The sequence below is a fragment of the Symphodus melops genome (genome assembly GCF_947650265.1).
Source record: "Symphodus melops genome assembly, chromosome: 5".
Taxonomy (NCBI): Eukaryota; Metazoa; Chordata; class Actinopteri; order Labriformes; family Labridae; genus Symphodus; species Symphodus melops.
The window spans coordinates 25943427-26087605 of record NC_136695.1 but is presented as its reverse complement, the minus strand read 5'-3'; the positions used below and the strand labels follow the sequence as shown (position 1 = coordinate 26087605).

Below are 144179 nucleotides of genomic sequence, written 5' to 3'. Positions count from 1 at the left end.
CTGTCACCATTCGGAGAGTATGTGTGGAAGTGTGGCCTTGTTTGTGTGTGTGTGTGTGTGTGTGTGTGTGTGTGTGTGTGTGCGTGTGTATAGGTGCTCAGCAGGATAAGGAGAGAAAGAAAGATGAGGGAAAAGGAAGAGGGCAGAGTAGAGGGCAGGAAACTTGGCAGAGACTGAAAAGGTAGACACAGAACTTGCAGGTTTCAGGATGGCAGACTGAAAATGAAAAAAAGAAAAGGGAACATTCGGCTTCCCAACGGGAAAGAAGAACATGAAAATACGGTATGATTCAAGTGAAGCAATTATGTGAATACCTTATTACTGATATGTACCCACATCATGTAATTTCTCATACAGCATCGTTAAAAAAAATCTCTGCACACCTGAATGTGTGATAGGATGTCAGAGGAGGGTAAAGCTAAAGACACTGAGAAAAGCACTTTAAGACTGTCTTAGCTTGATGATGACATATTTATTTAATCACATAACGTTACGGTCTAATCGACCTCCATCAGGTATAATGGCAGTAACAAAACATTTCCATGTAAATATACAACCGAAGAGGCTGCAACAATTTTCAGTCATCCAATCAGAGAGCCTCCGAGATTGATGATCACTCAAAGCAACTGAGTCGACAGCCTGGGAAGAGCTCAAGAAATCATGATGAAGCACAATAACTGTTAAATATTTATGTAACCTAATACCCCACAATGTTGAAAAGTGAGTTTCATCATCTATCATTATAATAACCACACTGTAATAGATATATATCCCCACACACAAGGCCATGAATAGTTAGAAGACATGAATGTTTAAAAATCACAAGTCAAAGATACGCACCATCATTCAATAAAGACGCGAGACAGTGTGCTTTTGTCATTGTCTTTAAAGGCTGGGTTGCTAATTTTTGAAAGCTAGCATGATAGTTAAAGCAGCATTCCTTCAGTGCCCCGTCTGCACCCACCCCCTCCCCTCTGTGCTCCCTCAAAAGCCACGCCCTTCACTTACATACAAGCCCTTGTGATTGGATGTTTTTATAAAGACAGAAGTGCAACAGATGACGGAGTCTCTTCGTTCCTTTTTCAGAGGACATGAGTTATCATCAGGACCTAAACACACTTTCAACCAAAATCATAAAAAGTTAATCTAGAGGAAATGACCAAACCTTCCTTGAAATCCCACAGCATCATCCAATAATAAAATACATAGGTAGATTTAAACAGAATATTCAGCCTTTCAAGGTTGTAAATTCTCCCTCTCCCGTTCACTGCGTCTTTGACCCCCTTTGGAAATAAATCTTTGGGAGGTATTAAATGGTATTAAAACGGTTTTGGTTTTTTTTTTGGTTTTTTTCTGAATATACAGCTCCCCTTAAATATCCTGTCTGCTTAACAAACTCTTGAGAAAGCATTTAGAAAAGCTATGATTACTGGAAGCACCTGCACAATAAAGCATCTGTGATCAATTTTGTAATAATAACAATGGATTAAATGACTATGAGTAATTCATTACAATTCCCACAGCTCTATTGAGCTTAAATGTTTCCTTCACCTCATTTAGCTCACATTAATAAACAGACAGACACAACAGCAGATTACAAAGTGAAACATTTTGCAGCTATTGAAAATAACATTTTCACAAGTAGTTGGTTGAGACCAAACACAGAGCTGTAAGGCAAGTGAATGTAACTTAGACTTAGATGCAGAAGATCGTGTGCTGATATATACGCTCTAACTATAAGAGGCTGTGAATATAAGTTATTGCAGGTTTGAAATAAAGTCAAGTGATAATTTACATTTATTCCAAAGTATCAGGTAAAAGGATAAAAAAAGAAAGTGTGCAGATTCTTAAAGAAAACAGAATTGTCAATCATTAAAACATTTAGTATTTATTCGACTACAAAAGCTGAAATTCAAAGTTTTACAATGTTGGTCACAAAGCTGACACATTCAGTTTTCATTATTTGGTTGATATAACTATATGTTTAGGGCAGCAGCAGACAGTATGTACTCTAATGCCAAATTATGGCATTTTGAGGAACACAAACAGTTGACAGACAAAAAAGTTCCGTGTTTGGGGAAAACAAGGAGGAAAAGCCAACAGCTGAAGAGATTTATATTTCCTGCAGGAGTTTGTGGAAACACGAAAACTGTGAGTGAAGCATACCTGGGTCGACAACAGATGGCTTAACATGGCTCAAAACAATAATCATGTTGTTCCATGCCTGCACTCAGTATACACTGTATATACGTAAACACAAAACGGTCCAATCAGTTAACACCTCGAAAACACAATAGTTCAGATTTCCCCCACATATTTAAGGGGTAGCAACACCTTTGCCTGCCTCAGTGGTCTTTAAAAAGCCATCCAACCCAAATCTGCATTATTCTGTCGTCAGCAAAAGTGTCCTTTCAGGATGTGAAGTAAAGCTGGGAGATAAAAAAGAAACAGAGTATTCAGCAGATCAAGAAATCCCACACTCTCGAGCACAGAGATTCTAAGCCGTATCACTCAAGTAATGTAACAATTTCCTGTTTTATTTGTCCTTTTCTTTGCTTTTATGATGACAAGCTGCAGGGTTCTGAAATGACACACAGTCGTTTTCAGCCTGCAGCACCTTATGAACTCCACCAGTTCCAATTTATTATCCAGCAGAAGAATGAACAGTCATTTAACAACTTCCAACCTATGATGATTCCTTTATCCCTTCTGTCTTCAATTAAAAAAGCGTAAGGCTCATCAATATGTTATTCAAACCATTCCAAGCTGAGTATTTGCCCAAAATACAAAAACATGAAATGTGCCATCTGTGCTGTGGGTGTATCCATGTGTGCTTTTATAGGCGGTCTCAAGAATGAAAAGCATCTGAGGATGTTTGTTTTCTATTGTAACACAATTTTATGGAGTTAATTTACAAAGTCATTTCTAATTAACTTCAGAAACATCAAAACAAAGGGAGTGACTTTAAATGTGTGACCAGCCATTTCCAACCTTGTGAATAAAGTTGTAGACCAGCAGTTAGGTTGGAAAACCAAAACAATCACAAAAAAGAACAGTATATATGAAGCATGTCCGTAGTGTCGGATAAAAGTCGCCTATCTTATCCTTTTCCTAAATGTTGTGAAAAGAAATCTGACTCCTTTAAATAATTACCTCGGATTTCTCCGCGCATTTATTTGATGGGCTGAGAAGAATGACGATGAGACGTCTCTTTCAGGTAAACAGAGTTTATTAAGCTGATGAATCAAGGATACAAAAAAAGGTCTCTGGGTTCACTACGTGTCCCTGATGACAGACAAATGCTGGATCAGTTCACGAAGTCTGAACCCCTGCTATTTTTCCCTGAACCCTTTTATACCCTAGACAGGGATTATCTAACCAAATTATGCATCCTCGGATGTGTGGTTCTCCTTCTCTCGTTGGTGCATCCTTTCTCCAATCTGTAGGGGAAGAAACTTTCTACCTGTTTCTCATCAAGAACCCGACATCTGGTAAACAATTCCTTTTAAGGAGATGATCATTATAGTGATTAACTGTCAATGCTCTCACTGAACCTATATGTTGAAATGTGTGAGTGATTTCTGCAAGTTTTCTTAACACAAAAAAAAGAACCAAACATTCTTCATACTGTGGATATCAAACCATTCCTTTGTACTGGGCGATCAAACCTTCTGATCTGATTTATCCAGCAATAAAATCACACTTTAATATAAGTAGAAAAGGCCTATTATTCTGACAGTAGTCTCTGTGACATCACTCCCATGAGGTGTGTGGATCCTTCCACAACAACACATGTTGTCACTTGCAAAGAACAAAAGAACTGTTACGAGACAGTTTTTTTTTTCTGTTTCTCTCCTTGCGTTGATTATAAAAACCCATCTGGGGTTTTACGTCCTTTTACGTGAAATGTATTCTCAGCCTGCTTAACAAGAACTGCTTTGTCTGACTGGTTTCTGTGCTTCTAGATTGACCATCATTGTTTTACATTGAATGAAAACATCTGCCTTTTGTTACAATCCTACATTGTTGGTTTCTCATAACGATGCCTTTCCCCTCTGTTTTTGATCATTTAATATTGATTCCTTTTTTAAGAGCTACTTTTGCAATTTAGTCTCTCTCTTTGTTTCACATGACTTGATATATGTTGCTGATTATTCGTATTTGACAGAGGGCACGAAGATCAAACAATAGCTTTAAGCTATAGCACAACAGATAACTGAAGATGTTAACGTTTTTAGGAACATCAGTCTTTTATTTAATGATTAATTATGACATAGAACTGCAGTATCTTTGATAGAGAATACAAAAGAGGAACTATTGCATCCTCCCCTTCCTAAAGTTGTAATTAAAACTTTCCACATTGCCAACAACAAGGACCTGTATTATGAAGCGTTTGGGGTTAGCGAGGTAATTTTAGGGCTAGCCCATGGGTTTTCACTCCTACGAAGGTCGTCCACTTCTTACCTGGGGTATATCGCCATGGTAACTTGTACTTCACACCCATGGCCGCAGGAAGTGGGGGTGCTGGGGGTGCTGCATCACCCCCTAGTGGCGAGGGGGAGCTTTTTTTTAATTAAAAAAAAAAAATTATATATATATATATATATATATATATATATATAAAATATTTTTGCACAATTTTCCAAATTCCAATTTATAAATTACATTTTCCCATTCCTTTATGAATCTTGATTTTGATTTAATTATTTTTAGGCATAATCAACACAAGTTCACGGAAGTTACGTTGTCAACGTAAGGCCGGCTCGTGGTTACAGACACCGAGTAAAGTGAAAAGGTTCCCTGCCCGCTCCATGCTCGGTCTACGAGTGGCACAGCTCAAGATGTAGAATCGTGTTGGACTAAGCTCCAGTAACAAACAAGAGCCACGTTTTCAGAAACAGAAACATTGATTGAGTTACGTCTGTGCCTTCACGTCTCTGTGGCCTCATCTGAGCGCACGTTCTCAGCCTTGCGTCTTTTGAAGACACGCAGCACCATGATGACCCAGAAAAGACTCACAAAACATGAATTGATGTATGCCAACACAGACATCATGAACTCTCTGGACATTCGTCCCCTCATTAGAGACTTTATTTCCACGACCCCAGAGCGCACCTGGACATTTGGACACCTGTAACCAGGGCACCCTGTCTGCAGCTCAAAGTAAGATCATGGTGCCGCCGCGCACTTTCATATATGCAGTTTAATGTCACACTACAGTATTTTTGCAAGGTGGTGGGGATTGAGAGTGTTACTTTGATCGTGTGTTCTGTGCGTAATGGATTTGGAGAACTGTTTAATAACGTGTAAATGGTTTGGATTGTTTCTTTGTGGCTTGCGTAAAAAGGTTGGAGATGGAGAAAAAAGAGTGATTTTGTGCGTATGTTTGCATAATGAATGTGGAGAGCTATTCAATAATGTGCTTAGATTGTCTGAGATTATTTCTTTGCGCTGTGCGTAAAATGATTTAGGAGCTGATAGAGTCGTGCGTGACATAAATGTAGGTGCAGTGACTCAGGTTGATGCAAGCTGATCAAACCTATTGCATTGTTAAAGTGTTATTGTGTAGTTTAAGTAATTGTGAATATGTTCCTCTGAGAACTGATGATGTCTGTGTGTGGCCCTGACTGTGTTCACTGAACTGTATAAAACAAAACAAAAGATTTTTTTTACAGCACCCCTGTTCCATCGGCCCTGTTCACACCTAACCTGCTCTGGAGCAATTTATGTTCCTTTGAAAATGTCCACCCAATCAGATCTTTTGATGATTCATGTGTCCATTCATGACTTCACATTATAGTCCATAAAGTGAATGATTATTTTTTTTAAATGATATCATCCTTCATCATTGACTAAAGAAAAGCTACCAATATCCTACTTACAGCTTGATATTATATTTTCACATTAATGTTTAGTGTCTCTGTGCTGTATTAGTGTCGGCCACAGGTGAAGCAATGGGCATTCATGTGTGTGCGTTCATGAGAGCAAAATCCTCATCCAGAAAGTTTAAGATGATTCGAAATCAAAGCAAATCATAAACAAGTTAACACATACTTCAGTTATGCTAGATGGAAAACATGTATTGATCCACTAAAGTTGATGAGCTGATGGACATGCATCAAAGGAATAACTTCTGATAAAGGAGTTTGACTGCTGCAGAAGTGAGTGACGCTCGTTCACAAGTCCATGAAGTCGCTTTTAAACCACAGTATGTAACCGCTCAGGGACTTTGGTCCATCAGCGATGCTATTAAACATGTCTCCCTCTCAGTTTTGCGCAGACCTCTCTTCACCTTCCTCACCACGCTTTCAAACATTTTGTTCACACTACGGAGGCGTCTGCTTCCCGTGTCCGTCTGCCCATATTTCATCTTTTCATTTGACTGCTTTACTTCTCTTCCGCCGTGAGGCACAGTCTGTCATCGTGCAGAGCAGGTTTCGCTGACAGCGTGTGACGTTCATACGAGAATGCACAATGGCCTTGCAGGTCACTTCTATTCATTATCAAACGGCGATCACGGCAAAAATATTCTGCACAGGTGTCAATGTGTGTCACCTGCATTGTCACTGTCGAGCTTTAGTCAAATCTCTGGAGCTTAAGATAAAACGGTCTGCCAATAGACAGATGAGCTGATCGCTTATTTCAAAATTACTTCCTCTGCTTTCCACCTTCCCCAGAGTTCTACTGTTGAGCTTTGAAATTATCTCAGCACATGTTGTTATGCTGCTTCCAGAGATAATCTAACAATAGGGAGAAATATTAAATTGCTTTTGCTTTGGACTTGTGGCAGTGGTCACTAATCATAAAATCTCTTTCTTTGTGTCTGAAAGTCAAACAGAAATTGATGCAGAGAGAAGAGGCGCTCATCTCATGGTGTTTCTTGACTTTTAAATGTGTTTCATCCTAAATGTAATTCCCCATTGAATGTTGTCTTATTGTTGTGCTTCGACTGTGCCCTATGAACTGCTGTTATCCAGGGTTGACACTACCAATGGATCCAAGTATCACGTCATATCCAGCCAGCAGAAACACAAGCAGAAGTTTTTATTGGATAATCTTTGATTTAAAAATTCCTTACATCACTAAGTTACAGGACCACTTGTTTCTGTGAGTCATGTGACCCATCTCACATCTGGATAACTTGCTTTCACTCTCCAAGTATCCTGCTTACTTTGATCGTTTTCACTTCAAGTATATAATCCTGAACATTTGATTGAATTTAACAGCATAGTGTTCCCTCCAAAAATTAACGTCAAATGTCTGAGTAAAAAGGCCTCTTAATGCTCGGCAACTGATTTGAGGGGTGTGTTTTATTGCTTTTGTTTGACTTCTCTTCAAATCCTGCAGCAGATCAGTTAATCAAAGAGAATACACCTAATATCTGTTGAATGGGGCCTTCATAGTCACTCCACCCTCATGTCTTTTTGCCCAATAAAGGCAGATACATGTAGTTTAGGTAGTTTGAGGCAGTGCTTATTCATATGTGTGGGGAGAATGACTTTGACATTTTTCTGGTTGAATATGTTGAGCATATTCTCACTATTTTTACAATTTTTTTTTTTTTCAAAGTTTCCTATCCAGCTTTAACGTTTTATATAAGCAGCACTAGGTGGGCTTAATGTAAAAGCAAAAAAAAAATCTACCTCCTTAGGCAGCACAGTCAGAAGTGCACGACTTAATTTAAACAGTGTGTCACAAAACTGATTTAACATATAACTGACAGCCGAATAAAATATAATAATATGAACATTGGATGACTCACCAGCTATCACTGAGCACATGTGGCCACACACTCTCCATGAAAGGGAGTCAGAATTACCAGGGAGCTGAGCAAAGCAGAGAAATGCATCCTACTTGGATGGAAGACCAGCAGTGCATCTTGAAGCTAAGCTTTTGGAAGCAGCCACCCAGAAGATGTGCCTGGAGCTAGAATTATACCGCTCCACTCTCACAATCAATCTTTACTGTGTGGAAATGGGCACTTGGCTTCCTTTAAGCAGGCTCGAAAATCCCACACCTGCCGCAGTCCTGGGTTACAGGTGTATGTTGTCCATTCAGGGCATTAGTTAGCAGTTCAGACTATCCTCCAAGGGAGAGGCAGGAGAGAAGCAAAGGGATGTCAAGAGTTATCTGATGGACTGGGGGAAGTGGAGGACACGTGTTTGGAGATTAGTGGTTGTCAGGAATCGATTTTGATACCAACACAATCAAAAAGGTATTATTCGTTTCAGTTTTGCACTGTTATTTTTTCTTCAATCAGACACTAGAATTACCATCATATAAACACTTCTCAACGATTGTGTGACAAAAAATTTTTCTTGTGTCTTTGTCTTGATATTGTTTTTGATAAGACGCCTGAAGAGACAGAAAACACTGGGGTATACATGCTTAAATTAATTTATTTTAACCACTTAAAAAATAACAACACATACATACAAACAAAGAGCAATTACTCTCCTGGTCTTGGAAAGACATAGTCAAAGATGTTGTCTTGTTTGAAGGTTTAAAGGATAGTTACACAGTTTGCAGAGCTTTACCTGGAGACGGGTCTTTAAGGTAACTATAGGTGACACCAGGAGGGGTAAAGCTCCTTCAACACATGCACTTGTCTCCTGAATACATCAATCTGTTGCTGTGGGAACACAGCAACACTGATGTCTGTCTGCTCCCTCTCTGGCCCGCTCGGTCCAGGTGCTTCCCCATCCCCATACTGAGTGTGCTTTCCCCAGTAGTCACAATGCAGCCAAAATGGATGATCTCACAATGTGAGGGACATGTGTGAAAAGACAGCTGAAAATATCAGGACCTCAGTCTCTGTAATATTGAGCTGTAATGGTCCTGACTTCCAGTCTGGAGTTTTTTTAAGAGCAGCTAGATGTTTTGATTTCCATGCAGTGAAGAAGAGTGATGATCGCATTGTGACACTTGGTAAACTTGTTGGGAGAATGAGGGTGAAACTGTTGTGAAAAAATGACTTCCTTATTAACTGGAAGTATATATATATATATATATATATATATATATGAAACATTTCAGTCTTGAAGTTTCTGTCACACTGATATAAGCAGACGAGCACTGGGATAACTCCATTCCTTTAAATACAAACGCAACAGCAGAAGCTTGAGATGTTTTTAGAGGAAGCTTTTCTGTGGCCTGCTTTTACAGTGAGGAGCTTTTCACAGCGAGCGTTAAGTGCTTGGGACTGAACATGAGGGCCATCATTCACTGACGCCTTCTGCCAGAGCCATCCTCTTTTGGGTACCGAGTCAAAGTCTAAGCAGTGTTTTTGGAGTGTCAAGACCCTGTGTCATGTTGCTTCAAAGACAAAGGCCCAGACGAGTCCTGGAGAAGTCAGATTCTCCGCTATTATCCAGTCACTAAGAAGACAGTGCTGCTGAGCTGTTCTGCTGTGGCAGGAGTTTTGCAGAAAGCACTGCTGGGGGAAAAAGGGCAGAGAAAAAGATCAGTGATCAGCTTCTACTTTCCAAGGGAGGAGTTTTCCAAAGGTCACAGTGCCCATTCACTCTACAATTTACATTGATCAGCACTCTCCCCAGTTGTTTATGCACCAGGAGTTTTGCCCAGGAAGCCCATCATCAATCAGCCGCAGACTGAATCCAACATCAAGAAAAATCTCAAAGCCCTGATTCGTATTTATGCAGCGGCAACAATAGCTGCTGTAGAAACTTTTCACCGATATCTCTTTGAGCTGTTAGATAATGTTTGGTTATTCCCTCCCCATGTTTAGTTAGCATTTGATGTAGATCAAAGCAAAGCACATTTCACAAAGAATCTGACTGTGATTCCCAGCGGTCACTTGAAAGCACTGACAAACTCAATAAATAAAGAGGGAAGATTAATTCTACTTGACATGTATTCAGTCAGTCTGTCTCTGTGTTGTGGAGCTATTTGTCTAATTAATATATCAATGCTCAAGTTTAGCAGGGGCTACAGTGAATAATTACTGTAATGGCTCAATCAGGTTTTACCCACTGTCTCCCTCGGGGAGGCACCTTTAAGTTGTCATTTTTTCCCTCTTGTTTTTTCCTCAAGATGATGAATATTAGACTTTCATGTGCGCCACAGTCAGCTGAATAAATACATAACACAGTCTACGCCCATGAATATGGTAATTTTACAAAACAGGTGGTGAGTGACTGCTATAAAGTTAGAAATTTGTACAAGACATGTAAAGAAAATCTGTCAGCGCTATCTCTGTGCCATCACCAGATCCTGCAAAATATAATCTGTGATGGCACACACCTCTTGTCCACATATTCATAAAGAGATCAAACTGTAAAATAGACTAAGCCTGTTTCTCATGTTGCTAAAGCTTAATAAATCTTATTCTTTAACCATAAAGCAAGCATTATCCAAAACCACCTCAAACCTCCTTGACTAATGAAAAACCACATGTGATATAACATTCCCTTAGATGTTGAACAGTAGTTTAAATTCAATTTAATTTTTCAATTCAATTAAGAAAAAAAGGGGTTTTTTTGTCCTCGGGGGCAATTCAAGAAATTCTGAAAACAGTCCACAACAAAAGCCCTTTTCTTTTGACATAATGTTTGCTACGTAGGCTAAAAGTCTACAGCAGCGCTAGTTGCTTTGAGGTGGTGTAGTTGGGTACAGTTGGGCTTTCAGCTAAATGCTAATGTCTGAATGCTAACAGGTTTACCTGTGTGTCCATCGAACATTTTTTCTTGGCTGAAATGCGCTGGCTGTGCGCTCGGGAGCTCTTCTATGATGCATTTGTGCACGGAGAAGAAAAGCGTTACATTCTTCTACTTTCGATACATTTTTAAAAGTTGGCAACTTCACTTGAAATGAATGCAATATGGGCTAAGATATGGAGTGCCACAGACTGGATGGGAATTAGTTGAAGGTGGGGAGAGACGGCAATTTTTCTCCATTGAGGGAAAACATCAAAAATGTAATAATAAGACCCCTGTTGTATTTTTTACAGAGTCATTTTACCAAGAAAAAAACAACAAAAACATGGTTTCAAGGGAAGGTGGCTGTTTCCTCTTTGAAGGTGCCACACTGTCACGGTACTGATGCCAAAGTAGATTACTTAAAAGGTGATGCAAGTTTGCAAATACATGATAATGAGATTCACACTGAGTTGCAAATCTGTTTGCTTCAGTAATGTCAGTGAACTGTGTGCTACAGCAGCTGCCGACCTGTCGTGACGACTCTATCATACGAGACAAAGCATGCAGTCTCAGCATGCATTTCTGCTCCAAGCTGGTCGCCACCCTTTGAGCGATGATGTTACAGTTTAAAAAGTGCAACGTGGAACTAGAGCTCTGGTTCAAAATGATCAATGTGCAACGAGCAGAGAGATAATGACGATATCAGCTAAGTGATTGAAATGCAGAGCAACAACGATGGACAAGTTGAGAAGACACGACATTGATTGGCACTCTTACAGAGCCGGGACAGATTCCACATCAGCACAGCGGAGTTCGATTCAAAATTGATGAATGTTCCCTCGTGCTTGGGGAAGGATGTGTTTAATTAAAGGGCAAAATAAGCTGTACACTGTATGCTAAGAAGATTAAATGAGGACAGGGTAGAGGGGACTGGCAAAATTGTGACTCTTTCACACGAACTGTCAAGAAGCCAGGCGGTGTTTACGATCAATACATTAATTGGGGTAGTGTGTGATAATCACAACCATGTAGATGACAGTCCCACTTTGATAGATGATTTTCCCGGGAATCAGTCCAAGCACAAAGCAAATGCTCCACAACCGTGGCATTAACAGCATATCCGGTGTACGGCTCTGTAAATGTGTATTGATGGACGCTGGTAAGTGGGTTAAGAGACAGCCAGCGAAAATGAATGGCAGCGCCGTAAACAATCAAACATTTAATTGTACATTCCATTCCACTTAGCAACTCGGCTGGCTGAAAATAATCAATTTTAAAAGCCACTGAGTTCACTCTCAGGAGTGCAGGGTCTGTTTTTGTGGATATATTTAATACGCTGTAGACTTATCACCACCATGTTGAAACCCTTAATACTTCAACTGTGCAAAGAAATGATTGCATTTCTGAACCTCCCCATCTGTATCTTCCTTCACCTCTCAGTTTCATCTCTTAGTTTCCTCTAATCCTTTTTCTCGCAGCATTACAAACACAGCAGAAACCTTATGAGGAAATACAGCATGGCACAGATTGATTACAGGTCTGTGCTTATACATCGGAGACGGCCACATTGTATGGCTGTAGTCATGCGTTCAGGGGAAATAGATAAATCTACCAGTATAAGCTTGTCTGATTGCACTGCACAAACAGCTGACTGTAGCTTCTTTCTCTGCAGCACTATTGTACAAAATGTGAATCAAATAATGATTTTTCTCATTGAATCTACAGTGTGAACTGACAAGGTGTTTATACCTGATTATGACTGTATATGTTTTGGTATACATGAATGGCTGACGAAACCTAAAAGCTGCTTATCAGTTCTCTTTCATTTCCCCATCAATCAAACATCCAGCACTGCAGCACTTCTTCAGGGGCAAAATGTTTCCAAGCAACCGCTGCCACGGCTTACTGAGAGACAAGTATCAAAGAGACGCAATGAAATCACAACTCATTCATGTGCACAGCCGTTTAGCTTCTTCACAAACAGAGTTTTAGGGTTAACTTTCGAGGAATCAATATCTGCCCTCTCCCGTACTTGTATCTGTGTTTGTTATACAATGAAGCGGCAATGAAGTTAATGGTTTAAAACAAGTGAGTGCGTGTTGGGCATGCCTTTGGAGTGCTGAGAGCCTGATTCATCATTCATGGGATGCTTGCAGATTGGAGGTTGAGGTGTGTAAGCATTTTGTAGTGGTAAAAATCATCTCTTTAGTTGATTAAACACAGCCAGGGGACGTTTTTTAAAAATCCTTTCATGATCTTGTACAGTCGCCTCGGAGGTAGATGCTTCTGTTCCAATATTGTAAACCTGTATTTGTACATAAAGAGAGCCTCTTTTTCAGTAAACAAAGAACAGAAGTCAATACTGTACTTGTCAGATAAACAGTAGTCCTACTATAACGTCCTCAGTTTGTTGCTGTTAAACACTTGGCAGAGCATTGGATTAATCTTTCTGTCCACTCATGCATCCTTTATCCTGATGTTCAAGGCTTATACCAATCTCTTCTTAATCTTCAGCCTTGTTATTACATTTAATCTGAAACAATTACTGAAGAATCCATGATCACATATAGAAACCTTTACAGATAAAAAACCTGATTGAGAGTTTTATTTAAACTCTCTCTCTCTCTCTCTCTCTCTCTCTCTCTCTCTCTATATATATATATATATATATATATATATATATATATATATATATATACTCAACAAAAATATAAACGCAACACTTTTGTTTTTGCTCCCATTTGTCATGAGATGGACTCAAAGATCTAAAATTCATTCCAGATACACAATATTACCATTTCTCTCAAACATTGTTCATAAATCTGTCTAAATGTGTGATAGTGAGCACTTTTGCTTTGCTGAGACAATCCATCCCACCTCACAGGTGTGCCACATCAAGATGCTCATCAGACACCATGATTAGTGCACAGGTGTACCTTATACTGCCCACAATAAAAGGCCACTCTGAAATGTGCAGTTTTGTCTCACAGCAAAATGCCACAGATGGCGCAAGCATTGAGGGAGCGTGCAATTGGCATGCTGACAGCAGGAATGTCAACCAGATCTGTTGCTCGGGCATTGAATGTTCATTTCTCCACCATAAGCCGTCTCCAAAGGCGTTTCAGAGAATATGGCAGTACATCCAACCGGCCTCACAACCGCAGACCACGTGTAACCACACCAGCCCAGGACCTCCACATCCAGCAGGTTCACCTCCAAGATCGTCTGAGACCAGCTACTCAGACAGCTGCTGAAACAATTGGTTTGCATAACCAAAGAATTTCTGCACAAACTGTCAGAAACCGTCTCAGGGAAGCTCAACTGCATGCTCGTCGTCCTCATCGGGGTCTTAACCTGACTCCAGATCGTCGCCGTAACAGACTTGAGTGGGCAAATGCTCACATTCGATGGCGTCTGGCACGTTGGAGAGGTGTTCTCTTCACGGATGAATCTCGGTTTACATTGTTCAGGGCAGATGGCAGACAGCGTGTGTGGCGTCGTGTGGGTGAGCGCTTTGCTGATGTCAATGTTGTGGATCGAGTGGCCCATGGTGGTGGTGGGGTTATGGTATGGGCAGGCATCTGTTATGGACGAAGAACACAGGTGCATTTTATTGATGGCATTTTGAATGCACAGAGATACCGTGATGAGATCCTGAGGCCCATTGTTGTGCCATACATCCATGAACATCACCTCATGTTTCAGCAAGATAATGCACGGCCCCATGTTGCAAGGATCTGTACACAATTCTTGGAAGCTGAAAATGTCCCAGTTCTTGCATGGCCAGCATACTCACCGGACATGTCACCCATTGAGCATGTTTGGGATGTGCTTGACCGGCGTATACGACAGCGCGTACCAGTTCCCACTAATATCCAGCAACTTCGCACAGCCATTGAAGAGGAGTGGACCAACATTCCACAGGCCACAATTGACAATCTGATAAACTCTATGCGAAGAAGATGTGTTGCACTGCATGAGGCAAATGGTGGTCACACCAGATACTGACTGGTTCTGAGTCCCCAGACCCTCAATAAAGCAAAAACTGCACATTTCAGGGTGGCCTTTTATTGTGGACAGTCTAAGGTACACCTATGCACTAATCATGGTGTCTGATGAGCATCTTGATGTGGCACACCTGTGAGGTGGGATGGATTGTCTCAGCAAAGCAAAAGTGCTCACTATCACACATTTAGACAGATTTATGAACAATGTTTGAGAGAAATGGTAATATTGTGTATCTGGAATGAATTTTAGATCTTTGAGTCCATCTCATGACAAATGGGAGCAAAAACAAAAGTGTTGCGTTTATATTTTTGTTGAGTGTATATAGCATCAAAGCTGAGAGTATAATAGAGGATCTGCAAAAATAAGCTCAGGACAGGGTTTTTGCACACTCTTTAAAATCCAATTTTAAGACTTTTTAAGACATTTTATAACCCACACAAATAACTTTGTCTGTTTCGCATTTCAAATGGGACTCTGAATGGCTTTTATTTACAGTGTCCCATGTTTAATTGCTTTGAATATCTTGCAAGTAGCCTCCTTGCCAACCATTGTCACCACTGTATTGAAAGCGGAACTTGAATTAGTATGTGTATGTATATTACGCTGCTCGATCTGCTGCTAGAGGATGTAACAAGCAAACACAACACATAATAACACTATTTGCAATGGTGCAGACTGGCTAAAGTATTCAACCATTAGTCAAGGTGCCATATAAAATGTCAGACTTTTCACATGTAAAACATTTTATTATCTTCCATTTGAAAAGTCTACTTTACAACTTTTGTTTTGGATCCACAGGAACACAGATAGAAAAAAAAAAAGCTCATTTGCTGTTCCATCCATTTGTCAAGACTCTCCGAACTTGGCAGATCACATTTTCATTGACCTCCCCCCAGCTCGGCACACAGCAATGGTGCATGAGATGATTATTGTAGTGCAGCATTTAACAGTTCATTTGAGTCCTTTGAGCTGGAATGAAAGGAGGTTAAAATAAAAAACCCGGCCATCTGAAATAGTGTGTTACAGCTCATGATAGTGTGTCCATATCAGAGCTGGCAGTTAGCACAGAGGTTAGCTGAGATGACCCTTGTTAGTAAAGCTTCTATATGAATGTGGTGCCAATTGATGACTCACTGTCATTAGTTAGCATTATTTTTAATATTTTTATTTTAATAAGACTGTTAATAACTAAATCTGATATATATATATATATATATATATATATATATATATATATATATATATATATATATATATATATATGATTGCTGTGGAGTTAGTTTTCAGATTTCTGTGTTGTTTTTACCCCAGGGTGGAAAACAGACTTGATGTAAATTCTTACATGTTGTTTATACCTTGATAGGTGTTGCTGGTGTCATTCTGTCACCAGACACAGAAAACAATGCTGGGCAGAATATGACACCCAGGATTACAAATCATTATATAACCAGGGCTGCCCAGTTTCACTAAAGGTTTGCAAATGAGACTTTGGCAGCTGGTGAACAAATGACTCCATTCCAGTAATATCTCATTTTATATTAATATGATGGATTACACTGTTTTGAAGTCATTGTTTGATTTTTAACCATCATTATTTGGTCATTTCCTGACTCAGCTCCATGCCAGCTCCCCCTGCCCAGTTGGCCTCATGGTATTCACTCCCTCTCTGTCTTTACTCTGAATATATCAGTGAACACACAAGAAACATTATCATTGACGAGAAAGAACATTCATACAGATAGTCTATATTAAGCTTGGACTTTTGTGATGACACATTTCTTGTCTTACTGTCTTACTGGGTCATTATTCAGATGTCCCCTTTCTCCAGCACAATTATTTTTGCGACATGAAAAAACAGTTTCCCGAGACTTTTTATTTTGTTCATAGTGGACCAGCTCAAGTAGAAATTAAAACTATTGTAAATTCTGTATTTTAATATTTTTTTAATAATTTTTAAATATATACAAATGGATGTTAAAAATGCTATTGTGTTTTGAAGGCATGACCTCATAGTTATTTAAGTCATGTCCTGTAAATCCCCAAGCTCATAGTATCAATTAGTTCACTAGCAAATGAGTTATTTTGGTTTCCTTTTGGCCCAGTATGACCCTCTCTAGACTCTATAAATCACAGCTGTTTGTAGTTGAACCCACCACATTCAGAGACCTGTCCTTTTGCTATGTCACCACTGTTCATCAGCCTGTGTCACATTAATTTACTCCGGCTTCTACTTCAGTTAAAAGAGGCTCGCAGCATTATTTAGTTTACAGTGTCTTATTAATAGTTAGATAGCCTGTCGTGCCCTACTCTGCCGCTGAATAGTTGGTATGGTTGGCTTTTCATTTGGCGGTTAGATTTATGCATGAGGAATTAATTGGTTAGGGTTAATATCTGGGCAAGCCAATAAGAAGCAAGCAGCAAGTAAGGAAATGTATTAAAAGAGGGGAAATCAAAGCTGTAATTCATTATTCTCACTTATGGAGGATTAGCCTGTTACAGTGTGAAGATGCTCACTTGTGTGACTCTCACAGTCAACGGGTGAGACTTGGCAACTTTGTTTCTTTCAATGCCAGTTTTCATTTTGATGACTCCACACTGCTAATATGGTGCCATTAGGGTTAAGGAAAGTTTGTTCTTAAGGCACATAGAACATGGTCAAAGTAGCAATTGCTTTAAGTTATCTTTAAAAGGTCTATGTGGATATCACAGGGTAATGGCTATGGAATAAAGGGTCGTTGATTGATTCTCCATTTAGCATCACTTTACTTTTGCTATTCTGTCTTCCCGGTAGGAACTCCCAGGAAATTATGGCATGATTTACGGTATTGGGGTTGTGAGGTAGTGGAGTAATCAAACATAAACTTTGAATACTCTAAGTGGTAACAGAAAATGAGACCTTTCTTTGGGGAGTCAAGGAAAGCAGACGAAACGCTAATAATGAGGAAAAACAGAGTGAAGATAATATGAGAAATACTTTGCCTTCGTCACCAGTTCAAATTAGTATCTGTGGGTTTTGTGCTTTGGGAAGAGTTGAAAAGAGATTATCTTGATTGTCCTTGTGACTGCAGAGCAAAGATTTGTATTGTTTTAATATCTACTCTTGCTCAGAAATATGGAAAATAGTAAAAAGAAAACTAAAAACATTCTATGGTGTGCCCTAAACACAGTTTACAGTAGCTATATTAATATAACATAGTTTACTGTAATACAGATAATACTGTTTCTGTTGTGGGTCCAAACTTTTAACTGGCATTTGTACAGTTTACACAGTGTTATCTTGTGCATGGCCTATGATAAAAAAATACTTTACTTTTAAAGGCCAATTACTCTTCAATAATTCAGTTATATTTCTTAAATTATTTGTTAAATTTAACAAAGTTTGCATCATTTAAAAACATAGAAAAAAAACATAATCCTGACATAAAAATATGTCAGAATATCAAAAATGATGACAACCTTATTGAAGAGTTAGTTTAGTTCTTGTTATCCTTACAGTTTTTGTTTAGATTAAATAGCTGACATTCTTCCAAACATCTTTCTGCGAGAGTGTATGTGACTACTAAAAGGCACATACACTCTCACACCAACAGCCAATCAAAAACCCAGAAGGACGCAGGTCTTACACATCACGTACTATAGGCAATGTACTCACAGCTTGTTCTTCACTCTAGCTGTCCAAAATTGAATGTTTGACATCTGATGACCCTGTGATAGGCCAGTATGGCTACAAATGCAAGCTCAATCATATGCTGACTGATTAATTTACAACTGGTTAAACAGTGGAGGCCAGTGCTGTAGAGTTTGGAAATAACCAATTATAAGACATGCAACAGTTTCTCTCTCTCTCCAAATGTCAGGTAATTAAATATTCAAAAGTAAAAAACAAATTGCTCTTGGAGTGTCTTTTAAAACTTTTTTCTGGAACAAATGGCTCAGGATATAGTCATCAAAGTTTCACAGTTGTCTCTTTTTGTGCCATGGTTTTTTGGGAATAAATCTCTCTGGGCCTTGGAGCATCACACAAATTGCACTTGCACCTTGTTATTATGCCCACTCTGCCAAAATCACCACAGTTCAGCTGTGTCCCCGAGGGCACAGCTCTTTGGCTCTGCCCGGTCGACAAATGTGATTATTCTGCTACTCTGTCTCTGAGACTGTTTGTATGAGTAACATTATAATCTGCAGTAAATGTAAGCCTCCTTTACACATTTTAAGTATGCAGAGAGAGTCCGTAAATATTGTTGCTGCTTACAACAAATGTAAGTGACTTCAAACTATGGAACAGCATCTGTTTAAATCTAAGGTATTCAAATGTAAACTTTTGTCATAGATGTGAAAGCTGAGATTTGTAGACATTACATGGAAACAGTCATCCTGTGACAATGATTGGGAATCTATTTGCACAGCACTGTATATAACTGAGTCCCTGGTGATGATACACTGCTGGCTGCCAACATAATATCTTATGCATGGCACCAATTCTGCAGCACCAAGCGCTTAGCAATGCCAGCCACATCCAATCAAGACATTGTTCCACAAGTCTGCGGAGGTTACCGAGTAAGAGGAAGGAGAAGAGGAGGCTGTTTGTAATGAGCCGCAGAGGAATGCAGAGCCGGATAGATAGAGAGCGAGATAGAGGAGGAGAGAAAGAGGGGAAGATGGAGGACAATATAGGACTGAGTAGTCGGAGCAGGTGTGCAGGATTGCGTCAACAATCGTAGCTGGAGAAATGAATTCTGCACCAAATAAGGAGGATTGATTGAGGAGTAAAACAAAGACAATAACGAGGGCAGGTATGTGAGGAAAGAGGGAGTGAGAAGGAGGAACGATGGAAAAATGACAGAAACATTCAGATCACTTATTAATGACTAGAAACTACAGGAAGGAGTGACAGACCATCACAAAGAGAAAAAGAGCACAATATGCAGAGCACTGTCTGTGCAGATATTTCATGTGTCAATCAAAGGGCATTAAACTAATATTTCTTTCACAATTTTCCAACATTAACTTTTCATTCTTCTTGGGAATTAGTTTGGGTGAAGTTTATTGTATCGCCGTTGATGGAATTCATTCTTAAAGACGGGAAGAGCTTCCATCATTTATTCTGCTAATTTATTCAATATTGTTATTTTCTGTCTAGTTTTCTTCAATCTTACTCAGTAACTCAGTCTGCCCCCAGAGATTTAACCACATTAATGGTAAAAAGAAGAAGCAGCATCGTTCACTCACCTCTTCTTGGCAGAGCTGCAGAGTTGTGTGGGCTGCTTTGTGTTTGACACTGTGCGTCCTTGTTTAATATTTAATTTTCATATGCTTAATAACCTTGGAAAGGCAATTAATGGGCTCATTCTGAACATCCCAGATGGCTAAATAGTTTATCAAGTTTAAATAATAAACACACTAATTAATAAAACAATATGATTGCATATAATAACACTTGATTTCTTTTTATTATTAATTTTTTTTTAATAAGCTGTTGACGCACATGTTAATAGTAAAAAGAAATAAAAGAAGAAGTAGAACTCAATCCAACCGCGGTACTTTTTGACCTCGGCTGACGGTCACACTGTCAGACAGGAGCGCTTTTGTGCATCAGCTAAATTTATTATCACAAGCGTGCGTACTGACTGTCTGTTTGTCCGTCCATCTTCCTGGCCCTTGCTCTTTCTCCTCCTCACTCATCCATTTACTCTCTTTTTACACCTCAGGCAGAAAAGCGAGGTTGCTATCCTCATTAACCTCCTTGCCTCTCTCCATCTCACCCCAGGCCAGCCCCACCTTAAGCTGCACTCATTACTGCTGAATCAAGCTGCGGAGACGGAAATTGAGGCTGGGAAGCCAAGAAAGTAAGAAGGGGGTAGAGGAAAAGGGAAACTGCCTTAATGGGTGACGGAACTGGTAATGAAAAGAGGAAAGGGAGGATAACTGGACACGGTAAAAAAAAAGGAGAGTGATTCACTTTAGTGAGGTTACATAAGAAATGGAGTAAAGAGACTGACGACAGGGGCAGGGAATCCATTAGGGAGCTTGGGAGTGGCTAAGATGATGTGTGAGCCAGTCATAAGTAGTCCTGCTCAGAGCTTCAAACTTTGGCACACTGTTGGCATGGTTATCAATGATAGATATCAACCTTCACATCAAAGTTATTCATCAACGCTCGACTGAAGGTGGCTGCCAGACTACCAATTCAGACTCACAGAAAAAAAGAAAAAAAAACGTTGTGGCCTCATTGATCATTTTTTCAGAAGTTTGACTACGAACGGTATAAAAGAAGAGGATGTGGCAACTGTGACATCATCCGAGGGCTTGAGTCTGGCGATTTGGCCGTTGCCATGTTTTGGATTTTTTGGAACTAAAAATGTTTGAAAGACTGGATGGATCTGAATTATAAGGTCTCTATGGACAGGCTGCCATTGTAGCTACGGTACTTCATAATCACTGGTAGCCACATCTTAATACATATCTTGCTTTTATTCTGTATTACTTTAAATCAGACAATTATTTTCAAAAAAATGCAAAACCGGATTAAATAAAGTCAAATAAAGCATTATCTAATCTTAAATTTGTCAACCTCTTTTCTTTAAGCATCTCGTTTCACATTTCAGCCATGGCCTTATTGTCAGTGACCATATTTGGACGGGTTGCATTATTATGTCTCTATCCTGGGCAAAAGGCAACAGACAATTAAAGTTAAGGACGCAGCCATAGACTGGCGTTAACCCCGGCTAATTGGCCTTGTCCTCTCCTGCCTGGACGTACGCACTAAACGGATGGCATCTCATGGGAGCAGTGCGTGCAGCAGTATTGTGATTTTGTAAATTGTGATAAATTGTGTGTGTAGGCTGTGTCAGGTTAAGCTAGAGTATCATCCAGAAAAATGCACAACCACTTTTAGCACAGGCGCATGTGTACATGGAGCTGCGAGAAGGACTGAAGACCTATGTTGCTAGCACTGCTAACATACAAGGAATAAACCAAATTACTTGTTTTACCTGCTGACAATTTTCAATGAATTGTGCTAAATTTTGACCATTTTGAGTTCTTTCTTATGTTCAAACTAGTTAGTTTAATATAAATGAACATTTGAGAAACATCTCGGAAATTAGTCGGATAAGAACATCCCTAGGAGCAACATAGAATACCCTGCTTTATTTCCTCTCATACCCCTAAATATGACCGTCTTTGCATAAACAAACATGCTGAAGAGGACCTAAAATTAGCATTTGTGACCTTAATGAAACTGTTAACTAAGCTAATAATTCAAATATAAAGTAGGGTATTTTTCCCTGATGAGTCAAAGAAGTAGTTGTATTTTAGTACAGCCAACTCCTGGGTCATTAGAAAGAAGGTATCTTTAAGGCCCTATAAAGGCACCTGCTAAGTCCACCTCTTAAAAACAATCAATAATTTGGACTTTTTTTTTTTTTTAACACCAAACAGCTTTCTTGAACCCTCTGCTGCAACAGTTTTATGCCGGAGTCTGAGTTCAATAATCCCTGCTAACATATCGTTGATTTATGAGCTTCTGCTTGAATTGCAACAGTTATAGATACAAATGAATGCAGAAGTACTCTTGATGATAATGAAGCATGCTATTTTTTTTCTTCCCACTGCTGAAAATTCACGGAGGGGTGCAGCCCCTTTGTTTCAAAATCTATGGAATATGTGGATGATTAATGGCAGAAGGAATTCTCTCGAAGCACTATCATTAAGATTTGTTTAATTAGTAGGGGATGGTTGGCTGAGTGAGACGCAGCACAGAGAAAATGACAGAGCTCAGCAGCAAAGGCCTTCTCGAGGCCCTGAAGGCAACCAGTGGACACTAACTAAGGCACTGATGTGACATGAAACAAGACAGGCTGATACTACATAAGTCTGTGCTAATAAAGTAATGACACCTTTGTGTGTGTGTGTGTGTGTGTGTGTGTGTGTGTGCGCGCTCGTATATGTGTGTGTGTGTATATGTCAGTAACTTGCATCGAGGATGTCAGAGAGTTGCAGTGGTGGAAAGAGCAAATTAACATAAACGAAAAATGGCAGTTTGAAAGCCCTAAAACAGAGACAAAGCAGGAGAGTGAGGGAGACAGAGACAGAGACAGAGACAGAGAGAGAGAGAGAGAGAGAGAGAGAGAGGCAGAGAGAGAGTGTGTTAAGCAGAAGACATGATTAAATTCCATCATCTATTACAGCTCGGCTCGTGGCTTTGATCTGGCTTCAAGGCCTCACTCTGTGAAGCGCTCAGGCTCCATTCGCTTCTTAAAAGGTGACTCTCCATGCTCTGTGTTTCATCATTCATTTACTATCCATCATTCTCAGCCTATGGGGAAACACACTCATGTACATATGCCCGAATACACCCACATACACTTATCCACACAATTAGCAGCCTTGACCAAGATGGAGTACAACATCTACATTTTGACCCTGAGAGGCAGAAACCTTCAGCTTGTTTTTTTTTATATATATATATATATATATATAGTTTTAATTTGTCTTCTCCTTCTTTGACTTCTTGTCATTCCTTCCACCTCTTGGCAGCCTCTCTTTCTTTCTTCAGATTCAGATGCAGTGCCTCAATTTCAAGGTATTTTACAAGCGTGGCATGTTGTGGCAGCAGCAATCAGCAGTGAAAACAATTGTGTGCTTAAAGTGGATGTAACAACATCAACTTGTGAGGCGCTGGCAGCAAGGGTTGTATCAGCAGCAGCAATGAACCAATTTAATAAGTTATGGTTAATAAATCAATTTCCCTGAATTAGGAATGTGACGCCTCTTCCTTTCTGACTCTTCTTCTCCGTTTAGGAAGTTTACAGAGCCAGGAAAACAATTCAATTACAACAGGTGGGTTTCTGAGGTTTCTGTCAATCGACCTCTGTCATTTTCTGACCGCCTCTCCCTTCTTTTTTCCTTTTCATCTTCTTCACGTCGATCAAACATCCTAAGCCCCAGCCCCCCCTTCCTTTTCCCCACCGATCCAACTATCAATCTCAATCCATAATCCCCTACATGAATCTTCCATCCAATCTCCTTTCCTTCCATCTGTAGTCCTCCATTTCTCCGGAAGCAAGGGGGCTCACATCACAATTTCCTCTCCAGATCCTTCTCTTCTTGTTCCATATCTTCCTCGCTTTCTTCTCCCTCTCTGTCTTTCTGCTTTCTTGCCCCTCTTGGGATAACATAACTCAGAGGACAAGGCGCTCGCTTGCTCTTCCCTCCGTCCCTCTCCCCTTCAATCCCCTCTCAGTGGGGTTCTCTGAGGGACAGTGATTACAACCGAGTGACTGCCGCCTCTGCCATGCCAATTAATGTTTGGGGCTTAAAGACGGAGCAAGGGGAAAGAGGGGAAAAGTGCCCGTGCCCACATCTCCATACATTACCATACTAAACAGTGTGGTGGGGTGTCTCAGCCCGATTTGCAGCTCTACAGCAGACACTTCAGGGACAGGTTCGTACTCCAAGTCAGACATGTTTGCATTAACCGCCCCAATCTTCAAACAAGCTCAGAGAGGTGTCCTTCTGTTTGTCCTTACAGTCAAGGTGCCAACACCTGACATTATCATACACTTCTGCTTTATACTCGAGTAATTGGATGTGAAATGACCACTGTCGTTTCAACCCAGGCTGAGCGACCCAGAATGGAGGATGAAGGGTACAAACTGTAGTCTAAGACTTACTGGACATTTGATTAGAACTTTATACAAACAAGCATATGCACACATATGATTCAATTTATCTTGCACAGTTTTAAATAGCTGGCTTCAAAATGTGGTTAAGATACAATCCATCAAACTAACCTCTCTGCTCCTCCCCCCTGTTGAGTAATGATGCACTCAGTGGCATTGTGGCCAGTCAATCACACTCTGCTATGCATCATGAACCCATCATACATCAAACAATCCAGTGACTCAGAGATTTCACTTTATCGGAAGCAAAAGGAGTTCAGAAAATCTAATATTTTGCAGTCCCATAACAGGGCAGTAAAGCAAGTTAGTCCAGTACAAGAATTAAAGTAATGGGAAAAAAACAGAGATGTGAGAGTGCAGAAATGATGAAGTACGACAAAATCCCCTTTTTAACAAGGAGGCGTTCTCTAAAAGAGAGATGTAATTACTGCCCATGGTTTTAATAAAAGCATCTAACTAGTCTGTTCTCTGCACCTCCATCACTTTGGTTTGGCTCTGCAACCAAACAGGACAGACGCAGAGTGCTAACCCTGAATCCAACAAGCACTATACTATACTATATACATTATCTAAACATGTTGTTGAGTCAATAATTATCGTGTGTGGCACTTTTAAAAACAAGGATTTACAAAGTGCTTTGACACATGCAAAAGCAAAGATAGCTACAAAGAACCCAAAAAACAAACAAAAGAAAACAGGACAACAGGTGAAACCCACAAGATACACTCCACCAAACAACAACAGAACCCACACATCATAAGAAACGAATACTGAAACCCGACCAACATCCGAACTCAAATATCCTCACAATACAAGCAACAGAATAACTGACAATGACGCAGGCAACCCAGGAACCCAGGCAATGTTATATTTTTGTATGCAGAAAAAGCACAGGCCACAGCACATACCAGGCCAGTGGCCACAAAAAAAACAAAACAGAAAATACAATTATATTAAGAATATTAATTAAGAAAATGTTTGTTTGATTTTTGCTACATTTTTTTAATATTATGACAAAAATCACTGCTGTTGTCTCGGGTTTCTGGTGGCAATAAAGAGAGAAAATTAAAGACCCCCCCCCACCAAAAAAAAAAGGCTACACTGACTGGTAGGTGTGACTGCAAGAGCCTTTATTTGGAGAGAAATGAAGGACCCACGGTAAAATGTGTGAAAATCTACAAAAGGTCAGAGCTGTAAGATGACAACGCTAATTAGTGTTAGCTTCAAGAAGATGAGGTCTACCTCCTCAGGAAAAAGTCTCCTGCTCCTCTTTGAATAAGAAGGCCCCATAAGCACGTTTTTTATCTGGCTTCTGTTGGAGTTTATTATTGTATCATGTCCTTTTTAACACATGATTAGTCTATTACATTATATCCTTTATCCACTTTGCCTTAAGCCCACATTTGATTTAGTAAGCCTTAAAGATGTACCGTATACTTTCCTTCTGTTCATTGTTATGCTTTTCTTCCTTTATTTGCCACATTCAACAATTACTGTCTTCCTCCCACATTCACACTCATGCAGACTCCACCCCACTCATTCATTTTCTAAAAGTCCTATTGAGGAGTATTCACACATGCACTATACTACCTTCCTGCTAACCCCCGAGTAAAACTTTCTGTGTGAAGCTGTTGCGTGATAGCGGGCTAAAGTCAGGGAAATGAAGCGAGGGCGGGGATGATGATATTTTCACCCAACTGGTGTGCGGTCTTTGTGAGTGTAATCTTGTAATGAAGCTGCTTTTTATGCTAGCTGGTATGTTCTTTTCCACTTGCGTGTTGATTCTCATCAGTACGAGGCCAAAAATCTGTCATGATGGTGTCTATGGTGACGTCTTTTTCTCTTTTTAAACTTCATTTCTTGTCTCCTGGATCGACCCCCTCCCCTCCAATGGGGAACACTTCACACTCTAAGGGTGAATAAACAACTCTGGAAGATTTCAGGGGCAAACTGTCCAGCAATTTTCCAAAAACGAATCCGAAGTGCATTCGTGAAAAAAGCTTTAGCAAGTCTCTAAGGATCTTCCAAGTCTCCAGGAGCTCTCGAGTCCAGCTTGATGCTCGCAATTTTTTATTCAACACATGCACATTGATATGATATTGAATAAAAACACTCTTGGTCTTCTTTGCTTCAGAGGTTTCCCTCAGGGACAAAATCAGACAAAGTGCAATATTGCTTTTTCATCAAAACAAATGAGTGGATACAATAAATCAATGAAAAGTTGAGGCATTGCAGCAGATGTAGCTGCCAAGATGTCTCCAGACTGAACAGTCAGATGATATAAGGAGATCATATTTTGGCTCTTGTCCAATCCTGCTTATTTGGCTTCGCTTATATATAGTGGGAGGAAGTGGTGACCCATTGTCTTCATAGACATCTATTATTCAAACCCAGTGTTTTTCCAAACACCCATCAGCACTGTATAAGTGCAGGAAAGAAAAACTTTAAAGGGTGGGCTAGACCTGATGTTAGTTATATAAGACACTTACAGTAATAATATGTACATGTCAGCGTGTTGTGTACATTAGTTTTTACCGCTTGTAATCGGCTGCATTCCCTTACGCTGATGCCTGTCGTGTCTGAGCAAAATGAAGAAAATACTGTACTCCTCTGCCTCAGCCTTCCTCTGCGCTCAGGCTGTCATGCAGCACGATGGGAGCTGATGAGGTCTGGGAGTAATTGGCTTTGTAGACTCTGAGTCAAAATGCAAATTAATATCAACATTTAAGCAGGTGTTTCTACTTTTACTAAACAACTTGGAACATCAGAATACAAACAAATTGGGACAGGTCTATAAATAATGTCTTTGAGTAAGCGGTAACTCGTCTGAATCGCTGACTAAAATCACGAATACCATTTTAAGGAGGCTTCAGAACTGCACAAACTTCATGTTTTGTTTGGGCTTTTAGTGTCATGCAGAAGCACTGCTGCTAGGCTTGTGTCTGTAACTTTCAGCATTACAGTTAGAATACTGCATGTCCAAATGAAGACGAGGAGGCGGACATGCTGATCAAAAGAACAGCATGCTTAATTTCCTTGTTCAGAGCTAACAGCATGTTATGGGTCTTTAAAGTATTCAGATTGTGCTTTCCCTCTGGCTACAGACTATAGCCTCTCCCTTCAGTTACTTGTTTTAAACACGTTTTGCACAGCGTTTGTGCAACTGTTATACCTCAGTGACCGATCAGACTGCAAGTTGCATTGTAGCGGTTTGTCAGCAGGCTTAAAGGCCCACCTCATCTCTTTGAATGTTGTTGACCGACTACTTTGAGAGAATCAGAATCAGAAATCAAACTTTCAGACTCTGATCATTTTTATTTTCGGTCTATCTTCTAAACTTAAATTGACTGTACTCAAAATGTGAGCTCAGCACATTAACAGTCTTTAAATGTTAAGCAGTTATCACAGCCAATCACCTGTGTTTAAAATTGAAAAACTGGAAGAAATAATCAGGATATAAGGATTTAAGGATAAAGTGACCCTTCTTCGATGTCAACTTTATTGAAATCAGGAAATGATGATGATTTCCCCAGATATGTGGATGGAGACAGAAGCAATCAATCTCAGGCTACAGATAAGACCAGCATGCCGATCACAGATCAACTTGGTTGAAGTTTTGTATAATTAACAACTTTTCAAAATGTTGACTCTTTTTATTTGTGAGAGTCCGAGTTTTTCTGCTTTCATTTAAAAATAAAAGGAAGTAAATCAGTCATTAAAGACTGTGAACATGCTTATTATGTATATACATATGCTGGCTATGTGTACCACTGGGCAATGTGTATCAATCTAACTCCCATTTAGAAATCATTAACTTTGCATCAGTTAGCTGAAAATATAAAGTACAGTTGCAAAATAACGGCTTAATGAGCTGCTGGCTAAGATCCCAAAAATGACTGGCTCCTGATTTACTCCAGTGTCAAATCTAATTAATAGTGAATAATATGCATTTACAAACAAGTCCAACACTCAGTAACTAATGCTGGGCTTAGATTAGTGGACTCATTAATCAGTCCTAGCTTATTATGTCCACTTATCTTTCTTCATCTTTTTTTTTTTTTTGAGAGATACAAAATAAGTCCCTCAACTGTAGTAATTGTAATGTTGTCTGAAAAACCATAGAAAAAAGAAGCAGTGCTTTATAAATTGTGCACCTCACAGTAATAAAGTATGAATAGGTTATCATGGAAATGAAGGAATGCTTAAGTGGAAATCGGAATAATTCATCAGCTCAGGCAATAAAACAGTGTTATGGATATACTTTGAGAGCATGTGAGCTACTAATTACATCACAATCCAAGTTATTGATAAATAAAAATGCAAATGGGCAAGATATACAAAAAAAGAGTAAACTAGAATGGTCAGGAAAATACAAACCCCTTTGTACAAAAATAACCAAATTGACAAAATAAATTGGTATTAAAAATTGCTGAACACTCAACTTGTTTTTTTAAAATATCAGTCAGCCGATACCTTCTAGAAATCAGGTTGGACCACTGTAGCATAAGCTTTCCTCAGACAGCATCAAACAACTATAAACATTAGTTCATATTTAGCAATGGAACATTCTTAAGACAGACGCAAATTTCACTCATGAGGGTGACAGAAAAGAGTAAAAAATGTACAAATGTACTTATCGAAAAAAACAAAACCAGTCCTTTATGGTCCAGGTTTGATTTTAATTTCAGGAGTAAACAAAATCACATTTTGCTAAAATACAGAATAAAAAAGGTTTGATGCTCCTCAGCAGCCGATCAAACTTAATCAGATCCGCAGCCATGAGCTACTGCATGTGTTTCTGATATGAAGTCTTTTGATATTATGCAACATGACTGGAATGAGTCACCAAATATTAGGGAGGAATTAATATTTTTGGCAATAATTTGTTCTGGTTGTTACAAAGCTTCCTGTGTAGTAGCTGTAGTCTGCATGTCTGCAGCTCCCCATGAGAACCCTTTTACAGAAAATTAGAGCTTCACTTTATGTGGCTGCTTCTCACTCTTTTAGTAGCAGACGCTGAGCTGAGACTAACATGTTTATAAATTGCTCATTAGTACCTCTGCATAGATACAAAGTGTCTTCCTACATGGGTTTATGTCGCCTGCCATTAAGTCAGCAGACAGATTGAGTCAGATGGTGTTTTCTGCAGTGCTGCTATCTGCTGACGCTCCCAGTTCTCCCAGAACTTCCATCTATGTGGGAAATCTCCACTCTGTCCTTACAGCCTTCTCCTCTTCACGGTCTGACAATTTCCATTCTCAGCAATCGAGTAGCCAAACATCTGCTAATCAGCAATCTAACCTGTCTATCCACCTCGCTCTGTTTTCATTCATCGTCTCCCAAAACCCCGCGTGCACCGGGGCCCATATGGCTCCACCTGCCCCCCATTCACCCTCCCCACCTCTGTCCCTGTAGTTATTATGCCCGTCTGTCCCCTTGTGGACTGTTTTCTCTGAGTACTGCAGCAACACCGAGCTGGCTATAAATCACATTGCATTATCACCGCGCCGTGCTTCGCCACGCGCTCTGCCCGCCCAGCGCGCGCCTGCAATTGGCTGAATGGGCTCCTTGGCCGGCCTCTCAGAGCGGGACATCGGTGCAATCGTAAATCCCGCCTCCTTCCTTAGGGCTGGTGATTGGGGAAAAAGGCTTTCCTTGAACTGCCAATCATGCTTTTTTTTTTTCTTGCGCGCCTCGCATTCAGTGCTGCTCCCTGCGACGCGTGGAGTGCGGAGCGACGAGACGCGCTGCATACCAACAGAGACGTATAGGGAGCAGGCTAAGTAAGGCTCAAGTGGCGATCTGCGACTGTTCTGGACGCACAGACCCCCTCCTGTTCTCTGACAAAAAACATCTTGATGTCAACTCAGTTTGATTTTCTTCTTTTCCTCTGATGCATTTTCTAAAAGATTGCCTTTCTCCTTGAAGACAGTCTGAGACAAACTAAGTGTCTGGGATATTTGTTTTTTTATTCTACGCTGATATTCTTCTGGCTGAGAGACTCCATACAGGTTAAAAAAAACAGCTCATCTCTGTATCTTTCTTTCCGTCTAAAGGAAAAGTCAAGTGGACTAGACTGATGTTTTCGTCCAGTCACGTGTAGAAGAAGCGTTGGGACTATTGCTATTGACATTTATTCACTGGGTCGTTTTTTTAAATACACTGAATCCCTGTAACGGCACCATACGGGAGGAATACCAAGACACGTTTGGCTGCAAAAACAAGCAGAAAATCAATCAGAACTCCATCATGGGCTGCCCCCTCTTGCGGAACGCGTTTGCTGGGTTGATCCTGGTTTTGCTGTCGAAAGGTAAGTTCTTACCAGCTACTTTAGAGATGTGTTCACGGTTCTGTGGTGATGCGCAAGCATCGCCTTTCTTTTTCTGAAATCGGTTGTGGAGGTGAATACTGATGATGAGGAGAAAGGGGGGGGGGGGTGTACCTGCCTGTGAATCACGCGTGTCTGCTGTGCCACTGCGCTCTAGTTTTTCCATTTGCTCACACAGAGATTTACAAACGCAGAGGGGAAGATGCTGCAAGTGTGTGTGTGTGTGTGTGTCTTTGTGCATGCGCGCGCGCGCGTGTGTGTATGTGTGCCAAAGCGCGTGCAAGTGAGCGCAGTGCCAGGTTCATCTCCAAGCCAACCTCGTGGTTCACGGGGAGCAACGAGTGATGCATGCAAAGCTGTTTACTACACAGAAAAAGACGGACTCCTTTCCACCAGTCTTCTGTGAAAATTCCTTTACGTGACGTGAATGGCCCGGGAACCCACGCTCACGACGCAGCACCAGTGCAATGCGAGTGTGGGGGGGTTGTGAGAAGTGGTGGTTAATGGGTTAACGTCAGTACGGGTAGAAGAAATGTAGGGGGACTCAGGAGAGAAAGACAATGTTGTGTTCTCTCACTTCAAATCCAAGGTCGAGAGAAACAGATGGAGATAAATGGTGAAGGATGGACGGATGGGGGGTCTTGGGGGAAGGGGGTGGGGGGTGTCAAACGAGCAGTGTGTTGTCAAGCATAATTTTCTTCTTTTATTGATCATAAAACATATTCCCTACTGCTCAATAAAAGGGACTAACAAATGTAATCCATCAACTCAAAATTTGTGGTATTAAAGCTTTTCCAGATGTGCAGATAAGTTGCACCAGCAGAGTATTCAGATGGCTTTTTAAAACTGCTTCATATTTAAAAACCCAAACAGAAATTGTGATGTTGTTGTTTTTGTCCTCAGGGAATGCTGACCAGGGAATATTTAAAACCCTCTTACATTTTTCATCATTTCATCCTCTAATATTCTCACTGTGCCATGGGATGTCCCGCCATATATTAGCTATGCACGGCATTCTCGACATAATTCCCCCCCCCCCCCCCCGCTGATGTATCACAAACACACACGCTCATACACGCACCTGGCTCAATTAGTGCCTCGCTCTCTCCTATGGGAAATCAGTATATAAATAAATTACTCCGGCCCTTAATAACAATAATTGATGTGTCAGTGCAATAAGATGTGAGGTTAACAGCCTGCAGATGCAGACGGGCTACAGCCTCCTGCTCCGGAGCTCCTCGTGGGCAGGAGAAACCCAGCTGGTCATGGTTGGCTCACCACAGCGAGCCCCCTTCTCCACAGCAGGCAGAGAGCAGACGGACAGCCCTGCAGGACACACACACACCTAACCAACACACTAACACAAAGGGCCTCAGCACCACACCAACCACAATCACACTGAGACTCATTTCAGCTCTCAGAATTTGTAACCTGTTGGGTTGTTCTGGGCAGGGGGGGGAGGGAGGGGGGGGGGATTTGACGGTGTGACCAATCATGTAAGCCACAGTTGAAGAGTGATTGGATATTGATGTGCAGATTTCTGCACATGAAGAATCAGACCCGTCACGTATAGAGGGATCTCAGCCTGCTGCTCTGAGGAGCTGTAGGTCCACAACACGTCCATCTTTAAGCATGCATTATGAAGGAAGAACATGGCTGTTAAAAGGGCACTGTCTGTTTCTTGATGAATCATGCAGCAGTGGAATAATCCCTCTTACCTGCAGCCCTGAACGTCCAGCCAGTGCCAGTGATGCTCACATGCTCAATACGATGAAGCAGAATGTTTGTGAGGTATTATTTCAGATTTAATGATGTATTAGAAACATTCACTGAATACTTGCGCAGTACTTCATTCATCTTCAGACATTTCTTCATCTTGACACTGAGTCAACCTCTTGACGTCATGCACGACAAATATTTATAAAGTCAGAGTGGCATTTGATCTTGCACACCCCCAGAAACAGATATGTGTCTCAGAATGGCACTTAAGCATTTCAACTGCGTTGAAACCCCCCCCCCCCTTTCTTTGCTGCAAACGCAATCCGAGCAGTCAAAGGTTTCTGACTGGCTTGGCGTGTGAAAGCACATATCTATGGATGTTAAGTCCAGCTCTTGGCACGCCATCATGCTTTTTAACATCCTCAGTCACTCTCCCCTTTTCTTCCACTTCAAATATCCAAGAGCCAAACCTCTGGAAAGGTGGATAGCCAAGCACCCACTCATGCATAGATTAAATATCTGTGTATATCTGGAACACAAAGTGTCTGCAATGAATCAAATCCTGTTTCATCTTTGTTACCAGAAACTGTGAGGCTTTGCCGCTTTATGGATGATGATGAAAAACATATATACACACACTCATCCCCTTGAAAAATTGAACAATTAAGTCTCCACTCAAAGGATTTTTGTTATGACAGAAACCTGCAAGATCTGATGATGAGAATAATGCTGTCATTGATTCAGTAAAAAGTGAAGATGAAAAGAGAAATTGCCTCTGCTTACGATGCCACCTGGGTTGCAGCGGGGGGGCGTGTAGGGTTACATTTGAATGCTATATTTAGGCATATGAGTTCATGACTCACAGCCACCCATTAATGCAATTATTGCAATAAATCTGACTGGCAAACTATGCTTTACACCACACATATATGCCCGTCATTTTCCAACAGTCCAACAGATGGGTTTTCCTTGCAACATGCACCGCTGTGATGGAGGGTTTGGTAACAGGAAGTGTGCAGGGCAGGAACACAGGTGAAAGCAGGCGGGGTCACTTTGTTACCCGCCATCCTTCTTGTTTCAGCAACATATGGGGGCCAAGTGGGGTCAATCCTCGTTGCACATGTTAGCGCGTAGCCACCCTTCTTTCTTGCCCCCCCCCCTCACACACACACGCACACACATGCACACACTCGACTGGATCAGCAGCCTTGGCTTGCAGATGAAGAGCAGGGAGATGCCAGCATCAACAGATGCCTTGCGCTCCTATTCTGGAGGGGCCCCTGCTTTTTTTCCCTCCCTTTGAAATCCATGGTTTCTTTGGGCTGTTGTTCTCCATGTTTGGCTTAGAAATGCTCTACCATTTTGGCAGGTTTTATTTTCCTGCAAGTGTTTGAGTGAGAGGGCCAGGATTTGGTCTCGAGAGCCTGCAGGGACAAGGGTTGGAGGTAAAACCAGCCTGGAGTGGGTCTGTGGTCTGAAAGTTTCCCCCTTGGGTTTCACTTTTTCTATGACTCTTGCTGCTCTGTAGTGGCGTGTGATGCTGAGCCTCCTACATCTTCCACTGAATCTCTTCCTCAAACATAGCAGAGCAGAGCTAGTACGCAGAGAAAGACAAAGCTGTGTTTTGCCCTCAGACTTGTAGAGATAGGATCTGTGTTGAAAAATGATTAAAGATGATTTTAGTGTTCATTAAAATACTCCGTTTTGATTAATTTTCAAGAAGTGATTCTGGCTACGGGAATCCTGAATCCACAATAGCCTTAAAACTTTGAAATTAAGTGACTAATGTACAAACGTATAAGAATCTTAAAAGTACAAGAGGTCTTTAAAGTACTTTCTTTAAACTATTTCAGATGTTCGATTTGGAAGTTGGTGCGATGAATCTCAGAAATGTATTACGAGAATTAATCAGTAAGTTCCTACCAATCCTAGAAATTACCAAGTGGCAGTTTGAGGCTGTTTACGCCAAGCCTGACAATATACTGTTAATTATTCATGGCTGCGGGTGTTGAATGTTGACCAGAACCTTTTCTTTCTCCCGCTGCAAGCTGTTAAAGATCTTTTTTTGTTGGCAAGTCTCGATCATCACATGAGGGGGTTTAGTACGTAATTTGGTATGTAATAATAATGTGCTTCTGTGACATGCTACAAAAGCCAACATTGCATTACAGATTTTTTTGTTTTTCATTTGGTTTTGCTTTTTCACATTCAAACACAACAACAAACAGAAACTTACATTACAGCTTTAAGAACATACAGATGTTTCTCTGGTAGCACTGAATGTTGTTTTGCTCGCTGATAACAAAGCATTATGCAGCAGACCAATGAATCATCAAAATGATTTTCTTCAGATGTCAGAACATCTGCTTTCCCCTCTGATTCTGATTTAGAACTTGAACATACGGTTACAAGCTGATTATGTTGTGCAGGTCACAACAGATGTTAAACGAATTGTCATTGACCGCAACTACAACTTCTTCAGAAAAGGTCTGAACGACGAGCTCTTACTTTTAACTAAAGAACATTGTGAATGTTAGATAAGACTCAACTTTAATAACACATTTGCATTTTACTGTTTCAAGGCCAATTCCTCGAGGCTTTAAAGTATGTTTCGATCAAGGCAGAACTCTGAATAAATCATATTGCAGTATAGTGTTGCGAGTGTTGGGCTCTTACAATAATGCCATCAGAGTAAGAATCCATTAGATGCTATCTGTCTAAAGCCACAGAAATGTTTGAAAATGGGCCAGAGGATGTTGAAAAGAGTCAAACACCCACTGATTCTTGAGCAGAAACACTTACAGTACTATGGCTATTTACCAGATTGCAAGTTGTGAAGAACATTTAAGTAAAACCAGCTGAACTTCTGCTCAGTCTTTAATGTCTTTTATTTGGCTTTCCCAGACACAACAAATCAGACCCTTTCTCCTGTAAAACATGAAAAAAAAACCAACTCAATTTAGAAAAAGAGAGGTGGAAGAAAAGTAAAAATCTAAGGGAACTACAAATTCTACAACACTTCCCCAAACCAAACGTATCCAAACATTTAATACCCTGGTTCGAAACCACTGTGTTAATATAGCTATCAGTAATATGGAAAAATACAGAAGCTGCTTTTATTTCACAAGATACATGCCTAGATGAGGAAGGAAAAATTCCATGCAAACACCTGCACGGCGTCTAAATTGCCCAAATACATGGGCCAGATGTTGCCAAGGGAAGCCCAGGGGGACATGCTATTTAGACAGTGTATGTTTGCTTGCAAATAAAAAACAACAAATTAACCTGTTTTGGGAGTCTGGCACTTCAGTGTTTCTGTCCATCCTATTAAAGAAGATATCAATGTGGCTCCATTTTTACATCCACGTTTTGCAGTTTTTGGATTGTGACAACCCTACCCCTGAGATTGGGAATCTGCACGTCTCTGAAGGAAGCAGCTTGACGTCTTGATTCGCATATATCAGTGGAAAGTCCTATTGACCGGAACACAGAAGAATGTTTGGTTATTTTCATTATACTGCCCTCACTATGTGGGTTTAGCAGCATTTCCAATTATAGTGGAGACAGAGATGAATAACCCCTGTGCTGTTGACCCTGTGACCCGCCAGCAGCTGAAGCTGAACTCTGCCTCTCGTAGCTTTAGCAGCTATCTGGCCACAGCAGGGACTGAGAGTTCACAGGTTCAAATCCTTCGGGTATAGTTAACCACAGTGCTGGTGTGGACGAGGTGCACCACATCCCTGCCCTTGAGATTCCTTCTGTCTGTTTTGATAAACACTTCATCGAGCTGCACATATTGGTTCGGGGGGGTTGGCAATTACACATGGTGTCAGTATCATAAATAATGATTACAGCAAGGCTTGTTTGCAATTATAATTACAGTTATAATATATGGAGTTCAGCCTGATGGAAAGGGACCAGTGCCGCTTTCAGCCCAGGACAGGTAGTTTTGCTGTGTTTAATTACTGTTGTAATTCGCTTCGTTACAACCCCCACTTGGTTCTTACCGAGTCCCGGTCCCAGCTTAAAGACCTGCATCGGTTTGGCTGTGAATATTAACATTAAAGCTGTGAGTTCTCACTGTAACAAATGTAAAAGGTCTATGTTTTATTTAGTGCAGGGAAGGATCATTCAAGAGAGAGCAGAGTGGCTTTAGAAGCAGGTAGAAGTAGTGGTTCGTGTACTCACACCAACCACCGCCCACACACACACGCGCGCGCACACACGCACACACACACACACACACACACACACACACACACGGGGTAATAAACGTATGCATGCATGAACTGCGGAATAGCTTTTTCACATGAACCTGTAGGAAGATGAATCTCAGCTATTCCCTTACTAAAACCCTGAGCGGTAAATCAATGTTAAACCATTGGCCATGAGAGAAATAAGGCCACATCTTTATATATTTATATAAATGTATATAACATCAAAGTGGGTATTAATAACTCCCATTGATCTCTGTTCAATGGCCTTCATAAAGAGAGTCTGCGCTCAGTGCAATTTCTTTCCTTTGGTTTGGGCTGCGGATTGAACTGTCTGCAGGGTATAAAGAGACGGAGAGAAAGAGGTGTTTTCATGTTTGGTGATGTGCAGATGTTACACATTTAAGACGAGTGAATACTGTTAGAGGAGGAGAGGGAGGGAGAGAGTGCTGTGTGATTTTCTTCTCTCTATCCTTCCTTCTAGTCTTTTTTTTTTTGTGCCAGAGAGTTAGCATCATTGGAAACACAATTCAGATTAGTGCGGGCGGCTCATCCTAGGGGAGCCGGGAGGGACGAGGGTCCCGCTTCTCTCCCTGTCCTCATTACCAAAAGACAAGGAGCTCGCCGGCAAATCAATGGGAAAGGCTTAGGCGCTAATGCAGGCCATGGCTGGTGATGGGACTTCGCCTTGTGTGTATGTTTCAGTGTACTAGTGTGATATCATTCTCTTGTGTCTGCGCGTGTGTAGTAGTAGCTTAATCATTTGAGCTACAACAGATGGCTGAAGAAAAATGTAAAGTTTTAAATGACTGCTGAATAACTCGCACATGGAGTAACCTCAAAGCTCCCGGTTAATTGTGCTGATGTTTACCGCGGGGACACACGATAGCACGGTAGCCCTTTAATTACGCAGCGATTACGTCAGATGCATCGTGCATCCATTCAGACTGGGGCTATTGCTGTTACTATTGTGGTTTTAATTGCTGAGGGCATTGTTACCATGACTACAACTACTTCAATAGCCGCCAGTTGTGTACAACTTCCTTCATACTGTCAAAAAAAAAGAACAGCGGCTTAGTGTTTCCTGTCAACAACCCCCTGCGGCAGATACTGGCATCAGAATACGCGGAACACTCCGCCTGTCTCACCGCTCAATCTGCTCCGCATTTGATCGAGCTCTGACTGATGCTGCTGCTGTTCTTACCTTCATCCCACACTCTGTTGTTGTTTACACAGGTAAAACTACCGGCTGCAACAAATGCTTAATAATGGTTTCATGTTGTGGATTTTCAGCCCCCACCGTCGCTTCTGACATCTCGTGGCGCCGTAGGTGTTTCTGGGTCTGTGCGGAGAGGAAGACCGGGCATGAGGGAAGAGAGGGAAATAAATAAAACTGAGGAAAACAGATCAATAAATATTTCAGCAGTTGATCCCTTCACAGACTTCTCCTGAAGCCATAAGAGGCTGATAGAGAGAGAGGGAGAGGGATGGATGTAGTGCAAGAATGAGAGAGAGAGAGAGAGAGAGAGAGAGAGAGAGAGACAGAGAGAGAGAGAGAGAGAGAGACAGAGAGAGAGAGAGAGAGAGAGAGACAGAGAGAGAGAGAGAGGGTAATTGTGTTCCAGACTCTCATTCAAAGAGAGAGATGGAGGGAGAAAGAGAGGGACGCAGAATGGGGATAATTGTGTCCCAGACTTTAATAGACAGAGAGAGAGAAGGCATGAGTGAGGGGTGGAGGAGAGGCAGGCAGTGCTAATGAGCACCACATACCAACATTGTCTCCAGTGGGAGCAAAAAAAAAACAAAAAAACGTACAAGAGGCTGGGTCCCTGGACTTTGGTGCGACATCATAGTGACTGTAAGAATGTCTCTCTTCCTGACTTTCTTGTAATTTACATTCCTGTCAGGCGATAGCGTCAGACCGTGTGGGTGTGTAGTTTGTGCAGAGAGCAGTTCTAAATGATAATGAGCCGGTCTGTAGCTGAATTTGGCTAACATGTAGCTGGGAATCAAGTGTGGCCGCTGTGGGTGTCACTGTGTGCCAGTCATTAGCTGATAGGGTTCTCACATTGCAAAGACATTAGCATACACGAATAGCCTTGACATTAAATGTGGGGCTATGTGTAGAGTGATATGTATGTTTAATGTGGATAGGATACTGTGTGTGAAGGGGGGGGGGAGCTTATGAGGGTGGATGGCTGGAGAGATGGAGAAGTTATAAAAAAATGATTGAAGGAGGGCTGCTGGGAGGGAGCGAGTGAAGAGAGACAGATGGTGTGAGGGGAGAAGGGGAGGAGGGATTCAAAGAGCTGCAACAGGCAGGGATCGACAGAGATTGATTTGCAGGCGAATGATTAGGTGATATTAAAAATAGAAAACATGAATACTGTGTTTGAGTAATATTGAGTGGGAGTCGTCTGATTGTTTCAGGGTCACTTGTTGTGTGTGCTACTTTGTCGTTAAGGAACCAGGCTAATGTGATATGCCGCTGGTTAGCGAGTCAATGCAGCGAGGCAGCATATCTCTAATAAGACGCTCATACAGTAGTGTCCATGTCGTAATCAGAGCCAGGTTTAGAGCTTGTCAAGAATCCACAGGTTAGAAAATATATTATATTTAGACGCGCTCTTAGAAATTGTCAGCACGCATGGTAATCAGATTCTATCATTACATATTACCGTCGCAATTTTGCACAAAGTATAATGATGAAAACACACCACACTGATGCCCAGCGGTAGTCAGTACTGGGCAGAGTTGCAGCCGTTTAACTGTGTTTGTGTAACACCGCGATTTAGAGATACTCTACCATGCTGTTGTCACTGAAGGCGAGCTTGTGGCTCCAGCTCCAGCTGTGAAGTCGTCTGTGGGATTTCCTTGTAATAAAACGTCCATTTTAGACCCACATCCTGACAGTAAGACCCAGTTAAGTAGAATTTCACCAAGCGTAAGGCTATGACAGCCCATAAATGGACCTCCAGGAAAACGTTTCACAGTGTTTGAGGAAGATTTTTATCTCCTCAGGGTATCTGTTGTTGAAGCCTACTCCACTTGTTTTGAAGCTAAAGATCACAGGAGTTTCTCTTACAAAAATATCAAATGTACGAGATTGTGGCGCTGTTATGATAATTGGTACGTTAGGTGAGATTTCATCAAGCATTTGTGCTGCAATAGACCATTAATTGGGCTTGGGAGAAGACACTGCTGTGTTATTGTATTATGATATTTCACTAATTAGATGTGGGCCTGGATAACGCTAAAAGCCTGCGCTGCTTTCCCTACTCTTGTAATGCAGAAATTCCATTAGCGTCTGGGGGTGGCTGTGAGCGCATTACTCTACTCAGACATTATTTAAGACATTTCTAGGAGATGGTGTGCTTTTTAAATTGTGCTTCAATCACATTTTATTCATTTATTCATTGGGGGGGACGTGGGCGAAATAGTGCAGTCTAATTTGTTGTGTAATATCATTCCTAGGGTGCCACGGTGACTTCCAAAATTCTGATCAAAAATTGTTTTCTTCAGACATTTCAAGGCCGTAGATCACTTTGAAAACACATGTCAAATACTTTATTTCTTGTCTCTTGTGTTACAGCACCACTAAACATGAAGGAATCTGGCCAAATTGGACTCATTAAAATGAATATCATCCCAGAGATTCAAGTCAAATTTCCAATTAAAATTCCTCTTCAGTCCGTCCTTGTGGTGCTGCTTTTGAATCTCAGTGGCAGCACACGAGCAGAGCAAATGTATCAATATGAATTATTACCAGAAACCAATACTCCCTGTCATCCGCAGTGTCCTGGGTTACTGCTGTTTGATATACGGATCAAATATGTGCTGCTTCAGCGCATAAACATGAAACAGACATTTGAGCAATTCTCCCCTTTAGAAATGAGTCTGTGAAATCATTTTATCTCAGAAGCAAAACAGCACAGCCGCCCCACATCAAGGGAGAGCCGAGTGCATCGACGTGACCTTTATCTGGCCGACAGACCTCAGATTCCATTAAGAAATAATGAAGGTGTCAAAAAAGGGCAATTAGCTGCTTAATGTTGGACAACAGTACTCTAATACAACATTCTTCTGCTGACAAGTCAATATCTGTACCTGACAACAACGTCTATGCTTTGAGAGACAAAAAGAGTTAATGGAAAGGCTGACATGATACACATTTAATGTGTTGATTTTTGTTCCTCTGAGCTTGTTTCAGTGCTGCTTTAAACTCCAACTGTTGGGTTTTTCTGCAGTGTAGAAAAGTCAGAGATAGGTATACTTTTAAATTGTAGTACGGACTGAAATGCCCCGTTCAAGACTGAGTGATGATCTGTTCATAGGCCGTCAATACAAAGTAAAAAGTGTGAAGGTTCAAGATAAAAAAATATTAGAATTCTGCGGAGCAACAGAACGAACAGTCTTTATCAGAAAGATGTCAGAGCAAGACACCAAATATTGAAGATTTAAATCCGCCCGTATCTGATCCATAAAAAATAAACAGCCCAGTTCAAACCTTGTTATTAGGCGTCATGTTGGCAGATTTATCATAAATACCTCCTTTATCAAAGCTGCAGTTACCTTTTGTTTGTTATTTGGGCTTTGACAGCTGTAATCAGAATTGATCTGTATACTGCAGGGAGGCAGCTAAATCAGACATGACAAATGTGGGGCAGACAGTGCAGGTGTTTTCTCAATCAGACCGACGTGAGTGATCCTCCCTTGAATCCATCATGATCAAGCCTTATTGACACTGGGCTTCTATTAAGATTTTCGGACAGGAGATAGAAAAGAGAGACGGCAGCCAAGCGTCTACAGCGCGAAAACTTTCAGCAAATAATTGCATTTCAAATCAGCCTTACAGAGCATTTATTAATCCAACATTGTTGGACAGAATTCGGCTGGTGGTATTGATTCTACTTTAATTAAATTTCTTCCCTTTTTTTACCGCTCTGGTTTAATGTGGTGAATTAATGCGAATGAAGTTATGATGGCAGAAGAAGCCTTGGCTTAAGATTCAATTATTGGAGACACTAAAAGCAGAGATATCATTTGTGTAATGTATAATTTATATAGTTTAAACATGTTTCCTAAAACATGGTAAGAAGACAGCTAAATATGATGCAAATATGTTTGACGTTAGGGGAGGGACTAAATAAAGGCAATATCTGGTCATCCTGACTCATGATGCAATTATATATATTTTGGGGCTAAATATCAATATTTTAAAGGCACAGTAGTGAATTGCACCACCAGGGGGCTCTCAGTCCAAACAATAGCAACAAATGATGACGGGGAATCATGGGAGTGATTCTCCTTGTGACTCTCAGTGAAAACGAACTCCCGAGTTAACGGGAGAAACAGACCTTACCGATGTTGTATCCAAGTACAGTTTACATGACGTTTTTATCACAGCAACGCATACAGCAACAGTATGTCAGCATTCAGTATTATTTCCTGCATCCTTATGTGGCGGTCATTGATGTAACATCTGGTGTTTCCACAGCAACAGTAAAAGTGTCTGTAAATGTGGCTCAAGACAAGTTCTGTGACAACTATAGAATAACAAAATAACAGTCAACTTTTAAGAAATGTAGATATTTTTACATTCAAATTTTACATATTGTACATTTAATTATAATTGTAAAAAATCCCAACACTCGAAACAGATTTCCTTGTAAATGTGCCTGATTTTGTCAGAACTTCATGAGTACACACAATGGTGCTCATGGCATCAATGGCAGTAACATGAGAGGAAGTTAATTGGCCAAAGAAGAAGTTGACAGCAGGATAAAAGAAGAAGAAGAAGACAGCGGGATAATGTTGCACAGCGGTGATAATAAGTTTTCGGATGACGTGTGATAAAAGTAGACAACTCTCTAAGTAATGCTGCTCTGCAGCTTTTTAATGGACTTAATGTATTCCTCAATTGATAAAATATCATCATGATATGATATTCACGAAGTAGATGAATTATCGCAGAATTGAAGTGCTGTAAATGTATTGTCATATTGTGAATGGACTGCATTGTGTTGTCTTGTATTGAGGTCGTCTTATGATTCCAGCTTCAATCTGACATTATGTGCTGAAAAACTTGAGCCAAAGTCTGTCATTTAAGGCCTCGTTTCTGCTCGCTTCATGGCAGAGAAGAGGTTTTAATTCTCCAGTATAGAGATGTCTGTTGTCAGCATTCTGACAGGGCATGGGTTTGATGTAGCACAGCTCTTAAAGCATGGATTTCTAAATGAGCAGAGATTCTCTTTTTACAACAGTGAAAGCAAACACGGCACACCACAAAGTTGTCTCGTCTCATGGTCCGAACGGCTTTGAATTTCTTTGTCTTTGAAACGGCAACATTTCCATTCATGGGACAGCAATTACTCAGCCAAACATGGAGCTGGATGTCATTTACTTTTAAAGTAGAGCTGAATTGATCGTGATATAAAATCCAGGCTGCGTGCGTTCTGTAAGTTTATGCCGTACAGCGCAGGACCAGGATCCCCCTGGCCCCTCTAACTGTGCCCACTCACCCATTCCTTCTTCCTGCTCTGAGCTCACTCATAAAGACACAAGCTCACAACCTAAAGCCATCTGTTTGGTTTTTTTTTTATCTGGGGTAACTTCATGCCTAAAGGGATATGGTCATATGTGATAAAAGGTGCCATCAGAGTTGTCAACCCTCTGTGGCTGCCCTGACCACCTGGGGAACACCACATCTTCTCATCTTGTTATAAAGGCAGTGCTTCTCCTGCTGTGGTGCCCCTTGTAAGGTAGTCCCTCTGAGACCAGTTACAGGACTGTGCCAATCATAAATTACTTATTTCACATCATGTGCACAAAGGATGCCCTATAAAGTTGTCCAAATTATAAATTCCAAGATGACAGGGTGATAACATTTTCTTGATGTTGTTGGTAGAAAATAATGTTTAATAGTGCCACATATTTATATACCTGTCAAGTTGTGGATAAAAAAACGTATATGCAAAACTCAAAAAAATGAAAAGCCCCTCTTATGTTGATGTCTGCTTGGCTGATAAAAAGGATTCTGATGGAAGGTTGTTGTGTTTGTTCTGACGGTAGAAAACGCTTTAAATGTTGATGTTGATGCAAAAAAAGCTATGAATTCTAAATCATGTGATACTTCACACACTTCTGCTTCAACCAGTCCGTTCACAATATCAAGAGGTTTCAAATTGAGCGCTCAAGATCTGTATGTCAGCAACTGAATGTTCAACAATACAAGAAATGCACTTACAAATCCCCTTCACATGACATCACAGTGATTTTGACCTTTGACTGTTTGGATGACATGTGACATTGATAAATGACGTTACGTAATTGTTAAATGAGGAAAGAAAAATCTTGAATCTTGTGGTCCAGCTGGTGATTCTTTGAACCGACATTAAATGTACAACTTGGATCCATCTGTATTGGAGCAGATGCAGCATCTTTACCTCTTTAAGCTAAAAGGCTAGCATGGGAAGTGACAAAAAGCTAAAGAGATCCCCAAAACTAAGTAAACCATCATTTAGATCATTAATGGTAAACTAATGCAACAGGCCTTGACTGCGAATGAACAAAATTTAAACCAACATCCACTGTGATTAAGCTCAGTGGGTAAATCACATATCCCATCCACATAATCTATAGTCCATACAATAAAACATCAATAAAATCAGAACATGCTTTATAAGAAATCAACTAAAAACACTCTGCAGACTTTATCATGATTTTGTATTGATGTTGGGAAAAGACTGTTTTGAAGTGATGTGTGCTGCTGCTGCTCTTGGCCAGGTCACCCTTGTGAAAGAGAAATCTTGATCTCAATGGGTTAATTACCTGGTTAAATTAGATAAAATAAAAAGAAATAGGATAAGGTAGAGACTTGTATCTGTCGCTGCTACATACCAGGGAGTGGATGGCGAGGATAGTTCTGCATTTAAAGCAGCTAATTGGTAGCGCTAGGAAGGCTAAGGAACCTCCTGGGATGGACTTAGCATGAAGGATGGATGTGCCAGATAGAGCTGGTTGAGGCGGAAGTGCACCATATGGGGGGCTTTGTCTGGCTGTGGTTGGTTGTTTTATTTATTAGCTTTGCCAGGTTGGTTGCTACACTCATTTCATGCCTGTGTTACTCCACCTGCATCTTTGGTTGGGGCTGCTAATTTTAAGTGGCTTCGTGTTCGGGGAACATTTGCTTTCCCTCAAAATACAGAAAAACAAATTAATAAAGGAAAACCAATATGGTGTTTACTGTAATTACAAGAGATTTATAGTGGGTTTAATTTGTCCATGTTAGCTTTAAGCTCTTGAGCTTTTTACACATTTGCCTTTTGATCTCATATTACCTTTTAGATATTCTGGGTTGTTTGTTGAATATAAATGTGCTTTGATTAAACTACAAAATCCTGATTTTAGCAGCAGTCACGACTCAATGTGAAAAATCATTTCAGCTGTGCTGCACTGACTAATATTTACTTACATCATGTTCCCCAGCATGTTAGCTGTATTGCTATTTCGCATCAGTTACTCACCATAATGTCAAACACCTCTGAGTCAATGATTGATTCAACGAGAATTTGTTTCAGTGAAAATACAAACACTGAATGTGATAGCCCTCTTTTTCCAGCATGAGACACAAAGACAAAATCCAGTTTAGCTGAATAAAAATGAGATTCACAGCTCGGTTGTGTCACTAGCTCAGAGAGTCAGCCCGTGGTAAATTTGGTACTGATCAAAAGGTGAGATGTTTTTAAATTGCTAGTTAGGAACCAAACTGATGTGTGGAGGAGTCTTGTGACTTGTGAGAGAGAAGAGGGGTAAAGTGAGGAGTCTGACCTCTTGGCCAATCAGCAAGGATCAGTTTGGAGGGAATGAGAGGCTCTCAGCTGCAAGCCTCTTGCCTCATATTGAAAACAAACCCTGAGCAAAGACATAGGCTGAGCCTGGAGCGTCCAAAAAGACGTCATGTCGAAGGATTTGACACAAACATTATATGTGCACCCACAATCTGTTGCCTCTCCTTGAAGGTTTTTCAGAAATATGAGAAAATGCAACAAGTGCGTCTTTGAACCGAAACCTCATTTCGCCTCTTTCCGTGTCTGCACCAGGATGACCTTCCTGTCCAGAAGATTGTCTGAGTCCATGATTCAGGTGCTCAATCCTGGTCTCGTCTCACGGTCTGTCATAACCCGCTGGGGAGACGGCTCTCTTTTTTCTCTCATTCGTTTCCCCTTATCAAACAGACAGCCACTGCTAAAAGATTCATGCGTGTGGACTTTGGGTCATTAAAGAATGATCCTCTGCAAAGCTGTTTTTCACCTTCATAATGAAATCCAATATTCATGAAATAGATTTTCCTCTCTGGTCTCCCACTCATTCGCTCCTCAGCTGTGTGTTTGCTGGCGTATTTAGTCTGTGTTTGCACAGCCTTGTTAGGCTAGCACAGGTTAATGGTATCCTTAAGGCGCATTTTCATGCCACCATGTTAATTAAACCGGGTTGACGGATGACCTTGCCATACATTACCTGTGTAAAGCTACGCAGGGTTAGGCCATAGCTGGGCTTTTCCCAGATTGGGGTCAGAGTAAAGACCAGTTAATCAAACCTTTGTACATGCAAGTATGGTTCTCCATACAAAGGACTTCTAGTTAGTGGTATAGCAAGACAACATCAGATTGGTAATTGTGTATCCAACACCCACAACATGCTAATTTTGACATTTGAATAATATAGTATCAGTACCATTAGTGGTACAGTCAGTCATCTCTCAGCTGTAAGACTTGTGGTTGGACACCAGCGGCAATTTGGTCCACATGTCAAAGTGTTCTTGAGCAAGATACTGAACCCAAAATTGCTCCCGAGTGGGACAACCAGCATTGTGCAAATGCTAAAACTTTGAATTAGTTAATAGTCTTTAATTAGAAAATTGATGCTAATTTAGCATAGCATCATCTCTATGTATGAACGTGGGAATGGGTGAAGATAACATGTTGTGCTAAAGTGCTTTGAATGCTCAGAAGACCAGAAAAGCAATATTTAAATAAGGGTCTGTGGGTAAAACATGTTTATCACAGTACAGTTAATTTCAGAAATGAATGCATTGATTTTTTTTAGTTGCATTAATCATGAGTTATTTTGTCTATTTCGGTGTACTGTAGTCGAGCCACACAGTGCTGTCCTGCTCCCACAGTGATGGAAAATAACGACAGCACTGCGCCTTTAAATGACTCATTTTCTCCTCAGAAAATTTCCAGATGGCTGTGTTGATAATATGCTCCATGAGACATCACACATTGAACTATTTTATGGTTCCCTTGAACTATTTTTCTGTGCTTTTGATTTGTAGTTAAATCCTTTCTTCTGGGGTGAAATAAATGTTGTTAGCTTCGATCTACCAGAAGTTTTAGATTCTTTCAAAATAAAAGCAGTTTTGTGTCCAAACAGATAATAAAGTACCCTGAGCTTAATCTCAAAGATACGATTAATACTATTGAAATTCCGTGATTAATTGCCATTTCATATGATAACATTCAATGTGCAACAATATAGCTGATAAAGACCCAAGCAAAAAAAACCCCATAAACCTTAAATAAAATAGAAAGAAAGATATAATGAATAGATATTTAATTTATGGTAAAGAAAATTAAACATTTTTATCAATTGAAGGTACATTACAGCGGGCAATTTTTATATAGCCGGTATATCATATCTTATAGATATGGTTCCATTTGTTGCTGCTGTATTATCTTTGGGATATAAATCATCCAGCAGAAGCAAACAGAGCCGATGTTGTCTGTATCAGCCCTCTGTCACCTTTACGATTGAGCCCCACTTTTCATATACAGCTAAATTGGATTTCTGTATGTACGGGAATCCAATAATTACATTACAACACCAAGACTTTAACAAACACAGGTTCCCCAACACTCACAACACCTGATATCTACAATCCAGACAACTCAATGTAATAACCCTGCGGTAACACCGAGGGACCAGGGGAAAGATCTTCTTCTAATCAGCCTGAAACGCACTCTGGTACTGGTGTAATTCAAGATGTGATCACTAGGAGGCATTAGCTCAAAAATTTCAACCACTTCTTCGGCTCTTTGGTGAAACATATCCAGACTGAAGTCATAAATGATTTTTTAATTATTCATCTTTATTACCAGTTTCCATTTTCTCGTTCTCACACACCTGTGCTGGCCTTTTATGGATGCCTGAGGCGAGATAGTAGACAGTTCACAAGTGTTGGTGAGAAGGGCTGAGGTGGGACCTTCATCATCTGAAAGGGAGCTAAGAAGCTTAAAGTTAATTAACTTAAAAATAATTTGCCTCTGTAGGTGTACAAATGGCCACGTAGGCCTAATTTAATTTCTAAGGGTTAGCAGTCATACTGGATTTAAAATAAAAGCAAGTGACTGACACCAGTGTTGATACCGCAGGGCAGTATTTGTGTTTGAATATTCATGAATTCATATGTGTTGTGTAAATGCTCGAAAACCCCAAAGGGATCTATTTAATGCAAACCCTCCTCCTTGCTATACTGAACTATGGCAGAATATGTAAAATCTGGAATCTCTGTGATTAAAATTGTGCCAACAAAATACCACTATCATCACAGGCATCAGTAGCAATTTTAATCAAGTCATCTTTTTTTTTTTTTGTCATATCATCAAGACATTATGCTACGTTTGATCCTCAGCACCTTCATTATGATAACCACCAACACTGTTATCATCCACACTGATAATCAGCCCAATCTCTCCTCCCTATCTCCACGCTGTTATCTCCATCTTTATCACGGCCACTAATTCCCAGCATCACACTCAGCTCTCTGCGGCACTATTGTGTTTTGTTGTCACAGCGAGTCATAGTGTGTTTTTTATTCCACCCCCCGCCCCGATTACATACTCCACTGAAGCAAAAGAGGTAATCCTCTCTCTCACTGTTTTTGATTTTATTTCATAGAAGTCATTCCTCAACCAACCACCCCCCACAGCACACCCTGAACCCATTCCTGCACCCTCCTCTGGAATCTGAAGCCAATCCTACATGTGGGTATCTGTTTGGACCGCTTTTCATCTGCTCTCCATCTATAGTGGGGAAACTGTGTTCAAATATGTTCATGTTTCCCTCTCAGTTGTCTTTTGAGGACCTAAGGGCTGCCTCTTAAAAACCTACTTTAGCCGGTTTTAGATTATGCACTCCTGAAATTACCTACATGATTTCAGGAGAAATGATTTCTCCTGACCTGACTGTTCACATAACAGCAACAACAAAACAACAAAAAGGAAAAGAATGAACCAGGAACTCATGACTCTATGTAAAACAAATCAATGTATCGCAGATGCTTTTCTGCAGGGGCTTAAGGTGCAACAACCAAGCTAGCGTTAGCGCACCACCAGCTGACTGTAATTCTCTGTCATACTTGTCTGATTGGATTAGATGATACTTTTGTGATTTGTATGAAGTTGGCTTGAAATACTCTCAACTGTGGCCAACGATTGAAAGTTATGAAGCGCTTTCTAATGAAACGCCAAAGAAAATTCAGAGCATTGGACATACAAGTCTCCCCATTGTTGCCTTTCCATGTTTCTCTTTTAAACAGTCCGTTTCCCATTTTTCCCATTCTTTCTTCCTCCTATAATTCTGGACCTACTGCATTGCCTCTGTCAAGCTGTTTTCACATATGCACTCATAAAGATTTTTGTTGGATAACTTAAGTTATAACGTGAAAAGAACGACCTGCAAGTGGTCGCAGGATATAAACGATATCATCCCCTGATTTTTCCTGAACATTGTTGGGTTCTCACATAAGCTCACCCATAGTTGATGAAAAAATGTACTCGGCGTACCTACAGCACACCCTGAAAAACAGAAAGTTATAGAAAGGAGTTTTGTGTGAAAGTCTTATTATTCACATGTCACTCACAGCGTGAAATATATGCCTGTGTTTGGTGCATTATTTACAGTATAAACCAAAAAAGTGTATAATATCATTGTTATTAACCCACCTGCATGGCTGCAATGATTTTCCTGAATATTTCCGACTGTGTTCACACATCAGGCTAGCTTTGTTTTACTTGGATATGATAGGGGCCTGGCAGGGTAAAGAAAGATACAGCTGTAAAGATACAGCTGTCATGCATGTGTTGAAACACCATTACTGTGAAGACAGTGTGTATCTTGCTAACAAGCTTGGCTACACACACAAGCATGTATGTGTCGCCATAATAACCAGGCATATTCTCAGTGTGAATCAAATTGATATCAGAATTCTGGAAAGGACTGATATGGGGAATATTCACATATGATTACAGCATGAAACAGGGTGTGTGTGTGTGTGTGTGTGTGAGACAGAGAGAGAGAGAGAGAGAGAGAAGGGCGGGTCAGTGATGCCCGAGGCTTTGAGCACAGAAGGGTTGCGGGGTTAAAAGGTCAGCACAAGGTAAGCTCTCCTCTCCCGCTGAAGCATGACTCACCACAGAAAGAGGAAGGCAGCGGAAGGTCCGGCCAGCGTCATGTGCACCCATCCACCCTCCTGAGGGGACCTCCACCCACAGAGACAAACACCTCGTTATCTTCTTCAACGTTATCTCTCCTACTGTCGTCTACACCTCTGTTGCTGTCACTGTAAGGGAGAATAAAGTCATCACACCCGCACACACGCACGGTCGCGGGAAGGGGAGCGCCGGCTCTATTAACAAGTGTTTTCTAATTGGCTCTGAACACTGACAGACAGCCGCGCGCCGTTCAAGAGCAAGAGCTTTCTATAAATACTATTCTAACTGGCTTTCTTTGCCTCGTTGTGAAGTGTACAGAGGCGAACGCACACCTGCCTCCGCACAGACGCACATGAACACACATGAAGCAGAAGTCAGAAAAACAAGTGAATAAATCAGAGCCTGAGTATATCTGGATATCTGAATATGTATTTTTTTTCTCTCTTTTCTTTTTGCCTCATCCGTTCCTGCCTTCTGCTTGATCTTTCAGCCTCAACAGGAAGAGAGAAATTGAATTAAAAAGTGCTTTTGATATCTCTCCTACTTTGCAGATAAGTAAAATGATCAGACTCTGTCAACAGGATGACTCCCGCCCCATTTTTACCCTCCTCCCTCCTTCTCTCTGCCCCCGCCTCCCTTCCTGCCCCCTCTGCTCTGATTGGAATCTGGAAACCCATTTGCTGTCTTGGTCTCAGACCCGGCTCGGGCCGTGTCAGGTAGTCAGTGCACGTCTCCCCCCCCCCCCCCCCCCCTCGCCTCCCTTCCCCTTTTTTCTCTCTTATTGCTCTCTCCTTTCGTCTTTATCCCCCCGCCGTCTGCTGCAGGCTCTGTGGAGAATTTGCCCAAATTACCTGTCATACTGGCAGCTACGTGTAAATAAGCCCGGAAAGTGTGTCGCTTTTCTCAATGTCCCCCCTCCCCACACCCCCCACCCCTTCCCTCTCTCTCCTGCTCGCTCTCCCCTCTCTTCCCCCACCTTGACGCTATCTCATCTCACTTCTAACAGCCCTTCCCCTTCTTTTCAATCCATCACATCTTTCCTCCATTTTTTTCTTCTTGCCCTCAACCTCAATCTCCCCTTGCTGTTTATACGTACATCGCCTCTTTCTACGCCTCCTTTCTCACAGTTTGCTGGAAAAATCTTTGTGATTCTGTCTAGTGGGGAGAATGAGTTTGTTACTGACACTGTGGTAGATGTAGCACGCGGAGACACCGACATTTACTGCTTATTTCGACTCTTGGCTGAATGAATTAGAAATAGTAGCATTCGGTCCACTGTCCTTCTTGCTCTACAGCTTTGAGCGGTGGGCGCTAAGTTGCATGTTTTCATTTCATGAACATGTATCAGATACATCCGTTTTAATGGTTGTTTTGCTGCTTCCACTTGTTGTTAGTCGATATGGGAGGAGGCAGAGGTGTGCGAGTGAGGTCAGGACCAAGCACTCGGTTCAATTTCTGCTTTGGAAGGTGTAATCATCTTTCACCCAGGGGTTACAGGTGCAAAGACTGTGATTTGGAGGAAGGGAAGCTGGAGGGGCATGTTGTCGGGAAGAGGAGAGAACGATAAGGAGGAGGACATGGAGAGAGGCAGCTCTTAAGCCTTGTCCAGGTAACAGAAAGCCACACTCTGAACATCCATAAAAGATTTATCCAACCTCATCTCTAAAGATTTTTTAACGTATAGAACTAATCATTAATAACCCCACCAATTCAAACAAAAAGCTTGACTACTTCATTCATCCAAATGCATTGTCGGACTGATTCAACATGGGCCAACTGAGCTCTACAAATCACAGAGGTTTACCTGCACAAATCCAATCCAGGGAACCGCCTCTTCCTCTGATATTCAGCTTTTTGTCTGCTTTGCTCCTGAAGTCCAAAAGCCCACTTTCAATTATCATACCGTCTGGGATTTCATGCTGCGCCTCTCTTTGTGATCAGATAATTCATACATTTGTTCTCCATTTAAATCTTCTGTGGGGACTCAGAATGTGAAGGTTTGCAGAGACGATGGCACCTGTTAGCTAAAGAGGGCTTAATCATGAACGGTCATGCGTCACCTGATTGGGATCCCACTGTGTGAGAAAGAGGGCAAGATGTGCACGCTGGACACAGGCTGCAATGTGGGACCAGTGTCGCTCTTCTAATTGGAGATTGCTCGCGTGTCTGGCTACACCGAAGGAGAAGCAGAAAATATAAACCATGAGCAGGAAGAAGATTAAGACCTGCAGGTATGTTGTTTGAGGGACTGTCACTTGGAGCTTCTGTTCAACAGGGAGGCACATACCATTGCCACATTCATCCACACACAAACTCATGCTAATCCATGAGCAGTAAAGTAATGTATGCATTGGAGTCCCCTGAGGCATATAGCACATGCATAAGGAAAGAAAGCTAAAAGAGAAATTCCTCCTTCCAGTGAATCCTATTAGCATACCTGTTTTGAGAATGCACCTCTGCGGCCTTTTTTCATGTGTGAGTTTTCTCAAACATATAAATGAGCAGATAGAGGTGGGTGAATATTTGTGGAGGTACAAAACAACAGGCGCTTTTCCCCTGCTGAAGCATCTCTAACTTGCGTAGCGTTGTCTCTGAACTTAAAAGGCAGCAGTGGATCTTAAAGGCAAAATAAGGTTGCAGGGTAGTTAAACCCAGCTGCACCTCCAGACTCAGAGACAACCTGATGGCATTTAATTGTCTGTTGCAGGAAGCGTCTTAAGATTTTTTATTTCGCTGGCTATCCTCCGTCTCCAAGAATCAGCGACAACATGCTGAGATTGACGCCTTTGATCAATACCACTTTCTGACTCCACACAGGCCTATTTACTCTGGTCTCACAGACGCACAGCTGCCCCTGTTCTCACGAAGCACGGATAGGCCTCAGGACCCTCTTCCTCACCTCTTCTATGGCCCACTGTTAACTTGACAAGCCAAAGAAGGGCTCGATTTCTCCCACGCCTCGTGTGCCAAAGAATATGTGCAACACAAAAGCCCAAACAAACATTCCCAATTAAAAGGCATTCATGAAAACGTGGGAGTCTGAGGGAAGAGAAAACATCCTATCCGCATATCCTGCAACATCACGGCTCACACATAAGGAAACATGCATTTCTTGATGAGCTCTGGATGAAAATTCCCCACCATGCCATGTTGGCTTTTCATGGCTCGATTTCACATCCATTTATCCGCCCCCTCACAGCAAATGGGCTTGTGAATTTATGCTTTTCTGCGACAGTGGTGCTATCAAAGCGGAAAGCTGCCTTTGGATGGGAGAAGAGATAATAAAAGGGGTGTACAACTGGATCAATACCACAGCACTCACTTGTGTTCAGCCAACAGCATAAAGTTGTAACCGATATTGAAGTGCTTGAGCCAGATGGCAAGAAGACATGGCCTTGTAAAAAAAAATAAAGTTTTGTAGGTTTAATTTTGTTTCCATCTCCTGAAAGTGTAATTTAGATGCACGCTGCCTGGACATGAGACGTCCTGAAACGATGCTGCATTATGTTTATGCTCTGCTGCCGCCTAGTTGGATGTCTTCCTCTCTTTTTTTCTGTTTGATCTTTTTTGTTTGTTAGTTTTCTTTTCACTGCAGCACGCAGGACACAGACACTGAGGCGGAGCTGGATCACATACAGCTTTGGCTCTCAAAGCTGATTGAATTCCTAAGCCCATTTCCCTTCAGAAAGGGAACGAGAGAAAGCAAAAAATGATGCATCTCTTATATACACTCCAACACAATCGTCTGCCTTTTCATTCTCTTCCTCTCTAACTATGTTACAAAATCCCAAGCTCCAATTGAACGATATGACCTTCTTATTCACTCTAATGTTGCTCTTAAGATAAGCCGCAGCTTTTCTTTTCAGCCGTGAGAGCAAAAACAAAAACTTTCATTTGATTTCCCCTGCAAACCTAATTTGAACTTTTTAAACACAACGAGCTAAGACCCGCCAGGGTTTGAGTTATTGATTTCAGCATACTTCCTTGTAGAGAATGGTTCACAGTTATATAAATGAGCACATAATTGTATCCCCATGATGCATTTTGATTGCATTACTCCAATATCCAGGAAGATGCTTGCTCAATACGTTGGCGGTGCAGCATAAAGGAGAGTGAGTGGACATGGTCGGATTGGGATTGATTTGGCAGTTTGCGTCACTGGAGCGCTTGTTAGTCAGTGGTGTTTCCCTGGTCACCAAATTATCCTGAAAACCCAAGCAAATGAACCTTAATGTCTGTTTCTAAGAGCTCCACTGATCTGTTTGTGTGGTACATGTCCAACTAGTGCATCATTTATGTTGATGTTGTTTGCAGGCCTGATGATGCCTATGGCTCATTGCGGAGGGGGCAGGGACCTTTAGTGGGCCTTTACAGTCTTCTGGATAGACAGACAGACGGATGGACAGACAGACAGAGCTATAAGCTATAGGCTATAGCATACGTTGTAGTATATAAAGCATTGTCAAATATAGTATATATGGTATAGTATGGTATCCAAATGGAACTTTATGGAGTGGGAATAGCGGGACGGAGCGAAATGCCGATTACAATGAATTCTATTTCAGCCCCGTGGTCATTGACGTGGATTTATCATTTAAACAAGTGCTGATATGTCTGTACACAATTATTTGCTAAAAGTAGGCCCGAAGGCAGACTTAAGTAGCTGGGCGGGAAACCAAATAGACAAGTGACAGTTTGACATTCAGTGATATTTTATGCCCACACAGCCACACAGCTTAAAAGGCTATATAATAATGTCCAAAGTGTCATATATCCAATAAACATGTCAAACTGGAAAGTATTTCTTCTTCTTTGGTACCATACTCCTCCTCTTCATCCTCACAACCCTTTCAGCCACCTTGTTTGGCAATATCCGTCTGAAAGTCTGGCCTAGAGTAGAGCGTAGAGGTACAACGACCGGTGCATTAAACCGTTAAAACAATTTTGCCACCCTCCCTGACTTTGATTTCAGAAGAAAACTCTGTCGCGTGAGTGGACTATAGCAAATAAATCATTCTTCTTTTTGTTTGTTTTCTTCTATAAATGACACATAAGGGCATTTCTATTTGATGTGATTCCCCAAGCAGATTAAAGCTGCTGCTCAGTAGGAGGCCAAAGCCTGTCCACAGTAGCCTTCTGCTGCTAAGAGGGGTCGCGGACGCACCGCAGAGAACGGCTGCCGTCCTGTCAACCACGCTTTATTTTATTAGGAACAAAACTGAGTGAGAGTTAGAGGGAAAAATAAAAAAAAGAGTGTAGGATGAGGAGAAAGAAAGAACAAAAGACAGATGAAGAATAATGGGAGTATTTGTTGCAATGGAGACAAGAAGTCATGGCTCTGTCAAGGGAAAATACTTTGCTGATGATGGAAACACTGAAGAGCATTGTTAGCCTTGCTGGAGAGTAGTGCAAATGAGAGTTGGGGGGGGGGCAATTCACAGAGGGGGATAATGAGGTGGTCAGGATTGAAAAAGCATCCTTGCATTGTACAGTGAGTATGAGAAAGAATCAGAGAGGGATACAAAGAGATAGAGGTAGGCTCAACTCATGCATTATTGCTGTCTGTATTGATTGAGCGGGGAAAGAAGGAAACGAGAACTACTGGTTAGCTTGAAACCAAGAACAGATGGATGGGAGGATGACTGTATTGTTTTACAGATGAATTAAGCTTTTATTTTCCACACTGAAAAAAACATCTGCAAGCCTTGTGAGTTTTCCGAGCACTGTATATAATCCTAACTTTGTAAACATCGTCTCGTCATGGGATTACATAAGGGAGTGATTGTTATCCCTCCAGGTTAGAGGAAGATGATCTGCTAACAGAATGATTGTCATCAACACTCCCAGGGAGGCCAAACTGCATGTTTACCATTGCTGATTGTTTTTTGAATGACTAATTCAAGGCAAATACAAAATGGTTGTTTTTGCCGGTACCATTTCCCCCCACGGGCCACAACCTCTCGCAGAGGCAATTAGAAAATGGAGCAAAGACATAGACATGTGAACAGAGGGTGTTGATCGTCTGACTCTCCTCCCAGAAGGAAACCACAGTCTGTGACCTTGAGCAAGGTACGCAATTTTCTCTCAGTGAGCACGGCACAAGTGCAGCAATTGCGTTAACCAGAGAGTCTTATCAATGTGGGAGTCATCTCGTCAAGCTGACATGCAGATAATAATATGGCTGAAATAAGAGAGAGACAAAATGTTTGGGATGAATAAAGCTCTTAGCTCAGCACGTCTGTCTGCGGGTGAGCTCTCGTCCTTGGCCCCAGCCGTGATTTAGTGCATGTTTGTGTTGATTCCCTGTGATTGTGTGCGTGCCTGCAACTTTCCCTGACAATGTGTTTTTCCCGATTGTGTGCCTGTGTGAGTGTGCGTGTGAGTGATCTGTGGCTAGAGCCATCCCTCAGGTGTCTGATATCTGATCGCCTGGATTGATCGGCCCAAGGAGAGCCTGACATTCAGCTCGTACTATCGTGCCGCTAGCTGGCCCAATAAGGCTTTGAAGCAGCATCAGTACAGCCCTTTGTTAGAGAAAGTTAATTAGGCCTGCTCGAACCACACGAGTGAAAAAAGAGGGGCAGATAGTGGGAGTCGCCTTGATTTCCCAGCAGTGGGATGCCTGTATGATGCAGCTTTCCACAGCTATAATGTTGGGGATGGGGTTTCCCTCTATCTGCTGTAAGGCGAGTCCCCGGGGATGCCAGCTCTGTCTTCAGACGAGACGCAGAAGCTTTTAGTGGGGCTCCAGGCAGCGCAGGTGCTGCCCCTGCATGCATTGATCTCTCGGTACTTTCACTATAGGGGTTGTCGTTCTTGACAATGGAATACACCGAGGCATGGCTTTAAGACATGCTTCACTGTTACCACAAAGTGAAGGCTGCACTCTGAATGTTCAGCATTGCTGTCAATATGTTTTTATGTCAAATGAATACTGTACGAATTGCTGACTTTGCTAATTAAATTTGATGGTCAATTATAGTGTAGAATACTGTTTTAATATAATTCTTAGAGATTTTAGTATGATTTAATCTAACGCTATCAAATGTTGATATATATAGTGGCCTGTAGGCGCATGCTCAGAAACAGCTGAAATGACTCCATCATATTTATAAATGCTGCACTTTCATAAAAACATCCAAATCAAATCTAACAGCTGAAAAGCATTGCATAACATCGTAACTTTCTTGTAAAAGGATGGTTCCTAAAACAGCCTTGACCCGTTAAGGCAGCAGTTGTTATTTCCAACACTTTTCTATCAAAACCAACAAAAACGTTTTGATAGATGAGCTCTATCAGCTCTTCTGTTGTATTGGAAGACGTGTGCCAGCCTTGACTCTCCACATGCATCAACGCCAATGAATTTGTTGCCGGTTCAGAGGTTTTCTTTTCTTGGACCATTTTTGGTATGTACTGACCTCTGCTGACTGGGAACAACGCACAAGAGATGAAGTTTCTAAAAGGCTTTAGTCCACTTGTCAAGCCATCACAATTTGGCCACAATTCTTGCTTTTCCTGCTCCTAACACATGAAGTATAAGGAAATTGTTTTTCACTTGCTGCGTGGGTGTTTAGTTTCTGTAGTTTGGGAAAATACTTCCACCTCACATATTTTATTTATACCGCCCCTAATCACAACAGAAGTTAAATGCCAGTAATTAGTCCACCGATGGACAAGTACTTGGCAACAGTTGCAAGACAAAACTTCTTTTTAACGGGCGCAAGCTCAAACAGAACCCGACTCATTTTAAACAGACACCTGCTGCAATTGGTTAAGGAGAGAGAGAGAGAGAGAGAGAGAGAGAGAGAGAGAGAGAGAGAGAGAGAGAGAGAGAGAGAGAGAGAGAGAGAGAGAGAGAGAGAGAGAGAGAGAGAGAGAGAGAGAGAGAGAGAGAGAGAGAGAGAGAGAGAGAGAGAGAGAGAGAGAGAGAGAGAGGACAAGGATTATCAAGGATTAAAAGACAGACATGACGACATCAGTACAAATAGCAACACAAATAACAGGTAATAACAGGTCTTCATGTTGCATCTGAAATACCATTTACTGTTCAGTGCAGGCTATTGTGACGAAATGGTACATAACGCTCCTTTATATGGAGCCATTTAGGACAGAAGATCATGCCTTGCCATCTTCTGTTTCAGCTTCAATGAATGCTCTTTATTTATAAGGTCCAAAGAGCAGCTTATTCACGAGGGACCATTGGGACACCATGACAACTACTGTATCTCCCATTCAGTCAAGCTGTTCCTTTCTCCTGTATAAGATCCCTCGGACAAAGCTCTCTCAGTATCTGCTGTCTGGGAAATGTTCTCCCTATGCATAACCGAGAAGACCTATGCTCACACAACTTGACATGATAGATAATGGTCCGATGGAATGTATGTAATTCTATTAAAGGTGAATTAATACTGGGAGTTATCCGGCCGCCCCAGACTGGTGCCAGAAGTCGCAGAACATCCCCATGGATCTAGATCAAGAGTCCGTCTTGTGGAGGATCCCACAAGACTTCATTAACATTATCTTGGCTGACTGGCTAGAGGGACATGAAGTTATCGCTCTCTTTTTCCACCTGAACCTTCTGAATAATCCCCACTCATGACAAGCTTTTCAAAATGTGCTAATAAAGATCGGTCATCACCCTCCAAATGAGGAAACTGAAGTTAGTAAATTCAGACAAAGGATTTGATAGATAATTGATGCAGTATTATTCGGTTTTGTTCTCGAGTGGTTCTGTTTTGTTTTTGCATTGCAAACAATAATAGTATTTTCTAGCTGGCGGTGCTCATCTCTGTGCAGGCGTCATCGCTCACAGTGTGCATCACTCTGGCCAGCAGCCATGGTCATCAGCGGCAGTTATGGCTGTCTTTGATCATCAGCTGGGAGGGCAGAGCCTCACACTTCACAGCACCTGGTTCCCTCACGCCCACGCACACAGTACACCTTCCTGTTTCTCTCCGCAGTCTGCTGTGCCCTTCCAAACTTCTTTAGCTACGCCTGCACTCCAGATGTCCACGTCGGACGCGAGAGATTTTGAGTGTGTTGTCTGGTTTCACAGGTACTTGCTGCATCGTTGAATTATTTTGACTTACATGAAAATCTGTTTCCTGCAATGTTATAAGTATGCAAAGTCTGCATTCTGTTTCATCCTGACCACTGTCTGGAAGAATGAGCCAGAGAAGCAGGTTCAGAATGAGATGAATAATTCTGCAGTGAAGCAGCCTGTCTGTGACACCACTGAACATGTGGCCTCAGAGGTTGCCCAGCTGATGTAATTGCATATGTTTTAGTCGCTTCTTATTCGGCTCACAGAGATCAAAGACCATCACTGACATTTTCTTAATGTGTGTGTATTTTCTGAGGCCGCCGCGTCCTTTGCTCTGCAGCCGTTTCATGCAGCTCACCTGCTAAACCTTTAATAATTTGCTAATGTAGCGCTTCGGCTCTGGGGTCAGCCATAATAACGCATTTCTCTGAACATCTAGCCTCATCCAGTGTTTTGCTCGGAAAGCACTATTAATGTTCCTTTCCAATTTGTTATTGGTAAACACTGTGAAATTGCATGAGTCAACAGCTTCGCTGTGGACCTGATTTGCATGAGTTTGCCTTCTGAAAAGACATCCTCCCTCTTTAAGAGTGTTTTAGTCTGCACCATCTGGTCCTCAGTTCAATGCTGTATCAAGCACTGAATACTCATTCTGCAACTAAGAACGGAAGGTTTCAATTTTCTTTTCACTTTGGGCGTCTGTGGAAGTGCACGTCAAAAAGGAAACTAAATTATATGATGTAGGACTGTGTTTCATCTGCTTTGCTGAGTAAACCGTAATGACTATTTTATTCGTAGACTAACATCTGTCTTCCGTGTAGATCTAGGATTGGTGTCTTTTAGGTTTTTTTTGTTGGTATGAAGAGTGTTTATTTTTCTCATTCTCAAATGCCAAACTTTCCAGGCCGTAAAATCCTCTGCTACGTCTCAGAGGCAGTGAATGGATCTAATGTGTATTTTTATCACGCCTTTGAAAATGGGTGGCTGCCAAGTGGAAGGATAATAAGATGTGGAACGTGCGGCTGAATTTTAAAACAATTCCAATTTTGCCCTCCGTTTCCATTATCATAATCTTCAAAGATGCTTGTCTTGTTCATTTTGCTCATGACCCTGGCAAGTAAGTCATTGAATTTCCTGAAATAACTGCAAATAAGAGAGCCATCATTAAGATCCCCAGCGTGTAGGAGTGATAGGACAGCAGAGACTTAGGATATGAAAGGACATCCAGTTGATGGCTTTGCAAATGATCTGAACTCCACTCATGACATGAATGCAAATCTGTCAAGTTTTCCTCTTCCGTCTGCAGAGCCGACTGACCCCCATAATTAGATGAGTGCTGAAAGATGTGCTCGGCTTGCGGCAGAGCTGATGTGAGAGGGACTGAAGTGTTTTTATACACGGTTTAAAGGTTGTTATACACAGAGCAACTCTGATAGGTAACACTGTACCTCGAGTTAACTCTGCACAGTTGTTCACATCTCATAGGAATAGTTTATTGAGTGAGAAATATGTTACTAAATTCTTCGGCTGTTTTTTTCCACAGACTTTGATGCGTGTTGCCAGGCCTGTTCTGCCTGAAAAAATGGGCTTTTTTTTTTTTCTACACAACAACAAACAATACCAGAGTTTTGCTGCCAATACCAAACAGTCCCTTTATACTTTCAGGGCCTTAAAACTGAGATGTTTTTCTGCAAATACCTTTTGTTGATCTTACAAAATATGTTGACCTTTATGAAAGAGAAATGTCATCTTTGTAGAGACAACTCAAGCTTCCCATTAAATGCAGTCTTACAGCAACAACATTTGCAGACATCTGGAAACGAGAGAAGGAAAACTTTGAGAATAAATGAGAGACTCTAGAGGAGGGTAGTGGTTTTTTGATACATGATAGTCTTCTAAATCTCAGTGCTACAAACACATCTGGATCGATACCCAGCGCCTCGATACACAGAGATAGCCACCCAAAGAAACATCAATGATGTGTTTGTTTTGGGTGGCAGTTGGAGGCAGAGCAAGTAAAGTTGACTTGATCAATGTTGAGAAAATAACAGGTGAAATTGTGAAAAGCCTGCAAGACTGGAAGGTATAGAATAGGGGCCGAAATTTCTTTTGAAATACAGGAAGAGGACTGGTGTTTATGGGCAGAGATGAGGTTGATGAGTGATGTTGGATGATGGAAAGAGGATCAGGTTTGCAGATGGGGGCAAAGATCGTGTGCCTCGGGAGTGTTTGGAGGGTTTTTTTTTTTGAAAAAGTAAAAAAAAGAAAAAAAGAAAAATTGCTCAATCCAATGACTTTCCAAAGAAAGAGAGTGAGAGTGTTGAAAAATAAAGTCAATGACATAGTGCAATATAACTGCAGTTCCTCCAGTGTCCTCTTGAGGCTGGTCTCAGAATCAAAATTATCCCCATTAGGTCCCATATATATCAAATGCCCATTTTTAAGCAGAAGTAAACATGTTCGTAGCCTGGTGCAATAAAATGCTTTTGGTCAACACACGCATCATTTCTTTATTGGTTAAGAAGATTATTCAGGTGGTACACTTTTTTTTTTTTTCAAACCCACCTCAGCTCCACCCTTTTTGCCTGTTCTAGATTGACCAAAAGTTAGGGAGAGTCAACGTGTCCAATCAGGCGGCTGCCACCGGAAGGCTATGGTAGACCTTGTTGGAATGTCACGGATTTGTCGGGTATACTGTGATGTCTGAAAAGTCACTTATGTATGTGCAGTTAATCTTCTGAGGATCTTCACACTCAAATCTGATGGATCCAAACTATGGGTATCTTGTCTCTAGCTTTACAGCCTGCAGAATCACATTTATTCAGCTCGTGAATATTCATGTGAACATTTCCAAACCTCTCTTTATTAACAAATAAAATATTACAACAAAAAAGGAAAGTGGTAATGTTCAACGCTGTTATTGGTGCTTTGTTTTACCCATATCTGTGGAGGGTCATTTTCTGGTGAACTTAGCATCTTAGTTTGCAGAAAGTCCTCTCATGGAATTAAAGAATCCGGGCAGCCCTCGGCCGTCTGGTGTGCCAATGATGTAAAGTCTGAACAATTGGCTTCAGAGCGTCGGAATTTACTCTCCTGGGAAGTGTTTGTAATATAAACTTCTAATAAAAGTCAAAGATCAGTGTAGCCCTGGTGGCATTCTGAACACAGACACATTGTGCTGTTTTTCTCGCAGAGAAAACAAATAACTAGCTCTGCATTTGGGATCACTACGAGTGGCGCATTAGGAGAGGATGATTTCAGACCATCAGATCATCAAGGCTTAAGCCGTTCCACTCAGAGAGACATTAATGATAATACAAATTCTGTGCTTCGCATCCTGTTTGATATGCTGAGTTTGTTATCATTATTTACATGCAAGACTTACAACTTCAGTGTCGGATGAACGGGAGGATGCGCAACGGAAAATCTATTTGATGAATCACTTTTTCTCTTAATATCGACTCATTAGATTGAAATAGTTCCACTCAGTGATAATATATTTAGAAAATATTATCAGTAAAGTAAATATTGAGATAAAACATAAAAACCTCTGGAGCAGTATTCTAATGGGAGCAAGATTATGGTAATTTTATTTATTTGGTGCATTTTTTCAGCAGTTTATTCAGATTTTGAAAAAAAACAGTGTCTACTTTTTTGCATAGTAAATGCACTGTGTATTTTTAAGGTGTTGAATATTATTCAGTTACATTTCTTGGTTACATGTTACACAAGTGTCATGACCGCAGGGCTTTGTTTCTGTTTCTGGAGATAGGGGATCTTTGGCAGGCCTTGGGCTGCAATTGCGCTGTTTTACAAGCTTCCACTGAAACACACACAGAGCCCCAAGGTGAGCGGGAGCATCCTTCCTTGGCCTACTTTAACCAACTCTCTTCATTCCCGGCTGCTCTTGCCAACATTTCTTGGTACTTAATGTCATATCATTCAAATTTATACTAATGCATTATCTAAATCTATGTTTTAAAGTTCTATTTTAGCTTATATAACGCATATTTGTACTGTTGAAGGGCACATAATGGTCATACATTGTGAGTAGCTGGCCAACTTTACTGTAGCTGCATTTTTTAAGATACTCAACATTTTCCTGTGAAAAGTAATATGCAGTAAAACAACTTCATCAATCTCGAGCCAGACGGAGAAATGACATTCAGTGATATATTATCTCTTGAGCAAATTATACTTTTGGGTCTCTGCTCTAATTAACTAACCCACTAGACTCTATTTTGAGGATTGACTTTATTATTTTTGTCATTTATAGGCCAGCAAAAGCTGGGACAGAAACATGTTTGTTTGATTTGAACAGTTTCTTTGCGGCAGCCAGATGTCTCTTGATATGTCAAACACTTCAAAGTAGAGAAACGTACAGATGGAGATGTGCAGAGGTGTTCCTTTTGTTTGCATTAGATGTGTTGCACACGTCATGTGACAGTGAGATACAACCTCAGGGTTTTATATCAATGCAGTAAAATCCTCTTAGCACTTTGATTTGTTTGATCGTATTTAAAAGTATCTCTTGCTTGATGAAGTCTGACTGTTTCCCATCTGCAGCTAACACTGTAATGTCCTATATTTATGTTTAGCTCCCTGCAGTTTCTCCTTGTACTGTGCATGTCCTTATCCTATAGAAACGTGCAAAGACAAAGAGCTGCTGTAGAGATGAATCACTGACATACTTCTTTGTGGCTTAACACCTGTGTGACCCGGACAAACAGCAGCCTTGCTTTGAAAGACTGCATATCTTATAATTGTTATTATTATTCTGATGGAACTATTTTCTGCTTCTGTAACCCTGAGGTGAGGCGCACAGGGTCGCCAAGGGGAGTATAAAAAAGCTCAAGTATGTTTGAAAGCAAATCCATGCGCTTCCTCTCAAGGTTTTCTTCGTGTAAGACTTGGTGCAGAGCAGTTTGGGATTAAGGGACACAGCTGGGGACAAAGAAAACTGAGTTGGCTATGATTTGCTGTGTTATATACATATACCCAGCACAGTTCTACTTGGCACTGCAGAAAAAAACTAAAAGCAGGAGGGAAGAAAAATGCAATGCAGCACTTTGATCCGTTTTCAGGTGTGTCGCGGGCTCGTGGTGCGCCTCTGATATAAATTGCCGTAAAAGGAACAGCAAATGAATAAAAAAAATAAAAAAAACTCACTCGACCAAATTCGAGGTTGTGGGATTGTAATTTAACTCAATATTCGCACAGAGGACAAGGTAACAAGCATAAAATCCCCTATACCTGGCTATGGTGCGTGTCCAAGCGGCTGTCAGCAGCGTGGAGCAGAAGGCCCGGGGACTAAAGCGACATGCCACATGACTTTTTTTTTTTTTTCTCCCCTTGCTGGTGCTACTCCCATTGAGACTTATTGTTTTATTCTGTCACTTATTCGCTTCATGGCTGCTTTAATCTAATGCAATTTAAGCCACTTACATTTTTCATACAGCACACATTAGTCAGTTAGTACTGCCTGAGTGGGCCAGGTTAAGGATCTTCCTGAAGGGCATTGTCACTGTAACACACTCCCTCATCTTCGAGACTTATCCGCTGTCTTATACTCTTCATGTTACGCTCTCTTTCTCCCCCCCCCCCCTGCTGTGAAGTGGATGCGAGAGCTACTTCATGCTGGCGATCTTCAATGGGTGCCTCAGAACCTATTTGCAGTCCTGAAAGGCCTGGTTCTTGTCCAAAATACAGCCTTTTGTTTTCATATCTTATTTTCTCTCCTATTGACTGGACAGTATATCACACTGCATGAGAGTGGAGAGTCTGAGAGTGAGGTGGCAAAGGAAATAAAGACCAACATAAATCTCTCAGTGGCTCACCTAAGCCTGAGCGTAATGCTATCTAGTAAATGAGTTGTGGCTTAACATTAACGTCACATATAAAGGAGTTACAATGACACTTTATTTTGAGTGTGAGTTTGGATTAACAGGTGACAAAAATCCATCATGGACAGGCAAAGGTTTGGAGTAATCAGGTTTACATAGTTTATTAGAATCAGAATTGTTTTTTATTGCCAAGTAAACGTATACAAGGAACTTGTCTTGGTGCAAAAACAGTTAAAAGGGAAAACAAGGCTAAGGCTTATTTTATAAGCACATACTTAACTCAGTTTGCTCTTTTAGGTTTCTCTACTTTACTTAAGAAACACATTTTCATAAGAATTCTTTGTCATGTAAGGAACTTCCGGCTGTCAAATTGGCGCCCCCTGTGGATTATCTCAATCCTGTCCTGTACATGTATAAGTTATGTTGTCTAACTGAAGTATCATCCTGCTTTTTAATGCTTAAGTGTGTCACTTGTTCAGAATCGTTACCATGGCAGCAGATATCAGAATTAAAAAGATGTAATTCGACACAAACAATGCAAAAAAAAAAAAAACGTTTTTAGGATGACTATAGACAACAGAGTGGAATCCTCCGATGAAAGTGAACCAGTCGACGACATCAGTGATAACAAGAAATTGCTCGTCCAACTGATTTCAGTCAGTCGGTCTTTATTTGTATTTTAGCACAATTTTCCTAACTAACATTATCTCAAGACACTTGACAGAAAGGGCAGGTGTCTTTATTACTCTTTTGTTATATTATTTACAAAGAGCCATCATTAATCCACCACGAGCACGGCAGTTGACAACATTGATCATGAGGTAACATTGGCGAGGAACAGGCAGAATCCTCGAGCCAATTATTTATATTGGAATTACAAATGTAAGACTTTCAATTAGCTTGATATGAGGTTTGAGTTATCCTCACCACAGAAATGTCCTTCCAAGGGAACATTTTAAGGAACTTTTTCATTCAGTTTTTCACTTTTACTTTCGGAAGAAACTTAAAGGCAAGAAGTAGTATTTTAGCTCAACTTACTGTACTTCTACGTCTTATGTAAAGAATGTGTGTAACTTTACTCTCACAGTAGACAGGGAATGGAGAAAAATGTTAAATGACCTTTTACTCATAACAAATGAGAAAATTGTGGATTTATTCATCACGGTCGTAAAGAGTTTCATGGTTTTTCTCTCCTTCACCATTTTTCTAACTCCCTCCCCCCCTCTTTTTCTCCCGTTGCGTTATTTTTGCTGCCTCCATCCTTCTCCTCCAGCCCACCGGTCTATCAGGCTGTCGTGGTGTTTGTCAGAGATGGAGGAGGGTATTCTGGCTATAGAAACTTCCATCGATCCGCTCACCCGCAGTCCACACCCAAACCTGCTGACTCCCGGCAGAAAATACAGGGACACAAAAAAAAAAAAAAAAAAGCAAACCCTCAGCTGTTTTCTTCCCACCTCACCCCTCCGATATCACAACAAATCAACAACACAGGTCACTCCTGCACTCTTTGCTCCCTTCTTCCTTCCACACCATCATACTTGCCATTTCCCATCTCGCCCTACTCTCCTTGACTACACTCCCTCCTATATCAGCTGTGACTTTCCTCCCATGTTGTCGCCCCTCTTCAGCTTTTTTTTTTTTTTCATCCAAGGATCCAATTTTCCAATTCCCCCTCCCCATATCTCATATTTCTACCTCCTGCCCATCTATCTTTCATTCTCTTCTCTTTGCATCTGCTCCTTTCTGCCTCCCTCTGCACATCTATTGCTCTGTGTACACAAACACACAATCACCCATCTCTCTCTGTCTTCCCCCCCCTGCTGTTTGTAGCCCATATTGGAGGCTCAGTCATAGAGGATTAGCTACAGACTTGATCAGAGTCTCTGCGGTTGCCACAGTTGAATCTGCAGCATTAAGATTTACACCAGACACTTGATAACACACATGTTGGGGACTTGAGTCTGACGTCTGTATTTCAGCTTCATATAACCAGACTGGACTGCTCATTGTATGCTTCAAAGGAGCTCGTCTTCTTTTTTTTTTTTTTTTTTGTTGAAGAGTTTGAGCAAAGAAAAGGCCGTAAATCAAATATCATTTCTGCACTGCCAATAAAACAACCTGAGTAGGTTTTTGTTATACGCAAGCTACTCGGTTCCATCATCTGTCATTACCTGCATGATGCCCTTCAGTTGTCACATGTCAGAAGGTGCAAGTTACAAAAATACTGGAGTTTGTGAAATCTGTGGAGAAGCTCACTACAAAGACATATCAGTCATTGGAGCGGGAAGAAGAAACCTTCTCTCATTGGTTAATGACAAGAAACAAACGAAGGACTCTGTTGACAATGATACTTTAACATGCTGTACCGTTGGTATTTCAGAGGTATTTAATTATACGTTTCATAATTATTCCCTCATTCAAAATGGATTACACTTTGGAAAAGAGCTCTTCAAATATTAAACGGTCAAGGATTTCAAAGAGAAAGAGCAAAATGTATTTTCATGAAAGATACACAAAGAGCCAACCCACTGCAGTGCATGCACATGTGCCCCCAGAATATCTCACATTTTACCTCTCTGCTAGAAAAGAAAAGGTGTGATACAATACGTTTTTGAATAGACCGACTAATTTACCTGATTGATTAGTCAACATGTTCAATTTTTTTCCAAATCAAACCAATCAGAAGTTTTATTGGAGTTTTAGAAGGATTCTTAGCTTTAAATCCCCTGATATTAGCAGCCTGTTTCAGAGCATTAATAAAGAGCTTCTGTGATTTAATGCATTGCATATTCACTGTCCAATAAGCAAGGCGGGAGCATATTACACATTTAGTTTTCCATCAAAGGGTCCTAATTTATAGAGCGATTTCATCAAAGCCCGCGCCAGGCGGCGAGATCAATGCGCGTCATGTCTCCTGATGTAGATTGATGCTATACGACAGCAGAATCAGTAAGTATTCAGGCACGCGCCTGTTTACGGTTTGGTATGCAGCCACGCTTTTCCGATACAACGGCTGCCAATGAGTTGACAGTCAGGAGGCTAAGAGCTTTCCTTCTCTCTGCTGCGATTAGACAGATCTGATCCGCTCCTTTGCTTGGCTGATGTCAGCAGTATCATTAGAATAAATGAATCACCATATTGCACTGTCTCTGCTTCTTCGCCTGGTGCGTACAGGCGGAGGCGTCGATTGGCAGAAACTTGTGTACACTGTCTGTTATTCTGTTTTTCATTTAATGACCTCTCTGCAAGAACACATGCATTTAAGTTCTCCTGATGCAGTAAAAAAACAACAACCCTGTTTATTTACACAAATGGGCGTCCATGTTCCTCGTTAAGCACCTAAATGAAGACTTAATTAGTTAATTGGCTTATTACGCCCATTGCTCCCAGGGTGACCGGTGTGGGTTGGCTGTCATTCAGTGGAGGCCTCAACAAATGTTAAAAGAAGGGGGAGTTGTACGGAGAGATGACACACAAAGGGGAGGAAGGGCTGCAAGAAAAATGTGGCGGCGGCTGGTTGATTTAATAAACTATGGCAGTTCAGTGGATCACCATTCCAGAGCGGGATGGTCACACTCCCTCAGTCAACCCTGGCTCCCCTTCGCACAGCTGAACATTGGGTGAGGGGTGACTTTCAATTAGCAGAATGAGCCTAATTAATCAGCGAGGAGGTGATCTGTAATAGGGACCAGCAGCATCTCCGGCTCGTAGCTGTGACTGGGTGAGAGGTTTTGCAGCTTCTGTCGCCATGTCACAGTGACCTTCACGGCTACAGATGGGAGCACCACGGAACTTGCACATGACAGCCCAGAATCACCATCAGCCTCATTACTGAGCAATATGCCAGAGATTTCTTTCGTTGTTGTACCTATTATAAAGTGACCTGTGCATGATGGTGTTGTCAGCTACAAGGTTTGAGGCATGAAAGGAACATTTCAATCCCGTCTTTTTGCGTTTGAATTGAGTCGTCAAATTGATGAATAAAATTCATCACATGGTGTTCCCTGAGACCTATTTGGTAAAAATGATGGCTCTGTCAGTTACCTACAAAGAATGCATCGTTTTACACGTCTAGGTACAAAATGCAGAATATGTTCCTCTCTGTCCTTGTTGGTGATTTCTCGCTCATATAACTCTCCCAGCAGTAAGATGCAAACATTTGACTGACAGAGCCTCCAGTATTGACTTGGAGGGACTCAAGAAGAATCTCAGAGCAGGGGAGACTTTTTTTTTATCAAAAAGTGTTTGGGATGCAGCCAAACTTTTTTTCTCTGACTTGAAAATGTCGCAGCAGAAAGACCAGTTTATATAATCAGCTCATTAGACATACTAGGGAAATTCCTACACTTGTTTTTAAGTCACAGGTATAACTCTCATATCCTTTATTTGTAAGACTCTATATTCTTATGCTGGGTAAAACATTCTGAAGCATATATTGCTTATTTTAGCACAAAATACAGCGCAGTTTCTTTAAACCAGCAGGAAGATTGTCTCCTGCTTAAAACCAGGAAGCCTCTTGGTACAATTGTTATACATATCTAGAACATCTGGTGATTCAGTTGAGAAACATAATCAGAAGTTATTGGTGTTTTTTTTAAGTTTGTTGTGGGTGTGAGAAGAAAAAAAAAACTAGTTAAAAAGTCCAGAAGTGTTCTTCAGAAATCGACCCTTCGATTCTGAAGCCACAGTCTGAAGCCTCGACGGGCTGGTTTAGGGTTAAGCGAAGAACCTCGGGGCTGAAAAGTGCAACTTATTTCATCCTTTCTACAAGTTCCTCTTTCTCTGTGTGTTTTGAGATTATGAACTAATTACCCTGATGTGTGGGCCGGATGGTATGTTCATGAGTTATGTGGGAATGCACATGAAAGCATAGAAGCATTAGCACATGAGTGTAAATGTATGTGAAGAGCTCATTCGGTGTGTGTTTGCTCTGTTCGTATGTATGAGGCGTGTACTTGAGTTACTGGAAATGGAGGGGGCGTTGATAGTGCATTCATATTGGCAGCGGCCTCCCTCTTAAGGCTAAAATGTTTGCACTTGACTAAAAGCAGAACACCCACACACACCCGAGCTTTTCATAACTAGCTGGCTGTTATACAAGTGGAATGTTGATACTAGCAGCTCCATCGGATCTGTCCTTTTCTTCCTTGGACTGCCTCTTTCTCTGCTTGGTTGTAACAGCGTCATCGATCTCTTCAGGAGCAAAGTTTAACAAATGGTATTACAAGGGCACAAATCATCGTTGAATCCATTTGCTTTCCATTTATCATTGTAGCATTGTGTTTTGTTTAATTGACTGTGAACCTGCTGGTGTGCATCCAGCTCGTGTTCGGCAGACGCCAGGCTCACAAATGAGTCTGGGGGGAAAAAGATCCGGCAACAAATTAGCCAATTCGCATGCATGTCAGGGTGCTTCATTTAGGGTGCCGGGGGAATGATGGACAGCAGATAAAAAAGAGCAACAGATAAACAACCACAACAGTGACATGATCTAATGGCAGCATTGTTTTTTTTCACTCTTACCGAAGATCATTATGCAGTATCTTCCTCTCTTCTTCTTTGTGTTCTGCGCTAGCAGCTCTAACTTGCATGTCTTCCTAGACTTCTAATTGCAACACACTCACATACGCACACTCATAAAACATGCCTTTTCTTTTTCATCCTGTTGCATTTTAAATTATGCTCTGGCAACTTAAAAGGGTGAACACTCGTGACATTGAAATTAATTCAGAAGACTCTCGGTGGAAGGTGAAGTGAAGAGTGAGAAAACACACCATATGAATTGCTGCAGATATTTATGTTCTCGTTGATTTGACTGTAGCCCTCAGTGCGTGTCGGGGGAACCCAAGAGCCTGTGTGTATCGCTGAGAAGGCAACCAGTGACATGGAGTGGCAAGAAGGGTCACAGATCACTGCATTTAATTGTCTCTGATGGGCAGCACCCAGGGCAACAGTGGGACTACTTTACTTGACTTGTCCAATATGTGCTTGTGCTGTGTGTGCGTGTGTAGCAATGTTCTTTTATACGCACGAGAAAGACATCGAGACAGAGAGATAGAGAAGGAAAGAGTGGCATTTTCCTCCTACTTGCTTTCTCTTTTAACTCCCTTCCCATCACACGTCCTATCGCGTTAACATCACTTTGTCACTCTCTCAGCAACACAACTCCAGGGCCTGTTTCATTAGTTGCTATTTTCAGCGGTAGCCCTTGTTGCCTTCCTTAAATTATACTTAGTTATGAGTTATGAGGCCGCTGTCTTCCACAATTCCTGTCAGGATTCCAGTCTCATTTGACCCCTTCAGCACAAGGTGTTTTTCGGAAAGCAATCATGCGTCGGCTCGGGCTGGCTGGCTGTCGCTCACGTTGACAGATTTTTAAAAAATATATTCTCAAACCAAGCAGCAAGCCGTGTGCATTTTTATGGCTCCATAAAACTAAAACAAGCATTGATATACCTGTCCGCATGACATTTAAAAGTTTACTAGTGTGACATGCATGGGTCATGACCCAGCATGGTAGATGCACTAAAAACCAGTTCTGGTCGTCTTTTGACAGTGATGGACGCGAGCACTCGTGTCTTCATGGAGCAGTGTGAGTGATTCTGGCTGTTCGGATAATTCGAAAATCAAGTGGTTTCCCTCTGTAAGTCAGTCAGCTCATCATGTTGACCTGCTAGCACACTGATACTGACAGGCATGCATTTAATAACTGTAATTTGCAATATCCCCCCTTCTTGTATTCTATTGAGAGTGGAATGCTGCATGCCTACGAGTTGTTGTATAAATATTTACATCATATCTAAAGTATTTTTTGTAATAGTAAATCCTCATTATCCATATGACTATTGTACTGCTTATCAGAGCAAATGTGCTTCCATTCAGTTTTTTATAAATCAGCTAATTCTAACAACGAGGAACTGCAGATGTAAACTAGCTGGGAGCTACCTCTGGTGCAGTAAATCAAGTGGCAACATTTATGTTTAATATTGTACATGGTCCCTTCACAAAATAAAGTTAACGTATAAAAACACGGAAGTGGTAATTATCCACTGTAATAATTACCAATATCACAGTGTCAATAACTGATATTCTTGGAAAAAAAAAAATTCTAACAAATGTATTAAACACGTCTACACATGATAGCTTCCACATAAAAAAAAATAGACCCGTGCTCAAATTATCTGTTTTTGCTAATTTGCATATTTTAGTTATTCTGGTTTAGCTTGAACATATTAAACAGTGCGATATGCTTAAAGACCTTGTCATCTTCAGGCGAAGGAGGATACCGCTCCAATATAGGTCCTTGAATTAAGAACAGAGCCACATGCTTGAACATTTCCAGTCTAATTTAATTAAAATTCCAAAATAGACACAAGTCATTAAACTTTATTTATTTACACAGCTGGATATGATTCTCCTCGGAACAACTGTACTCAAGAATGTTTCCTCTCAGAACAATTCACCACCTGGCATCAAAGTCTCCTTCAACATCAGTGCATCCTGCATCAGCCCAAAGCTGTGCCAAAAACTCATTAGAACTTCCACACAGCAGGAATGACTGTCACAAGACAGAACGAAGGGGGAGTAAGTGATACGATTGACTTTCAAAGATTGGACCAAGTAGAGCCCACACATCAATACAGAACCAGAGTTTTTATCACTTGTGGAATTGGTTCAGTCACTTTGGATTGGGTGAGCAATTCACAAGGGAGAGCCTGAGGATGGTGGTGCAGGCATCAGCCAGGAAATGGATAGCATCAGAGGCAGGGGGCATCATGAAACACCAGCAATGATTGATGAGCTCTAAAAAATTGCTAATGCTAAGTTCTTGCACTATGGCAAGTCTGCTCCTGGCCATATTCAAAGAAGATGAGAAAATAAGGGAAGAAAAAGGTGTTTAAGGAGACAATCACCAAGAAAAAAATCTTAAAAAGCCAGTGTGGATGTGAATTAAACTGGGCTCCAAAAGCCAAGGAATCTCCATTAGGTCCAATGGTTTTCCAGCAAAAAAGGTTTGTTTGTATGGCTTATTTCATGATTGTTTAAATCTATAAAGGGAGTGGGATATTTATAACTCGTCTTATTTAATTATACTCAGGGTAAGGCACTGTGTCCACTTAGTGTTAATTTTTGAGTGCCAGCATTTGTTTTCTATTGTTCCCAGTAAGGAGCTGGTGTAATAATGGATTTCTTTTTTTCCTAGTACTCTGCCTTTTTTAAGAACGCTTTAAGTTGAAAATCACCTCAAAGCGCAGTAATCAAAACTTTGAGTAGTGCGCTATTGACGTCACCTGCGCTCTTTTCAACCTGCCAATCATATAGTAGATTGTGTCCTTTGCTAGATGTCTGATTGGAGATATGATAGCAGAGAAAAAGAAAAAAAAAAACAATCTCAAATGTAAAACATACAGTGATAAAGCATTGGAGCAGTGTTGGTCATACAGCAATCATTGTCAACAGACTGTTGTCATAGAGGCAGGATGCTCCCCAGCGCACAGCTTGTCTATCTGGAAAAAAAAAAAAAAAACGCAGGGTGGATGCAAGGCCAATTAGTTTGGCTGATAGGCGGGCTATTGCAGCTGCTAGAGACTCGCCTCAACTTTACCTCTGTGTCTGTTACAAGATTGACTGGGAATTTTGGTAGAGTCCTCATTCCCAATATGGGGACTTCCATTGTTCTGGTTCAAAATATAGATGGGGTGATCTCACCGAGACTATTTCCACATCTTAAACATTCTGTGGTAGCCCTAAACATGTTGTAAATCCAAGCCTCCAGTTTATAGGTGCTGATTTTCTAGTGCGCATGTAATAAGTCATCTCTGTTCTGCATGGCAGGGTCAGTATCACGCTGAAACAGACTAATTAAATGGATCACTATATCAGCCTAGAGGAGGAGTCCCATCCAACACTAACCTTTAGCCTTTACCCGCCAACTCTGCTCACTACACAAGCTCGCTGACTGGTCCACTGGATTCAGGCTAACAAGCTATTAGACCATCCAGATGGTTCCAGTAGCTGGGGGACCAGCCTTAAAACAAGCCTGGTCCATTGTCTGCTGAAACTCTGTGTGTGGTGAGACGTCTGAAGCCAGTTTGTCTCAGTGAAAGCAGTCTCAAGCTCATGGTTGCAGGCTGATATGGAGTGAGGAAAGACAATTCCCTGCACTTTTCCTTGAAGTCATTTCACAAGCTCTTATAATCCCTTTAGAGAGAAGCAAAAGCTTCTACTGCTGCTCCTTTTGTTTCCCCTCATCTCCATCAGAAGAAACTGGAAAGGAAGCAAACTGGAACAAAGAGACAACAGGGAGCAACACAGAAAAATAAATCTCCCAATTTAATCAGGTTGCTATGCCTGTCTATCAACTGCTAGGTTTTATCCCTGCCCCGAAGACAGGAGGGAGCTCTGGCAGCATTGCACTGATCTACTGTAACCTAGAGAAAAGATAATGTCACTTAGCCCGAGGGCAGGCATGTTCAGATACTGTTTAATTATCAGCTCATTAGAACATGTCTCTGAGACTTAAACACTGAATGAAACAACCAGTGTGAGTTATTATCCAAATGACCAGTTCAATTTGGTCATTAAGGCAAGGAAGGGCTCGAAATGAGCAAGCCAGTTTGATTCTCAGGAGGCGGTAAGAACACACCTGGCGTTGGCCGGCCCCCTCCAATGAAATGCTCTAGCCCGCAGAGTCTCAACATGCTACCACAGCTGCAGAATCCATAGGAGATCCCGCCTTCAGAGGACCAATTTAGAGCCAACTTGGATGGTTGAATCTTAGAAATATGACCCGAAATACATATGAAACATGTTATTTTCATGCTCCAATCTCTCTGAAAAATACATAGATAAAGTGCATCAGTAAAAACTGTTCAGAGTTTTGGGTTTTTTTCTTAGTTGCTAACCTTATGCTGAGACCTCGCAGCGTATGTTTGCACCATTCGCAACCTCTCTACACAATGCTCTTGATACCAAAACATCCCCGCTGGCTATCTCAGTTGCGTCGCAGAAGCACCACTCTGTTCTGCTTGGTTAGAAATATATACTTATCATATTTTTGACTGAGGCACAGAGCCGATCAACGTGAATGGGAAGACATACATACAGCAACGGTATATCAATTTCAAAGTCATAGACAGTGTACATTTTCCAGAATATACATCCCAGTACTATGTCGACATATTGTCAAAATAGGTGCAGAATGAAGAACAAATCAACCTTGAAAAGGTAACGTAACCTGTTGTCTGTTTAATCCATATTCAAGCGTGCTCTTGTACAGTTGCTCTGCTGTGATCTTGTATACTTGCAAAATCAGCTGCTTGGACGGAGCCAAACAGTAACACAGATGGAACACAGTGCAACATGATGCTGTCGGGTCTCTGCATTAAACTGATGCCTTTGCCTGTCTTGTTTTTATTGTGAGCAGACCTCGTGGTCATTCAGTGGGTGTTCTTTTTCCGGGGGGTCTATCTCAGTATACTGAACATTTTTCGTATGAATATTAACTTTCGGGTTTTGCGCATTATGGTTTGGATGCATCCTTTCAGGAAAGGAATTGTAAGTGTAAGCCCAGAATGCTGTGTGAAATTACATGTGAAACATCAATTCATGTGCCCCTCCATATCAAAAAACAAACAAGGACGCATGCAGCCGGTTCGGGTAACACACACCTTCAAATGTTAAGTTCTAACAGTAGGTCCTCATCAGTCCTGCTCACTGATCTCATCATAAAAAAATGCAGGGGAGGAATTAGGCCTTCTTGTACTTTGCAAGCACTCAGAACCTTGATGTAAGTAGATGTTGAGTAACAGGGAGGACGATCACAGTGAGAGCAAGGTAAGTTTTCCATCCTCCAGGGAAATCACAGCTCCAAGCAACAACCACCTTCCAATGATGGAGAGGGGCCCTTGGATATATAAACAAGACGAGGGTTCTTTGGTTGGAGGGAGAGCAGGCAGCTTTGATTTAATCCTCGTCAATGTCATGAAAGCTGATGCGGAGATATACAGTGGACTGTGTACCATTTAACCCAGATGACACACTCCCTGATTCACACTGGCTTTGTGACAGACACACTGCCAAACGGCTGAGCTGACTGGCACAGTGACTCACAGTAACACAAAGTCTCATTACAGGTAGGAAAAGAGGGGAGACCCAAAAGGCTATCCCTGGAGCCTCCCAGTGTCCAAACACTTCTTTAGGCGGATAGGCAATGATGCTAAGAAGCCAATGGGGAAAGTTCTTTTTGTTCTTTTTATTTGAGATGTGAATGGATGGTCATGAAAGATTGAATGAACAACAATAACGTCAACAGAAGTAATAAGCGACCATCCTTCCAACCCTGAGGGCTTGTGTTTGTCTTTTGCAGATCAATAGCCTCTATAATGATTTTCCAAAGGCAATTTATGAAGCATAAAGGGCAGAGACATTGGTTCAGCTACGACTACCCATCCCAATCCCCTGACATTCCCCCGTCTGATTCTCTTTTGTTCAATGTTTTCGGCGTTTGCACATGTTCAGCCTCTGATTTCACACGTTGTCATCTGGTTGCCTTATCTCCTGATTTGGCAGTTCAACTTAAAATACTCCTCCATCTTCTAATGTAATTTTATTGTTGTCCCTTTACATCCTTCGCCCTTTCATCTCCCTTCGTCTCTTCTTTGTCTCTCCACAGCTACATGTCTTTCACCATCATTCCCTCTTTCATTAACTCCTTTCTTTTGTCACCGTTTCTCTCCTCCCTTTCTCACTTTTACTCTCTTTCCCTCTCCCTCTGTGCCACTGTGCCAGCTGTGTGATGAGCCAGGGGGCTGATAAGCGGTGGTCAGCCTCTCTCCAGATGGCAGCCTGAGCAGCAGCTGCCTGGGGGGCGGAAGGGTGGGTGGTGATGGGGAAGAGAGGAAGATGGGAGCGTGTGGATGATTACAGTTTTGTTGCATTTCCAGGTGAAAATGGGCACAAACTAAAGAAAATCAATTGTCTGCGGCATGCTATGGTCTGCCTGCTGAGCTGCTGTGTGACACACTCACACAGGCGTCCTCTCTGCTGCGTGGTCTCCACTCTGTCACCGGAGGTGCTGTGTCGATGGTTCATCTTTGTAGAGCTGTCGCTAGAGAACGCTGCCAGGTTTTGGAAGTGGGATGCAGGCTTTTCCCTCTGCAATGGTAGCCTAGAGGAAACCTGTCTCAATGGGGGATAGCCTCCATATGCAGAAGAGGCAATGATCTCAGTGTGAGCAACAGCATTTGTTCACCTTAAGCGATCTTGTTATGCAACCGCATGGATTTGTCGACCAATGTTTGGAGCAAAAAAAAACATATCCTCCCACATTAATTGCTTCAATGTGAGTCACCAATGTTCCATCATACCCTGGTACGTGATGTAAGCCTAATTCCTTCTATCTGCAAAGCTGGATATGAAATCATAGGCCTTTTGTTCTAGTCAATGTGCTTGGTCACGGTCCTGACATGTCTCTATGGTTATTCACAGGGAAGGTCCAGATCAAAAGGCCATATCTGGGGAGAACACTTAAAACAGTCAATGGTTCTAACAGTTTCAGCAAGGAAAGAGGGGAATTCTTAAAAGACTGCTGAGATTCTCAGAAATGGTTAAATTTCAGTTGATACAAATTTAGTTTCTTTCTGCATCGTTATACACACTACATGGCACACTTGTTATACTGCCAACCACTCTGTTGGATTTCCCTGAATGTTTATATCTTTTCTTTTCTTTGCTCCGAGTCAAATTAAGTCAAGTCAAATTTATCAAGTTTAAAACACTTTGGGCTAACCATCGTGCTCCCCCTCCCTCCCTTTTTCTGGACCCTAAACTCTCTCAGCAGCTCCTCCATCCACTTCAAACAAGGCCTGTTTTCTTAGAGCTCTCTGTGGGAAAGCTAGCGCCAGCGATGGAGGGTCTCCAAGGGACCTGCATGAGAGGCATACAAGAGAAAAAGGGGATGGGGTAGTTAGATTGGAAAGAGGAGGGACTGGGTGAGAAAGAGAGTGAGGAGAGATACCCCCTGTGCATGACAATGAGCAGACCATTCAATTAGCATCGTTTTATGGCCCCTGATGTTGATTACCTCAGACAGGCCGGCAAGTCCCATCCTTTTACTGATTAAAACCAAGAGAAGCACAGCAACGAGACACTTGGAGGGAATGGTCAGACTGTGGAGGCTTTCTAATGTCGGTTTCATAAGCAAGGAGAAACAAGGTCAGTGGTTTCTTGGAAACAAAGCACATGCTCGTGTGTGTGTGTCGCATACACCACGCGCTAATTTGATGAAAATTGAACACGCGCTTAGAGAAGCAGCCACTGGGTGCCTTCTTTGAAATGGTCTTGCTACCTATGCCTGACATGATTCACATCTGACAAGGAAAGTGACGCTTGACACGTGATTAATTACACTCAGAAATGTCATTACCCCCTGTGGCATAATCAGACTGGCCTCCAGAGGGGTTCTGTGCTGATTGCCAAACGTGTCAACAGACAGGCTTTGATGATGGTCCGGTTAAGCGGGCGTCATAGCTGATGATTCTCAATTTAGAGAGCGGACGCAGCTTGCTGCAAAGTGACTCCAGTTCATCAAAGCGGCAGTTGTATTCTTTACCCTTTAAATGGATCAACATTATGTGTGCCATCTCTACTGTATACCTGTATTTCAACCTGTAGTTCCTTTCTTGCTGTATAAAAACACTGGTTGATTGTACCGCTGTATTTTCCTTCCTCTAGAAAATCCCTGACAGAGGCTACAAAAACTGTAGATATGTGAGCTGGAGAGCAGATAAATCAAGTAGACATGCGTTGCACCCACGTCTATTATGTACCTAAAAATATTCGGCATTCATTTGAGTTCTCACCTGCTTTCATGTTTGTCCCACCTTATTTTCACGGCATCACTCAAGTTGACACTGTCATCAAATGTCGAGGAGAATAATTGTGGGCACCGGGAAATAAATACTGACATTAGTGCCTCAAAGGCCACTTGCAGCAAAGTCTGTGCCTTGTCTGCCTGCTAAAAAGAACTGTGACAGACAGCTCTGACATCCAATATGGGGGATCAGGTGAGAGGAAAGAGTGGGAAGGGTGGCAGAGTGAGGAAGCAGAACAAGCATGCAGTGTTTTAATCACAATTTTGCCTGTGCCACTTCCTTCATGTAAGCGATGTTTGTTGCACATTTAATAATTCATCCCTAAGCCACTGACCCACTCAATTAAATCCCCGCGATTCCGTCTTATATTTTCCCTTTACTGTGAGAATGTAAAGTAGAGAAGACAAATATATACAGCTTTTTTTTCTGTATCCAAACAGTTGCAGGGAGGGATAAACACAAAACGGGGGAATCGGTAAACATGATTGCCTCGGTAATTAAAGAAAGAAGGCGAGTAAGGGAGTGTAAGAAATGGAAAGGGGAATGGACGGGAGGACGTGTTCATATCTGAAATGCCTTAGCGACAAGATTACATAAAGAAAAATGGAAGAGGATTACAGAGGGGCAAGGGAGGAGAAATGGAAGTAGTAGGAGGAGGCAGGAATTGGATGAGGTCTCGGAGGCCCTGAGGTGTAGATTTAGACTGCCATGACCTCACCACTGAGGCCCAGCAGATGAGGTGTGTATTTGTGGATATTGTGCACATACATGTGTGGATGTATGAGTGACATAGATGGAGAAAATAAGGGCGGGATGTGAAGCAAATATACAGAGAATATTTATATTGGTGGTTGTGTGCTTTACTGTATAAATACAGTACATTGTGTGAGAGCACGTTGAGTGTGAGTGTGACTCAACATGTTTCGCTGTCTTTTCAGGGTAGGATTCTTTTTTACACAACGAGGATACCCATCATCCTCCCCATTGAGTCCCTCATGGCTCTTGCTGCTGCTGTTCTGATAGGGGCATATGCCTGCTCTTGTGTGTCATTTTCTGCGTTCATGAGCATAGTGTGTGCGTGTCTGCTGCTGCACTATGGTTCATTGCTTGTCTGAACCCCATTCCGTCAAAGCATGGGCCGCAGTGGAAAGTGAACAGCGGGTTGGACGTACGCTAAGGTTGAGGGAAGGTGGAGAGGTGTGTTGCAGTGGGCGTTGGAGGGTGTGGGAGTGTCTGTTTTTTTTAGGGGGGCTGCTGGCAGCTGGAGGAGACGGTGGCAGCAGTGCAATAATGGCTGGAAGGTGAGGAGGAGATGGGGAGCCAGTAAGCAAGCAGCGAACTAGATCAATGACACAACGGGCGCGGCTAGAACAAAGTGCTCCAGCCCTGTGTGTTGATGTGCTGGAAATTGCATCTTCAAGGAAACGTGCTTGATGAGATTGCGGGATCAATAGAGGATCGGAGCTGCCAGACTGCTGAGCGGCTCGAAAGGAAAGGGAGGCCAAGACTCGGCCTGAATGAGAATGGAGGGAGCAGACCAGGGTTGCGTAACTTTCCTCTGATGGTCTAATACAATATGTCACCTCTGGGGAGAAGGGCCCTGCCAACAGTACAAACCGTTTACCGGAATCCAGAAACAAATTGAACAGATTCAATTCAACCACAGCAATCTTGAGAGGCGTTAAACTGGCTGTGGTGCGTAATGAGGCTAGCATGCATGACGCAAATGTAAGTGATGTCAGCAATCAAACATCCTGTCTCATTTACAGTAATGGTTTAAATGAATGGGCAGGAAATTGTATCATTAACACAGATTCAGGCGTTCAAAGTTGGAAGCTGATGGACAGCTGATGACTAACTTTAAAATGTAGATTGAAAAGGTAACTGTGCAAACGCTTTCTCCATCTCTTTTTCTAAAACACATATAAACACTCACACATACCAACACCAAACACACTCAGCGTCCATGTCTCCACAAGTGCCTGATTACACACTCATTCATAAGTTCTCTATCAGACTAACACACACACACACACTCATGAACACGTACAAAACACTTATCCAAGTCGAGCTATGCGGCAGAGATTTTTTTTTTCCCCCCCCTCCCATTCTATACAAGGCTGTTTCTATGGCAACAAGCTCCGGTTTCTGGCACTGAAAAGTGGGAACTTACAGGAAGTATGAGCAGCCTCAAGGGGGCGGGAAAGGGGGATGGTTGGTAGACTTGGTTGGTGGTCAGGGGCACTGGAGAGGGAGTTTGGGGCTGAAGATGTTTGCTCCTTGGGGGCAGGTTATGAGAAGTAGACGCCTGCTAGTTAAGTCTATGCTCTCAATAGTAATCACCCATCCTTTCTTTCATGCCATATAGATTGTGTCTCTCTTGTCTTCTAGGCTTTTGCACCTCCTTCAGTTGAACCAGTTTATTGAAATTCATCAAGATTTCTGATTGACATCGAAGCATGTGCTGCCAGATTCATTTGCAATGCAAATTGGGGGTGGGTGCTTTGTAGCTCAGCCCCAAGGCCTGACATGTAGGTCAAGAGTGCTCTGACACAGAAGGCTTGTTACTCATTTCTTGCAGTGTGTCTGTTTCCTGTCCTTCTGTCCTATTGAAATTCACCGCCGAGCCTCTGTCCCCCTCCTCTTTGTGGGTTTAAAGAATTATTCCACTCGCTTTTGAGCTGCTTTCATGGAAGATTTCTCAGTGTCTCACCTACAATCTTCTCAGCGGAGTGACCAAAGCTGTGTAAAGGGCTTGACAATCCTCCAGTCATGAGTTGTAACCCCAAGCATGTAAAAACAAATTACAAATGCAGCCCCATGCAACAACAGCTCGATTATGAGTTTGTTTTATTTCCCTGAGTGTGAGTGTCTGCTTGTGTTGGGAAGCCTTTGCCTGCAGGGGATGGACTGATAACTTGGCAGAAGAACTGGCGAACAAACTCGAGGCCATTTTCTAACCTTGGTTTTGCTTTACTTAGTGCAATTTTATTGTTTCTCCTAATCGTCATCCTCTTCTCTCACCTCCTCCATGGAGAGACTTACAGTGCGACTGCGACAAATTTTCTTTCCTGAAGTTTCTGCACTCTTGGTTTCTGGTGTCTTGCTTTTCTGCTTTTTTTTGTTCCTTTTCTCACACATCGGTGGCTCCTTCCCTTCCCCTTCCTTCTTGTCTTTCTTTTGTCTGTCTTTTTAGCCTTCACTTCAAAATATATGTGACTGGCACATGTGAGTGAAATCTGATAGGGCATGACTTGAAGATTTTTTTTTTTTTTTTCTATCATCAGGGCGCACACAAGATTAAAGGCATTTCATTCAAAAGATTTGCACTTCCAACCAATCCTGGTGGATTTACAGGCGTGCACACTTATCAGCCGGCTCACACGGTGAAGTATGTGTAGGTGAGAACTGACAATGATTCTGAAGGTTTGACTCAGACATTTTACTTGCATCGACAGACATTTGCAACACTTTATAGTGCGGCCCACTGGCAGCAGATGTAGGTATTGTTGCCTAGAAATGTGGCCAGGTTAAGAAGGAGAAAAAAAACCTATTTATTCTAGACCTACATCAATTTTTATCTCACAGTGAGCTCTGAAACAGCAATGCAATTCTTCAGTCCATCTGGGAGAAAGCAGAAAATCTCTTGCTCTTTCTGTTAAAGAAATGTCAAAGCAGCACTGGACTAGTTAAAGTTCTAATTCACACAGCAGAGATTGAAGTGAATTGGTCTTGGACGTACAATTTTGCCAATTCCATATAATTCACATCTGTTGTCTGAGTCCGCTGAAGTGAAAGTCTTGCTCTCAGTGGACTCTGGTGAGTTAGAATCAGGCTGGCAAACTTGAAATTCTGTGATACCTCAAAAAACTTTGAAGATGCCTCTGACCGGTTTCTTTAAATGAGTTTTTCTTATTTTTCCTCCACTGCATTCGGCTCCTAATCCTCCCACGAGTCAGTGTTTCTCTTTCCCTCTATGTTTCTCCAGCTTGTTCCCCTCCTTACATTTCATCTCTTACTCTCCCTCTAACTCCTTTTCCCTTCGCTCTCTCTCTCTCTCTCTCTCTCTCCCGCTCAGTCTCCCCCTTGTTTACCTTTGATCTCCCTTGATCGGACTTAGAAAAACCCAATTCTTTTGACCCCCGGTACCCTGTCCTGCCTCCAGCCTTTCCACAGGAATGAACAAATCTGATGATCAATTCTCTCTTTCTTTTTGTGGCTCACTGAGGTACTCACACACACCCTAAAACTACCACAGAGTGCTGAAATCATCTCAGCCTTGCTGCCTGCCAACCAATTACCACACCACATCACCAACCCCGCCACCTGTCCCCACATCCACCTGTGCTTCCCTGTGCCTCAATTTATACCTGCTTCCCTTACAATCTGCTCTTAGAAGAGTCTGCCTTTATCACCTTTAATTATCCACCGCGCCAAAGTTCTTCCTCCTACTGAGCTTCAACCCTTGATTGTGTAACACCTCCACCTACTCTATCAATCCTCTAACCGCAGTTTACCCTTCTCCAACACGTTTGCAATTATCACCAGTTTCTTTCTTTTTTTTTGTTTCAATTTTTCTCCCCCCCCCCGTGAGCCAGTCTAAGCCGAGTCCCTGCTGAGCCAGCGCGTCCCTTTCCTCTCAATGTTTTCCACTCAGCTTTAATTAAAGGCTCTCTGATATGAACACCCATTTTCTACGACTCTGCATCCTCTTCATGGATTGTATAACAGCCATGTAGTATGATCTCATTAAATGCGTATCTGTTACGTAATGAATTCCTATCAGTCTCTAATGGGTATTTCTCCCATTAAGTCTTATGTTTTCTCACATTAGAGCATTATTTCCTGGTTCAGCAAAAACACAGGTTCTGAATCACAAAAGGATTGTGTGGCTTTTGTAGAAGAGATGCTGACGGCTCAACTTCACTTTCACACGCAAATTAGGAGCAAAACTACAAAGCAACGCAACTTTGTGGGCGTCTGTGCTTGAATCTCATAGAGCAAAATGCTTAGTAAATTGGACCTTGACACATAGCAAAGAGCGAGGGCTGGTGATGTGCAATTCATGGAGGTCTGAGTGGCTCCAATCCATTCTTAGTCAATTCCACCCTGAATAATGCATTTGTAGGCAACTGTTTGCATTTAGAAATGTGTTTTTCTTTTCAGCGTGTTCTAAAATGAAGCTTATTTTCTTCGTAAAAAAAAAGATTCAGCTCTTACTATAAGTCAATGTATGTTTGTGTATTCTCTCTTTGTTTTTTTCTAACATTGTGAGTCACTGTTGTCGACGGAAAAACAAAATAAGTTTGCACTTTCAACCAAATGCCTGTCTCAAGGGAGCAACCGCAGAGGAGATAACATGTTTTTATTTTATAGAATAATATTTTAGTCATGATTGGACTGCATTTTTCTGCCAACCATTTCTGCCATCCAACTCAGTCCGTTGTCCTGCAGTTTTGCAAATGTTCAAATTTGTTTCCTGTCCAGATATGGGGCATTAGGATTTTATTCCCCTTCCAAAAAAGGGTTTATGAAGAAATCACATTTCTGTGTTTGTTCGTGTGCATGTTTACATGTTTGCATGGTACAGGGTTTACAGTCAACCCTGTGTTTTTCCAACAAATAGACTCACCTTCCATTTCAGCGCTTCATTATAGAGATTTTATTCAATGATGCCTCAGCTGCCGTCTAACTTCTCCACAGGGCATCTAGAATGGTAAGGATGGAAAATTGAATGTCAACCTAAAGCTTGTGGTCCGAGTATTCAGGCAGGTGCTTGCAGTCGGTTGCCTTTTTATTGGCAGATGCAGTATGGTGAAGTTGGGTTAGACAGGTAGCTCTGCTAACAGGCACAGGGAGCCCCGAGGTCAGTGGTTAACAGCTCCCATGAACAATCGGGCTGTCTCCCAAAATCCACATTTTTTCAATTGAAAGGTATATTAAATGCTGGAGGAAACCCATGGGCTTGGAGGTTAAAGGCTGTGTCAACCAGCCAGAGTTGTTTACATCTGAGAAAGCCTCGAGGAGAGATGGCAGGTTTAACATTGTTTTATGGGAGGCCTTCGTAGACTCTAATCAGAGCTGAGGAAAAAAAAACACAGAAGGGGAAAACCTGTGTTGCTTTTCTGATTATGAAAAACCATCAAGCCTTTTGATAGGTTTTTGTCCGGAGAATAGTCAAAAACGGTCATGTTGAACAAGGCTTAGCCTATCTGTACAGGTGTCAGGTTGTGTTAAGAGCATAGCACTTATTTGTCCCATTCATCCGTAGTGTTTTTGACCTCTTAACTTCCATCTGAGCAGCCAGTGTCCGCCTTGTGACTCTTCACCTCAATTTACTGCTTCACATCCACCAGGCCCTGGCTTCAAAGTTCTTCTGGTTTGTGTGTTCATCTCTCTCTCTCTCTCTCTCTCTCTCTCGCTCTCTCTCTCTCTCTCTCTCTCTCTCTCTCTCTCTCTCTCTCTCTCTCTCGCTCTCTCTCTCTCTCTCGCTCTCGCTCTCTCTCTCTCTCTCTCTGTCTCTCTCTCTCTCGCTCTCTCTCTCTCTCTCGCTCTCGCTCTCTCTCTCTCTCTCTCTCTCTCTCTCTCTCGCTCTCTCTCGCTCTCTCTCTCTCTCTCGCTCTCGCTCTCTCTCTCTCTCTCTCTGTCTCGCTCTCTCTCTCTCTCGCTCTCTCGCGCTCTCGTTTCCCTTTGATGTAAAAGTTCAGGCTAGAACATTTTACAACCAACCTGTTTTCCAGCCTTTTCCTTGATTTTCTATTGATTCCCATCTGCTCTGGTTGGGGGGAAGGGAGAAGAAGAAAGAAGGACAAGAAGAAAGATGGGGAGGACAGCAGTGGATCGATGTTAGCTTGACCTCCTGTGGGGGGATGGGTTGGATATGATGAGGATGAAAGTCATTAACCAATTCTGCTTTTCCAGCCGAGGATTAAGAAATAAATTATTATGATGATTTGGCTCTATCCCATAGTCGACATCAACATTCAGATTTCCGTGCAATTTTCAGCGGTCCACCGTCATATTGAACTTGCAAATGCTGTGACCATGAGATGCTAGTTGTTATTGGAGATCGATAAAGGACATCAATTTGTGAGCTCAAGGCTGACTTTGGGAATGCTAACGGCAAATATCTGTATCCAAAGTAAGCAGTGAAGATGTACTGCACTGCATTACTAAATCTTCCCCTGTGGCCATTTTTCTACTTTTATTGTGAAATCTGAATCACACTGAACAGGAAGATGAAGCATTTTCCTTTTTTTTACATATGATGCCAATAGAGGGAAGCAATGTGGAGACCCAGTGCCATACAAATCAGAATCCCAGATGCTTTCCCTTAAAAATACAATCAAATTGACATGCTGTTCATGCCCATGCAATCAGGCGAGCCAGTCATTAATTATGGTTGTGTAGTAGACCTCAAAACCTCAATCCACAAATGTAGCAGCTGCATGCCACCATCTTCTCTGTGTACTTCGTATCTCCATGCTGAATTCCTAGAGCGACTCCATATAGCACTCCCTCACCAGTCGTCCTCCGTGGCTTTGGCCAAGCGTGCAAATGGCAAATGGACAGCGGGCGCCCTGGCGGCCCCCTCAGCCCATGTCTTATTCATGAGCAGGGGTCGGTGCACTGCCCCTCGTCACACACCATGTCAGAAATACACTCTAGTCTGTACACCAGAGCCTCTTACCACATTCCCACCTCAAAAAAACCCTGTGCCTACCTTCTAAAACCTCTCTGACATTTTCACTTTATGTGCTGCTGAGCTGCCATCCCGCCCAGCAAGGAAAGTGATAATAGTAATAGCAAGCCATAAAGGCAGGAAACCCTCATCTGAAATGTAATCTAGTGCTACATCCGTCTCCTAGCTATTCAGCACTCCTCTATAATTCACACAGATGCTGCTTGAATATAATAATGTGATTATTGGTGTTATTTTTTATATTGCAACACATCATTGAGAAGTATGCAATGTTGAGGTCAGGCTGTAGGCCAGGATGCAAACCCGCCCATCCCACCGAGCCTCTCATAAAGATCAGAGAGTGGAGCTAAGCGAGAGGGAAGTTCAGATGATTACATGGCTCTGTGGTTTTGTGAAGATGGGTTCAGCTTCCGAGGCAACTATGACATTAGCGGTCTGACATTCAGGATGAAATGTCTACTGTGCAGCACCGTCTCTGCTAAGCTAGTCAAGTCAATAAAGTAATAAAGTCGTATTGAACACCAGGCTTTGCGTAAAGGTCGGGTCATTTTTTGGTGGCCAAGGGAAAGCACTGGATGGACAGGTTGTGGCATTATCACCAATAATGTCTGAGTTCCAGAGAGGATGTCAACTACGGTTGACGTCATTTTCTGAGTATAAATAGGTTTTACATTTTCAGGTTTTTGACCGGATTTAAAAGCAGTATTAAGTTCCCACTCTTCCCTGATAAGGTTAGAGACTTTATCCTCAGGTCTGTAAAGAAAAGCCAACTTGAGGAATTTCACCTTTTAAAGCGTCCCTCTCCTTTTTAAGATCATTCAGAATCAACAGATCGATTAAATTTTAACAAGACTCCAGTGATGGGCTCTCTGCAGGGTTTAAATATCCAATCCATCAAGGCAGCGGCGCTCCTATCCTTTCGCCTCCTCCTCGGCTCTATCCATCTCCTCCTCCTAACTGGTTTAGAGAAGGGAAAATTATCTCCTGATTAAAATTTAATTAAAAGCCATTTAACTCTTTTTGTTCCCTCCCTCCTTCACTGCCCTTAACAGAAACAACTTTCCCCACTGGTGGGGAGCATCTCACTTTGGTGGCCGAGGAACCACTCAACACTCCCTTGGACGCTGATTATTTCTCAGCTTCTTTTATTACACCTATAGATCAGCACCATTAGAGTCCAAAAAGGAGGTCATAAAATGCTTTTCTTTCTCCCACTGTGGAAAGCAACTCGTCTCTGGGGGTCTGAATGGAGATAAATATGGCTGCAACAACCACTCATGATTATCTATCCTGTTGCTACAACACCTCAGGTTCAAAGTTAAGTTCAAGGAAGAAATCAACTGTAATCCACTTATCTCATCGATTCATCCAGCTCTGACCCTTTTGCCTTGACTCTGTCTTACCTGGAGATCATATCAGGGTCCTGTCCCTGTTCCGTCCCGTTGGCCTGTGTTTCTTGCAGTGGCAGGGGTCAGGATGCAGAGCAACACGGAGAATCCCTTCCTCTCAATTAGCTGCCTCCCAACTCACCCTTGAGCTTTGGGGCTTGGGATTTAATTAAGTAATTGAATACATGATTCCCATTTGCCTGTCCTGTGCCTCGCTGGCTCCCCCTGTTGATGGCGGTAGAAGTAGTGCGAGTGTGTTTGCATGTGTGTGCTGTATCCATCCCTCTGTCCCCTTTAACCACCCTGGAAGCACATAAACACAATATTTTGTTGTGTGCCAGCGTGTCTCTGTGAGCTTGTGTCTATGTGTGGTCATCCTCAGGCTTTGCTGCAGCTCCTTAATGACCCGTGCAGTGCCTGGGAGCGGGGGGTGTCACAGCGTCGTGACTAACAGCCTGGGCAGATTGGCTGTTGCCAACGACCCGGCCCTAGCCAACCCTCCGTGCACACCACACCTTACAACACACAAACGTCCATTTGCGCATACACAGTCACGTCACTGGGACTCCCGCTGTTGAGATTCTTCCAAATGTGTTTACGTTGCTCTGGATGGCTGCCTTTAGACGTCACTATGAGTTAATGTATCTCGAGGGTATAGAGATGTTTATGCGTAAAGAAAGCATGTATGTGCCGCGTGCTCCGTTGTGGAAGGAAATAATGGATTGTGCTGCTGTAAAAAAAAACCAGAGTAGGACACAACATGTAACGCCAAGGAAAAGGCCAAACCAGGACTGTATTATCCTGCAGGGGAACTCAGGAGCAAAAATAAGATCCTGACTTTGAGTATCCATCATTTACAGTTTAGATGACAGAGGGTTTTAAGCCACCCAGAAACTATCCAGTGTTGTGGATGGCAATGAAAAAAAAGGAACGGATTCAAGGTCTGACTTCGTGTTACTCAGTTTCTAATTTGTCAGCGCACAAATATACAAAAGGGCCCTGTATAAAAATGAAGTTACAAAACAGACAGGGTTTTGTTTGAACTGTAATGTTTTTGTTTTAGAGGGAGACAGTTTTGTTTCTGTGCATGAATTAAAAGCTGCAAGAAAGATAAATAATTAATAAACTGGGGCAGACAGACTAACGGTGAATGTAAGGCTCAGTGCCAAAAGTAAGAAGGGTCTTTTACTGCATTATGTGTAGTCTTAAATTATTCTGTTATTAATATTAATGCAGAAATGTTTACCTCACTTTTGTAGCTTGTAAAGGTGAGGCTGACTTTAATAAGTATGCTGCTGTGTAGTGTCTGTATTGCCTCTGGTCTCAGTAAAAAGAAAAAAATAGAAAACTCAATGCACAAAAGCACACATGGAATAAATGATACAGTTAATGAATACATACTCTTGTTTCTAATTAAAAAAAAAGCCAAATTAAACCAAAAGAGTTCTCACTACAAAAGATCTGTAAGCATCTTAAGTTACAAAACTTATTCACACCATGAACCATTTCATCAATAATAATTTGATAAGATGTAAAAAGAAACTCCAGGGCATTCAATTAAATCTTTTTCCTCCTGAAATCTATTACTTGCAACATTTTGAATATTAGAAGCGTGTTAATATCGTTTTAGTCGGTAGCAGCACACTGGCAGAGTCTGGTTGCAAGTGTAGAATTGTTAGGCCCCACAATAAAGCGGCCCGACTGGGCTCACAACAACTTGACCCAACAAAAAAACATCATGCTGACAAAGTCAAAATAATGGGATTTTTTATGAGACATAAAATAAGTAACTACCAAAAAACTAAATCAAGGAACAAACACTTCTTTACTGAGAGGAACAGCAGAATTAACAGACTTTGTAAACTGAAAAGCAGATTTTCTTCAATCTAAATTAATTTAAAGTTGTTTTGGTTTTAGAGACTGTTGCTATTAGACGTCTCTGAAAGATGAATAATACCTGTTTGTATTGTGAAGACATTTACTGGAAAAGATTATACCAAGTCTCAGATTTAGCAAACAGGATTTTGATTCATGGCTGATTTATGACATTGTGGTGTAAGATTGAACAGCTGGAGCTCCTAAAGCTAAGACGAGCTACACGGAAAGAAAAAAGAGGAAATGAAAGAGCTTTAATTCAGTTTCCTGCTCTGTCTGTACAGGGCTTAAAGCTTCCAAGTACAAATAACCCAAACAACACCAAACTAAGCCCGAGAGAACAAAAGAAACACTTGTTTAAGACCTACCCCGGGTCACTGGTTTCAGACATGAAAAATAAATCAATCTTTCTACTGATGGTCTCCTTAGCTCCTGTGGGGCATGAAGAGACATCAGTGTTCATTTCAGTCTCTTTCATAACCTGATAAAAATTCCTCACAGTAGCTTTAAATATTCAGTAGGCCTCTGTAAGGTGACACCTGCTGTAACAAGTAATCAGGTATCAGGCTGGACATGTGAGGTCAGAAAGATTTGTAGTGAAATGCGACTGGTGCATGCAATTCATCCTGAAAATAATTGCCACTCTGAACCTGAGGCCTTCGGGGCTGCTGAGGGCCGGTAACCCCGGGGCGGTTTCCTACTTCAGCTGGTGGGTAATCCAGAATAAATCCATAAGAAGCGACCTTGGTTTAGTGGAATCAGTAGGCCAGATTTAAGTGACAACAAATGTGTGTGTTTGTGCATGTAAGAGTTTCAACAGATCTTTCTGATGTTTTGTGTGTTTTTTGACATTAGTGTTGGTTGTGTGTGGGTGCGTGCGTGCGTGTACATGCATGTGTTTGTGTATACATACACACACATACCTGGCCGGTGAGTTATGAGCACTGCAGAGCTTTGGTGCAAGAGCTTGTGGTTAGAAATCACAGGGGGGGGGGGGGCGCAAGTGACTGGATTCGCCCTGCGTCTAATATAGATGCAGCCCCCCTCTTGACAAAAAAAAAAAAAAAAAAACACACACACACATAAATGCACTCACACACACGTTGCTTGGAGATATAAAAAAAGAGAGAGAGAAAGATAGAGAGGGAGGGGAAGGGAAGAGAGAACCCTCACATCCTTTTAACTGGGTCTCATAAATCACAGACAGCAGCATGGCAGGATTACATTGTCAAGTGAGAAAAAAAAAGTGTGCCTGTGTGTGTGTCTCTGTATGTGTGTAACGTGTTGCTGCCTAGAGTAGGACAGGTGGCGAGCCTTTGACACAGCATTGTTCATTGGTTGTTTGTTGGAGAAGGAATACATAAAGCCGGCTCACACGCCATGAGACAGCTGAACAACTTAAAAAGGCTTCATCTAAAAACTGAACAGGTGGATGAAAAGCTGCGATGGAGATGTTAAGGTTCTACAGTGAGGGAGAGGAGGGCCCACAGTGGGTTTGTGTATGTGCGTGAGAGTCTGAGAGTGTGAGAAAAAAAAAAAAGGAATTAGGATGCTTCAGTAGATTCATCAAGGAAGAGAGAATGAAGAAAAACGCATTTTGATAGCATGGGGGAAGTGAAGTGGGAGTATATTTAGAGGCGGGGTAGAAAAGATGGAACGAATGAGAACGAGAGGGAGAGAGATGCAGGGGGGGGGAAAGTCCATCAGAGATCTGTGGTTGGAGGCTTCAATCAATTATTAACGCCATGCAGATTAGCAGCAGAGTCGACAAACGATGCAATGATGGCTGTCAGTTTCCCCCGCACCGCCGCCTACCTCAGGGAATGATGGAGAGAGGCAGAAAAAGACAGGAAGAGTAACAGAGCAATGATGAGAGATGAATTGGAGGGTGGGGGGAAACTTGGAGCAAACTTGTTTTGTGTTTTATTTATTCCTCTGGGAAAGAGACAGCAGGAGGGACAGGGGCTGTTTGAGCGAGTGAGGATGATGGTGATGTTTTCATATGAGTGAGAAGCGAGATGAAGAAAAGGTATTCACTGCTCTCATTATGAGAAGAACAAGTGTTTAGTTCAGTTTAGATATGAAGGTAGATATCTCGAGGCATCAGAGATTTAAAAACTAGAATTTGCGAAACCCTTTGCCCTTGTAAAGACGTATTTAGTATTTAGAGTGTTAAAAAAAAAAAAACTAAAACTAAAAAAAACACTCATCTGAAGAACTTTTTTCCTGAGTGTAGAAACTACAACGATTTTAAATTTCAGATGATTGTAAGTTGATCAGACACACAGCTGTCATGCCCAAGGGGGGGAGATTTTGCATGATTTAAAGAGGTTTCCTCAGACTGACCCAGAAATAATACCCTGCATTTCGTCATAAATGTTTTAAAATGCAGAACGTGGAATAAATCTTTCAAATCAATTTGGACCCTATAACCCCACTCTGACTTAGCCCCCATGAATTTTAGCTTCTATGACACCCGTTCTTGTACTCCATTTCTTTTAGCAATAAACCCTCCTAAACTCTACCCACTGGTCCTTTAATACCACTACTGGTTGTCTGTTTGGAGAAGTGCTGTCATACAAAGACCATCACTGTTTTTGTGCAATTGAAGCTTCAACATTTTGTTGTTGTTGAGCTGGATACACTAAATTACGAGGAGACTTTTACAGAATCCTGTCTGAGAAAGAAAACCCAGACTGTAAGAGATTGCAGAATTTTAGATGCTCTGCTGTCCCTGAGAGAATAAACGAACAAACTTCTCCTTCTGCCGTAAAACGTCTCGTAAACTTGAGCAAAATATTACTGCTTTCTTTTAACGTTGTTGCCACAGATCATTGACAGAGAGAGACAAAGGCTGTGATCCTGTCCTTGTGTAACTTTATCGAGCTTATGTTAGCTAATTAGCACGAACTTTGATGACAATTCATGTATTGCCCTTCTCTTCCCAAATGGGGAATTATTGACCCAGCCACATCCATTCAATGTGCTGGTTTACATCTGCAGTAGAGAGGGGGCGAGCAGGCCCTTTAACCGGCTAGTGGCGGGTGACTGTACTACAGCTTAGACACAACATTTAACTGGTTTTTTAAATGTTAAACAAACTACTTTTTTTATGCCAACTAGCCAGGGATTTCACTGTTGTCTTCCCGTGACATCCCAGGAGACATCATGGCAGGGTAGGTAATTTCCTCCAGATACACTTTTTAATATTTTGGTTAAAATTGTCTTCATGTCCTGACAGTGGTTAAAGATTTATGTTCTCTGAAACGAAAAAATCTCTAACAGTTGTCGGCACCCGATATACGTTTTATAAACCAATCAAGCCTCTCTACCCCAAGCATGCATAAGCCCACACTCGAAGCATAAGCTGCCATTCGCTTATAGACCAATGGCTCTAGTGCATGTAAGTGAGGGGCATAGCTGTTGAGGGTGCACGGAGGGAAGAGGAGGTGGGTGAATGTGGAGAACTGAGAGAGAGGTATACTTTAAAAATCATGCTATATTTTTCAAAAATGACCTCCCCTGCCTTTAAGCTGTATAAACAGGTAATTCTATCATGTAGATTGCAAACAAAATTCCCAATTGCATTCAAAACTGCAATACTGATAAACACTTGTTAAACATCCTTGTGCTTTATTTGACTCACGCTGGCAAAACTCATTTCACATGACAAATGTCATAACCCCAGCCTACATCACAAACAGATGTTACCGACAAGAGCACCATCTTTACAGCGAAGGCATGGCTGTGTGCCTCACAGACATCTCTGTGTGAAGGTGACACTCCTTCTTTAACTCCGCAATGAAATCTTTGGCTTACCTGAACTCTTCTCATCTAATTATACAGTTAGTGTTGTATATTATGTATTCTAACAATCTTATTAACTGTTTGGGGCAAACCCTTCACATGACTTCCATCCAAAGAGCCCACGGTGCAGCCTGTTCATGGTTTAGATTGTGATTGTAGGGTGCAGCAATTTAAATCTGTTGACTTTTAAGAGATGCTGTGTAAGAATATTTATTACATGATTATATAAGATGGTTGTTAATGTGTTAGCATTTAACCCAGCCAGTAAAGCTTCAGTAGAGGTGTGAGATTCAGCGAATGCAGCAGCCTTACAGGAAGTCATGTAACACCAGAGAAAACAGACACAACATCAAACCTGCATCAACTCTCTGTTTTTTCCTCTGCACATCCAGAAAACGCCTGAGTCTAACTTTTTTTTTGTTTTTCTCACTTTTGTGTCAAAAGTACTTTGTCTAAAATGTCAGGAGAACAAAAGCACAGCAAGGTGGTGTTGCCCCCCCCCCCCCAAAAAAAAAAAAAAAGTTTGGAAGTTGACAGAGAACTTGAACTTGTGACCTCTGCGTGGGAGAACAGCTTTCACCTGGGGCAGTGAAAGCAACCAGCGTTGTCAGGGGAGATGGTGATGATGACGAGGCAGTTTGTTTGCAAAGGGGAGAACAGAAAGGGTTAAAAAAAAAACCGCAAACATGGGAGAAAGGCATAGAGGGAGGGATTGCGTTGCCTTAAAATTTAGAGTGGTAGAACCCTCAAGGGCGTAACAGCTGGGATGCCCTTGAGTTAGCACAATTAACCTGCACACCCATCGGTGCTATACATAGTTCTCTGCAGAGGTTACACGGAAATGTGTAGTGTAGTGCCATTTGAGTGTGTTAAATCTCCCATTATTCATAAATCATTCAGTGTTACCTCAGGATGTGCTGACATATAGGGACGCCCACACAAGATACACAAAGTGCACAGTCTCCTCTGTGATGTCCCTCTATTTACAGTACAGTGTTCAGACTGTAGGTAAAAGGGTCCAAACATGATCACATGGTAAATCCATCTCAGGATGTTCGCCCTTTGGTGGTTTCTAACTGATGTAAATTCCAATCTCTTAAAAAGAAGCAATGTCTACATAATGTGGTTGACTGTAATGTGTGTTGTCTTTGTAAATGGGGACACCGAACATATCAGAAAATGCTCTTATGGCCATTTTATCCCCGATCCATCGGCAACAGAAGCTTACGTTGTGGAGAACAAAACGTTCACTGGGTTTCTCCTGCAAACGTTCTTTCCTCACCTTTGTAATATCAGGAGTGAAGTCGCTTATTAGATTTCACCACGAAACTGCAACTCTTTTCGCATGTAAGAGTAGGATGACTTGTAATTTTGCAAGAATATGTTAAACGTTTTTTAGAAAACGTGGGAGTGCAGAGATGGGTGCAAATGCCTGCCTAGAGTCCCAGAGACAAGGGGAAAAGAAGGCTTTATAATAAAGGAAATGAAGTTCATGAAATAAAATGGTCGCTGTACTTCCTGCTATTATCTTCAGCAATATCCACAAAGTGATAGTGTCTAACCTTCATGCTCCAGCCGCAATTGCGAAAGAAAATACAAGGCGGCAAACTTCAGTGTTGAAAAACGAAGCCAGGAGTGTGTGTAAGCACGTACTCACACCAGGCACCCTCAAAGTCCAGTTTGTTTGACGAGTGCCAGTGGTACACTTGCTTGGCCTGGGCATGGTTGGAAGAGGTCTGTTTTGGCACAATACAGCTGCTCATGCATGAGCACAAGCATGAGTCCACTGAGTGAACATAAAGTATAACCGATCCCTGCCTCCATTATGGAGTAATCCCGGATTGCTTTGGCTGTGTCTGACTAAAATGACTCAAAATAAGCCACAAAGGAGCTGTCATGTTCTCTGTGTTGTTCTCCTTTTAATGTTTTTTTGGATTATTCTATAGTTTGCTTGTCTTGTAAACTAAGTATGCTTCATTATCTAAAACCATTCATGTATTTTTTTACGACGTAATGTACAAGAGGTAACCGTGCTCAGTCCTAGTTAGTCCTGGAGCGGTGTGAGTGCAGGCAGGTGGGGGATTGGGGAGGTGGGGAAATCATACCTCAGCACGGTAGGGGGCAACTGGGACCAGTGTGAGTGAAAAACTGCAAAACACTGCATTTTCAACACAGCGACGCCATTGTTTGGCTTTAAAACTCGTCTTCAGTTAAGAATACGGGACGTCTCTGTTAGCATACCCGTATTTAACACGGACTGTGAATAATACAAGAGGGGCGAGTGGTATTGCTCATCCACAACCTCCAAAATATATGTGCTTCAATCTTTCTCGACTCATTGTGCAGTGTGACAGCATCACACTGTGTCTTACAGCCTCTTGTGAAATGGTAACGGACTGCGGTAGCTACAACCAGGTAATAGTCTTCTCCTTAGATGGTTTCATTTAGTAACATTAACGAGGCAAAAGAGTGCCATTTTTAATAAAAATGCATGAACACATTTTGCTAATGATGCTCCCTTATGATGCTTTCCTCGTTTAGTGTGACTCATCAAATATATTTTGCTATTCCCCCGTGGGCCCAACCTATGCTATGTTTATCAGCTAATTAAATTATAGAACGCAATGTTCCCACCTGTCACAAATTACGTATGCAAACGAATAGAAGTAATGTACAAATTCACACAAAAAGAACTCAGTTGTCAGTGGATATATCCATTTTAAAAGATTTTCATAAAGACCTTGGAATGTTTCTCATCATCTTTCCAAACCTTGTTTCACCTTTTGCCACTACGAGAGCCTTCCCCCCTCTCTTCTGAGTTTTTTTTTTTATTATTTTTTTTATGATGTCTGAGTGCAAGGGCAGACATAATTAAGCACTGGATTTTGAAAGGTGTGAGAATTTAATTGAAATATTTATATTTTTTAAAGGCGTGGTGCTGGTTGAAAAGACATCATTTTGGTGTTGGTTGCCTTGCCTTAGGCTTCCTTTGCAGTGAAGAGGTTTCAAACTTACAATATAGAAACAAGATTTCACAATTAAGAGGCAGTGTGAGAAAAAAAAAAAAGGATGGGTGGTGAGAGATTGATGGAGAAAAGAGCAAAAGTGGAAAGGCATTCGAGGAGAGTAAGTGATCATGTGTGCTTGCTGTGGATGACTGAATTGGTATTCAAGAAGGAAGTGGAAGGGGTGAGGTTTGGGTGAGCTTCCTTTTTAAAGGAGGTGATGGCAGACAGTCTCCAGTTACAGCGTTTTGTCTTTTGTTTTCTCTCTTTTTTGCCCCTTTTTCAAAGTAAAGCCTAGCCGCCAGCAGCCGCCTGCTGCACCATCTGTGGCTGCAAAGTGCCCAAAATTCATTAGTGCAGAGACACGAGGAGCAAAAATCTAACAGTAGAGTGATGAACAGGAAGAGAAGAAGACAAGGTGAGAGAGTATATGGACCGAGAGGGCAGGAACTGACAGGACAGCAGAAACTTTTAAAAGGTTTTTGAAGCATTTTAATGACACATTTCTCTCAAAAGAATGTTGAAAAGTTGTAAAAAAAAAAATTAATAAATAAAAAAAACAGAGAGTGGGAAGAGTGGAAGGAATCAGTGGGACTTTGAAAACAGAGTCTAGGAGGTTGATTTGCTCCGAGAGAATGTCAGAAGAGAGATGAGGCAAAGCTAAAGAGAAAAACAGGAGGAATGGAGTGAAGCAAATGGAGAAGCGAGGCGGAGAGGAAATGACAACAGAGAGAGGAGCTGTGGAGAGGGGAGATGAAGAGTAGTAGGCTGGGGGAGGAGGGGTTGGCGGACTCATGGGGGGGTTGGCTGTGTGGCAGCGAGATGTTCTTTGTGCCTGTCAGGCTCCGACTAAAGATCAGGATTTGTGTGACACATCTGTACTAAATCTCTAACAATGTCTGTCTCTGTCTTTATCAGGGGAGTCGTGTCTCTCACTCACTTTCTCGTGATTTAAAAAAAAAAAAATTGAATCCATTACGCACCTCTTTTGTTTCTCCCTCGCTTCTCTTTTAAATGCTTCATGCTTTATTTGCTGTAATCTGCAGTGATATGTGACAGGGAGTATATGAGAGCAGATTAAATTCAGCACAGGTCCTGATCCTGAAAACTCAGCGGGTGGATGGATTTATCCTGCTAATCTAACAGTATTCTTTTGTCTCTCCATCGTAGAGCCGTTATTTTGTTTGTGATCCTTCAGATTTATATCATCTTTGCCGTCTTTTCTGCACTTCATTGCATTTTTTTCCCCTTGTGCTTCTTCTCTATTCCCCTTCAGCGATTTCCCCTCTTCCACCTCCACAACTTCCCACCTTCCTTCATCCAAACCCCCTCACACCACCCCCCACATTCAGCCCCTGCGCTGTCATCTTTCTGCAGCACTGACTCATGATTCCCACGGGGGCCGCGAGGTGACAGGGATCATGCAGCTTTGTGGAACTTGTATGCTCAGATAAGCTGCTGAATTAGAGGGGGGAGAAGATCAGCTGTGGCATTGCAGGCGAGAGGAGATGAGCAAGGAGGTGAGAAGATAAGAACGTAAGGAGGTAGGGAGGAGAAAGGAAAGGGGGCTGAAAAAAAAATGGCAGAAAGAGGAGACAGGTGAGGTCAGCTTTGTCAAGGAGGATGAGCAAAGTATTAGGAAAGTCCAACAAGCTTAGCTGTTAAAGTTGCTACGCCAGATTAGCATAACAACCATTGTCATTTATCTCTCAAAGGTTTGGTAATTTTTTTAAATAAATGATTTCCTTTTCCTTTTTATACAAACATAGATAAAATAAAGTCAATATTTCTTGCCACCAACTTTTTCTTCAACAAACTGACAACAAGATATAGAAATCGTTTCAAGCTAGCGTGCTAATCTGTGTGGCTTTCATTAACTCCATTAGCTAGTGGGAACACTGCATCCTTTAAACGTTTTTTTGTATCCAAATATTTATCTTTCAAAGAGGGTGTAAGGTGCAGTTGCGATGACAACTTTAATAATACTTCCTATGATAAGTGAGGTACAAGAAAAAGTTATAAATGAAGATTATAATTATTCCAAACAAATATATTTGAGTAACAGAAACAAAAATAGGCTAGTAGTAATTTTGGTACCACTGTCCTATGTTGTACCTTAAAGTTATACTAGTTACATAAACTAACTTCTTACCCTATTCCAAAACATACTATATGCAAGTAAGCGAGTTAGTCGACCATGAATAATTGCACCACGAGTTAAAGTCAACTAACGCCAGGGTCACTGCTTTCCTCAACACTCCCGCTCATGTTTGTGGTTTTGGTAATGTTTAAATAAAAAGGAAAATGTGAAAAAGTAAATATTGCCCATAGGCTACTACTCCATGCTTTTCCAGTTGCTTCGGCATGTGGAGAAATACAGTTATGTTATTATCTGACACTCGCTGTTTAGGGAGTTTTGACAATCTGTCAACCCAGCAGATTTAAATACATATGTATGTTTGGTATTGTCGTTCATTACCAAAAGTACATATAGCATTTGCAAGCTCTCAACATTGTATGCAAACATAACTGCAGACGATGGCAAACAACATAAAGATTGACAGACACAGAGTAAAATTCTGTGTAAATCACAAGTCCAAATAGAAGTCTATGAGAGAAAATGTAAGGAGAGGAAAACATCCAAATTTATTTAGATTTGTCCAATTCAAGGTCAAGGTTTCTTTATTTGTCTCCCTTGGGAGGAAATTTGTCTTGGATACTTGGAAAATTGCTGCGCAGACAATGCATTAAAACACATAAAAACAGTTAATACAAATGTGCAAAAGGACTTAAAGAGAAAAGACTCAATGATAAAGATACAGAGCTCTTGGTTAGAGGTGTATGTAAAGGACACAAAGGGTTTTTAAAACATGAATGAGCTGCTGCTTTGACAGCTCTATCCTTTTTTTTAATCCTTCATCTTCAGATTTTTCACTCACATATTCCTCTTCCTAGAGGAGAAAATATATTATTAATGCTGTTAAATAGACACTCTATCCATTTTGTGGTTTGATGTCTTTTGTGTCGCCACATTTTGATGTGACTTTGTATGACTTAATTTCAGCTCTACTATATAAGAACTCTGTAGTTTTGGTTTCACTCTGACAAATTTAGAGGGAAAGCTCAGTGTCGAATGGATTGGACTATAAAGAAGATATCGGATTGTCTCAGCCCGCTGTAGGACAAAATGCAAAGCAGATTTAGAAAATGTAACTAACTATAGCTAGAACATTGATATATGAGAAATCCACATGAAATAACTAGCTCTTAATGAAGTTGCATCACAGTTCAACACCCGCCCAAAAAAACTTCCTGTGACAAATCACAGATAAATGAAAAAATATTTGTTGGTGTAAAAGAATATTTGGGTGGATTTTCCTTGAACATATTCTTTTCTAATCTTCTCTATCATCTTCTCTTTGTTCAAACAGTTTGTTCAATCAGGCTCTGAATTTACTGAGTCAGGCGCAAGCGTGTCTTGGTGGTGGTTAACTCGCATGTCGGGGGGATGATATTAATCCTCTGCTCCAGACACTTGTGCAAACGCAGAGAACAAACATCTGGCTAATGTTTTGTCAGGTCATTTGCAGAAGAAGTCGGTGGCGATGCAGCACGGAGTGAGAAAAGATAATGAGACAACTTATGAAAAAGGTTAGAAATGATGTGATAAAAAGCGATGTTGCTATGACACTTTCACCTGCCTGCTCACTGAAAAGTAGTGATAAATTACACGTTAATTAGTGATGGTGTCTGATAGTCTGAAAGTGTGGTTTATACTACTACTCAAGAGTTATAAAAACATGTTTAACCACATTAGCATGCAGCTTAACAGGACATGCTACCTCTCAAGTTGTCTTTTTCAACATTCCTTATAGCAGAAAATCAGTTATCAATGATGCAAGATTTGATGCCATGGACATTTTATTTTTCTGTTTGTAACATTTGCAAAACATCTTTGCAGCTGTTTTATTATTAATATTTCCACTGTATTGAGCCTCAGTGGAAAAATGATTATGCAGACTTCTAATGTGTTTATCAGCAGTTACTCCAGTCAATGTGGAAGCAGGTAAAAAGGGAGTTTGCGTGTATGTGCAGAGCTGGAGCCACGTCCATTTATTGTTAATGATAAGCACACTTTTGTTTTTGATTGCTTTCGAACGTGGATTTTTATTTGGAGAAAGCATTATCAAAACCTTTGAACCTTTGGTAAGTCCTGTTAACGTTATCCTCCAAAACCAGCTCTGACATGATACGATGGATTGAGGACAACTTGAGCAAGAGTGAATGTTAGAGAGTGAATGTTAGAGAGCTGATTAAATAACGAGCCACAATGCCCTCTTCAACAAGGTCGCTTTTTTTTTGTGAAACGCTGCTTTCTAAAAATACTACCTGAGTGACAGCAGAGCAAAATAGGTTTCAATTTGTAATTTGGAAATGTATTTGTAAATTTTAAATACTTCTGTTATTTAGAGTTTCCACCACCGTCTCTTACAACTCAATTTTATTATTTTTTTATTTTTTTTGACAACGAAACAATAACTTTTGTTATCAATATTAACAGCATTGATAGACTAACTGCTATTGGTCGTAACAACTTAATTAACAGATTAATGGTTAATATGTTCCTTTTTTGATTACCTGTTGTTATATGTAAAACATACCATTTTCTGACAGGAGAGTCTGCACATGCATGAGGAATGTCTGCTGTCTGTCTTCGCTCGTTTGTGCTCGTGGCACAGTTGTAAAATTGTTTTTGCAGCTCATTGAAGGAGAGCAGAGCCAGAGATCATTTTCAGTGCTCCACATGAAGGAGCATTAATCCAATTCAAACAGCTCCGAGGAGACGGCCCCTTAATAACTTATGGTGACTAAGGAATTTGTTTATGTTTGTAACAGCACACTGAAAGATTAATAACCTCCTCAATAAGACTTACACAGTCCTTTCTGCAAGGAAACAGTGACAAAACACCCAAGAAACTGATGTGTAGAGATAAATGAAAGGCAAATTAGCCAGTGGCAATGTATTTAATTACACTTTACTTCTGTCACAGCTTTAGTTATGCCCCTGATTTCCTCATATTCCTCGACCGCCTCCGGCTTTGGTAAAACAGCTTCATCAGTAGCATGAGCCAGCAGATTCATCAGTGGCTCAGTCCACCAGGGCTGACGTAAATGCACAGCTTAGCTTAGCCCGGAGTCACTGGCTGCGTGCTTGTTTCCTCCTCAAACAGACCATGACACATTAATTCACCTTTACCTCTCTTCTCATCTCTCCTTCCTTCATTCTCTGTTTTCTCTTCTGCATGTCATACAAGAGACCCATCTCGGTTGTGCTCTGCTGCAAAGATTAAATGGGCTTTCTATCGATTGCTCTTTTCTAATGCACCAGCCTCTCTAAAGAAATACCGAAAGCATGTCATCACCCAGGCTGAAAGAAGGGGTTGGGAGGGCGAAAAGTGTTCAAATTCTGTCTTTTTCTAACTTCATCTCTTCTTGACAAGATGAAGAGAGCAGCGAGGGAGCGTGAGAGCCTTGCTCTCACGCTGTCGAAGGAATGGGAAGGGGCTTTTCTGCAATTGAGCGGTGGCTGCTTGCCAGCGGCGCCAAAAGCTAGCCTGGGTGTCACCCTGTTGCCATCTGGTGTTAGAGAGGGCAGAGGGAGAGAGAGAGAAGGGAGCTCCAGGATTTGTTGAATGAGAAAGCAGCAGGTATTCACATAAGGACAAATGACCTCAACCAAACTCTCCAACTTTATGACCACGGCCTGGGCATGTGGTGGTGGTTTGACTCCCGGCCACGGGCTCTTCAGCACAGCTGCAGCCAAACATAACTGGCATGGCGGCCATGTGTGCATGAGCGAGCGGTGCCGAGTCACAGCGGTGGTGCAACAATGGCAAGAGCTACTGCTATCCAGAATGCAAATGAACCTCAACCACAGCTGTAAGCATGGCCGTGGGCACAGCCAGACGGAATCTGACTGCACACAAACAGACGGAAGTGTGCAAACACATGCACAAAAACACCCGCTCATGCACGCTCACATGGAATCACAAACACGCACACAACAAACAGATTTACACACACTTGCAAATACACATATGCAGCTTCCTTTTCACACTCTCACACACTGATGCTTACTTCATCTGTACTTGCCAGCATCTTAGAGCACTGCAGCATAACTCCCTTCTTTTTTTTTTTTTTGCCTCCTTCTCCAATTCCCTCCCTCAGGAGCTCCCTCCTAAGCAGGTGTTAGCTGATTTCTATTCCCTCTGGTAGCTCTGTTTTGTTCTCCGCAGCAAGTGCTGCTACTGTGAATTATCCTGACAGCACCTTACCCCTGGGCTCCGTCCCTCACCTTCTCCACCCCCCACTCCTGCCCCCGCCTCTCTTACCTGCCCCTATCGGTGCAGGTAAAAAAAATGTGGACGAGAAGCCCAGTGGTTCTCAGCACCCAGCAGCCCACACACACATAACAAAGATATATCTCTCTTTTAAAATGTACAGCCAAACACACTCACTGGCAAATATGCACATACATGAATTCATGGACACACGTGCTTTGAATACGCTCGAAGCCACTATAATAAGTCCAGCAGTTCTATCGCTTCTTTTTGTTTTTATTGAGATTGAGTGTGTTATTGTGGAAATGTTGCTGCACCCCTGGAGCCAAAATGTTCCTCCCTCTTGTTTTGCTGTTTGCAAAAAGGCCCAGACAAAGAAGGACTTATTTTAGATTGCTCATTAGTATAGCGGCTTCAGACAGCGGCTAATTGCACTCCATTCACTCTTCACAATAAATGGTCATTACTCTGTTTGAGTATATTACATATTTTGCATTTTTCCACAGAAATATGCCATTATCAGTCAGAATTTAATGGTGAGGGAGAATATTAAAAAGCTAAGTCAGTAGTGGTGCTCTAAAGGCGAAAATAAATAAATGAGGCAAAAGCTGAATGAGATCTTTTATTCCATTCTAGATTGAGATTTTCGGAAATTCACTAAACGCTTTTTCAGCACATCAGCCATTTGTCTTTGATGGAAATTGCAAGATTGCAGCTCTTTCAGTGTAAGTTAATGTCCATATTTACAACAGTGGCAGTTCTGAAACTCTCGTTAAACTGTGGGGTTTTGTTTTTTTTGTTTTCATTAGTCCCACTCTTCTAAAGTGTCATAGATGACCACTGGCAGCATGTATCGCTTGGTCATCCTTTTCATACACATGCTGGCCAACACTCAGCTGACTTTTTGATGCCTCATTCTTTTTGACTCCACTTTACAGCCAATGGTCCTATCAAAAGTAACTGCTCCCATGCTATTACACTCCTTTGTCTCCTGTCACTATCGCCCGGTAATTGCTGTTTTTATTGTAGCCTCTTAGAGGCTCAAGTGTAAACTATAGGGTAAGCCTCAACACTGTGCTGGAAGCTTAACCGCATGGCTGGAAATATTAGTGCAGTCTCAAAGCACCAGACAGAGCACAAACAATAAAAATAAGTAAATCCTTAACAAATTCACCTGTCATACATTCATATTTAACATGTTTTATTTACTTTGAAATTGAAGGACAATGTTTGGGGCTGCACAGTGGTTCAGTGGTTAGTGCAGTTGCCAGCTTTGCCTCACAGCGAGAAGGTATACCTGGTTCGAGTCCCATCATGCAGGTGCCCTTCTGTGTGGACTTTGCATGTTCTCCATGTGCATGCGTGGGTTCACTCCTACAAGCTCATTAGACTAATTGGTCACTCTAATTTCCCCTTATGTGTGAATGTGAGTAGGGCTGTTTGTCTTTGTCGGTATGCCCGCTCTGTGATTGACTGGCGAGCAGTCCGAGAGGTGCCTCGTCTCAGGCCCAATGGCAGCTGGAATCAGCTCCAGCTCGCCGTGACCCCTAATGGGATAAGTGATATCGATAGTGGATGGAAGATCATGTTGGTTGATTTTAAATGGTGGTAGACTTAAATCAGTAAATCCAACAATATCCTGGTATAGTTACAATTTTACACGCGTCTATGTAATGCAAAAAAACTGGACTTCACTTCAAACACTGACGAGACTTTCTATCATGTTTTGTGGGGATGTCAAATCAGTGTTGGTGGTAAAGTCAGTCAACTTTGATGAATGCAGTCGACTCATTGTTTCACATAGTTTCTAAAATAACATGCGAAATAAATTAATGCTGAAATAGGCACTAGTTTTTGTTGAGCCATCATCCATGTCAATTGACATCGCTGGTTGCCAGAAGAGCTACCGATTGATCCTCAAGACACAAAAAAATCTGAAGGCAATATTAATATATCCAAGTTACAGAGATGAGAGAAAAGAATACATTACCCTGTTACTTTGTGCGTTTTTGCAAATGGCTCTTCCCAAGAAGAATTGTAGAGAGTGAGGCAGCTCTTCACTCCAGGTTTAATACCAAAAATCAACATATTCAAGGTCTGTGAAGGACTGTGGTCATGGTTGGAGAACCCAAGTTATTTTTTTCGTCTTGAAACTTTAAAATACTTGAACAAAAAGTTCTAAGATCAGAAAGCTAGGTGAAAACAGATAATTGTAATTGTGAGGCCTCTGAAAATGTTGTAAAGTTAAGCTCTCGGTGCGAGACAAATTCCCTGAGGGGCAATGAAGGTTTCATTCATTCAAGGCATGTTCAGACTCTTTTGAGTTGTTTTGAATGGCTTTATACAGTGTATGCTTTATTTGATATGGAGTAAATGTTGACATGTGTACATAAGTCTTAATGTTGTGATGACAACACTGTTACATATCTAATGTTATCCTGTTTTGCCCAGAGCAGGCACCCTTGGGTGCTGGATTAGTTCAGTTTACTGTATGGTGAAGGCGCCCTATGTACATGTATTGTCTCTTCCCAAATTCTCTTGCTTAACTGTCCAAAAAATAAACTTTTTAAAAGAAGATCCATCCCCCTATGAACCTGTGTCTTGTGGTTGTCCTGCCGTTTATTTGAAACTATTCAACAGCACAAAGCAGCGAAAGGCAGCAAAGGAAATGATTGCCATCGTGTAGACACAGATTTTAACAATACACTTTTATAAACATTAACCAGCCTTTGCAAATGTTCTCTAAAAAAACCCCAAAATAAAACACATTTCATTGGATCTCAAGAACGCACACGCTGTATTTGGCAGGAGATACTGAACGCAAATATAATTTAGCATGCAAACATTTTTTTTTCGAGGAATGACTTTGAGTGCCAGCTCCGTCTTAAACAGATTTGTAACATGACGTCCAGTGAAAAATGCATGAATACTTAGTCACAGAGCCATTTATCTCTTGCACATACTTTAATCTGTCCATCTTTTCTACTTAACTGTGAGATTTTATTATTATAAAACTCTGAAACATGACTTTACAACTCAGCTGTGCTTATAAAGCCTGCTATTGTCGGAGGATGCTACACGCTGAGCTACTCGGTGTGGCTCTGTATTTAAAGCTTCTCTCTAAAAGCAGTGACAGCACTTGCCCACAAATCTGTCAAATAACCAGTGCACTGGGTGTATTTAGAGGAGTCTACAGGGTCTTGTGTAAGGCGTGCGTGTATGTGTGTGTGTGTGTGTGTGTGTGTACTCACTGGGAGAGGAAGTAACAGTTTAACTACTGTATTGATTTCGAGAGTGCTAAGGGGTTTAGGCGTCAGTCCAGAGAAAATGGGGGGTAAAAGAAAGCGCGAGTGGGGCTCATCCCTGGTTTCAGCATGCTCCGCTTTTCTCCCACACTTGATTCGATGGTAAAGGTCTGTGGCTGCCCATTGAAGTTGTACAACTGCTGCATTGAGTACTGTATGGCTGTGTGCACTCTGCAGTGCTCTATTGATTGATGTGTGAAGAGGGATTAGTGGGTGGGAGGCTGGGGAGGGGGATGTTGGATGAGGGGAGGGATGGGCAGAGCGACCAGAGGCAGAATTGCGGATGCAGCATGTGTACAATAAAGAGGGGCAGATGTCATATCTGTGGTAAGGCCAAGTTAGGCACTCGAGGGAGATGCTCTGTTCTTCTGTAAATGAGGGAGGTTTTGGCGAGTTTCTTGAATCGTGAGTCCTGGGTTCTGACAAGAGAATATTTGGTTGATTTTCACCCATCTCTCAACGATGGCAACAGGAATAGGGGGAAGAGAAGTTTCACCATCTCGAGTGTCTGACAAACAAAAAAAGGCTAACATTTGGTTCCCTCTGTCGAAACAAAAGCATTTCTTTTTTTTCCGTTTGTTGCGAGGAAGGAACTCATTTCAGCAATGTTTTTACCAGTGATTGACTCCAGTGATATTCTTTATATGCATGCTAACACATCGTCCCTGAAAATGTTGGACTCAGTGTTCCATATTGTGTTCTGCAATTTGTCTCTGACTTCAAGCACACATCGTGTTCTTGTTGAAGAATAGACAATGATATTTGAGCTTCATTCATGAAAAATGTTGCTATCCAGACTTCTTTCGCCTTTTTTTTAATTGTTGTTTTTTTCTTATTGCAAATCAATTGCACAGATGTTGTAGGTTGTAGACAATCTCCATTTTGTTGCAACTGCCTCCTCGAGAGATCACATCGATTGAACTTCAGTGATCTGCATGAAACCGTAGCTGTTAGATAGCTGTCTGTATCGTTTGTTGTTGGGGCACGGGTCATTTTATGACATTACATGACCAGCAGCTGAACATGCAACCAATATTGTCTAGATGTTCAAGAGCAATCTTACACAAGTAGTTATTTCAAAATAAACATCAGTCATGTAAACAGACACATTGTGGTCATTACAGCACAATCCTCCAACAGCACAAAACCTTGTTGGCCTGACTGGAGAGAAAAATGACATGACCATACAGATTCAAAACAATTCAACGTGACTTCTGTGACATTTCTTAGATTTCCTGTCAAGTGGAACCCCGCTGACATTCATTTTGCCTCCCCAGCGATGGTGGAAAGCTGGCGACCTGCATATCAATCTTGTTGCGCAGTGCAAGCGAGGCGTCCAGGTGGTTTCTCACTCCTCGCCCATCGCTCTCCTCCCGCCCTCCTGTTGCTCCCTGCCTGACAGGTGGTACTGGAGTCAGGAGGGGAGTAAGGGATTTCATCGATAGGGAGCAGAGCGGCTGAATGGGTAGTGAAGAGGAGGATGAAGAAGGGGGGGGGGGGGGGGGGGGGGGGGGGGGGGGCAGGGGAAGATGGGGCTTTGGCGAGGTGGACACAGGGTTGGATTCGGGCCATCCAGAGTTAATGGGATCAGACGAGGAAGTGAATGGGATATCTGTGCTGGTTAATGTTTAATCCCGTACCACCAACCTCTTGTCTCCGGCTTGAGGCTCCCAGCATCTGATAATCCTTGAGCTGCCGTTCTTCATCACCAAGGTGTCGGAGGGAAGTGCCTCTGTAAATATTTAATTGGCTGCAGTATGCCGGTGTTAATTATGCGGTTGTGTCTCCTTTGCTTTGCTCTGTGCCCCAGCATCACAGACTGTGTCCTCACGCTTCTCTTCTCTTTATATTGATGATACTCAACTATTCCTTTCTAACTGCTACAGCACTGCTATTATCACCCAACAGTACTCTTACTACAACTGCATAAACACCAGTACACCTGCTACACAGTATCCTGTAATTTCAGATTCCACTTACGTTTCTCTCAGTGACTTTTTTCTTTCAGGACCTCACCTCGACCATGCTATCTCTTCACACTTCTTCCGTCTAACCTTGTGCTACGCCTCTCTCCTTCTCTTTTCAATTTTAAAACTGCGGCAGGCTGCGTTAAAACGGATTATTGTTATGGGTTTCATTATAGCCTCTGCTGTTATCCGTCCTGACGCCAATCAGGCTTTCAGAAGTATTCCCTCCCCCCCTTTCTGTGTTTATTTGATCGTCAAGGGCAATGTGCAAGAGATGAACAGTACAAAGACAGCCTTGCAAGGACTATGCAGGCTAAAGTTGTAGAGCTCAGTAGAGCTCTAGTCACAAGTGTCTGCAACTAGCAAGTGCAATTACAAACTGCCACATGTACAAGTCAAGAGAATACAAATTACATAATAGATGCCTCATGGGCACTGAACAGACAGCCTTGTAAAGATACAATGGTTGAGAGAAAACATCAGTAAAGCAATTCATGCAAGAGTCTACCTACAGTAGGCCTTAATTAGTATATGTTCACAGATGAGCAAAACAGTTGCATGCATTTTTAGGCTGCGAAACCGCTGAAAGGACGAGCTACAGTGCAGGTGAATTAATGGTCTGCTATCTAGCTCACTGTTTCCTGTGTGCAGTCCCTCAGGCATGTCCATAAAATTTTACTCTCTTAAAAATGTCAGACTAATCCAGACCAGAGGCTCAATACACTGTGCAGACAAAGGCTCGAGGGGGGTCGTTTGGACAGCATACAAGAGTGTGTGTGTGTGTGTGTGTGTGTGTGTGTGTGTGTGTGTGTGTGTGTGTGTGTGTGTGTGTGTGTGTGTGTGTGTGTGTGTGTGTGTGTGTGTGTGTGTGTGTGTGTGTGTGTGTGTGTGTGTGTGTGTGTGTGTGTGTGTGTTTGGAAATGGGGGGCTCGGTTTGTGTGCCAAAAGAGCAGGTCAAAGCAAGGACAAGACATCCAAGGGGCCATGATAGACTGTATCTGCTGTACACAATAGTGAGGACAATGGAGCTCAGTAAGCCAGTGTATCAATTAAAACCATGTGACCACTGCCCTTATCATCACTACAGATTCCCAACACGGTTATAAATGTAACATATTAGTCTGCTTTTAAGCTACCTAGTTTATTTCATTTAACTGCTCAGCTGACCTGAGAGAGGGTGGGCGTGTATAGAAGCTCACAGAGGTAGGGCGGGGAAAGACTACTGAAAGATACACAAGCAAATAAAATCATTTTAAAATGGATCCTAAATTGGAGGACCCATTAGTCCCCACATATGATGACATTGTTACAGTAATCTAGCCGAGTGGTAACAAAGGCATCTCAAAGTGCTGAAAGGAATTGGCTTTATTTTGGCCACGTGCCTCAAATGGAAAAAGCTTGAATGAAGCACAGCTTAATTTGACCGTTGAGCTTAAGCTCGGGGTCCACTTTAACCCCTAGGGTTGTGATGGACTGCTTGATGTACTGGGCCAAGGAACCCAGATCTACAGGGGGGTCCCAGTGGTAAGACCAAAAAACAAGTTTTCCAAAGTGCATTTGTTATAAGTGCTTTAGTAACTGAGCGTATTCCTAAGACTCATTCAGGGGAGTGATAAATAGAAATGTATATTTATTAGATTTATGACGGCCTTTCCTCACTTCCTGATTTTTTCACAACAAATCAACTTTGATTAATGCTTATTTTTCAGGTCATTAATTCATGTACGCTTGGTTGTGTTTAAACTATGTTCTTGATTTTTATTTTTTTTTCTGTAGCGTACAATAAAAAACTAAAAAGCTTCTTTTTGGAAATTGGATTGTTTTTGTACTTTCCTAATTCAGAACCTGCAGGGTAGACGGAGGTTAAAGCTTCCTCCTCTCTGAAGTGTCAATGGGCACAGCTCCTGAATCCTCCTTGTGTGTGCGGTTCATCCGCCTGCTTCCTGAGCCCCAGGAGGGAGCAGAGAAAAAGCAGAATTTCTGATAGAGATCAATAGTTCCAAAAGAAGCCCAGAAATTGAAAGTGAGGTCTGAAGATTCTGTTTTGGGCATGCAACAGCACTCGCCTGGTTGCACTCTAGACTCATTATTGTTCTGTTTGATCAGGGCCGCTGTGTTTGGCCGGCAACATTTGTATTAATCGCCTGATGGGATAAATAATGTGGATCACATCAAAGGGAGGGAGACATGCTGTCTTGCAGCCAGATGATGATAACATTTTGTTGTCTCGCACCCCACACGTCCATCATCCCTATAATGATATGCTGCATATGCACAATTTTTGGTGAGTTTTATCTGTTCAATAATGCATGCACACTGATTTATTTGCACAACATAATTTTAACCTTGTAAAGTTTCCATAAATGATCCTATTCTGCTAATGTCTGGGGCCCAATTCAGAGTGACTCCTTTTTTGAACCAACGTCAACTTGCCACTTAAGGAACTGCAGTTTTGTAAACCAAAATATTAAAGAAACTTATATTTAGTACTTGTATTGTTCTTTGTTTTTTAATATCTGCTCTGTGCTGACGTAGTAAAGATGGATATCTGAGCCAGTGAATCCACTGAATTTTGTCTCGAATGAACATCTGGATAATATTTTCCACAAAAAAAAAACTATGGTACAGCTGTCCATGAGGATCAGTGCTGTAAAAATGTTGAAAGTATACATCGATCATAAATGTGCAGCCACTTTCAGACACAGGGCCAGCTGACATTCCTGAGGGCTGAGGTTGCATAAATCCTGGTCTGCTTTAGGTTTTCAAATCATCTGTGTGGGGAAAAAAAAATAAAAATAATTCAGCCGAAAAGCAAAAAGGGGAACAGACTGCCTCTCATGCAATGTTTCCTTTTACGAAAATAAAAACAACTGAGCATAAATTTCAGCATCATCCCGAAGGGACGCTTTAGTCTACCAGCAGAGGTGGTCGCCTGTCTATCAGTTACAGACGCTGATCCTGTTTGTTTGCTCTGCTCGCTTGTTCTTTTCTGAAATAGTTTAACTGCCATTGATAACTTCAAGCTGAGAAATGGTGAAAACAACACTTTGGGTGCACACTGAGCATTCAGGGTATAAGTGGCGGATGTAAAAAGGAGCCACACATTAGTGTGTGTGTGTGTGTGTGTGTGTGTGCATAAATTGTTTAGAGATGATGATAGATATTGTGTGTGTGTGTGCGTGTGTGCGTGCGGGCGTGCGTGTTCATTTCTGTGTTTGCTTGTCAGGAGAATCTTTGCCTTGTTCGTTGTAGCAATGAAATCGGGGGGGGGGGGGGGGGGGACGAACCTTTATCCCGGCCTGCTTGTGGGCTCATCGGTGAGGGTGTTTGTATTGGATCGAGCTAACTTGCATGTCTGTGATATTCATTGTGTGAGAGGAAGTGTGGGCTGAATGTGTTGACCTGGTTATCATGTTGTGCGGCGCCTGGGAGCGGAGGCAGGGTGATACAGGTTTTTAGAATGTGAGGTGCCAATCGAGCTGTGAAAATGGGAATTGAGTAGGGAAATGGGAATAGCTCCCCGCTGCTTTGTAACCTTTGCAATGTTGTTTGCAGCATTCTGCGTAGGCATTCATCATTCATTCAATCAAAATGTGTGCATGGCGTGTGTTGTCCCTCTGGTTGCATTATGTGACGGGGAGCGTCTTTCCTCTGCGTGTGCGTCTGTAATTGCGTCTGCGAGGTAGTGTATTTATGACAGCATGTCACACTCGTCTCCAAGCCCTGAGCCCTGGAACTGAATTGAATTAACCTAAATAAAGTCTAGTGTGTGGAGTACAGAGCACTTGAAAGGGAACAGCTGAAGGCTTGAGCAGAGCAGTGCCTGAGTCTGAGACAGGAAGCACGAGTAAAGAACTTCTTTTGCAACATTGCTCTGTTGTTGTAAAAAAAAAAAAAAAAGATAAACGAAGGCCTGTGTCCGTTTTTGAACTTTGGACACAATAGCTAATGTGCTACGCCCCTTCCCTAAGGCTCTCAGAGAGAGAGAGAGAGAGCGAGAGAGAGAGAGAAAGTTGGAACCAGTTCTGGGATCCTTGGCCGTCCTAGATAGCCGAGCAGCAGCAGTGGCAGCAGCAGCGCCCATTAATGCGATTACAGCTTTTAGCAGGAGATTTTCAGGGCCAGTTTTCTTTTGAGGCGTCATTAGTTTGTCCTCTTTTCTTGTTCTCCACCGGTATGTCAGTAAACAAACATTCACAATCACACCCATGAGCAACACAATTAGATACTGTTACAGCCTATAGAGAAAACTATAAAGCAACACATGCATACAGTCATGAATATATGAATATAAACGCATGAATATAGCCTATATACAAACATGCAGAGAAAGAGAACAGGCATAATAAGTCGTTAGTTAAGGGGTATTACATAAGTATGTAGTTTGGTTAGCAATCGTCAAAACTTTGTGCAATGCAGTTTGGAAATCTTTTGATGAGCGGTCCATGATGTGCATTTTTACTCCTCTTATTATTCTTTGTAATCAGACCATGATTCCACATAGTCCTTTAATTTAAAACCCAGAGTTCCTGCATATTAAGCGGCGCCACCACCATCATTTTGACTCTCATCTCTTCGCCATTTACCAGTCAGTGAAGCTTAACATGTCTTCGACTTTGTGCGGCTATTTAACAGAGCTTGAGGTGCTTCTCAGCCGCTCGCTGCAGTGGCTTTGGTTTCATAAAGTCACCATTTATTAAACCTTAAGGCCAGACCACAGCAGAAGCCTATGGAGATATTGAGGTCATTCTGCAGACGGAGGGAGACAGAGATTGTGGGAGATAAAGAGAGGACACAAGCTGAGGTATCTGGTGTCATGCGGTGATTTGGCAGAGTAGAGCTGGACAGAGCCAGGTGTCTTACTGGGAAGCTTCAGCAGGACGGATTGCAGCCAAAATAAAAGGTCTTTGGTTATCTTTGTTTTCACTCCGAGCAGGTTCACAAATGAAAAGTGTTTCAAAGTTTGTGAATCACACCTGTGTTTCCTCTTCAGCTAATGGCTCTTAGGATTTATCTGTACTTGTGTGTGTTTGTGATTTTGTCAGCATGTGCCTCTTTTCCTCGTGTGTGTGTGTGTGTGTGTGTGTGTGTGTGTGTGTGTGTGTGTGTGTGTGTGTGTGTGTGTGTGTGTGTGTGTGTGTGTGTGTGTGTGTGTGTGTGTGTGTGTGTGTGTGTGTGTGTGTGTGTGTGTGTGTGTGTGTGTGTGTGTGTGTGTGTGTGTGTGTGTGTGTGTGCGTATTTGTAGGCAGGATGAGCATCCCTTCTGTTACCGTAGCTGTCCCTTCATTTCACGCTCCGGCAGCTCTGCGTGAATCCTCTTCCCTTGGCTCATTATCAGTGCTGTTCAATGAACGCGCAGCGCACCAGAATGCAGGGTAAAACCAAATCATTATTCAAGTATGGGGGTCAGTGCAGACATTGTGACTCCTTTGTTTAGTATATTTATTACTTTCCCTTCGAAATAAGTAAGCAGGATGCAGAGCACATCCCCCCCCCCCCTGCCCAACCTGTTGGACGAGGGAGTCTACGTCAAGAACGGGACCTGAGATTGATGAACGCCTGCGGACCGTCTGGTGTCATTATTAGATGCTCATTGCTCTTTTCTCTGGTTTGTCTTGGCAGGGTCCAGCGTGCACGCAGCAGAATACGGACACCTGCCGGACAACATTACAGTGTTGGAAGGAGAAAGCGTCACTCTGAGGTAACTCTTGATCCTACACCTGCACTTACTAATTACATGAAAAACATGTTTGTGTTCCTCCCCCGCCTGTCTTGCCGCTTTAATTGCCAATTCTCTGTCACATAACTTCAATTAGGCATCCCACTTCATGCCATATTTCAAACTCTGTCTGCCTTGTAGCTAATCAAAGATGGTAATACTTGTCCCCCGTGGTACAGCGGTTAGTTTGGGGCCTGGACGAACCAATGTCAACTTCTTGACTTTTAGTAGTACAGTCACAGCTTACTCAGAATCAAGCAGAAAAAACAGCCAATCGTGTCTTTTTCCCTTTGCAGTGTGACCTGGCTTGACAGAAAAGAAGAAAAAAAAACAAGTAAACATTACTTTCATCACCTTTAAGCCTACACATCGAAGGATCTCTGAGCAAATTCCTCTTTAAGTCTCTTTTTGTCCCCTGACAGCAGAGTGAACCTTCCACTAAAATCAAATATGTTATTACGAAGCCAAGTAAAGCTCTGTCAATATTTGTTAACAACAACATGTCATTCTCAACGTTGGAGATCAAAGACCCAAAGGATGTGGATCTATAATGTCATTAAGATGTGTTGCCTGGAGCTGTTTAATTGATGCTGTGGAGAGGTCAAATCTATAGAGTTTAGTTGGTTGTTTTCACACCTGAAACTTTTAACTGAATGCACCTGGGTGGTAAAAATCTGCATGTTGGGTTTCCTTTCAGTTTGTCAGCATACCATTATCGTGATCACAAGCCCTGGACAGAAACTCGCCTTGCCCACATGTGCAAATATTACATGTGCATTGCATACATAGAGTTTGGTTGTACAATAGCACAGGGTGACCCACAATCACACAGGAAGTGTCCTTTGACATAACGTTTTTGTTGTTTAATGACACTAAAAAATATGAAATGATGGAGCATTATTTGAGTGTTGAGCATTATGGTCCTTGCCCAATCTTAACAGGTAAAACAGCAAAGTAAATGTGGAACTCCTTAATATGATGACTCAATGAGCCGTCAGTCAAAATACACCTTTTATATTATACATAAAAACCTTTTTCTTACAATTGGCAAGTATGAACGGCTGTTTGCGGCTTTCAGCTATCTCTCTCTCTCGTCCTTATATATAATTATAATACATTTTAAGGCCAAGACTCCCATTCGCTTGGGCCCTGAACATTTACCCACTTTGCCCATGCTATGATCAAAATTTGGGTGAAGAAGATTGGGACTGCAACAGCATGGAGTGAAAATTAGCAAACTATGGTATTATGGTAGATGAACAGTAAAGTCAAGAGATCAGATGGAATTAAAATATTTAAAAAAGATTGCCTCCCTCACGTGCTTTTTAGCGAGTACAAACAAGTGATACTGTTTTAAGAATATGACATTAATAAAACTTTTATATGAATAAAATGTTGATATAAAACCACCTTAAAATATTTTCTATTAAAGGAAGGATTCAGGAAGATGCAGGTGGCCCAGCATTAGCAACCAACATGTCTTTACAGCTGCTGAAACAACTCATCAAGCATGTGTTTTTCTTTTGAATCTAACTGAAATTCTACTTCTGCCTCTTCATGACCTAAAAGAGCGAAGAAGAACATCAGCAATGAGGCAGAGTTGAAGTTAGAGTAAAGTTATGTTAGTGCTTGTCAGATAAAGTGGTTAACAGCAAACTGCTATTCAAAACGACGACAGCAAAGATTCACACTGAGGGATACAACTGCCTGTTAAAAGACAAGAATCATATATTGCGTCAGATAAATGAACATTTTTGAACACAGGGGGCGCCAAATCAACAAACTGAAAGTTCCTCCAGGAGCTTAAGGGAAACCACACTAGGACTTTTTTGAGATTAGGCCTAAGCGTCTGTTTTCTTTTTTTTTGTTGGCTGTAAAAAATGAGGCCAGCTTCCTGGATTTACAGCTGTACAGAACATTACGCCTGTTTCATGTTTGCGCTAATCCCCTTCACAACTTTTTGGGTTGTTTAAATCAAATCTGCCAAATACTTTTTGTCTACAGGTTCAACCAAGGGCTAATTATTCCCTCTGAGTTTGTTTCATGAGAACATTTTAAAGAGCTCAAAAAGGCTTCTATTATCCAGTAACTTAAAAAAAAGAAAGACCGACCTGTCTTTTTGTGGCAGACGTGTTTTCCAGCTTTACTGTTCTGTAAACCCTCTCATGAACAATCAGGCTCGTGCACCTTGCAGCCCGTTGGGGTTTTCCAGATATACATTACATTGGGGAGCACTATACCATACTTGAAGTAACTCTTGTTTTTTGGGGGGTTTTTTCAGAAGTTTCATTTCACGGCATATTGCGTGTGGCCTCATCAGCAGAGATGTGATGTTAGTTTTTTTAGTCAAATGTGTGGACTGGAAAAGAGCTGACAAACAAAAGACTAAAGAGCTTTATAAATAAACTCCATTTTCATGTAAAATCACTTTTGCCCATGTGGCACAGATACTTGTGTTGGGAATGAGACAATGCTGGTGTTTTAGCTTTGATGCGGGCCATTAAGACCAGCCATATTTGATGCTATTATGGTGCTCATTTCCTCTGGGCTTGCAGTCCTGTAGCAGCATCACGAGTGGAGAAGTGATTAATTTTAAAAATAGATTAGGACTGTTTGTACACAAACAATACATTTTAAAAGGGGATTTTTTGTTTACCTCTTCAAATAAACCCGCAAGCTACAAAACATATCTTAATCACAATAATGTATGTTCTTCTTTTTATTTAATGGTCTTTGAGTGTGGTTACGTGGTTTGACTCCGAGGTCAACACGTCGGCTTCGATATCAGCCCAGCATCTCAGTGCCTATTTGTAAAACACTTCCAGGCTTACCTGCATGTATCTGTTATGCACTGTGGTGTAGCCGCCTCTGACTTGGCAGGTGATCTAAGGTGTACCTGAAAAGTGAAATATATCCAGGTCATATTAATTAAACATGAAGACTACAGAGGCAAGTACTCACAGCTGGCTGAAGCTGGGTAAGGACATCTAGTGGCCAAGACATGAACTGAAGTCACACAGTCTGTCTTAAGTTCCTGTTTGGAAGCATTTTTTTTATGACACATTTTTTCTCCATTTCTGAAAAGGGACACATGGATATGGACTGTTAAAATACCTCTGATTAGATTTAATCTTTCATGTTAAATCAAAGGCACTATTATGCACTGCTTTGTTTGCATGCTTTTCCACAACTGTTTTTTTGTAAGGATGTGACCTATTTAATTCCACCTGTGAAACAGGAGGGATGAATTTGTGTTACCCCAGAGGTTACAGATACAGACAGATGAAACTCAAAAAATAGAATAAATGAGGGCAGAATAATAAAGAGTGAAGTTTTGTTCTTCCAGTGCAGAGAATAAGCGGTCCTATAATGTGAATTAAAATGTGTTGTTTTTTTGTTTAGTTTTTTCAAATTATTAGACAACTATGGGAGATTTTAGGCTGACTTTATTGACAGACGCTGTTTGACAGACCCGTATCAGTCAGATAGTAAAGGTTGAGAGATACTCCAATCAGCCCTAATAGTAACACACCCTTCAGTAACATTCACTGTTAATCAGAAGGAACACGTTTTGTCCCCTCACAGATGTCGGATCGACGAGGAGGTGACACACAAGGCCTGGCTGAACCGCTCCAACATCCTGTTCACAGGGACAGACAAGTGGTCGCTGGACAAGCGTGTGACGCTGGCCAACAGTAACAACAGTGACTTCTCCATCCACATCGACAATGTGCAAATATCCGACGAAGGGCCTTACACCTGCACCTTCCAGGCCAACAACACGCCCCGCATCGCCCACGTCTACCTCATCGTCCAAGGTCAGCAGCTGAGTTGAAACTTAATAGGAGTCTGATGGAAGTAACTCTGAGATGTTTACTGTATCAATTTTAGGAGCTGGTTCATTTCCCTGATTCATCCAGACTCTGCAGATTTAATTTCCACTGCGGCTGCAAAAACAAAAAAATATGTGTGCACCAATGGTACTGGAAGTAGCTGAATGAACACATCCACTAAAAGGCTTAATTATGCATTTTCCTTCGCGCAACCAAGTGCAGCAATGTCTATTAGGTGTGATTGAGCTTTGACATCTGAGGAAGCAATTAAGGTTTCATGTGGTAACGTTTCGTCAGTGCTTTTTTTGATTAAATGCGTTCAAGTATAGATAGAAGAAGTAGCTTATGTTTTTATGGTGTTTTGTGCATTTCAAGTTGATCAAAATGTGTTTGCTTGAATAAATCTTTACAGTCCAGCTAGCCTATGTGAGTGAAGCATAAATGCTGCAGGTGGCAAATAACCAGAAAGTCAGTTCAAGTCCCATCCTATTGCTAATTTCCATGTGGTGAGTTTGGGGCTACATGTCTTCACAAAATGAAAGTGAGGCACATCAGATGGATGAGGTTGTGTTTGGAGGAGACGAGGTACACAGGGGGGCTATCCAACTGCTGAACTAAATAACTGACAGTGCAGGACCGGGACAGGGTCTCAGTCATCAAGTCGGCCACTAAGTGAGTGAGAGTCTGACTGATCCTGAGTGACATCCCGTATTGGCAGAGGAGTGCCCAGAAGATGGATCTTAGACCTTTTCCCCCTGCATTTGTCAGTTTGTCTGCATATTCTGGAGTCGGCGTGGTGCAGATTGCAGTCATGCATCACCAGCAGAATGGAACTGAAAACTTTTAACAGTATATAATAGGTACATTCTGCTGGAATGGGAAATACGAGGCCTGGCTCACGACTCACAGGTGGCAGAGACAATGTCAGCAGCTTACTAACAGAGTTTTCACATCGCACTGCAGCCAAACAGACACTCTTTTCTGCAGGGTCCCAAAGCTTGGCACAGATTGACCATATATACCTAATTCCAAGCTGCCTGCAATTTCAGCCCTAGCTTGATATCACACAAAATAATTACACCCTCAAGTCAGTAAATCAAGCAGTGGCAGCTTCAGCGCCACTCCAATCTGTGCCTTATCGTTGCAAGTATTCAACTGCAGCAAGATAGAGAAAAATACTATCCCCGGTATGTAGCTTTCTTACAAGAAAAAAAGCAATATCAGGGCCAAGCTCATTAAAAACAATGATAATGGGCCATTTAAATTCAAGGGTCATCATGTTATCAAACTAAATACACTGCATAGCACTCAAACACTGAAAGTTTCAGGGCAGAACAATATCCAGGGTTCGTCATTCACTTCAAAAAGTTGAAGTAAAACATTCCAGCAACCACTTCTACACGTCCTTCTGTATTTTTTTATATGATCAAATTAGATTAGATGTCAGGAGAAGGAGATTTAAATGCCCATTTGCAGCCATTTAGAATTCAGTGCATTTTGAGTAGACGGTCAAGCATATTGCTGCACAGCTCAGTAAGCACTCGGGCACAGATCATTAATCAGCTGATTGCCTGTCTGTCTTAGGAGCAGGGATTTGCATCATACTTTAAACACCTTAACAGGCTGTAAGGCCATACCTCATCAATAATGTATGATATAAAAAGGGGATTTTGAGGTCATATTTTAATGGCGTGTTCTCGTTTTTCAGTGCCGGCGAGAATCGTAAACATCTCGAGAAACGTGTCGGTGAACGAAGGAGAGAATGTGAACCTCTACTGTCTGGCGGTCGGTCGACCTGAGCCCACCGTCACCTGGAAAGACCAGAAATGTAAGCCACCCTGTCTTGTTTGCTTGCCTTCAGAGATCAAGATCTCTTGTTCACAGCTTCACTTATATCTCCTCCGTCTTCACAGTCATCCACCACGCTGTTTAGTCCTTTATTTTTTTCCCCTTCCATCCTACAGCCTTATCAGCATTCAGCTCGTGTCCTCGTCTTTATCCCCCACTCCTGTGTCATCATTCTTAAACCCAGCTGTTTAGTCTGTCCCCATCTTAAATTCATAGTGCCGTGTATTTTCCCTACATCCCAATGTTGTGTCCCAAATAACCACACATTATACATAATTATCCCCACCGCGCCACCTGTAATCATCAGCATCTGTCTTCATCCACCCTGTCAACCTGCATCACGGTGCCAACTGACGCTAACAGCCGCTTTTGGCATTAAATCAGCTATTTTTAGCCTCCACTGGTGGGATGAATCAGAACTGGTTCAGGGTGGTCAAAAAACACAGCTTGATGGATGCAGTCGAAACCGGTTTGTTTGATCAGCACAACCTTTATTTCCAATCAGTTCTCCAGTCTGTCATCATTGATGTCCAGAATGTGGACATGTGGCCTCTGGATATGGTTTGTTTGAAGGTGTTATTAAAACTGTAACGATACAGCTTTTTCATTTGTTTGGCACACAAGAAAGTTGTTTTGTACGGTAGCTGACTCAATGTTCCCGAGTGATTTATACCACAGTAATTGTTGGCAGTCAAGCAGCAAAGAATACTTGTCTCTTTTGACCCATGTAAGCTCTCTCACACAATGTTTATTGTTTATGTTGTTTGGGCTTGTAATGGAACTGGGGGGCTTTTACGCTTGCAACTATCCGTGTGCATGGAGCTAAATGTCATAGATGTAAAAGTTGTTTAATTTTCAGTGACAGGCAGGCCTTGTGTCGTAAACTTTATGTAAGAAATAAACGTGACATCAATTGGTTATATTTAGAAACCACAAGTTTGGCAATATGGACTCAGCCACCTTTGTCTGTTTGTTTTTTCTGTAGCCTAATGTGACCATACTCAGGTGGAGCATGGGAGGAGTAAAGGGTTAACACAATCTAAAATCCTAAAAGCAAAAAGGAAGATGACTCACAAATTGCAGGGCTCCAATATTCCAGAAATGTATTTTACCAGGGTGACGTTTCGAGCCCACTAGCTCTTCATTAGACTTGTTTTTTTCGCCTTCCACTCTTTGTCCCAACATCAAGGTCTTTTTTAACTAGTTAGCAATCAACAGACAACATGTTTATCAGCATTATTAGCATTTTGCAACTTTCAAGCTTATATTACTAGCTAATGGTTGAATTGTTAAATTGCATCTCCTGTACAGTATCGTAAAAAGAAAAAAAAACTTTATTGAAGAGACCTCTATCAGTCTTTGGATTCCACTGTGAACCTGTTTACTTCTGCTGTCAAAATTAGCATTTTAACATAAGCCTCTATGGCAATTGACTTACTTTTTGAGATAGCCTCAAGTGGCCAGTGAGGGAACTGCAGTTTTTGGTACTTCCTTTTTTGTTCTATGTTATTGTCTCGGTTGTTTTTGCCACTTGATTATTTTAGTTTGGTTGATGGTGGCCTGTTCTATAATCTGCTTTCTGTTTTCATTCTCTTTACTGATACTTCACTAGTATACTTAACTTTAATGTGGGCAAAAGTGCACTTGCCAAAATATCACAAAATCCTAATGAGCTATAGGAAAGTCAGACAGTGGACTGCTAAAGGGGCTGGCATTGCATCAATGTCACCAAAATCCTGATTGAAGCATTTTTATCACACACACCAGTACTGGCTGAGTTGCAGCTTTACTATAGCAGCAACAGCACAGATCAAATGCAGCACAGAGACAGCAATAATAAATAGGTCAGTGTGAACAACTACTCAACATGATATAATCATCCTGTTAGGCCAAACAATGCAGAGCCTATAGTGTTTTACTGCAGTATCAGACAGCTTCAGGCCTGCTCAGAGGTAGGTTCCTCCTTTGTTTGTCCCTGTGCTTGCATTATCCTTCCCCGCACAGTTATGGCTCGTGAACCTACACAGTACAGTACCTCAGGCAGGGACAGGCAGGAGAGGAGACAAAAAAAGCATGCATGAACGCACACCTGCAGACAACACACACCTTACATCACAAACTGTGCAGTTGTCCTCACTAGCAAGCCCATAGCATTTCTCATGCGTCAGCAGTAATCCTCCAACCGCCCCCGCTATCTCCCACCACCCCCCACCCTATAACCCTTCAGCTTGCAGCGAGAAAGAGAGAGAGAGAGAGAGGGAGAGAGAGATAGAGGCTGCATTGCTATTCCGTGGGAGTCTTTACAACCAAGCCATCAGTTGCCGGAGACCAGGGGCGATGGAGAAAGAGGGAGGGATGGACAAGCCCAAAGAAACAGCAAGAAGCTGCCAGCCATCTGTCTCCATTACTCAAAGACTGCGTAAAGAAACATGGAGGGGTAGAGTGTATGAAAAATGTGTGTTTGTATGGGTGTGTTTGTGTGAGAGGAGTAGCATGACTTAGAGACCTGCTAAAATCCTAAGACCTTGTTGTATCTTCCCCACATAGTTCCCAGAGTCCTTCACCTCAAACAGATAATGATGCAGCCCCGGCACTGTTGTCTGCAGGCGCCACCTCCTTCATCTTCACCAAAGCAGATAGAAGATACAATCTGTCGCAGCCATTCTCTTTCAGCGGCATCCATCAGTTGACCCGCTCACAGACATACAGGCTTTCTGTCTCATTCAGTTAAATACACCAGCGCATCAGCGCCTTATCGTTTGACACGCCATCCGTTAAAGCACACGCGGGCAGGCATGCTGTCTTTGAATGAATGAATGGATCTGTGAGGCTGGAAAGGATGTGGAATAGGAGGAATGTGTTTTTCAGCAAAGAAGTGAACATTGTGGTGATAAGAACACAGTGTGGACACATTTTAGAGGAACTTTTTTTTTTTAAATTTGTTTTAAAGGATTTTTGGCTTAAAACCTTGTTTGTGCTGTGTGGTTCCGAAAGCTTGACTCAAAAATAGAGCTGGTGAGAAAGAAGTGGTTGGGGAAAGATTGGCTGTAGGTTTTGGTAAAATCCAGCAGCAGGCAGACAGGCAGGGTGGAAAAAAAACAGAAATAGGCAGAAATAATCAACAGGTAGGATAAGGAGATTTAATGCCAAAGCTGCTGCAGGGAACATAAACCATCAGAGGATGAGTGCTTGTGTGTGGGTACGTTCATAATATATGAGTGGGTGTGACGATGTACAGCATGCCTGCAGGTCAGATTACAGGAAAAGGCAAGAAAGCCTAAAGCCAAGGCCAGTCACCAGATAGTGGTGTATATATCAAACCTCAATGAATGTAATTACATCAAAATAAATGTACCTTGGTTCTTGTTTGAAATACAATGTGCGTATGTTAAAGGTTACTACTGGATTTAAGTTTACTGTAAGATCCTTTTTCAAATGAATAATCCCAACAGAATGACAGTCTGTCCCTTCAACCATCCTCCTCCTCATCTTGTCCGAAAGTCCATTTATTCATACTGAATACTTCAGTCTAGAATATTGATACCAAATACTAAATGTCGTTTTAGAAATTGCCACAAATTCTCCTTTAACAGCCAGACACTGTTGGGTAAGGCCAACGGATCTGAGTAAGAAGTAAATGTAGTTTTAGAAGGTTTAGGTTAAGGTAAAGAAGTAACGTCACCCCATGCAAACGTGTGGACCACTGATGTGTTTGACGTTAAGTTAAGTCAACATTGGAGGTCTATAGAACAGAATTATATACAAGAAACTGTCCTTGAGCTGTCTGTGCTGTCTCCATTCAGTGGCGAGCGTCCTTAGATAGACCCAGCCTTTAAAGCTCAAGCTGAACTGAAATGAGCTGCTCGGGTCTACAAAGGATTTCCTGTATGCATCACCAGCTGTCCCCACCCTTACTCTTTCATTACTAAGCAACACTTTTTTCCACCAAGTATCTTGAATTGACTGCATCAGAACTAACGTAACCAACATTATGTAACTTAACCTACATGTTTCATTGTAAGATAATGTATTGTTTCAACCCCTCCTACCCCCCCCCATTGGTATTTCAACATTCTTGAAAGTCTATCATTTCGTTTGAATTGCTGATTAATGACATTCAAGCTGGGCCACGAAGGATGCATCCTTAGCGTCTTTCATGGCTCGTGATAAGTAGGACGCATTCGTCAGCCACATTTGAGGAGTTGTGGAAGTGGGACAGCCTTTGACACATCGCTGTGACGCATTCGATGTTCAAATACGCCTTTTGAAGGAGTGCAGTCCCTGAAGTGAGACACAGTTATGAGGTCTTTTCATGCTGTTTCTTGACCACAAGAAATGGTCAAAAAAAAAGGGAGAACATTATGATAATTGATTCAGCCTCAAAAATCCCATATTTTTACACTATTGACCAATGACATAATGACTCATTCATGATTAAACCTGAAAATGTAGTAGTTATAGGTGTGTGAGAGATGGGCAAGGAGCTTCATTTAGATCAACCTAAACACAAACCTGCATTTATGCTTCTAAATGACAGCTTTTACCGTCTGTCAGGCTGCCTGCTCATCTCTGCTTTACCCCGACATCTGACCCCACTGCTATGTCTGTGTTTTTTTAAATGAAAACGGATAAGTGGAGCAGAGAAATCAAGTGTACTGATGATCTAGTCATGCTCAAAGTGCTGCCGGGAAATAGAGCAGCAGTTTTACCGTCGGGCAGGCCAGAACCCCTGATCCCTCCCCCCTTCCCCCTCTCTTTCATTCACACACCTCCCTCTCTTCTGAGGTGAAATCCAACTATCTCTGGTGGTCAGGAGTCAGGCTCCTTCAAAAGCCATAAGTGGTTGATGGAGCTGTATTTTACAGGCCATTGTAGGAGTGCCAGGGGCCAGCTCAAGTCAGATATGATCTCCCACCAAAGTAGAGCAACGTGTGCGATGCCGGGACAGAAATCTCAGGGGATGAATGTGTGGAGAGGGAAATGGAAAGAGATGTCATATTACATCACACACAGGTGCTGGGGATGAAAAGTCCATGAATGAACTGACTACGTCAAAAACGTTTCCTTCTTTTCGTTGCGGTTGTTCTCCTTATATCTCTGAATCTTTTTCACTCTCCCGCTCAGTATCTCTTGCAAATTACAACTTGTGTGCTTTCTTGCCCTCAATTGCTCTCATTTTTTGCTTCTTTTTTTTTGTCCTTTTTATTCCTTGGAAGTCATCTGACAACAGCTTGTGTATAATTTATCCAGTGCGACTTGTCTGATATTATCTCTCTCTCCCCTTTTTCCTTTTTCCCTTCTCTATGTTACCCCCCCTCCACACACACACACACACACACACACACACACACACACCCTTCGAACAAAGTTAGGTTTTCTGCCTGCTTGACAGAGATGTCACAAGAGAGCTGTATTTATTAGACTAATGGAAAGAGTGAATTACGCTGCACCCACCCAATCCCATCAGTCGGAGCTTGCTTCCCTGCCTGCACTCGCTCGGGTGGCACAAGCAGCCATCAGCGCGGTTGTCGCTTGCCGTTCAACTACTGCCGTTGCAGCTGCAAATAATCGTCTCCAGCTCAGTAGCCGCACTAATAATCCTCCAGAATAATCTTCAATTAGAAGCGGCGCTCTAATCTCTGACAGGAATAATCATGGCGTTTAGTGTCTTTTTTTTGTGTGTGTTTGCATCACCGTTGAGCTCAGAAGCCGTTTGTGTGTTTTTGTGGGGAAGTGAAGGTTCACTGATTGACAGCGGTTGTGTGTAAGTTCGGGGAGGGGGGGGGGGGGGCTTTGAAAAGGAAAAGTGAGCAGATATTTAAGAGCTGGATTCCCTTGTTAGTGGTGAGATTATATATTATGTCGTGTTCCACAGTCTGACTTCTTTAATGGGGTAAAAAGGGGAGGGAAAAAAAGGCCTAATGGTTCTGAGGCTGTGAGACAGCTGGCAGCTAAGGCCTGCAGCGTGTGGCAGTGTGGAGAAGGGGGGTACCCTCACTTTCACTCTCATTCTCATTCTTCTTGTCTTGCTTTTTTCCTTTTATCTTTCCGTCGATCCAATAACACCCCCAACATTCAGTCCCTCACATGCAGGCTGCAATAACTTGCAGTCTGTCCCGTCCACTCTTTCCTTAGATGAGATTCTCTGGCTGTTTGTCGCCCCAGGAAAAACTGAGAGTGTGAGACTGGCTAATTTGGTTTTCAGGGAACCTGGGAGTTTGTCAACATCAAATAACAGCCAAATATTTCTTCTCACCGCGTAATGTAGTGAAATAGCTGTCACCCCCTGCTGAGGCCACCGCTTGGAAGCAGAGCTTACAATTTCCCTTGACAGTAGTAAAGTAATGGTGTCTCTGCTGCCAAATCATGTTTACTTACTTTGCATTCATAAAAATATTCACCAACTGACCCATTATTTATCAAACAAGTCAGCCTGAGGCCCAGAGTGATGGTCATGAGAGAGAAATTACTGAAGCGTTATCAGTTTATCTTCATTTCACGTCAGGGTGAATTGTCAATGATTCAGGAGTGCCAAGTTATACGACCAAGAAGCTAATTGTTCCTAAACAAAATGAGAAAACTTTAACTGTATTATAATATGAATCATACTGTAATGTACATTTTAAAGTGAAATTGAAATTTGAAATTCAGTCTTAATCAATCACCCTTCCCTAAAGATTTTTACAAATATACTTTTTAAATCCGCATTAAAAAAAATTGATGTACTGAAGGGATGGCTGCTATGAATGGGCTGTATTCCTCAATACCATAATACAGATCAGAAACTGAAACTCAATTCTGACTAAAACAGGTCTTTCAACATTTTGGCGGGATTTAGAGTAGCAACCAAATCTAATAGTTTCTAAAATAGTTTCTTAAAAGTGTTTCTCACTTCTAAGAGCTCAGGCACTGGAGCATCATCTTCCGTTCACTGCTGTAGTGTGAATGAGTGACAGGTGTCACTGTCCCCTTGATTTATTGATAACATGGGCAACATTCATTCAGCCCAAAGGCCACTGGCTGTTGAGCAATGAAACAACTGCAGTGTTACAGGCTGCAGAGATGTTAAAAAACAAAATCAACATCTCTGAACTTAATAATTCATTTGAATTTTCTTTGTTAACAGATTGTTTACGTTTTAATTGCCGCGATCATAATGCTAATTCTGGCTGCCTGTTAATGGCAAAAATAGGCACTACTAAGTTTTCTTAGTCATTTTAATTCTGTAAATTTTGGATCCATTCAGAACAGAAGCGACTTTTCTCCAGGCAGTGACAGGGTTTTCCGGTGATTGGCAAGTTGCTACAAAAGTGGCTTGCCAAACAGGACAGGGAAATAGCTATAATTATCCATCCTGCTGTCAAAATATGAAAATATGGCTACTTGTACTTCCAAAAAAAACAAGATAGCAAGGTCCTAACTTGAGGCTTGAAAACCAGATAGATAAATTTACTGTGGTTTCAGTCCATTTCATTCAGTCTGTGTACGTCCCTTAAACCATCTCAGCCTTAACTTATGTCTCAGTCTGCTTGTAGAAGTATCTCTCATATAGTAGGCCTTAAATCAGCATCCTGAGTCACCTAGCATTAGATTTATAGCAACACTTGACCTCTGTACTATGTCGATAGATGGGCTGGTGAGTGATGGGGAGTTCCTGGACATCACAGAAATCAAGAGACAGCAGGCTGAAGACTACGAATGCATCACCAACAATGGAGTGGCTCCTCCTGATCAACGCAAGGTCAAAGTCACGGTGAACTGTAAGTGTTCCCCCGACGCAACACACATCAGCCCAGAGGTGATAATTCAACCTCCCATGTCATAGCCCAATGGTGTATTAATAATGTATGTAAATATAGTAGATGCATGAATTCATACATCTTAATTTTCTTCTCTCCGGGGTTATTTCAACCTTGTTTGCTACCTCGTGTTGACCTGACTCGACCTTTCAATGAATGCAGATGTAAACTAATTGCTGTATTCCCTCTTTCCTCCTTCGTTTTCTCCACCAGACCCTCCCATGATCACAGACATGAAGAACATGCCGGCTCATTTGGGTAAAACGGCCATCCTGCGCTGCGAAGCCATGGCGGTCCCACCAGCTGCCTTCGAGTGGTACAGAGACGACCACAGGTGAGACTATCAAAGCGATCAGTGTTTATTTTCTCAATAAATACCACGCTGATCCGGTTAAATCTAAAATGCGTGTTTAAAAAGCACATGTTTTTTACTCTCAAAATGCAGCGTTTTGAAAAAAGTCCAAGGCTTTTTATTTTACTATTGTTTTGTTTTTTTAAAAACTGAGCCTCTGCATGATGTTGTAATCCTGCTTTGACACAGTTTGAGGATGCAGATGAAAGGTGACAATGTTCACTCTCGCCTGGGCTGCACCTTAAAGCTCCTGAGAGGAGTTATGAAACAGATTGCAATGGATACTGATGTCTCCTGATGACCTACTAAAGAGGTCCATAAGAAACATTGACTAAGCGAAAAGACTGACCACTACAATAAAGATCGTTTCAATACATCTAAACGATCCTGTGGGGTCGGAGCCAGAGGAGGCAATTAGCAACAAACTCAACCAACATTGAACTTTTCCGAGGTAAAAAAGAACAGTGAGAGATATGTTAGAGACTAGACTGTTTATAGATCGCTGCACAGCATTTTTACACATCCAGCCGGCTAACTCTAGACGCCGTTTCACCCTTTTACATTAGGTCTGAGATAATTGCGTATGTTTTTTTGTCATCTCTGGAGACGTATTATCTGCTTGGAAACGTATTTGCTCTCTATTATCTTCACATAATCTGTCCTTACAAGTTTGTAAAAGGTCCCAGAGAGTGTTCGAAGAATCAGGGTGATTTGGCATCAGGCAAAGGAAGTCGCAGAAGTACTTAGACAAGCTTTTGCTAGCCAGAGAGAGCTGTTAATAGTGTATAACGGGCCCCAGCAGGAGGCCTCTGTTATTTATGGACTGTTAGATTTCACTATTAGTACAAGGTGAAACAGAGTAGGTGTGGGGAGGGGGGATGTCTCTAGAGAGTTGAGAAAAAAAGCTTCTCATGCAGGCTGAGTCACTAGGTGTGATGTTATTTTATGTTTACTGGGTTTTTTTCTGTCACTTATTTTTTCATCTTTTTTCCTCCTCTTCTCTGTTTTGCTCCCCTCACCACTACCACCCAGGCCGGTAGAGAGTGACAACACCCTTAGGATCAAAAACGAGAAGACACGCTCGCTGTTGCTGTTCACCAATGTGACAGAAAAACACTTTGGCAACTACACCTGCTTCGCCTCAAACCGTCTGGGGGCTTCCAACGCCAGCATGCTGCTGTTTCGTAAGTTAACGCACAGAAATACATGCAGGTGCAAACACGGCGTACACGTGTTTGGAAACCCCGGGTTTTCAGAAGTACAAGTGCGCTCACCAGGTATCTCGTGTGCCTATCAATCAAGGTGCAAGAGCTTGAACAAACTTGACACACGAGCAAAAAAACGATACATGCAGTGACACACGCGTTTTCCATCCTCTCCTCATCACATTTTTTCACTGTGCACACACAGTACAGCAGTTTCTCAGCCCTCTCCTCCCTCCTGCTCCCCATTTTCGTTATTCTCCGCCCCATTAAAGCTTTGCCTTCCTATATTACCACCTCTCTCTCTCTCTCTCTCTCTCTCTCTCTCTCTCTCTCTCTCCCTCTCTTTCATTCACACTCACACCCTCCACACACACACACATTCTGTCGCTCAGCTCAGTCCCGTTACGCAAGAAGTTGTCATTTCACTCCAAGCCCAATTCACATTAACCGTCCCCAATGAGCGATTTCCTACCCTTCCATTTCCCCTCACCCTCCCTTCCTCCATCCCTCCCCCCCTTTAGTGCATTCAGCATTACCATCTTAAGTGAGTCCTTCATCTATCCCCCCTTTCTTCTTTCATTCCTTTACCCATTATCTCGGTCAGTCTCCCTTCAATGACTCACTCCCCCGTCAGACCCATACATCTTCCCGCTCTCTTTTTTCCACCGCTGCTGCCACTTCTGTCAGCCTATCTCTCCATCATCTGTCCTTCTGCCTCCTCTTTCCTCCCTAATCTCTTCTTGCCATCATTAGAACACAACAAACCCCCTCCTGTGCTGGACCGGGCACGGAAAAACACACTATAATCGGATACTTTTGTGGCATTTCTATTCATATGCTGTCCCTCACTGCCGCTGCAGCCCTTGACTTTGTTTCCCAGCTTTTGCACCTCCTTTGTTCGCCAGTTTAAAGGGGCCACATGCAGCATTTTAACAACAGCAGCTCACTATCATGTCAAAATTGGTACATTTATTGTAATTACCTTCAACCAATGAGCCCATTACTGAGACCAATGGCAGCCCGTGCTTACTTCTGCCACGGGTTGTCACATTCAAAGCATCCTAGTTACATTTTTAAAAACGTTTAAAAACTCAAGATTGCACTTTCAATCGTCCTGATGAAACATCACACAGTCACACGGTGGTGGCAGATGTCTTTCTGAAGTGAACTGGTCCTGCCTTAAGGACCTGTTGAAGACGTAAGACCATTCACTTCTACATGCTGTTACCATTTAACCACAACCTCATGCAGTCTACTGTATGCGACACAACTGATGAGCAATTTTAGCTTGCTTATTCAGCCATGAGTGACAACTTCATTCCTGTTATCAGCAACAACATTTTGTGACAACTCGAGGACTTAGAAAACCTGTAGCTGGCTCAAAGTTTTTATAAGTTTTGGTGACAAAGATAGTCACCACATGTCACCTGCCTCCCAATCAGCCAATGGGAAAATGACAGTGTGGCAGCTGAGTTCAATCCCCAGCACCTTCAGTCACACGTTCAAGAAACTTAACCTCAAGTGGCTGCCGCTACTTGAATGGGATTAGTTACTTTTGATGGACACTTTACATAGCAGCCTCTGCCATCAGTGTGTGAATGCTTTGAGTGGTCAGAAGACTAGAAAAATGCTTTCCAAGCTCAGGTCGAATTACCATTCACCATTTAAAGTCGTTGAATGTATAAATTTAAACATGTCGTACTCAAATATACAGATACTGACTTTTCTTGCCAAAGACACGTAGACAGGAGACACACAGGTGTTACTTTAAATTTTGGAGCTCAAGTAGCATGCTGCTTCATTTCTTAGTGCTGGCTCACTGGTTTAGATTTCTGGCACAGGCATGTGCAGTAAATGGAATATGGCCCCTGTAAATGTAATTCAACTCAACGATCTTTGGCTCATTCTCTTGGGTGGCACCAAAATGATAAGCAGAATATGAAGTTCAATCAGAAGAGGCTTCATTATTGGTGAGCTGAGGTTTTATATGAAATATTGCCTGATAAGGATGAAATGTATTAAAAGTATTCTGTTATTAAACTATCTTGGATTCTTTTGTGTTATAAGGGGCAGAGACGCCATACGCAGCGTGGATAGCTGTTGTAGTAATCGAAATCAGTCTTGGTCTCAAGACCGGTCTAAGGACCACTTGAAGGTCTTGTTACAGAATCCAAAGCACTCTCTTGTCTCAGTCCCAGACTGGGTGGACTCAGGATTTTAAATCAAGACCAGTTCAGACAACCACTGATAGGTGCTTTCTCATGTCGTTAGTGATTCTAAAAGGACAAATTACTTTAATGTATTTGTAGTTTGTTTTTTATCCCCCGGTCAAGGCAGTCACCTTATTGCTGTACACAAGTGGATGATTTCTCATTTATTTTTAATGGTCTTGTTCTTGTCTCGATCTCGCCCTGCCTTGGTCTCTGTCTCGAAACACTCAAGTCTCAATTTTGTCTTGGTCTCGGTTAGTGTGGCCTTGACTACAACAATACCTCAGCTACAGTTACTATCTACTTGCAATACTAGCAAAGACCTGAAAAAATGATTTTAAAAAAAGATGGAAAAAGCATGTTGATGCAGTTGGTTGGAGAGCTCTGCTTTGCACATGTAGAGGGAAAGGACAGCTTGAGAGAGACGGGGAATATGGAAATTAAGAGTGGGGGATGACTTGCACTAATTAGCGTCAGGACCAGGAATAGAACCTGCTACCAGAGTAACGAGGGCCGTAGCCTCTGTACATGGCGTGCCTGCTTTACACAATGAGCTAAACAAGCGGCCCAGCAGCAGGATCACTACGACGGAGTATTTTGACTTCCTATTTTACAACGGGGGGAGCCAGCCGTCAATTCTGTTACACTGGCATTGGCTCAGATGTTCAGTAATGAGGTGCAAAGACTGTGAATCTATTTGAAAGTAGGAAATATGACAGTTTCTGAAAACATTATCAACGATTGTAAAAACACAGAATTTGTGTTAATTTTTTAGGCTAATTAAACCAAGGTTTCCGTATAAATTTGGTTAATTACTCGTAATTTTTTAAACATGTAGACAAGCTGCCACAAACAGACCCTCCTTATCGTAACAGTGTTGGAAGCTGTCTACGTGTGTTTAACACGTTTCTCCTTCTCCCCCCTCCCTCCTCTCTCTTATTCGTCCTTCTGTTTTTTTTTTTCTTCCAGGACCGGGGGCCATACAGGGGCGAGGGACCGGTTTACAAGCAGGAATGAGTGTCGGCGTGTGTGTTTGGATTTCCCTCTCTGCTGTTCTTCTGCTGAAGGTGTAAAAGATTCGAGCTCCACCTGGAATAGTCAACCCTCGACGTCTGTGAAAGCCCCGCCCACCCACCCCTGCCCTTCCCTCCACAGAAACCTCGCCCCCTCCCCTGCCTCTCGCTCTTCCCACTCTACGGAAGGAAGAAGGAAATTAAATTCTTTAATTACGAACCCATCACTGTGAACAAAAAGAATATGCATTAATCCAGGAGCCATTGAATCATCGCATAGAACACAGCAACCACATCACTCCCCGCCTGAAAAAAACAAACACCCACAATTCAATTTCGAGGTCAAACATTGTCATCGTCCCCGTCCCCCCCCCCCCCCCCCGTCCCCCCCCCACTCTCTCTCTCACACAGCCTGTCTCAATCTTTTTGTCTCCCAGAATGCCTTGCAGATTTGTCTGACTTGGTATTCCCCTCCTCACCCTTCATTATCACCACTCAGCTGATGTTGATAAGAGAGTGTATACTAATGATTATTGTGTCAGTGATCAATGAGAACATAGGTAATCTAACAACTGGATGATCATTTATTTAATATTCTACACAGACTAATGACTGACCAACAATGTTTGCCTTATGGAAAAGATACATAAGATCACAATATTATGGTGGATATTTATGGAGATTGTAGGTTTAATGTGGTACCGATGGTCGTGTGACCTTTTGGAAATTGTGGAATTGGTGGCCATGTGAAGTGACACCCTTTGATCACACACCTACACACACACGTATGGATTTTTTTTTAAAATGTGTAGCAGTGAAGCTGCTATGAATGATGTCAAAATGTAAAAAATTAAAGAAAAAAAAAAGGGTGGGTGGTGATGGCGTCAGTCTCAAAGACCCCTTTATGTAAATTGGGGGGTTTATACCAAGGTCCCGCATGTGGACACCCTCACTACCCAAACCTTTTTAACCCTCTTCACCCCCTCTCTGTTCTACGTGCTCTGTCTAGTAGCCCCCTCGCATCGCTTTAGTGTTCTCTACTGCGTGTCAACCCCACCCCTCCCCCCAGTGTAAATATATGCAGTATAGAGGCCATGCCGGCGACCTCAACTCGCCCGGTGCTGAATCTCCCATCGGCCTCGACTTCGCGCCAGTTTTGTGAAGCAGTTAGAGACTGTCCGGTGACAACAATATCTTCTGTTTCAAAGCTGATGCGGCTCCATCCTCTTTGTCGCTTGTTGATAGCATGTACCGGTTAGAGATGTTCCTGTTGTAAGTCCACAACCTCTCCCCCCCCCCCCCCCCCCACTCCCTCCCCTCCTTTTCTCTTCCCTGCACTGTGTCTGTTCTCCTCTGCAAGGTTACCTGCTTTTACTTTTTTGGTGTTAATAATAGTACAGATGATGATGATGTTAATAAGTATTTGAATAACTATGAATAGTAATTCCATGTGAGATAAAGAAAAAAAATGATGGTATTGAGCTGTGCGTGGGGAAAAATAATTTTTGTACTTAACTTGAAGAAGTCACACACATTGAGGGATGAAAAATCTAACAAAAAAAAAACACATGTAAAGTTTTTTTGAAGTGATGTGCTCTATTTTGCCATGACAAGCTTTTGAAAAAATGCATTTGAATTACTGAGGATTTCTGTCATCCGAGTCCAGAAACAGTGACTGATGTAAATTATAATTTATAACAGTTTATTCACAGGACTTCTTTTCATATGCTGTTAACTGCATCATATACACATATTCAGCATATTTGTCCATGCATCAAAGTGTTTTTTTTTTTTTCTTTGACCAACTAGATAAATGATTCAGATCTGTGCCCGTCTCCGGTTGTGGTTGTGAGGCAGCTCTTGTTCGGCCAGACAGCAGAGAGATAAAGATGTAATTAGCTGTTACCTGTGGCTGGCTAAGTGAAGGAGCCTGGGCCCCGTTTGTCCCTCCCCTGCCAACCTGTGATGGCCCCCATAAATCAAGCTCAATCCTACCACTGACAGGAATCCTCTTCAAGGACAACGTCGCCTCGGTAGCGCCTGTTCCCCCTCTGGTGTATACCTGTGACATGCAGGCATGGGCACTAAAAAATCCCCATGGCACAATTATCCATCCACCTCCCCCGCACAGCACAAACAGTGGGAGGTAAGCCTGTATTACAACACGATGGCACTCGTTTCTCCGCTGAAACATTGTTCCACTCACATGCAGGGACTATATGCAAATCTGCCATAACGAGCCTGCGCGGAGAGATGAGTTTACCCTGGCTTTACCCAGAATACTGCGACCTTAAAGGGGAATTACTCAATATTAAATTGTCTGAATGTGTTTTTTGTTTGATTTTGTTTCAAACCAGCAATAACCCCTAACTCTACTGTGCAAGAGGTGTCAGATATGGTTAAAGCTGTGGTGTAATATCTGAAAAATTTAACACGGTATATCAAATGAGTCTGTTGTTGTACTTTTAATGTGTACAGTACTCTGAAATGATTGTGAAACTCTGTTTAAATGGCCCAAATCTGAAAAATACAACCTGCTGTACTCAATTAGTTCTGCCCTCTGCGATGTATTTAGACTGTCTGTGTGACAGAACACGCGCTGTTTGTGTCTTGTTGCTCCAAAAATAATGACGGATTCCATTTCAAGCACAAGAGCAGGTCGTTTGGTCACTGCTTCTGTTTTTTTCTAGATCACTTTTTCATCCACTGTCTTTTGTCTTTTCTTTGTTTCCAACACAGACGCACTGTACTGTACTATGTTTCATGTCAGAGTTCCCACTGGGTTTGTCAGTGGCATGTAACATCTGTATGTACATAATCTGTCCTTGATGAAGAAAAAACTAAAGAAAACATGAAAAGAGAAAAAAAAACAAAAAAAAAACACACACTGTCATGTTTCTCAATGTGGGTTTGAAAAAAAGCACGTCAATGTTGGTGTATGGGCGGATTAAGAAAAGAAAAAAAGCAAACATTGTATGTTGTGTTTGGGTTTATGGGTCCAGGGTTCAGATGGAGGGGAATCGGACTGTATGATTTGAAATTGTGGTGTTTGAAATGACAGAATATGGGCATTTTTGTATAAACAAGCCGCTAAAGAACCTTGTTTTCATGAGTCATGATGTATGTTAATGAGTCACACTTCTGGTGCGTGAGAGAGAGAGAGAGAGAGAGAGAGAGAGAGAGGAGATCTGGAGAGGATGTGTGCAAGGAGGCATGCAGCTCCCACGGGTGCACAGTTAGAGGGTAGATGAGAATGCTGCACCCGGTGTGACCAGCCTTTGGGAGAATACCCGACAATCCAAATCCTGAGTGAGAGAGCCAAGGGGAGATGGGATGACACTCACCAGACAGTGAACCTTTCGTGTGATAAGAGTTAGACAGTCATATTGCATCTCCAAACTTGAGCGTCGTGGTCTTTCCCCGGGGAAAGGTGTATCACACACTATTTATGGTTGCAATATGTAATATGAATAGCATTAACATAGCCGCCTTGATCACAAACACAGTCTGCCCTACTTCAAGTGTATAAATAACAACCCGACTGGGGTTCAATGAGTTTACAGAGATATAAACAAGACGTCTGCTTGGCCCCTAATTACATTCTGCGCACCCTGATGAGGAAGTGTTGATTGGCTCCTGCAGCTGAAGGTTATGATGAACTGTTTACAGAAACTTTGTTAATAAGGTGTCATGAATGTTGTTTGGACCTCACCAAACTAGCATGCAGTCATAGTTTATAGTACATGAAATTATTCTTTGCTGATAGATTTGAATGCTAGAGTGATGGCTGGTGAAGACTCATTTATATAGTTTTGATATGATTGACACTTTCTATGTAAACATTCAGCATTGTGACAGATTTTAATGACAGGGTTTTGTTAAATTTCCTTTAAACATGTTGAACAGTTTCAGATCATTGTGCCTTTGTTCAGAGATCTCTTACAATGAAGCTCCTTGGGCTTTAAGGAAAAACACTTAGTACATTAACTCTGAACTGATGCTGTGATATAATAAAACAATAATGGAGCTTTAATGCGGGGAGACTGAAGAATTGAAAAAGGAGTGTAGACTGAGTGTGGAGAAGACTTGAATACTGTTTTTTTCCATTCAGTATGTAGCAGGCTCAGGCTGCAGCCTCTCCTGCAACCATGGTACAGATCCCGGATAGACTTTCAATTCAGAGTGCAATGGTTAATCAATACATTCGACCGAATGGCTTGAGAATAGAGCAATTTCTCTCCGGCCAGCCCTACCAGGTCCCCGCAAGCTGAATTGATCAAGTGTCTATAGAGCGGCCTTAGAACAGAGAGCATAATTCATCATGCCTGATACAAGACACCCCTAATTGCACATTGATTTTAAGCCCTTCTCTGAAACTATTTGGGTAAGCTGTAATGTCAGCTCAGTAAACTATGTGTTCAGAGCTACGCTTCACATCCACAGAGAGACGAATTAATCACTTGTTTTTCTTCTCATATCAGTCCATGCTGGATTGTTTTGCTACATAATGTACTCTTCTCCTTACATGCGCTCTCTCTAAATTATTACATAATGTATTATTTGGTGTGTTTTGCGATGGCATAATGCCTAATGCCAGAGATCCAACATTTTGCAAGTAGCCAGGGTCTGCAGCTATTTTACTCTATTTTACTCTGTTTATCTAAAGATAAACATGAGGTGCAGGCATGCAAAACAAGTGTATGAAATTATAAAGAAGAGATTTGAATTCAATAATGTGACACATTTCAGAGGCTACAGCAGAGGAGTCAGGATCCCTAAAGGATATATTCTACACAGAGAGACAATTATATACATGAAAGTTTATCATTGTTCTAAATTCCCCACTCACGTCCTTTATAGCAACGCACCAAATTCCCATATTTTATCCTAATTATCCAATGTTTACCAACCATCTACAGGCTCATTCAGTCCTCGTGGGCAGAGTCAATGTTGCAAGTCTATTAAGGCCCAGTACTTTTCCATTACAACAGCTAATGAGTGCATTAGTAAACGGAAAGCTGCACAAGGATTGTAGTGAGAAAGGTCTGCATTACAGTAGGCAGTAGGTATCAGATCAGTAAATGTAATATTCTCCAAATACATCCTTCACTTCCGGTGTGCTGTATATATTTAAATCTTCAGCTTGCAGCAAATATGTTGGGCCACAGTACCACGTGTCACTCTCTCCTCGCTGCGACCACAGATGGCGGCTTGTCAATCACTCACCCCTTTAAGAAAAGGCAGCGACTGGCTAATCAACAGCGTGCCGCACTTCCACCAGGCGAGCAGCAGCCACGCTCACACAGGACCAGGCAACACAATGGAGGGATCTCGCCCACCAACTCTCCCCTTGTCATTAAGTCGCCCACCTCACATCTCCAACGTAGAAAGAGTCCCATTACTTGGCCTCTCTGAATCACCGGCCCACGCCTGGCATTTTCCCTGTCAATCAACGTAGGGGTAAATATTGGTTGTGGTGCGGAGGACTGACAGGGGGAACTTGGATGTCTTTCTCGAGTGACAGTGCCAACTGGTGTTTTTGTGCTGATTTATATAGCAGTTAGAGGGTGTAGGGATGCCAGACTGTGGTGAAGTCACCGACGTAGGCAACAAGTGTCTTATTAACGTGTGCAGTGTGTTGGAGGCAGAGATACATGACAGGATGTATGATAGGGGATGGTGACGTGGCGTGTGCCTGAAGAGGGCGATAAGAGGAGACTGCAGGAATTCTGACTGCAGATTGATGGAAATGTCTCATTTTGAAACAAAAACTTTGAACCAGATGAGAACATTCAATGTAAGACCGAAGAATGAATTTGCATGTTTGAATTTAAGTTCACCACAGTAACACAGCAGCCTTTTCCTCTGCACAGGGTGGAGTGCTCAAATGCTTTTGTTATGTTGTGCAGATGTGCTCCAGGTTTTCTAAGCATTTAAAGATAAACAGAAATGAGGAAAGGAAAGACATTAACTGTGAATTTATGATGTTGGACAGCACCAGGTAGTCTAAGCTAAGAACTAGTCTGATGCTAACATTAGCTGTCTTGACTTCGCTACTGTTGAGCGCCGAAATACTGTCTGTTGTTTTGGAATCTCGTTAGCTACCGACAGCTAAGTCACAACCTCTCATTCAACGTCTAACTTACTTTATTGTTTGATAAAGGTTGCAAGATAAAAAAAAGAAAACATTAACTCTGTAATGATTTTAGTTATTTATAGTAAATGTTAGCCAGGAATCATGCTGACGTTAGCTTCTTGACCTTATCTGTCCTTATAGAGCTCTCTGTAATATTTAGAATTTGATTTGCAGTAACTATTTGAAACATTAGTTACATATTGCTCCTTTAAGTTAAAAACTAAATTCCGCTTTAGGGTTATTTTTCTAGGCCTGAGAGCTTAGCAACTTGGCTTTGAAGTCTGAATTGAAATGTTGTTTTGACCAAGCTAAAAGCTAACGTTTGAATTGAAACCACTTTCTTACTAAACTGACTTTGAAGTAGAAATCATGTCTTTGTTATTGTGTGATATTGGTATTGCGTAACCCTATCAAGCAGTAATTTAGGCTATTGACATACCTCACCCATTTATTACTAATTTGAATTTTAAAGTCCATGGCAGTTGCCAAATTAGACATCTCGTCTCAAACTAACTTTGGGTTAACTTAACGACTGCTGGGGCTGAGGCGGGCCTTAGACCTCCTGACAAACAGCTACGAGACTCCTGCTTGATGCTTGGTTAACATAAATTGTCTTTCCAATAGAAAAGATAGCCTGATTTAAACATCTGAAATACATTACAAACATTATAGCAGCATTCAGCTTCCAGCCCTCAAGTCAGGGAAAAAGCCGCTATTGAAATATGGTACATGTGGAATCTCTCTTCCTCTCTCTCATTGTTCTTCTTATTCTCTATTGTGAGTACCCTCTCTACAAACACACACACAAACACACACGATAAGTCTCACTCTCCCTGTTCTCTATCACTCTTTTTGTTTAGATTACCAGTATAATGATGTGCCCTTCTGCTTGTCAGTATTATGGATCGCCTAGTCTGCTTTGTCTGATTATACTGGTGTGTTTGTACATGTTTGTGTGTTTTGAGGCTGACAACGATTACATTTTTTGATCGCCATTAATCTCAAAATAGCATGCGATTAATTGTGATTAAAAAAACTGAATGCATTCATTTCAAACCTTAATTTATTGCGATTAACTAGTTAGTACTGACAGCCCGAGTGTTTTTGTGTGTGTCTGTGTGCAAGTGTGTGCTAAACTCCACAATGCGCATGAGCAATAGAAAGTGGCTTCATAAGCTGGAATTTGCAAGAACGTGTATGTTTGGGTTTTTTTGTGCAGGCGTGTTTGGTTAGTTCATAACAAAGACTTGATTTAAAGGCACCTCTGCAAATCTCATCGATGTAAAGACACAAAAAAAGAAAGAGAAATGCAACAAAAGGACCAAAACATTTGTCTTCCACTCTGACAGATGTTCAGTGCCGTGAGGTGATGATTGTACTTCTTTTTGATTCGTTCAGTTGCTGAACTTGTCAACTTTTTCTTTTATTTCTGAGTGTGTCTGTTTCTTTTTTCAGAATCCATGAGTATGAAATCACATCAAGTGGAGGAAGACAAAAAAATAAAAATCGCTTTTGTTTTTAGCAAACTCAGTGTGTGCGTTTTGTTAATAAAGCACGGCTCTCTGTTGGCCCCCGCGGTTGCAAAGGATGTGCGGTCAGACGAGTTGCTTCAGCGTATTCTTCGCTTCCTGCTGAGTAAAGAGCCTTTTGCTTTTGATGTGTTTGCAGGTTTGTTTCTGAAGCTTTTATTTAAATGAGTGAATATTTAGTTTGAGGATACACTGACAGAATAAATGTAGGAGCTCATATGAAATCACTTTCCAACAAATAAAGAGTTATAATGAGCAAACACTTTCTGTTCAGATCTGAAGTAATAACCACTCATTAATGTGAAAATAAGTCATTTTTAATTTGCTTGTTGGCAACGATTTATATGAAAACCAGCTCATCAGCTGTAAATGTGTTAATTGCTGGGAATGAGAACCAATAGACACAACAGGAAACTTTCCACTTGTCCTCCTCTTGTCAATGATAAACATCTGTGTCTCCTCATCCTCAGCCTCAGCACAGCTCCACAGGTTCAGCTGCTTATTGACAAAACAAGTTATGATTGATTTTGGGAGCTTATCCCCAATTTACAGTAAAAAATTACCAAGTGTAGCGAATAAGCCATGATTAGTTTTTTGTTAACCTGCTGACATACAGACATATGGTACCAAAAACCGAAGTCTTTATTGGAGTTGAAAATGTTGTTTCTGTTGCCCCTTTGCACATTGCAAATCTGCAACCGACATTATGCCTTTGTGCTTACACATTGCATATGCAACAGTGTAAGATTGATGTCCCTGTGTGCGCTTTCACAATGCATTACAGTGTTGCAAAATAACAAGAGTTGACATTTAAACAAACACAAACACAAGGAGCATCATGAACACACAGACATGCAAAAACACACAGCTCAGTTCAGCTCTTTCATCTCCTACATTACACAATGACAATGTCTTCCACCTGTTACATCTCTATTTCTACCACTGATGGTGGATAAGGGACACATTACACATTGAGGATGAAAACTTACAGGGGCGAAAATGTCACAGCTTCAGCTGGCATTATGTAAGCATTGTGTGACTGTATTTGAGAAATGTTCAAATTTTCCTGTAAAACAAATGAAGAACATTTGAATGAAGAATATTTGATATTTAAGCAATGGTACTTTGGGTTCCTCAGGACTCATTACTGATAGCACTACTGAGTGCTCTCATCAGATATTTATGGACATGTGAAAGTGGGAAATATATTACCAGTAATAAACCCCAGAATCAAGAGTTCTTGTCTTTCTAAAGGACATTGTGAAGGTCGCATATTAAAGAGCATTGATAAGAAGCAGCATTGTAATCAAAAGTTCGCCGGGGTTGAATTTTTTTTGGCTTTCAAACTCTCCAACGCTGCATTTAAATGTCTTGGTCAACTTGGGTCACATCTATTGCTCATTAAATTTTCACAAGGCAAGATAATTGGTAACATAATGTCACTTTATGTCAATGCCATCACAGCATTTTTAGCAATGACTCCCTTTGAAATTTTAAATACAGAACAACACACTTGAGGCAGACTTTTTATTTACTAAAGTGCAGAAATCACCATTTCATATATATATATATATATATACTTTGATAACTCTTTAAATTAAGGTCACAATCATTAACTATAGTGAATGGTGACTATTCTGATCTTAATAAATAATGAAAATGATTTGTTCATCTGTAGAGGAGAACTTGTGGAGGTCTAGTTTCAGAACTTGCTTACTCTTGTGCTGTGGTTGCTGTCCGCACATAACAGAGCTTATTTACCGAGACACTGACGTGTGTAGTTTTTTTTTTTTTTTACCCCACGAACATTGTCTGAGTGGAAGAATGACCTGTTAATAAACCTGTTAGAGTGCAGCAACCCAAAAAAACAAGCTGACACCATCAAATTTTAAACACAGCAGGTTTCAGATTTGAGAGCACTTGATAAATAATTTCACCTCTCAGGCTTGGAGCAGGGGAACAACAGCAGCATGGAAAATCTGCCTCGACTGGGTCTGCTCCTTTTGTTTGCTGGCCAAGTACCAGGTCAGTCTGAAATCAAGTCAGTGGGTTTATAAAAGTGTCTTATTTAAACTGTCTCCCAAAGCCCCTTCTATAAGAATCCATGTTACGCTTTTTTTTTTTTTAGTCTATTCTTTGCAGTTACTGTATATTGAGCTTTTTATATTTTTTATTATATATATATATATTTATACAAAATAATTCCTTACAATTTACTGTGTTGAAGATATTCTAGTCAAAAAAGGTTGAAATAGTACAAAGAAAACTTGCGTCTGCTTCTTCTTTCTTGAATAAAAGCCGAAGTATAGATGCAACCTACATTGAGAGAATCATTTTTTGTGTTCGCTCTTCTTTGTCATTTGCAATCCAACTGCAAGCGACTGAGTGTTTTGCTTATCTTATCTGCAGTATTTCATCATCATAACACTTAATAATCACTTCATCACACTTAGCAAGACGAGCAGTCGCTCCAATCAAACAATCATTCCAGAGCTTTTGAAATCTTTTGTGTCGTACGTGTCTGCATTACAAAGAAAGTCTTTATGAAGTGCATTTGTTGTCTGGAGAAGTTTATCACATTGGGAGCTATTCGATGAAGATATGATTCATTGCACAAATTATTCTGAATTGATTTCCAATTTTCTGCTTCTGGTTTGTTTGAGTTTTCCTTCTCATCGTCTCTGTCTGGGAATCGTCGCTCTGGGCTGTCACGCAGGCATACTAAACGCACTTTTAAAGTATTTGTAGTCGACCCGCAGGACCTGCTCTGCACTTTCAAAAGTTCCTTGTATGACACATCGCATTAATGGCTCTGTCTTTAGCCCTGACAGCGACCCCGGAGGGACTGGGGGTGAGACAGAATCCTCCCTCTCTCAGTGTGATGCGCGGTGAAACGGCAAAACTGTTCTGTCATTTTAAAGTTGAATCCCTCAAGTATGGGGTTCAGTGGTTCAAAATGAAGCCGGGGAAGCAGCTCATCCTCAAGTCATCCAGGCACATCGTGGTAGAGAAGGATCAAACCTCCTCCCTGGAGATCCCTGAGGTAGCACCGGAGGATTCTGGGTGGTATTACTGCGAGGTGAACGTCCTGCAGAAGGACCCAGCGATGGGCAATGGCACCAGGCTGGTCGTCTTGGGTGAGAAACAAATTGCTTGAATTAGAAATTCATTAAGGTTTGCCCTGCTTGGCCGATGTTTCAATGCTGGTAATTAAATCTCATTTGTATCTTTTGTGCTCCAGAGCCACAGCGTTTAGTTTGAGTCCACTCGATATAAGCTGCTGGTGTAAACCATGCATCACCATGAAAGAAAAAGAGGGCCCAACTCAATCTATAAAAATTCAAGACATGTGAAATTCCCTCCGAGTTCGTCTTTTTGCCTGAGCAGTTTCATGACAGATCTAGAAATAATCACCCCGGCACCATGCGCAGTGCCTTGTATCGATCGAGCCAAGGGAATTGAAACTGGCCAGAAAACAAGGCAGGGAGGGATGGCCAAATTATTATGTGGAGATCCTTCTTTCGAAAGAAAAGCTTCCCTTTGATTTTCTTCAAATGCAAAGTTGCTTCCACTAAATGACAATTGATATTCAATGTTTAAAATTGATTTAACTCTTGAGGGCTTTAATAATTAAAGTAAAACACTGAATTGCCTTGTTTTGTGTTGTGGGTAAAACCTGGAGAGATAGAATTACATCAATGCTCCCTGGAATATTGAAAGGACATTTTTAAATGACACCAGAAATTAAAGTGTGTTGTGCATATATGTTATTTTCATTTCCATAGTGCTGTTTTCTACTTTTGTTCCTCTTTTAATTCCTTTGCAGAAAACATGAATAAAGCGATTCATTTTCTTTAAATCAACAGATATCCTATAAATATGTCATACTTTCAAATGAATGGCTGCGTCACAAATAATTCCTTTATTATATTTAATATTTTCTCCTCCAATGACTCAATCATACGCACAGAGAATGTGAAGCAATTCAAAGTGCTCTAGAGAGTTAAAGACAGAACATTCACAACATCAGGACCATTAAAAGAGATGTGATTATAAGGCAATAGTGAATACATTTTTGAGCTGTTTTAAAAGCGCAGCATCAGATTCTCCGGCAGCTTGTTTCACGGTTCAGGAGCAAACAAATTAAAAGCTGCCCCATGTAGCTCAGCTGGTTCTGGTTCCTATAAAACTTGTTCTTGAGGACCTGGACCTCGATGCCTCGCACTAGTCTAGCAGGTTTGATGTGTATTTTGGCCAAAGACCATTTAGTGCTTTACAT

At 41.7% G+C, this 144179-nt stretch overlaps 1 protein-coding gene across 1 annotated transcript; it reads left to right on the top strand.

The window, feature by feature from the left end:
• The first annotated feature begins 30048 nt into the window (after positions 1-30048).
• Positions 30049-133753, top strand: iglon5 (IgLON family member 5). The gene is made up of 8 exons (XM_079342991.1): positions 30049-30659; positions 113879-113957; positions 117561-117793; positions 119517-119636; positions 127285-127416; positions 127669-127789; positions 128840-128991; positions 132192-133753. Exons 1-8 carry the CDS (start codon positions 30599-30601, stop codon positions 132293-132295), a joined length of 1002 nt encoding a protein of 333 aa, XP_079199117.1. The 5' UTR covers positions 30049-30598; the 3' UTR covers positions 132296-133753.
• Positions 133754-144179: the final 10426 nt, after the last annotated feature.

Bases quoted from the DNA above. Each gene is read 5' to 3' on its own strand.
- iglon5 (XM_079342991.1), top strand. From the start codon at position 30,599: ATGGGCTGCCCCCTCTTGCGGAACGCGTTTGCTGGGTTGATCCTGGTT. The intron at 117,794-119,516 runs GTCAGCAGCTGA...CTCGTTTTTCAG, and splicing joins CGTCTACCTCATCGTCCAAG to TGCCGGCGAGAATCGTAAAC. The intron at 127,790-128,839 runs GTGAGACTATCA...ACTACCACCCAG, and splicing joins TGGTACAGAGACGACCACAG to GCCGGTAGAGAGTGACAACA.